The 134039-nt window shown below is 35.8% G+C and overlaps 10 protein-coding genes across 28 annotated transcripts; 5 read left to right on the top strand and 5 right to left on the bottom strand.

Moving 5' to 3' along the window:
* The first annotated feature begins 23118 nt into the window (after window positions 1–23118).
* LOC128871733 (18S rRNA aminocarboxypropyltransferase) lies at window positions 23119–24141 on the top strand. Its single transcript, XM_054113737.1, has one exon. The coding sequence runs from the start codon at window positions 23244–23246 to the stop codon at window positions 24054–24056; it is 813 nt and encodes a 270-aa protein (XP_053969712.1). The 5' UTR covers window positions 23119–23243; the 3' UTR covers window positions 24057–24141.
* Window positions 24142–24281: 140 nt separating this feature from the next.
* On the bottom strand, window positions 24282–26218 carry LOC128871732 (mortality factor 4-like protein 1). Its single transcript, XM_054113736.1, has 4 exons — window positions 26011–26218; window positions 25803–25920; window positions 25622–25734; window positions 24282–25562 (listed from the first exon to the last, which is right to left on the bottom strand). Exons 1-4 carry the CDS (start codon window positions 26036–26038, stop codon window positions 24592–24594), a joined length of 1230 nt encoding a protein of 409 aa, XP_053969711.1. The 5' UTR covers window positions 26039–26218; the 3' UTR covers window positions 24282–24591.
* Window positions 26219–26330: 112 nt separating this feature from the next.
* LOC128871734 (cytochrome c oxidase assembly protein COX16 homolog, mitochondrial) lies at window positions 26331–26853 on the bottom strand. The gene is made up of 2 exons (XM_054113738.1): window positions 26688–26853; window positions 26331–26629 (listed from the first exon to the last, which is right to left on the bottom strand). The coding sequence occupies exons 1-2, from the start codon at window positions 26804–26806 to the stop codon at window positions 26455–26457; spliced, it is 294 nt and encodes a 97-aa protein (XP_053969713.1). The 5' UTR covers window positions 26807–26853; the 3' UTR covers window positions 26331–26454.
* A 2058-nt stretch (window positions 26854–28911) lies between these two features.
* LOC128871731 (uncharacterized) lies at window positions 28912–29784 on the top strand. The gene is made up of 2 exons (XM_054113735.1): window positions 28912–29403; window positions 29482–29784. The coding sequence occupies exons 1-2, from the start codon at window positions 29362–29364 to the stop codon at window positions 29770–29772; spliced, it is 333 nt and encodes a 110-aa protein (XP_053969710.1). The 5' UTR covers window positions 28912–29361; the 3' UTR covers window positions 29773–29784.
* A 258-nt stretch (window positions 29785–30042) lies between these two features.
* On the bottom strand, window positions 30043–82754 carry LOC128871730 (facilitated trehalose transporter Tret1). 11 transcript variants are annotated; one of them, XM_054113723.1, is made up of 9 exons: window positions 53147–53321; window positions 49595–50117; window positions 41166–41311; window positions 40940–41050; window positions 34954–35039; window positions 34760–34876; window positions 34169–34663; window positions 30587–31642; window positions 30043–30513 (listed from the first exon to the last, which is right to left on the bottom strand). In XM_054113723.1, exons 2-9 carry the CDS (start codon window positions 49642–49644, stop codon window positions 30274–30276), a joined length of 2301 nt encoding a protein of 766 aa, XP_053969698.1. In that variant the 5' UTR covers window positions 49645–50117; window positions 53147–53321; the 3' UTR covers window positions 30043–30273. The 11 variants fall into 11 exon arrangements, with proteins under 11 accessions (XP_053969698.1, XP_053969702.1, XP_053969701.1 ...); XM_054113727.1 differs by having other exon boundaries at window positions 53290–53311; XM_054113726.1 differs by lacking the exon at window positions 53147–53321 and adding an exon at window positions 52918–53122.
* Window positions 82755–97213: 14459 nt separating this feature from the next.
* On the top strand, window positions 97214–99922 carry LOC128871729 (MYG1 protein). Of its 3 annotated transcripts, XM_054113721.1 has the most exons (4): window positions 97214–97313; window positions 97362–97731; window positions 97787–98568; window positions 98655–99922. In XM_054113721.1, the coding sequence occupies exons 1-3, from the start codon at window positions 97250–97252 to the stop codon at window positions 98535–98537; spliced, it is 1185 nt and encodes a 394-aa protein (XP_053969696.1). In that variant the 5' UTR covers window positions 97214–97249; the 3' UTR covers window positions 98538–98568; window positions 98655–99922. The 3 variants fall into 3 exon arrangements, with proteins under 3 accessions (XP_053969696.1, XP_053969695.1, XP_053969697.1); XM_054113720.1 differs by having other exon boundaries at window positions 97787–99922; XM_054113722.1 differs by having other exon boundaries at window positions 97235–97313; window positions 97370–97731; window positions 97787–99922.
* A 1868-nt stretch (window positions 99923–101790) lies between these two features.
* Window positions 101791–102596, bottom strand: LOC128857930 (proteasome subunit beta type-3). The gene has a single exon (XM_054093790.1). The coding sequence runs from the start codon at window positions 102475–102477 to the stop codon at window positions 101860–101862; it is 618 nt and encodes a 205-aa protein (XP_053949765.1). The 5' UTR covers window positions 102478–102596; the 3' UTR covers window positions 101791–101859.
* A 452-nt stretch (window positions 102597–103048) lies between these two features.
* On the top strand, window positions 103049–105673 carry LOC128871727 (E3 ubiquitin-protein ligase Iruka). The gene has a single exon (XM_054113719.1). It carries the CDS (start codon window positions 103596–103598, stop codon window positions 104670–104672), a length of 1077 nt encoding a protein of 358 aa, XP_053969694.1. The 5' UTR covers window positions 103049–103595; the 3' UTR covers window positions 104673–105673.
* A 12111-nt stretch (window positions 105674–117784) lies between these two features.
* On the top strand, window positions 117785–120773 carry LOC128871725 (uncharacterized). Of its 3 annotated transcripts, XM_054113712.1 has the most exons (5): window positions 117785–117944; window positions 118011–118099; window positions 118165–118377; window positions 118438–119737; window positions 119789–120614. In XM_054113712.1, exons 1-5 carry the CDS (start codon window positions 117938–117940, stop codon window positions 120082–120084), a joined length of 1905 nt encoding a protein of 634 aa, XP_053969687.1. In that variant the 5' UTR covers window positions 117785–117937; the 3' UTR covers window positions 120085–120614. The 3 variants fall into 3 exon arrangements, with proteins under 3 accessions (XP_053969687.1, XP_053969686.1, XP_053969688.1); XM_054113711.1 differs by having other exon boundaries at window positions 117790–118099; window positions 119789–120612; XM_054113713.1 differs by lacking the exon at window positions 119789–120614 and adding an exon at window positions 120644–120773 and having other exon boundaries at window positions 117795–118099.
* A 4405-nt stretch (window positions 120774–125178) lies between these two features.
* On the bottom strand, window positions 125179–132787 carry LOC128871726 (E3 ubiquitin-protein ligase Kcmf1). 5 transcript variants are annotated; one of them, XM_054113718.1, is made up of 8 exons: window positions 130854–131107; window positions 130047–130267; window positions 129650–129829; window positions 128505–128929; window positions 128108–128368; window positions 127508–127780; window positions 127219–127430; window positions 125179–125993 (listed from the first exon to the last, which is right to left on the bottom strand). In XM_054113718.1, exons 3-8 carry the CDS (start codon window positions 129663–129665, stop codon window positions 125438–125440), a joined length of 1743 nt encoding a protein of 580 aa, XP_053969693.1. In that variant the 5' UTR covers window positions 129666–129829; window positions 130047–130267; window positions 130854–131107; the 3' UTR covers window positions 125179–125437. The 5 variants fall into 5 exon arrangements, with proteins under 5 accessions (XP_053969693.1, XP_053969691.1, XP_053969690.1 ...); XM_054113716.1 differs by lacking the exon at window positions 130854–131107 and adding an exon at window positions 132630–132787 and having other exon boundaries at window positions 129650–130267; XM_054113715.1 differs by lacking the exon at window positions 130854–131107 and adding an exon at window positions 132635–132787 and having other exon boundaries at window positions 129650–130267.
* Window positions 132788–134039: the final 1252 nt, after the last annotated feature.

Raw genomic sequence — 134039 nt, 5'->3', positions numbered from 1 at the left:
CTATGTACTTATACATACACAAGAAAAATAAAACATCAACCAAATGCTTTGCCTGCGAACACGAATGCGCCACAGTTGCTGTTGTTGTCTTCGATTTTTATTTTTATAAAAATATTTTTTTGTTGTTCTAGCTGTAAGTATGTATAAAGTGCGAGAACTTGCTCGATATGCAAACATATGAATGTATATGTTTGTGCTTTTGGGGGCCTGATAAATGCAAGGGGGCAGAAAGGATTACTTTTTGAGTTTGCTGTGTGCGCCAAGTGGGCGGAAAAGGAGGCGATGCAGTGTGATGTATACATAGCCATGTATGTATGTATGTACATATGTAAATATGTGAACACAGCCAGGCATATGGTTCTTGGCATTTTTCTTCAACTGCGAAATCACAACCCAATTTTTCAAAAAATTTCGTATAAAAAATCACGCCAAGTATTTATTATATATGTTCACGCATATATAGTATATCCAAATACACATACATAATTTATGTACTATAAAATATATGTATGTGCATATTAATTTTTGTTTATGCATTACGATATTTTCAGAATATTTTAAAAAAATTCACAATTATGTTTTATATAAAAAATCACACCAAGTGTTTACTATAAGCGTTTATATGTTTGTAGTATATACATACGTACATACATGTGCACATATTTATGTACGTACACCTGCTTGTTTATGTATTACGATATTTTTCAATTTTCCCAAAAAAATCTTTTTTCGTAATTTCCCAACCCACATCAACCTATTCGACGTCTCAGTTTACCGGGCAGCCTCCCTTCTTTCAATGTAGTGGTTACATTTTCTATGTGTTAGTGAACTTTTGACAGCATCTATGTGTTTGTATTTGTGCACTTTCTTGGTGTTGTATTTTGAGGTCTCTCCGGTGGACGATACATTTAAAAAAATTTCCCTACTTTTCTCTCGATTTTATTTCAATTTTTCATTATATTTCTTGTGATACAGATTTTCACATATTTCCACTCTGGCGTAAGGAATGGAAAATATTTAAATCGCCTTTTTTTGCCCGGTATTTTTAGCATTTGCTTTCATCTATTGCTGCCTTTAGCTTTTTGCTTGATTTTTTTTTTTTCAATGCGAAACTTTTTTATATTAACGCGTATATGTGGACGTATGCATAAGTATATTTGGTTTGAGGCAGTTTTATTTTTAAATTCTATGCATCGTGATATATATATTATATAAAGTGTACAAAAAATAGAGAAAATTTGTTTTAAAGCTATTTAGAAAAAGTATTGCGCCATCTTCGTTAAAAATTAAAGAACATTTTTTATCTCAAATGCTCGGAGAATAAAATCAAAACCGTTTTAAGATTTCCTACATCCAACAAAAAATCCTGGTAGATAATCGACCCGACATTTTGTGATGCAGAGCTGTCTTACAACAAAGCAAGGCTTCGCAGAGGTTCACTTACTATACCTGAGATTACCTACCTCAACTACAGATAATAAAAATGCGGAATTTTCTTACTTACTTCACTTCTGTACAACAAACGGGTAATATTTTAGCTATTATCTTTTTAAACAGTTGGTTTAAACAGCTGACGCACGCTTCGTGTTTTGTTTCACTGTCAAACATCTTCAGTTTGGTCTATAATTTAACCATGAATCGTCTTACAAACGAACAACGCTTGCAAATCATTGAATTTTATTATAAAAATGCGTGTTCTGTAAAGAAAGTTTATCGCGCACTTCTTCCATTTTATGGTCAGTTTAATCGACCCACTGAAGCGGCTATTCAAGCTATTGTGACTAAATTTAGAACCAAATTTACATTATTGGACATCAAACCACCAACACGCTTACGTAGAGTGCGAACTGAAGAAAATATCGCAGTTGTATCGGCCAGTGTTAATGATGACCATCAATTATCGATTCGACGCCTTTCGCAGCAATTGGGCCTCTGTTACTCAACAACGTGGAAAATTTTGCGGATTTAGGTGTGAGGCCTTTCAAAATACAGCTGGTGCAAGAATTGAAGCCGAACGACCTACCGCAACGCAGAATTTTTGGTGAATGGGCTCTCATAAAGTTGGCCGAAGATCCACTTTTTTATCGAAATATTGTTTTCAGCGACGAAGCTCATTTTTGGATCAACGGGTACGTAAATAAGCAGAATTGTCGATTTTGGAGAGAAGATCGGCCAGAAGAATTGCAAGAGCTACCAATGTATCCAGAAAAGGTCACAGTTTGGTGCCCATAGGAGGTATCATTGGACCGTACTTCTTCAAAGATGCTGCGAATCGTAACGTAACTGTGAATGGTGAGCGCTACCGTGAAATGATATCCAACTTTTTTTTGCCCAAAATGCAAGAGCTTGACTTGCATGACATGTGGTTTCAGCAAGACGGTGCCACATGCCACACAGCACGCGTAACAATGGACTTGTTGAGAGGCGAGTTCGGTGAACATTTTATTTCACGTTCGGGACCTGTCAATTGGCCACCCAGATCGTGCGATATAACGCCTTTAGATTATTTTTTGTGGGGCTATGTTAAGGCTCATGTCTTCAATTAAAGCATTGGAAGACAACATTAAAGCATTTATATGTGAGATACCGGCCGAAACATTGGAAAGAGTTTGCCAAAATTGGACTAAGCGGATGGACCATTTGAAGCGCAGTCGCGGTCGACTTTGCATGAAATAATCTTCAAACATTAAATTATATGGACTGTATTATCGATTTAAATAAAAAACTCATGCATTTTTCTCAATTTTACGCGTGTGTTTTTGAAAAATTTTCCTAGAGCTTTAAAAAAATCACCCTTTATATACACGTACATATCATCAGTTTCGTTTTCTAGGTGCAATTCAGGCAAAATTTCCGAGTATGGAAAGTTAGAAAAGAAATTTGAGCACTCCACCCAGTAGGGTGCAATTGCATTTTTGTTGGATGTTTGGCCGAGTCCTCCCCATCCAATTGTGATGAGTCTCTAGATTTTATGCCGCCTCCGAACGGCAGATGGTTTTTTATGAGAAACTTTTTTATGACCGATAACCTTCGTAGATTAGCAATTTCCTGGTAGCGATTGTTATTATAGGAAACTTTTTCATTTCATTTGTTGTTTCATGCCCACAGTGCAGTGAGTTTTGAACCCGTAGTCACGTACACACTCATTCGACTACGGCGGCCACCAATAGATACTTATAATACGTTCACATATAAGTAGATGATCTACTTCTTTGTGCTTAGCTCCCAATCCGTAATTAAAAAACAAGATTTCCCATACAAAATTTCTCTCCCAAAATCTGAGATTATAAAATAATCCTAGATAATAACCATACTTTTTGACATACAACCCTGTGCCATCGATAATTATTATTACGAATGTAAGGAGAAACATCAAAATAAAAACTAAATGAAATGGATGCCGGCAAAGAAATCAGGTCTGTAAACATAATTCTAATAAAATTTTTGTTAAATATGTCCATAAACGTGTTGTCCTCTTATTACTTATGATAAAATGTAATATAGAATATCCCATGCGCATTGCTGCCATAATTTTTCGCGACCTCAGTAAATGTCGCTTACGGATTTCCTCCCACTGTTTATTATTAGCAGCCAATTGCGCAATTAAATAGAAAAGACAAAGAGATCAAATATCTTTGTATTTTCTTCATATCGGTGATAATAATTAAACAAACCAAAAACACTAAAATATTCCCCCAAAATAAATTCTATGAAGAAGAACCTTTCACAACAGGTATTGACAGCTGATTGTCAATTTTGCAGGTAATCTGCCATATGTGAACGGGTAGATTAATTTTGTGGATTTATTGGTAATTAATGCGTATGTGAACGTACTTTTAGTGTCACAATTTATACTATTAATTTCACGCTCAATCGGAGCATTGGCTCCACAAGAAGTATAAAACTTTTGTCGATGTTTATAGCAGTAAAACCTATAGCTCGTTTGTGTACAATTTAATTATAAATTTTCATAAAGAACCTATTAGTACAGCTCAGGAAAAAAAATTCCAGTCGGTTTATTGAACGAAAATTTTAATAGCTTAATAAGTACTAGTTGTAGAACTCCTAACTAACGCCGAATATGAGCACCGCTAACCACCGCAAGGCTATCTAACGAAGCTAATATATATATATTAGGCCGGGTCGATTTGTGGGGAGACAAAAAAATCGCCCATTGCTCTGCCGAAGGAACCATACCTCTAAAACGAATTCTGATGTCCCCCAATTTGGGTCGAACTTTTTAGTTTCTTTTCTATAACTCACTTAAAATAATTTTTTCATTTACATATGTTCTAACTAAATAAATTTCTTAAAAGAAAAAATAGATATTATTATAAATAAATAAAAAACATAGCCATTTAGCTGATTTTTTCATGTAAAGGCCAAAAATGGTGATATTTTTAAATTGGGGGACATCAGAATTCGTTTTAGAGGTATGGTTCCCTTGGCAAAGTTTCTTATTTTGATCCCTAGAATACGGTTTTCACAGAGCAATGAGCAATTTTTAAATCGACCCGCCCTAATATATATATATATGTATTTGTAGATCCCAACATTCTAGATGATTTTGTAAAATATTCTAACGAAATCGCTAACAAAGCCTTATATGATATACCACACCCCACCCCTCTCTATGACGACTGTGACATACTTTTTAAGGTCTATGATTTCAGAATATTCTCCTTGAATTCCCGCTCTGCTATTAAGGACGATGCTTTTACCTAACTGGTTTATGCTCTCGTAGAAACAATGGTTGATATAATTAAGGAAAAGTAAGAAGGCCGCCGTAGCCGAATGGGTTGGTGCGTGACCACCCCTTCGGAGGTCAGAGAGAACGTAGGTTCGTTCTCGGAGAAACACCAAAATGAAGAAAAAGTTTGTGTTCAGCGACGAAGCTCATTTTTGGATCAACGGGTACGTAAATAAGCAGAATTGTCGATTTTAGAGTGGAGATCAGCCAGAAGAATTGCAAGAGCTACCAATGTATCCAGAAAAGGTCACAGTTTGGTGCCCATAGGAGGTATCATTGGACCGTACTTCTTCAAAGATGCTGCGAATCGTAACGTAACTGTGAATGGTGAGCGCTACCGTGAAATGATATCCAACTTTTTTTTGCCCAGAATGCAAGAGCTTGACTTGCATGACATGTGGTTTCAGCAAGACGGTGCCACATGCCACACAGCACGCGTAACAATGGACTTGTTGAGAGGCGAGTTCGGTGAACATTTTATTTCACGTTCGGTACCTGTCAATTGGCCACCCAGATCGTGCGATATAACGCCTTTAGATTATTTTTTGTGGGGCTATGTTAAGGCTCATGTCTTCAATTAAAGCATTGGAAGACAACATTAAAGCATTTATATGTGAGATACCGGCCGAAACATTGGAAACGAAACATTGGAAAGAGTACGCCATAATTGGACTAAGCGGATGGACCATTTGAAGCGCAGTCGCGATCAACATTTGCATGAAATAATCTTCAAACATTAAATTATATGGACTGTACTATCGATTTAAATAAAAATTTCATGCATTTTTCTGAATTTTACGTGTGTTTTTTTGAAAAAATTTCCCATATCTCTTAAAAAATTACCCTTTATATACATATAATTGGCGCGTAAACCTCTTCTGGGTGTTTGGCCGAGCTCCTCCTCCTATTATATATATATATATAAGAAGGCCATTAAACCCTGCCACCCAAACTCGATGTCGTAATTGTCGATGTCGATGTCGGTCCATATTCCAATTTTTATTTGACAAAGGCGTTTATGGTGCCGATGCTGTAATAGCTAATTACGTGCAATTTTGGTTTCGTTGATTCCGTTCAGGCATGTTTGATGATAAAGAAAATGTCGGTAAAATCACAGAAATAATCGAATCGAGTAGGCGTAGAATAGCTAAGATCGACCATAAAACAGTTTGAAACCATTTCGCAAAAATAATGGATTTCTTTTTCACCAATCTAATATACCTAATATGAAGACTTCTTTTCCAGAGGTCCGGTTTCATATTACTCCACAGCTTCTATCATGGCTGAGAATCAGCTTAGAGAGGCTGCAATGATCGGGAAAACCAGGCTGTCGGTTTAGGAGTGGGCTTTACGAAAAGACACCAATTCCTGCCCTCCCATTAATAGTCCGGGAGCCAGGGGTCATTTTGACCTCATCATTTCATGCCAACTGACTTTAATACTGAAGGCAGACGCCATCCAATGGATGACGAAAGCAACCGTCACCTGGTCCAGTAGCGGTGGGTACGTGCGTGGGATGCTGCGAAACGTGTCGAAACAAAATTTTTAACAACTCATTTAATACCGGCAGAAATTTTTTTTGTGTATTGTTGACATTTAGTAGAATAAAAAAAAATAGTCAGCTGCGCCGTAGACGGGGGAAAATACGTCAGCTGTGAGTATGTAAAACTGCGATTTGGCTGATTTTCACACATTACAGTACTAGTCCGGGAGCCAGGGGTCGATTTTGGACTACGTTTTTATACCGTTAAATTCTTGACTACACTTGTGATTTAGCTTTCATGAATAACGAAAGTGAACGTCAGCTGGCGCACCCGCGGTGGGGGTGATTTGGGAGGGTACGAAACGAGTCGAAAAAAAATGTCTACCAACTCATTTTATACCGACTGAAATGTATTATTGCGTTTATACATCTCGGCAGCGGGCAACATTTTCAATGCTTAAGAAGAACACTTACCTAATTTATTTTTTTATCAGCTTGCTTATTTTATTTTCTTATATTTCTTAATTTATTAATTAATTAATGATTACCCTTCGGAATTCACAGAAAGAACGTTGGTTCGAATCTCGGTGAAACACCAAAATTAGGAAAAGCATTTTTCTAATAGCGGTCGCCCCTCGGCAGGCAATGGCAAACCTCCGAGTGTATTTCTGCCATAAAAAAGCTCCTCATAAAAAAGAAAATATCTGCCGTTCGGAGTCGGCTTGAAACTGTAGGTCCCTCCATTTGTGGAACAATATCAAGATGCACACCACAAATAGGAGGAATATTTCTTAATTTATAATACATATTTTGATTTTAATCCAAACTTTTTTATTAAACACCAATAAAATCCATGAGTTCAAGCAATGCATATTATCTACATATCTGTTCTCTTTTCGCACGCCCATTCAGTCACATCCAAAATCCATTCTGCTAATTTTTTATCGAAAAAAGGTAATTTCCAAATACAATACTTGAATTGATTTTCTCGCAATATTTCTCAACCTTGCAGCTACTCTATGGGATTATTTTTCATATTTTCAAATAGTGATTTCTGTTCAGAACAATTGCATATATGTGCGTTGACTACATATGAGAACCACTTACTCTAGGAAAATATGAAAATAATAGAAAAAGCAATACAAGTCAAGAAAATCACTTCCATAAATGGTGAAAATTGACGCTTGCCCAAAATGCTTTTGCCAATTACGAGGCATTAAAGACCGCAAAGTTGTTGCCTCCGAGATAATTTCAACAACTTCTCTACATGTTTGAAAGTATGTACATGCATGTACTCCAGTAGCAAAAATTAAAAAAAAAACAGAGCATCAAGTCTGTCTAAAAATAATGAAATAACATACGACTTGTTGATTTTTTGTCAAGTATGTAAGCTGTGGCACAGAGTTGCGGAAAGGCGGGTACCAGCGGTTGGTTATGAAAACGACAAAAACAGTGGCGGTGACAACGACTTCCATATGCATTGATTAAATGTGACGAACTCCATGGTGGAGTACCCAACAAACGTACAGCAGGACAAATTATTAAAAAATACGATAAATATGAAAATATGTAAAGTAATTCATCTGCTTAGGTATATATTTTAAATGATCTACTTGGGTATTTCAAGGCGAATTTTTTTAACACGGAATTCTTTTATCTCCTGTGTCCTTTTTTACACAGTTTTCCTTTTCATCGCTTTTTTTAGCACATATTTTATTATTATTAGAATGTTTTGGCATGGCTTTGCCCAAATTAACGAAAATGGAGTTGAAAGTGAGGACGAGTGTATTAGCTCTTCTTCAACTATACAACTTTCTTCGAGATGACTCTAATTAAGTTTGACAAAGCGGCCAATTTTACAACACAAAAATAAATATTTCCACTGTCCTAATTAGGAGTTTCACATGAAAATTCTAATATTTTTGTGCAGATTATATATTTACAGTTTTATTTAATCCCGAGTGATGCGCGTCGGGATAACTAGACCAATGAGATCCTGGCGTACGGATGCATTTTGTGGACTTGTAAGAACACCTATCTTTCCTATCATGAGAGAAGAAACAAATTCCTGACCAAAGGATGGAAAATATCACAATAATGAAGAATGCAATGTGCAATGCAATAACTCCTCCACTAAAGGTTTCCAGAAATTCCAAGAGGCCCCTTTGCGGGGGAAGAATTTAATTGAAGATTGTGAGGTAGCAATCCTGGTAAATCCAGCGGGTTTAAAAATTCAGGCGGATAGTTAACGACGTCATCTTTGTTTGTAGCCGAATCAACTGATTTATATATCCCCAATTCGCCTGCATTTTGTTCTTGAATTTTGAAATTTAATTCATTTACATCTATGTTTTTTGCGACCAATATAGTCCGTTCGCTCAACCAATCATGGTTTCTGTAATTTTGAGAACATTAATAAACACCTTTTGAATAAGTTAATCTTTTGATCGAGTGAACTGACAAAAACTTTGAGGAAAGTTAATGCGACCAGTCAAGGTCCTCTATAGGAAATTCGACATTACCAATGTCAATGAGTTGTTTAGAGAATATGTCTCAATATTGGTCATTTTGCAACTCGACACGCATATTCTTGCTTAAGCGTAATACCTTGACATGTTTCCACAAATTACATATACTTATATAATTGTCGCCTACACTCTTTTTGGGTGTTTTGCCGAGCTCCTTCTCCTAATTGTAGTGTACTCCGCCTCCGAACGGCAAATGTTTTTTAACTTCTTCTTGGCTTCCAAATATACTGTCAAACCAATCTGGCTTATTGGGTTATGTTGCGCAAACATTATGTCGAAGCGATAATTTATTGAGCCATATACACATTTAAATACATACATTTGTAATTACGTACGTATAAATATAATGTTTTGTTACAAACATATAAATGTTGTCGTTGCAAAAAGGAAATCTAACTTTGAACTACTTTTGCCTGTGTCTCCAAATGCAGCGGTCAAGGTAAACTCCTTTTTTAACGGGCTTGTCCTTTAGTGGCCTTTCACAGGTAATGATTTAAGTTAAAGTAAAAAAAAAAACAATTAAAACAAATATTATGTATTGGAAAAAATACAGGAAGGAGGTCAGATTTTTTAAGAAAATTACAGTATTTGCCCAATCAATCATTTTACATAAAAATCATGAATTTGCAAAAAAATAACTTCAAAATGTTTCTTTGTTAATGGAAGTAAAGAAAGTAAGATGAAGTGAAAAAGCCTATTATTTTTGCATGAGATTAAGCTTTTTGGAGCATATTTGGAATAAATATCACCCTTTTGTGCAATAACCTTTTGTCATTTTGGAGGAAATTTCATTCTGCTTTTCTTAAAGGAACCCTCATCGTTATTGTCAAAACACTGGGACAGTCGATTTTCATCTTAAAAGGTGCATTTTTCACTATCATAGGCAGGAAGAGGTGGTAATTGCTTGGTGGGACTATAAGATGGGCTGATTGTTTCCTTCGTATGGGACCGGAACTAAGTAAATGATTGCTTACAATTTCGACACATCAATACCTTTCTGAACGTCGATCCTTTTTTGGCCACCATTTAAACCAGCTCACCGCGATACTACCTCTACCGTTTCCAGTTTATATTACCATAAGTGGCTCACTATTCATCACCAGTCACCGCCCGGTTCAAAAATAGGTAAATTTTTTTGCGATTCAGCAGTGAGTTGAAGGCATAAATATAAAGTGTGCGACGTTTAGCTTTGTGCAATCGAAAATGTGTATCTTTGACTCCCCACAAAGGAATCAGAATCAGTATCAGAATCAAAACTAAATATCAATAAGTCCATCTAATGTTCAAAGCTATAACTCTCATTGTCCATAAATTTTTTCATTCTACTAATTCACAGCTCTCTTCGAAATCGAAAAACATTCGCCACATCTTCTTTTATATATAAAAATGAATGTTTGTCTGTATGCCCTCGATGAACTCAAAAACTACTGGACCGATTATTATAAAAATTGGTATACCATATATTTATATTATATGTACATATTTTTCCACGGAGAAGATTTGTAAAATGTGCTCATTGCTGCCACTCGCCACCAGGTGGCGCTGCAGAGTAGCAACTTCTGCCCAGTTTAACCGATTTTTCCGAAATAAACAAAATCAATAAAATGGTTTAGAATGAATTGAATATTTGTGTACTGATTTTTCTTTAAAGTTATTTTTCTTAAATTTATTTTAGTTCTTGGCGTAGCAACGCGCGCCGGGTACAGATAGTTTATTATAAATCTAAAAAAAATATTTTACTTCGCCTGTCTTCTTCGCCAGTTTTATCGCGATTGTACGTTAAATGAATCATTTATTTTTAAAAATATCTTTCTAGATATGTTATTACAGTTAACAATGACGTATACAATTATATACATTAGGGGCCTAATGTCTGCAGTGCGTTTAATAACTACAGCACAGAGACTTTGATATTGATATGTAGCAACTAAGTAACAGCAAAATCTGAAATACTGGTTGGGAAAAAGTATTTAAGCTATGACAGGTTTCAAATAAATTCAGAAAAATAAATCTCGAAAAAATCAGAAAAAATTTAAGTGGTAGACAAAAGGTTTGAATAAAATGTAAATAAAAAAAATTAATAAAATTGGTTTGATTTAATAACTTAAAAATTAGTCAAGTCACAAACATAAGGAAATCAAGTATTTTACATGTACTTACTTGTTACTTATGTATTGTACTTTTATAAAATCCAAGTTTCAAACTAAAAAAACAAACTCAATAATTTTTCATCAAAATTTCAAATCTTAGAATCCGGCCAGTATGGAGAACGGCCCAACACGGGATGCTGTACTTGGTTGAAAACCTTTTGACTAATTATGCAGAATAGATCGGCGCATTACCTTGATGGAGAACCCACAACTTTTTCTTCAACAATTCATGTAGTTTTTTATTATTTTTTCACTGAGTTTACCAATAATGCGGAGGTAGTAATGTCGACTAATATTAAAATTTTACATTCAAGCATCGCACCAATTTCTCAAGCACTTCGAGAATGCAGTTCATTATCTACATATGTTCACATCGGTCAGAATATTCTTTGCCTAAATCGATTTTTACGAGGGTTGCCTTTTATATTTTGAATAATGAAAACACAGTAAAATAATAATGAGAATTGCTTTATTTGCCACTCAGAAGTGGATACCTCTGAAACGAGCTGTTTAAATGCTTCAAGACTTCTTTGGGCGTTGAAAAAAATAGACCTGGCATTTAATTTTTGACGTTCGTTTCGAAAACAATCATTAGGTGCTCATCAGGGTTGCAAAGCGGATCACCCAATAATTCGATTTTTTAAGTGAATCGTATACTGGTCCCACTAATGCCCCAAGACGCCTCTATCTCGCGATATATCACATAACGATCTTGCGCTATCAACTGACGCGTTATTAATTAGAACGGCCTTCACGGAATTCGTCCTACAAGGACCAATGGCCCATATTGGAATTCGTACCAGCGTTTACAATGCCAAGTGTGGTGCTTCAACGCTTCGTTTTATGATCATAATGAAAAACCTTGGTTCGTCATTTGATTAGTATTTTCAATAAACTTAAATCATTTTCAATGTGTGCGGGAAGTACTACATTCAACACAGCTACATATAATATATACACGGCTACATACATACTTAGTAGACTTCAAAAAATGTGGCTACATATTTTAAAAATATGTCAACTTCTTTTAAACAAATATTGTTCCAATTTATTTTTTAAACAAATGAAATTACGTTTTATTTTGTTATACCATTTTTTAATTGATTTATTTATGTTTTTTATAAACCACATAAAACTGGTTGGTAGGTGTATCCTTTCACAGTGAACCTGAAATAAGTTCATAAAATATTAAACTTAAATTTAAATATATGTAGTATAGCATTTAATTAAAATACGATTACTTGTAGTATTCAGTATGCGCTCACGGCGTAAACACTCACTCACTACACATAGCCACAACCTTCACCTAATTTCAAACACATCCTATAAAAATGTCTTTCTTGCCGGTTTGCTATGATACATAACTATGTACAAACGTATACATACTTCAATTAGATTTATTTAGAAACTTAACATTGAACTTACTATCAAAGGTTTCCTAAATCGAATTTTTTGGCAGCATTACTTCTACCTTCGAAATGTGTTTTAATTTTTTTGTTGGCAATGAGATAAAAAAAATTAACGTTACGTAATGGCAAATATTCGATTCACGTAAACTATTGGCGATTAGCATTATATCTATTTTATGTACACATGTATATATATGCATGTAAGTTTATGTAAATAGGAAGTAGAGCGTTTAAGCGAAGCCGAAGACTTTGATGGGCTCAAGTCATGATACAAAAGAAGGTAGTTTCCCTTAAAAATGTTTGCCGGATACAGGAATTTTTGAACATTCTACGCTGATATTTTTGAAGCTTCATGTGTTCATATTACTGGCAGCGTTGCCACATAGGTAATAGCTAAAAAGACATTATGCTATTTCGAGATGAGAATCTCTTTTAATAATTAAATAAAAAATTCTTTAGTGTCTCAGAAATCCCAGGAAAGTTTAGTACATACATATTCATATATTAAAAATGCATATACAAAATTTTAATTTTATACATATGGTATAATGGATAAGCGTATAGGCAGAGAAATAGCGCACTTATAGTGTACTCTATACGAATTGTTATATCTAAGATTAACTAATATTCGTAAGTATGCCAAAATTGGACAAGGCCATCGTTAAGAAAAGTGACCCTTTTAAACCCTCTCGACTGATAACGCTGGAAATAATTGAGGAATATAGCCTGAATATATCAAGCAGACTTGTGCGAAGATACCTTCATGAAAATAAATTGTATGGACATGTCAGAAGAAAGAAGAATTATGATTTTTTGGAAAATAGTACTTTTTGTGGACGAAAATAAAACTAATATGACTGATCCTGATGGGAACACTTTTGTTCATCGAGAAAAACTCAGGCATGATAACGACCCCAAACAACAAAAGTGGTTAAAAATTGGCTTTTCTTGCAGTTCTGGAATAGCCAACACAAAGCCACGACCTTAACCCCTTTAAAAATCTGTGGAATGATATGAAGGTTAAGGTTACGTAAAAAAATTTAACAATGCCAAAGAGTACAGGAAGCGTGGAACTCTATTCCTTTGGAGAGAGTTAAGGGAAAATTTGACGCGCAGGATAAAGCAGCGCTATTTCAGTGTGCACTTCAAAATGTGATAAATGCCGATTGAGAAGATATTTATTGATGTTGAATTGTGATTTATTTTGCATTTTTTTGATAATACTGATATAAGCCAATAGATTTGTAGGTAGGTAGGTTGTAATGGTTGCCCAGAGGGTAGGGTCCACTTGGACGAAATAGTTTGGTTCGTCCTTTGTGATACCATTGAAGGACAAAGAGGGGGGAGGAAGGGAAGGGATGGGGAGTGGTGAGTGTTTGTGGACTACGAACGGTGACTAGTCCGCGTTTATGTTAACCTCATTATGCTGCTGATGTAGTTCATCAGATTTTTGTTATCAACACCTGCTATATCAGCAGGCGCAGAAAATAAGTGAGAACCCAGATATTTTAATCTTAGTCCCGCGAAGGCTGGACAGCTTAGGAGCAGGTGCTGAGATGATTCCACCTCATCCTCACCCTCAGCTGACGCAAAAAGGACTCGAAGTAATTCCGAGTCTCACGGCATGTGTACCTCGCGGACAGTGCCCCGTGATGATGCCCACGAAATTTGAGAGATGACAAAAATAACTGTTTTCAAAAATTTCTGCTTCATTTTATTTCTTTACAAAATTGAAATTCCTTCAAAGACAGTTAAAAAAAAGTAATTATAATTTTCAATCTGGTAGCTAGATTTGATGTCTTCATCGTAGATGAAGATGTCGTAGTACCAGCAAAAACCAAACCCGCAACATTGCTGCTAATGTCATTAAATGGAACTACAAGGAATGACTTTTTAAAAAATCTAGAATGTTTAATAAAAAAGATAGCAAAAAGGTACAAAAATTCAAATATATGAAATTCAGCTCATAACCTAGATTTATGACTGTAAAAATAACCAAAAAAAACCTATTTTAATATGTGCACATGTACTAAGGCAGCACTGCCATTCGTTGTCTCAGGGTCGAAACCCACAGAAAGCATGAAACCTCAAATGATAAAAAGACTTTTTATAACGGCGTTGGGTCCTCAGTAGGTAATGGCATGAAAAAACTTCTCATAACAAATAGTCTGCCGTTCGAAGGCGGGAGGAACAACATTAAGACGCACACCACAAATTTGAGAAGGGTCTAAAACCTAATATTATATATAGTAGGATGAACGTGCCAATTATACCACCTGGATCAAAAAGATCGCGGAATATATTTAGAAAATTTAAAATACAAGTTTATTCCTCAAAGAAGGTATTATCACCTTCAAAGTACTCTCATCAACTGCAACGCACTTATGCCAGCGTTTGATCCAGCTCTCGAAACATTTCTGGGACACTATTTTCGGTAATAGCCATCAGAGTGGTCTTCGATTTTTTCATTACTGCATTTCGGCTGTTAAAACGCGTTCCCCGTAGTGATTTTTTGACTCGATCAAAGGGAAACAAATCGCAGTGAGCCATATCAGATGAATTCATTAGCTGGATAGTGTTCGTTTCGTTCGTGATCAAAAATTCACGGATGATGATGGCACTGTGCGACGCTGTGTTATCATGGTGCGAAATCCAAGAGTTGTTTTCACACATTTTTTTTCTTTTTTGGCGAATCGCTTCACGTAAAAAGTCTAGTAGTCTGATTGTATATAGTAGTTATACACTGTCTGACCTTCTGAAGTGGTTTTTTGGTATTGGTTCATTCGAAGCTCTGCACTCACTCCCCTGATGTCTGGATTGCGTATCGTACTCATAAGCCCACGTCTCGTCTCTAGTAATGATGCGTTTGATGAATGTTGGGTCGGATTCAGCATTGGAAATCATGTTTTTGGCAATATCAAAGCGGCCCCTTTTTTGCATAAAATGCAAATTCGTCCAACTATGCAGCAACACGGCACAAATCCATGTCATTAACTATAACACCGTGAACGAATCCGTAAGCAATGTTTAAACCCTCTGTCAGATTTCTGATGGTTAATTTGCGGTTACTGATCAACTTTTCTTTCACTTTATTGATGTTTTCAAATGTTTTCTATATCGACGGCCTGCCACTACGTTTGTCATCCTCGATGGACTCACGATCACTTCTGAAGCGTTCATTCCACTCGTAAATGGCTGTTTCCGAAACAGTTTCCCAACATTTCTAAGGTTTTCGCACCATTGAACCCATTAAAAAAAAAAACAAGTATTTAGTTTCAAGCTCATTGTATGATAGTAAATTCAAATCCATTTTTAAAACTGTAAAAAATGGACAGCACGTGCAGAGGTAACTTTTACAAATGTCAATCAATGGCGATACAATTTTGGTAAGAACGTTAATCACAGATGTGGCAGCCTAACTTAGAACGTTACCTAGCGGTTGTCCCCAGGACTTTTTGGTCAAGGTGATAATTACTTAATACTCATACAAATAAAATTTCAAGCAATTTTTTTTTCCCACAGAAAATGTGATCTATGAAAAATTTCACAAATACTAAAATTTTATACAATTTTCGACCAATTTTTGACTTATCATGGCCGAAGTCAATGTTTTGCCGATATCTACAAATTTCGAAATACAGCGGGGGAAAAAACTATAGCATCTCAATATTTTGACCAGTTTTGTTAATTTTTCTGTTTTTGTTTTTTGTTTGTGAATTATCATAATTACTCAGAAATTTTAGAGAAAAAATCGGGGACGTAGTTTTGTAGTTTTATAAATTTTATTCTGATAAAGTGCAAGTTCGAAGTTGTTAAAAAGAACTCTTTAAATTTTTGTAATTTTATTCCCTGACGATTTTCTACATATAAAGATGAGTGAAATTTTTTTGTATTGGGGAGGATTGTAAAAATATCTCTCAAATGCATATAAATATATAAAATACGTAAATATTTATGGGTATTTAAAAAAACTTAGAAATATACATGTATGTATGTATATAAAGATGTGCCGCACCATGCAAATGCTATTTTGGCATCGTACTTCTTAACCTTTATCTGCACTTTGATTCGAAAATGACGCATGATCAATAATCTTTTCAAATTTTTATGGAAACCGAAACCCGAAATTAATCGAGTTCTTTGACTTTGTGCAAATTTTTAGTTTGATAAAATTAAAGAACGTCTGTTTGCATAAAACATTTGCCATGGATTTTATGTATATTAATTATCATTAAAATTAGCGTTATTTTCAAAGAGATTAATCGACATTTGCAAATGACTTGTTCTACCTGTCAAAATTTTCTTCAGGAATTTGGATGGTTCTTTCTAAAAGCTATCAATAAAAATGTGCACAATAGAAATGTTTGTATTAAGAGTACTGAACGCTAATCCCCTTTAAAAATGTAAAGCATTAAAAGTTTTCGCAAAACGATTAAAACAAATAAGAAAGCTTTCATCCGTACTATAGGGCTTAACTTTCCCTCATTTCCCACTATAAGTTGTTTTGGGAAGCAAATGAAATATGTTAAATATGTATGTCTTGAGTCGACGAACAACTAAAAATGATCTTCCATTATCGTTGTTATGGGAAGAATTACTAGAATAATATGTAATTATATAATAATAATAAAATTCATAAGGCATTTATATTCGGCAGCGTATATTTCCGCATGTTTCTTGGTTAAATTTCTGACTGCAAATAATTTAAATAATCCAACGAAATTGCCTTCAACAAGTTACATGTCGATGAATGCATCGCTTCCCAGTTTTTTTAGAAAAAAGGGCAAATATTTCCTACGCGCCAAACTATATTTCTTAATGCAAATAACGGATATACGTCAAAATATATTGAAAAACTGAAAACACCAGATCTAACATTAAAAATTGGAGCTCAAATACAGAACGACGCTGCAAATGCCGATGCTGTATCTAAAAAAATTTACTCTATTTTGCTGAAAACTAAAGGGTTTGATACATATATTGCAAAGTATTACAAGTTCCTTTAGAGAGACCAATACATCAACACACAACAACGACATTACTGTTGCATAAACCTGTAGAACTAACTAGCATCCGGATAATTGTACCAATAATGGAAAGCACTAATATAAATGCAAAGTACCAATATAACTTTATTTAACATCAATTGATTATAATAAATTGCAGAGAAATGTATATACCGTGTTAATGGAAAGAAAATTATATGCTGACAGATAAGAGGGTAGTGAATACAAAACTGTATCGAAAGTTACTTTAATTAACGATAATACAAGTTCACAGGAGAGTTGCCACGTATGAACTATTATGGCTAAATATTTGAATGCTTAGAAAACTCCAACAATTACTATGTCAGAGCTTTCGTCTTTGGAGTACGCACCCATTCCATCTGTGGATACCGAACACATATTTTCTTTTTGTTTTCAATATTTCAATAATAACATGAATTGAATTTTTGGGTTTTCTAAATTACTTTTTATTCATTTCCACACACAGGCGTATACGAATGTTATATGAAGTGTTATGTGTTTTTATTTCATTAATAAAAAGTTTTTATATTTTTCTATTCTATGAAAATAATTGTTTTATTTGTATTTTGTAGCACCATTTTAATAGCAAGCTCTAATCACCTGACTTCAACTACCCTCGTCTTTAACACAGTGCTGTAGCTGGCTGTAGTCTGTATATAACGGTCAAATATACACATTTGTCACTGTCAAATAGCGAACATTCCATATTTGTATGCACAAGAAGCACATATCGATGGTTTTCGAGAAAAGTGACATAATTCAAAAATACAAAATACTGAATTGGGTCAGTTTTCTAGATAAGTGACGCGCCAATTCGATCACCTGACAAAACAACACTAACGCCATCTCTTAGAATTGCTTCAAGATTCGCTTATGACGCTTTTCCAGATAAAAATATATAAACTCTGTAGTTGATTTTTGCTTTTAACGGCAAAACTCGGAATTCATAAGTATAATAATAGGGTGCAATATATAATAAATATGTATGTATATGAACAAATTGTGCTCTTAAAAGTATTTACATATATATAATTAGTGCGTACACCCTTTCTGAGTGTTTGGGCGAGCTCCTCCTCCTATTTGTGGCGTGCGTCTTGATTTTATTCTACAAATGAAGGGGGCTACAGTTTTAAGCCGATTCCGAACGGCAGATATTTTTTATGAGGAGCTTTTTCATGGCAGAAACACACTCGGAGGTTTGCCATTGCCCGCCGAGAGGCGACCGCTATTAGAAAAAAAACTTTTTCTTCATTTTGGTGTTTCACCAAGATTCGAACCTACGTTCTCTCTGAACTCCGAATGGTAGTCACGCAACAACCCATTCGGCTACGGCGGCCGCGTAAAATTATTTAGAGAATAAATAATACCTATAAATTTACCAGACGAATTGAAATTATTGAGATATCTATTTTTTATATTTTTTACGTGTTTTGTAGTTAGGATTTATGTACATACATATATAGCATGGTATAATATGTTGCTTCCGCAGTTTTTTTGTTTTTTAGGAACTTAATGTGATTTAGTTATCAAAAGGAGAAAAACAAAATCTACTGTTCCAACTGATTTGAACATTCAACATTTAAGAAACAGGAAAAAAGCTTGTATTTTGTACAATTTAAGGCGCTATTTAAAGAAACTGATTACATATTTACTATACGTTGACCGCTATCTTTCAGGTGGCGCACAACTCTTCGTCCAATTCAACTCCGTAAATCGATCAATTTTTTTTTACTTCAGCATTGAAGAAAAACAAATGTTAGTTGGAAGAAGCAACGTCTGGAGAGGGCGGCGGGTGAGTAGGGGTCTCCCATTATAATATTTCTAATCATGTGTCCAACCCTTTTGCGGTATGAAGTCGACGCTTTGTTGTTGTTGTTGTAGCAGCATACACATTCACCATACATGGACGGGGAATGGTACTGGACTGACAAATTCTTGGCCGGATAAAAAGTCCTGGTCATTCTGGTAACGTAGAACTGGCTCTCGTGGGAATGTCGACATTTTGTCGTATCTGTGAATGTTTTTCACCTCTTGGATCATTCCCATAGCTTTGAGGTGTTTTGAAATGGATTGCTGAACACTCAGCCTCGATATCAAAGTCATCGCTCTTGAAGCATTCATCCCACTCAAGAAAGGTTCTTTCCGTAGTTATAGTCTCACCTCATTTTTCAATAATGAAAGGTTCTGTTTTCAGTGACAACTGAAATTTGGTACTTCTTAATCTATTGTTGCATTTTGAAGTAGGGACAAAGGGAAATTTTTGACCACCCTCTGCGGAAATGATAGTAGTTAGGGGTATTAGAAATTGTACGTGAAGTAAAAAATACTAAAATATATAAAGCCGTAAAATACGTTTTATTATACATAATATATCATGCAAGTTATCAATATATTTGGTGTCTTAATAGAAATGTTGAGGAAAACATGTAAAAATATGCATTGTTAATTTATCTAAAGTGTTTACTATCAGTGTTAAAACTGAAAGATGTGTCAAAATTAAAGTGAAATTAGTTGGATTCTTAATTCTTTTTTTTTACATTATATGTATAAGATGTAATATTGTTTCTTGTGTATAAAAATTTAAACTTTGTTTGTATCTGATTCGAATACATTTTTTCGTCAAACCTGTACTGAAGAGATAATTAAAACGACTTAGTTATAGTGGAAACTCTATAGAGAAACACACCTTTTATTGCGTTTTATATTCCAAATGGCAGCAAGACACGTTGATGGGGTTATCTGAAAAGTTAATCAATGACCGATAATATAATATATCTGTTCAATTTATATAAGTTGTATATATTTAAAGCTTTTATATTTAAAAACTATTTGAAAACAAAAAGTAGTTTAAGAAGCGCCGATTTAATAAGAGTCTATCTTTCTTCAAACACTTGTTGAAATATTATGTTATATTTAATGCGGAAGTGAAATCTTCGCATCTTCATCTAATACAATATTTTCTGCGTACGAAAATAGTGTTTTCGTGTAGATGTGCCGTCGTGTATTTCGTTTCAAACTCTGCTTGCAAAAACTTCATTTTTCATATTATAAAAAAATCAGAGCTTGGTTTAACAAATACCCCCTTGGAAACCGTGTCGACCCGTGTAAACGAAGGCTTATGGACACAGATTTGCTTAATTTGATCTTTTGGATGATGCCGTCTATGGCAGCATTTGGGCACGGTCCACTCGACAAGGAAAATTCTTTGTTGTACAAATGGTTGTACGTATTAGATCCAGCCGCATACAATGCTAGTGCCGATGCAATATCGTCCCATGGCCATTGATGCCTGTACCCACTATTCTCTATTTGTCTGACCTTCTGTGAAAAGTATGATGACGTGGGACTTAAATTTCTTCAATTGAGCCTGGCTAATTCTTTTTCAAGAGTTGCAAACCGGCAATCAGAGCTCGTTCTAATTGCAAATACATTTTTACATACTTAATTTTTAGTACAGGTATCCCTCGTATAACGCGATAGTTACGTTCCAGAAGAATTGCGCGTTATGTAATTCCGCGTTATCTAAAACATAGTTTTCATATAAATTTGGGGGTTATGTTCCAATAGGTTTTTTTTTAAATAAAATACATACAAAATAACAGATGCACATATATTTCAACTCAATACTAAAGTTCAGACTTTATAATACAATTAAAAACACAAAACAAAAAATTTAAAAACAAATTAAAGGTTTATTAAAAACTTTATTGTTATTCTTCAAACTTCATATGGTAATTAATCTGTTTCACTGTCTTCAAAGATCTTTGCACGTGGGCGTTTTGGGGGAGCAATAGCTTCATCAGAAGATATTTCTTCAACATAGTTTTCGCTATTGGATAAGAAACTAGTTGTGGGACCTTGTGGTTCTTCTACTGGTTTTATAATTGCAAAATCTGTTATCAGTTTTTGGTGGGTGGTTTTTTTTAAGCTCCTTTTCAATTTCGTAATAAGGTGCTAGATTAATATCTATTCTATCTATCTAAGGCAAAAAAGGGTAATTCCCGGTTTACATTAAAATACATTACATATTATAAATATGTGGTACACAAATTAGTGTTACCAGATTTTATAATTAAGTATTTTCCCCTTCGCATTATATAAGCCTAAATTTCGCGTTGTACTGAAACCTAATTTTTCCAAATCGCGTTATATCGAAACCGCGTTATACAAGGGATACCTGTATTTAAAAGGGGTTTTAATCAGTCTGAACACAAGCGTCGACAAATGGAGAATCGCGTTATACAGGCTAATTCCAAATATTTAAAACTTCGACAAGCATTGAAAGAGCATCACTGGAAAGTTTAGAGCTTTTCCGATCAGAACCAGAAAATCTTTCACTAATCTTAAGAAAAAAAAACTAATATTATATTACCATTATTTTATTATTACTGCTCGTATTATATTACTACTATAATAACTGAAGACGGTGGAATGAGCAGCGATTTTTTCTTTGGGAGCGAGAAAACTCCTTGAATACAGAACCTTTTATTATTAAATCATGGTCTCACCTTAAGTATTTAAGAGATTTCGCATTTTTCTTCGAAAAGTTACGAGAATTTTGCGTCCGTTGAAGAAATAATTGCTCAAAATTTGTATCAGAGATATTTTTAAAGGAAATATTTTTATATGATACTTTGTTAGGTGTTTCGCCAAAATTTGCTGATTTATGCCGCCTTCGAGTGTCACAGCTTAGTTATAATAATTTTTTCATGACGGAAATACACTCAGAGGTTTGTCATTGCCTATGACCTGTTAGCATACCTATAATAGTTCTGCAGCCCTTTCGCGAGAGCGTAAGTACGAATTGAGTCAGTTTTTTTTCGTTAGGTCTACACATAACTTTTGCTGTTTTGTATGTAGTCAAATTAGTCCACCTAGCTTACACTAGTTTTTTTCATGTAGTCGTCCATTTCGTTGTCGGTTTTGTCTAACAGCACTTTTTGCTATCTCATCTACTATTTCGTTCAACATTTTTGGATTTAATACAATATGAGCTTATTGCTTTTATTGCTGCTTGACTGTCCACGTATATATTAATTGTTAAGTTCTTTCTTCTTTCTTGCTCTTGTGTAGGCTAGCTCCGCGGCTTTCCCCACTGCAAAAACTTCCGCTTGGAAAATATTGCTGTGGTCTGGCAGCTTCATAGGCTGCCTTGTCCCTAGTTTTGAGGCTAAGTGCTAAGTTAGGATATAAATCAAGTGATTCTGATTCAACAGCAGAATCCAGAAAAGTCGAAAGTTTTTTATTCTTAAGATTGTCTAAAAACGAAGGTATGAACGCAGAAAAATACTTAAAAGTAAAAGCATGCAGTATGATGCTCCATATTAAACATTAGCGAGATGTCCTTCCACTTTTTTACAAGCGAAATCTTGTACCAACTGTGAAGCATGGCGGGGGAGGTGTAATGGTCTGGGCGAGTTTGACGGCGCAAGGAGTTAGTAAATTTTTTTTATAGTCAATGGATAAATTTTCCTATTCAACGCGTTCAACAGTTGGTTTCGGCATGATAATGATCCCAAGCATTCGGCATATAATGTTAAGCTCTGGTTGCTGTATAACACAAATCACCAAGTACCACGGAAGCTATGATGACTATATTTGTCATTTATATTTAATTTCTTTTTTCATTCAATTTCGTTTTCGTGGTGTGTATTTACTTTTGTTTTATTCATTTGCTGTATTTCATTTAATATTAATTTTTACATCACTACATTATCAAACTCGCTAATCCATCTGTGAACAAACCCATTGAGCAATAATTTCGAAATGGCCTTTGAAAGCATGTGTCAGAATTGTCAAAAAAAGAATATATAAACAAACACAATTTTTGCGATTAGGACATCGGAGATATTTAATTTTTGTTTCCATTCCAAATAGTTTTAAAAAATATTTGAATATGAGCTCTCGAAACCGAGGTCGAAACAAACGTGGAGGAGGTGCACATGGACAATACCGCAATGTTAAAGCTAATCGTAACTGTGAACGAAATTTTGCGCAACGTGCCTGTGAATTAGCCAGCGACGAAGATAGTGGTGACAGTGACAACAGTTCATCGTCTTCCGACGCAGGTATAGATGGCGTTGGGCATCCGCCTGACTTTCCTGTAGCCATGTGGGACCTTAATCATTGTGACCCAAAGAAATGTTCCGGACGGAAGTTGTCTCGATTAGGTCTTATCGAAAATTTGCGTTTGGGCCAGAAGTTTCCCGGTCTAGTACTAACGCCGGTAGGTGTAAACTGTGTCAGTCCGCTTGATAGAGATATAGTTGCCTCGGCAGGTATAGCGGTGGTTGATTGCTCATGGGCTAAACTTGAAGAGACTCCGTTTAATCGCATGCGAAGCCCTCATCCACGCTTGTTACCATATCTTGTGGCAGCTAATCCAATAAACTACGGCAAGCCCTGTAAATTGAGTTGTGTTGAAGCGATAGCGGCTACGCTCTATATTTGTGGCTACGAGGCGGAAGCGCAATGGTATATGGGAAAATTTTCTTGGGGCCACTCATTTATCGAACTCAATGAAAGTATACTCAAAAAGTATGCTGAATGCAAATCTAGCGAGGAAATAGTAAGGGCGCAAAATGAATACCTGGAAGAGGAGCAAGCTGCACATAAAAAGCCAAAGGATTTCAGTGAGTTCTATCCGACGAGCAGTAGTGAAGAAGAAGACCCAGTCGAAAACGTAACAAACAATGTAAAAAAAAACTGAGCTAAAGTAAGTTTCATTTTTTAGTTTGATGAAAAATTAATAAACTGTAAAAGATAATCTTATAAAAATAAATTGTTTGCCTTGTTTTACTTTGTTTCTCTCAGACATCCTTTTTAAAGGCCTTTTACCCAATTGCGGCCGCAACTTTAAAATACTTAAAAGTAAATGATAGGTTTTTATATTTTTTAAGTTTTTTTATTCTAATTTAAGAACTCATAAGTATAACATTTTCATATATGTTTGTTAAAATATAAATTCATTATTGAATACAGAATGACATCTACAATCGGCTTTACAATAAAGGAAACATATCACGTTAAAGTTAAATTCGTGATATCGCTAAAAAAGGAACCTTTACAAACTTGTATTGGTACGCTAGTCGTAACTAAATAAAAATATTCAATGACGTGCTATGAAGATGCGAATGAGATTTTATAATGAAATTTTATGAAAATCTACGGATCCACGCAATATTATATTTAACAATAGTCATCTATTTACCGTTACCATTTCTGAATCCGCAGCACATTTAAAATCATTGAGTGTTACGATGGTACTCTGGACTTACATTGACGAAGTTAGTCATACTGAAATAAGTGGCACTATTTTTAACAAGAAATTTTAAAAAGTCATGCAAATGCACTAACAACATCTGCATTGACTTTTCATCTAACGCTGAGAACCCCAGCATTGATCCGAGTTTAACGAATAGACGTAATAGGTGAAATCCACCATAAAGCTTGGAAAGTGGAGTTTCTGGATGCTGCTGCAATATTTCCGCATATTGTGGTCGCTCGAATTTATAGAGCAACTGAGAGCCGATCATGACATTGAAGTACTCGACGACTCCATTTAATACGTCGTTTATTGCTACTTCCTTGGAAGCATTTGTCGACTTAGAAGTCTTTTTGAAGGCAATGTATTGATCAACAATATCTTGCACTGTAATCTTTGCGGGAATGTCAAGCAGTTTGTGCTGGCGCGTAATGGCGTCCCAGTCATCAGCAAGACATTGCTTCAGTTCATCTGGTATTTTTATTTTCACTTCCACCTTGGAAAGGAATGTTTCTTCGGATTCTACACACGTATCTAAACGGCTATGAATTGCCGCCCCGCCAACAGCCGTGTTGGATGTAGCTGCAGGAGTGGATGATGTGTTATTACTAGTGCTGGCCGCGCTACTATTGGATTTGTCACTAGCATTTGATGTGGAGCCCCCACGCTTCTTTTTCGGTGGTTCCTCCTTGGCAGCATCATCCTTATTAGTGCCTGAAGCGGTATTTGATTCCTCTTTAGGAAAAATTCCTCCCTCACTATCTTTGGGGAGTGGAGTACTGGTAGTCGGTTTTATGCGATTGCTTCGGCTAGAACTTGCAGGTGCCGCCAATGGTGTAGTATTCAATTCTTTTGAAGGCGTAGACGCGCGTGATTCACTACTGCCGCTAGCAGTACCATCTTTAGAAGCCACTCCTATAGCCGCATCACCCTTTTTGCCTTTAGGTGTTGCTGCTTATTACAAAAAAAAACACTCTTAGATAAATTCAGTGACGCCGTTGGTTACTTACTTTTTTTATTCTTCCCGGCAGCATTAGAATGCTGCTTGTAAACCTCCTTTTGGCGTTGTACATTCGCTTCATTGTACTTGAGCACACGATTCTCCGGAACCCACTCATCCCAGCTAAGTATGCGGAATTTAATATTATTTTTGTTAAACAAAGTGGACTATGTTAGCGGATATTTACTTACTTTTTGTTCCAGCCGGCGTAGTGAATATAGTATTTTATCTGCTTATCCTTTGTAACAGTGCTTTTTAGGGCTTTGGCTTCATAAATTAAGGGTCCATGAAAACATAAAACTTTTTCGCCTGCAAAAGTACACAACAAATATTAGAAATTTATATTCATGTGACAACTGTACGGTTGCTACTGGAAGCTTCGGTATGCCAAGATCTCACCTTCGACGAATTTTAGTTTAGGTGTCATTTCACTTTGGGAAGTTATTTTGAACAATTTTATGAAAACGCAGGGAGATGAATTGATTACAATTTCAGTTCGAATTTGTTGTTTTGTTGGTGAAAGCGATATCTTCGCACGGATTGTATATTACCAACCAGCTGAGAATTTTTTCGATTGAATGTCAAAATATCTGTTCACTTAAAAGAACTGCCAGCTTGACAATATTTTTTTTTTTGTGTTTGCTTGAGTCACATCTGTACTCACGAACTGTTCACAGTGAGGCATAAATAATAATAGTAGATAACAATAATACAACCAATTTTGGTAAAAGTTTATATATTTTAACAAAGTCAGTGCAATTAATGTATAATAATTAAAATTTAAACTACGCATTTCCTTAAAACTTCCGATGCCTCTTTTTAAGCAAAAATATTTTAGGACCGCTATTGCGTCTCCTCCCACGGTCTAGGTCCGCGTTTGTTTTCCCATTCATCAATGTTCAAGCTTTTGATTTTTTCATATTCTTTGTCAAGCGTAACTTCATCGGATTTTTTCATTGAAACACCCAGTTTTTCCATTTCCTGTGGACTCACAGTCCTTTTGCGGGAGAACTCATATCTGATAAAGAGGAACGGAATATTTTTTAACACACTCGGCCATAATTTGACTTCATTACCTAAGTTTAGAAAATTGTTCCAACCCAAACGAACCGCCAACCATGAGAAACAAGAATGGTACTCCATATCTTATTGATTTTCTTTTAAATAGTGAATTTAATTTTTGTGTTGACGACATTGCGCGTGCAGAAACTAATTATTTACATAAAGCAAAACAGCTGATTAACCAAAACGGTGTTGCCGGATTTCTTATGTATAGGAGAAAAAGTCTGTGAATGGAATTTTTTGAAATGAATTTCTAACACTGCATTTCCTTGGTTATTTCAAAACTCTATTTGTTCTTGTACCTATTAACAGTACATTGAACAAATCTGCTGTTAACATCAAATTTACGCAACGACTTAATCCTTCGTTTGGCTTTTGATTTACATTATGGATTTTAATTATATTAGTGTAAATATAAGAGGAACAACATTAAGGCACACGCTACAAACACCCCAAAAGGGTGTAGCCGACAATTACATGCTTCCCATATAATTTTTCATGCAGATTAATGTTTCTTCAAGAAATATATTAATACTAGTATATATATATATATACATAATGCTCACACTTTGTAAAAACAAATTCATTAAATTCAATTGGAAACCATCCAATGGTGATGCTCCTATTGAAATCCATAATTTCCACCAAACTAATATTAATATATTTTATATCGTAAGTACGCCGTTTTGTAGTGTGTGCATTTTAATGAATTTAATTACACATCCAGTTTTAAAAAGTAAAAATATGCAATTATCGACAATGGACGATTACGGAAACACAAGTGAGAGAGTACTCAATATTTTAAATAAAGAAAAAAGAGGTGGTTTTTTGCATACCTTCGTGAAATTTATTACAGAGATGGTATAAAATTATTGGGGAACCATTGAAATAAGGGTATAGAAGTTGAGTGAAATTATTGGGATAAAAAGTAATTTGATGTACAAGTCCACATTCTTTAGTTAAAGGTGGTGTTGGTAAATCAATGGATATATTTTTGTTTTTCTTTCGCCGTGTCCATGTGGCTGCCAGCTCAGAATGAAACAAAGCGAACTCATTATTTGTTTTCTAGTTTCACAATACTTTGCTTTAACAATCAAACGTATAGAACATTGTTGTTGGTCTAGTGCCACCACTTTTAGTAAATGCGCCTTGGTCGCATTGAAATTGTTTTCATTTTAAAGCGATTGAGTTGAGAATCAATGCCAATAAAGCGTTAGTGTTATTAAGCACATAAATATAATGTTGCTAAATCAACAATTTGTAACATTAAACCGGAAAAGCAAGTGATTTTAAAATGTGTAAACAACAGGTATTGTGGACCTGGAAATAGAAAAACACTGCGTTCTTCTCCAAAATGGAGAGAGCTCTTTATCGTTGGTTTATCTGAATGCGAGATAAAAAACTGGCCATTAAGTGCTCTAATGTTGCAAGAAAAGCCAAAACACTGCATGCAAAATTTAAAGAAAATGAAGCAAACTTCTTCGCTAGTGATTGATGGCTCCAAGGATTCAAGAAGTGGTACGGTATTCGTTTTCTTAAAATATCAGGCGAAAAACTGTCTTCGCAACCTTAGCTAGTGGATCCGTTTGAAGAAAAACTTAAAGCTAAAATGGCCGAATAGGAGTTGTGCAACGATCAGTTACATAACGCTGATGAGTCGGGGTTATTCTGGAGACTTTTGCCAGAGAAAACGTACGCGTCAAGTTTGGAGAAGAGAGCCCCAGGGTAAAGTCCGAGAAGCAGCGAATCACGGTTTTATGCTGTTCAAACGCCACTGGATCCCACAAGCTTAAGCTTTTGGTAATTGGAAGGGCAAATAATCCATGCTGTTTTAAAAACTTTCAGTGTCCCACCGACTGCAAGAGCTCGAAATCCGCCTGGATGAGGTCGGCTATTTTCAAGCAATGGTTTCATAAGTCATTTGTTCCTTTTAAGTTAAACGCAGTCCCCTGTCAGCTGTTACGATCACACTAATGAGAACCCCATGTAAATGAAAAATTTCTTCCTTCCGTGCCGTAGTATCGTAGATTTTATCTCAGGATTTTTAAAAATTCCCGTAGAACCCTGTCAGCTGATTGCTTTCTCACTACACAGTGTTGCCAAGCAGTATATTTTGAAATCATTTACAAAATAAACTTAGAAAAATTATAGTTTTTATTAAAATAACTTAAAAAAACTGTTGAATAATGTTAATTATAGATAAATGAACTATTTGCATTTGTTGGTTTTGGGCTTTGGTTTATTAAAGAATGAAAAATTGTAACTGATAACGCGGATGTGTGAAAAAGTGTGTAAGCAAAAATATCAATAGCAACATTGTGTAGATACAACCAAACACATACACACACAAACCGATGTATTGTGTAAATATGTAATTAAAAGAACGCAGTTGCTCTCTACGGGATGAGTTTTTGTGCTCGTTAGGGGCTGCGTTAAGGGCCTGCTTACGTCGGTCACTGTTTTCAGTATTACTACCCTCATTCAACCGATGGATCAGAATGCAATAAAAATCACTAAGTTGCATTACAGAAACAGCCTTCTAGCTTCAATAGCAGCGACAAAGTCTGATTTGCTCGAGCTAAGTGCTGGAACAGTATTTTAAATTTTGCGGTAAACAATGATGATCCCGAAGATAATGTTCCGTTGGCGGTTTTAAAAGAAAAATGGGAAGCTGAACTTCGCACCTTGATGGGCGACACCGTCGATCTCCTTAGTAGTTTAAATCCTGAGGTTCGTTCGTGTTCACAGATATGCTCAAAGATATGTATGTGGGCTATTGAAAAAACTTTTTTTTATTAAAAATTTCAGATTGAGTTCACGTTACCAGCCATTCATGAATGGAACGAAGATACAGAGGAGGGCAATGCAGACGCCGATCATCAACAAAAGGGCGAATCCGATGATGATACCGTATCAGAGCAACTGGAGAAAATTAAGCCGACTGAAGCAGATGAAATTTTCAACAAGGCGTTAATATGGGCTGATCATGAAGACGTCGATCAAAATGATAAGAGTGTGCTAAGACGGTTAAGGGAGAAAGCTGTGCTTCAAGTTTTAGAAAAACAGAAGATACAAGCAAAGATTACTGATGTTTTTTAAATAATTTCATACGATGGGACTTAATTTTCAATTAACATGTAACGAAAACAAGAATAAAATGTGAAAAAATATATTTACTTAGTCTTTTTGGGCATTCCAAAACGTGAACACTTTTGTTAACGTGAACTGCCTTGGTTTGAATTAGTTCACGTTACCGAGCGTGCGCTGTATTAATAAAAATTTAATATTGGTATGTTACTTTAGCAAACAAATCTTATTATAAATTATATATATAACAAAAAAACAAAAAAAAAAGAACTGCACCAAAATTAACTAACGAAAGCTATAATATTTTTTTTATTATTATTTTTGCACAACATTCTTCAGATCAATAATGACTTTTTCATTCCTGTACATTATACATATTCGCAATGTTAACTACATACATACATAATTATACAAATAATAATACTTATTAACACCAAGCAAAATAATGCAGATGGAAAATTACAAATTTACTCAAATATAAATTAACGCCTATTTACAATTTCCGTCTACATGTTATAAATGTGTTGTCGTGTTTTCTTCGAACGCTGGGTTGATTTCGCCGCCAATTGACGATTGGTGTGGCAAAAAATCACTTTGTTGTAACTGAATTATCTTGGCTTCTGTTTGTGCGCTTACTGGTATTTGTAAATTCTGAAGATTATCTAGCTGTATAGATGTTTTATTCAAATCTAGGCGACATGATTTCTTCATTAAATTAGTATTGGATTTTTTCGAGAAATGTGCTTCAATTTCCTGAAAATGAAAACAATTATGTTATTTCAATAAATAAACTAAGAATTTAAAAAGTCGAAAACACAATTCTTACATGTAAAGTACGTCCTTCCGTTTCGGGCAAGGTGAAATACAACACAAAAGCGCCTATCAACGCTACCGCCGAATAAAGCCAAAATGTTCCTGGCAAAGTGAATGCTGACAGCATTTGCAAGAAAAGCTTATTAGCCAAGAAACCAAAAATATAACCCAATCCACTGACGAGACCAGAAGCAGTACTGCGCACCGGCGCTGGAAATACTTCTCCTATAAGTATCCAAGGAATCATACGTATTCCGAAATGTGCAAAAAATGCGCTGCCCAGCAATAAAATTAATGGAATCCACACTAGATTGTTGGTTGTTTGTTTTGGCACTGGTAGCAATATCTCCTTGCTGACCTCTTCTGTAGATGGCAAGTTCGCTTTATGCTCGACGACAGAAATTGTTGATGAAGCCGTAGTTATTGTTTCGCTCAAATTAGGTGACACTGTTGTTGTTTCCATATCTTCTTCCGAGTCAGTAAGATCAAAAAATGGCGTAGAATTTCGGCTGGTATTATTTGAATCCGTGTAGTCCAATCCGGGCAATTCTACAAAGGATAATTGATCATTGTAGTCGTCAAAAGAAAGTTCTTGTCCTTCTCTTTTGGTGCGATTTAATATTTGGCTCCATATTTTCTTGGTGTAATTTTTGGCTACTAATGTAGTCACCTCTATGCTGGTGTCATCCGCTAATGTGTACAAAGTTGTTGTTTCCAATAATTGCTTATTCAGCAATTTATCTGGCATTGCTGGTAACAAGGCATCTGAGTCGGTCTCGAAAAGTTTACTAATATTCGCTTGTGTTATTAAACTCTCTTTTGGGACTATATTGGAAGCATTTATGACCACATTGTCCACCGCAAAACCAGGCACCACCTTTACATAATGAGCATAGGTGGCCGTTCCAAACATGCAAAATCCCACGCCAAGTGTAGAGATCATAACCAGTGGCCGCTTTCCGGTAAAATGAATGAGGAAGACACACATTATGGTGGCAATCATCTCTGCAACGCCCAGCAAAATTGTCGCGTGGTATTTGTTAATAGGTGCTTTTAGTGTATGGAAAATCTGGAAAATACAGTAGTTTATATTAAAAATACGTTCAAATATAAATTTTAATGGCATTGGGGTGCGTCGGTTTGGAGAATAGTTGCGTAGCTCGCGCTTAGTAATAATGCTTAAAATGCTTTTGTTAAAGGCTAGATTTCAGCTAAAGTATTTTAAACACCTTTTCGTAAACATTTTTTGCTTGTGATATCGCGAAATTTAAAGTTTATAATATTATTTATGGTAAATCTATGTATTTATATTTATAATTTTTTCGAATAAACCGTATTTTCTAATGAAATCGAAAGAGTGTTCATTTTATCTATTTTAAGATTTAAGTTTTATTTTAAACGTAGTTTTTTTCCGTGAATTTTCTTTATTAGTTACAAAAATGTTAGTTCTTTGGCAACGTTGTAAATTACTGATATGTATATGGAAGATGGGCGCATAAAGGGTATAAAGGGTATAAACCAAGACTCTTAAGACTCAAGCAAACCTTCTGTCCATAAAAGAGAATGCCTTGTGGGTCTGGAAATCATCCATTACCAAACCCATAACTTTTTTTCTGACAGTCAAACTGCCATTAAATTTCTACAGTGCCAAAATACTTCATCCAAAGTATCTGTGGAATGTAGAGCTATTCTAAATTAACTCGCTAAACGCAATATCTTTCTCCATCATTCTTTTAATATAATTATACAAATATTTTTTCACAAAATAATTGATTAACGGTAAAGAATTTTGCCGTTTTACGCGTATGTTTGTGAGCGGAACCAATGGACATCAAACTCGCAGGATAAATTTGTTGTCAAGCCTATTGGAAGTAAATCGGAGAAATTTTATAGGTGGCACTGTGATCGAGATATTTCAAACAAATTTTAGACATGTTTCTAAAAACCGAACGTCATTTCTTTGTTATTGTATTTTGTGACAAATTTCGTTGTAGGTAAAAATATGCTGCATTGCTAAATAAAGTAAATATTAAAATTAAGTTGTTTGATTTGCTTATAATTGATATAATGGGTCATCTTTGGTATAAAGGTATCTGCTAAAAGTATATCAAGTTTAGCGCACCCGCGCTATCAAACTTTAGACTTACATGGACTGAATCCATTTATTTACTTTTCCATTAATTTCATATGAGATTGAACCGCAGCGATCGGGTTAACTAGTTTGAATAATAAAAAAATGTCTATAAGTGATAATTATGCGAGCTCCTTTTTTAAATTATTAGCCTCAACTATCGGTCGGAATTTTGAATTGAATTAGCCACTCAACTGCGAACACTGACAAACGAAATCCCATCGGAGAAACAAATGATTGAAATATCACATACAAGCCTTTTAAGTTTAAGACAATTTAGGGATTTCTTAGGATTTTTTTTGCTTTAGCAATCGGATAACCACTTGTACACATTTCCTTATAATTGACAACAGCAAAGGTACATAAATCTATCTATATATCTATCTATATAAAACTAATACGGCTATGTAAGATGACGTTGCTCAACACCAGCAGCGCCGTCAGAATTGGGAAGGACCTCTCCGAGCCGTTTGATACCAAACGAGGTTTCAGACAGGGTGACTCGCTGTCGTGTGACTTCTTTAACCTGATGTTGGAGAGCATCGTACGAGCCGCAGAACTTAATCGCTCAGGCACAATTTTTTATAAGAGCGTACAATTGCTGGCGTACGCCGATGATATTGACATCATCGGCCTTAACAACCGCGCTGTTAGTTCTGCCTTCTCCAAACTGGATAAAGAGGCAAAGCGAATGGGTTTGGTGGTGAACGAGGACAAAACGAAGTACCTCCTGTCTTCAAACAAACAGTCGGCGCACTCGCGTATCGGCACCCACGTCACTGTTGACAGTTATAATTTTGAGGTTGTAAAAGACTTCGTGTATTTAGGAACCAGCATTAACACCGATAACAATGTCAGCCTTGAAATCCAACGTAGAATCTCTCTTGCCAACAAGTGCTACTTTGGACTAAGTAGGCAATTGAGCAGTAAAGTCCTCTCTCGTCGAACAAAACTAACACTCTACAAGACTCTCATCATGCCCGTCCTAACGTATGGCGCAGAAGCTTGGACGATGACAACATCCGATGAAGCGACGCTTGGAGTGTTCGAGAGAAAGATTCTGCGTAAGATTTTTGGACCTTTGCACGTTGGCAACGGCGAATATCGTAGACGATGGAACGATGAGCTGTATGAGCTTTACGACGACATAGACATAGCGCAGCGAATAAAGATCCAGCGGCTTCGTTGGCTGGGTCATGTCGTCCGAATGGATACAAACGCTCCGGCTTTGAAAGTATTCGATGCGGTACCAGCTGGTGGTAGCAGAGGAAGAGGGCGGCCTCCTCTGCGTTGGAAAGATCAGGTGGAGAGGGACTTGGCTTCACTTGGAGTGTCCAATTGGCGCCGGTTAGCACGAGAAAGAAACGACTGGCGCGCTTTGTTAATCTCGGCCAAAATCGCGTAAGCGGTTATCGCGCCAATTAAGAAGAAGAAAGGTACATAAATTTTCTTTTTTACACCCACCTGCACAGCATACGTTTGTAGAGTTGTCTTGCCAGAAAAATGTCCCGTAAAGAACGTAAATGTGACTAACAAAAATGGCGCCAAAAATGAACGCTTACGAAACATTCTTAAACGACTGGTGCACTTGGATGGCTTATCATCATGATTTAGAGAAGCTTCTTCCAAAGCCGGTTGTGTAATTAATTCCTCGTAAAGTCGATTGAATTCTGCCTCAATCATATATTCTGGAACCCAACCACGTAGCCATTGTAGAGATTTTACAGCCTCACGAAAGCGATGTTCTCTTATTAGCCATGTGGGACTTTCGGGCACAAAGCACAATGCTATTATACAAATGATCGGAAAAGCTGAGCTCAAAGCGGCTATTGTTCGCCAATCCAACAAAGAGCCCATAATGAATTGTATGAAAACACCGGTTATGACACATGTGGAACCGAGAGCTGATAGTATACCACGGAATTTGGGCTCGGTTATTTCGGCAACATACGTCAATACCTAAACAAAGGGGAAAATGTAAAACAAAAACAAATACATACACAATTAAATTGCATTCGTACACAGTTGTTTACAAAGTATATAAAATTAAATTACCGGCGCTTCCATTAGACCGCCACCTAGTCCGCTCAAACACAGTGCAGCATAAAGATGTTCAGTGCGTGTCGAAAAGTGGAAAAGTAGCCATGAAGCCAAAATAGGCAAATTGACCAACTAAAAATTATGAAATTTTAATAGTTGTAAATAATAAAAAAAATATATATATATATGTACAATATTTATTTTCTTACCTGCATAGCGCGACGTTTGCCAATCGGTTGTGTAAGAAGACCCGAAAATAGGCAACCCAAAGGCACACAAATTAAATTTATAGAACCTGCAAAGAAAGTGTATTTCCTTAATGCAAGTACAAATGCCCATTGATGCTGTTTTTACTACTGGATAGTATGAGAATCAAAAAATTGTAGTAACCATATTAATTTACACATACATATAGATCTACTACATAGTATGTAAGAAAGGAAACAATAACGGACATTTTTTGTGCGCTGAATAAAATTTTTTGTAATGGAGCGAAAAGACGTCAGCAGACATGGTAAAAAAAATGTTTATTCAACTTATTTTGCTGACGAACGTCAGTTCTTCTTCGACTAGAAAGTACTGTTGAATTATTCATGGCGAATTTATCGTCGAATTTGTATCGAATATTTGTTAATAAAATTTTAGTTGAAACATTTTTAAAATAATTCTTCTGCAATGCGAAACATGTAGGACAGTATTGTATTCCATTATTGTAGCTGTCGCCAAATGAGTGGAATGAATCTCTAGCTTCGGTGAAATATTCTTCTACGTTGGTCCGCTTTGCTTTCCTTAATATTGGGATTTAGCCAATCTACAAAACATTTCAAGCTCTCTCTGTTACGAGTCACGTAATTCGCTAAAGGATTTGGATGTTTCATTATTAACTATACGGCTCCTCGTGGTTTTTGGTCGCCCTCTGCTTCTAGTACCGATCGGGTTCCTTTCCAAAGCTGAATGTGCAACGATGTTTGCGTCCTTTCTTAACGTGTGGCCGATCCACACGTATTTCCTGAGCTTAATGTCGTTATCTATGCCTTTTTGCTTCGTGATTTTCTATAGTCTTTGATTAGAAAATGTTCTCGGAATGTCTCTCGCTGAAAATTCTCATTGTTCGCTATAATCAGCTATTGACGAAACATTGCATCTTGGGTATAATGGTTTTTGTTGTGTGCCAAACCTTTAAATTTTTTTAATTTAGTCGATCAATCGATTGTGGGTGATTTCAATACTTCCGTAAAAGAAGCGTAAGCCCGATTTGCTCCACATCATCAAGAGCGTCGTTACCAGCATGAAAAGGTTGCACATTTTGAGCGTTAGATCGCTTTGATTTCTATATTAGACCAACTTTATGGGAAACAGTGGATATGGCGTTTATCAGCTTTTGCATTTCGTTGTGGTTTGCTTTTAGATAAGCGCATATTTTTACTTAAAACCCAAATTAAGGCTGAGGAATGCTATAAAATTACGAAGATAATTGATCATCCTCTTTCAAAAACTTTCTCCCATAACTGAACGTTAATAACCGTTAATAATGTTGAGGTTTGGCATTACCTGACGGGCAAACTTTTTCTGACAGCTTTTATTGCTATGTTAGAGTGGCTAAAAGATTTACCTAATCTTATCTCCCATGTTCTTAAACCATCCGAACTTTTGTTGAATTCAATCAGTCCCTCCGCCAAGTATTTGCCGAAAGGATGGAGGAGAGTTCAAAGAAAAGGCTCGGAAGAGCTATATGGACTCCGCCTTTCCCTATTCTCTACACCTCCTACCTTTTACACACCTATTCCTTCTAATGAGCTGGTTACTGTTCTACGTTCATCGAGGGTTGGCTAAGTGAATACGAGGGCGTATCAATAACTACCCGTGTTTGATGACAGAGGGCGTTCTTGAGGGAAGTTGGTTTTAGCATCGTGTACTGCCATCTATCAAACGACGCACATAGGTAGATTTAAGCTATTTAGGCGGACATAATTGGATTTCAGAAAGTTGTCACAACTACAAAAAAAGCACTCCCACAACTTGAAAATTGACCGAGGAACAATAATTCAACCTCCTACGGTCAATCCCATACTTTGCATTAGCTGTCAGTTAATCAAAACATAGCTATTTCTGAAACGCACGTTATCGTTTTTGTTTAACCGTTGTAAAATCGTATGTTTTAACGCGAATATTTACGGATTTAAGTTACCGAGCTGAGTAATCGTGAGGGATTATGATATTTTAGGTGAATATTATCATTTGGTAATGGTGTTTGTGATTTTAATAGTTATAAATGGATAAGTGGTGCCTATTTCATTTAGGGTATAATTTATTTTTTTTTTTGTGTTTTTTGGTTTTGAAAACCCGGTTTGGTAATATATATTTCCAAGTCCGTCCAAGTGAAAGTTAGTGTTGAACATGATACCTGGTGCAAATAGCTCGCCACGTGCATAAAAGTTAGCTGCAGATACTTGCAGATAGAGGGTCATATAAAGGGTTTGATACACGCTTGTCTAAAGTCAATATAAAAATTATTGTATTTGTTTTGATTTCTAAGCCAATTTTGCTTATCTTAGGTATTGCCAGCTCATCATGCAATATCTCTAAAATCAAATGCAAGGGCAGAATTTGACATCTTCGGCGGAAAAATTAGATTTCTTAGAAGATAACCTGCTGTCTTGTCATGCATATTCAGCTGAATATGTGCAAACATTTAAGAAAAGCTTTCCTTATTTTAAAGCACAGCTTAAGGAAAAGTGGACTAAAGCCAGAAGAAAGGAGGATGCTTTTCTAAAAGCTGACCAGTATTGGTTAAATGGAACAATAGAAATTCCAAATAAGTCACATTTTTGCCCTGGCCGTCCATTGAAATCATTCGAAAAGTGTAGTGAGCGAAGTAAACGTAGGAAAACGGAAGAAGTCCGTTCCATGGTAGAAGATACATTTATTATACATGCTGCGCAATCCACTCTAATAGCAAAAGGGCAGAGGGACGCCTCGTGAATTCTGAAAGAAATCGCAGAATCACCATCACGCGCAGCAAAAAACAAAAGTGCATATAAAGAATCAACAAGCCCGGGGAGAGGTAATATATTGACACCACATGCAACCTTAGCTATGTTTGTAGAAGCAGACTTAACAAGAGAGCAATATGAAATAATTCGTAATACAAACCCTTTTCTTTATCCCTGTTACGATCGCTTATTAGAAGCTAAAAAATAATGTTACCAAACGCAAATACGGGTAACTAGTTCTTACGCAGAAACTGACTTACAAAGCCTCATCGATAAGACAATTATGCGCTTATCAATGTATTTAGAGGAGGTGCTCCTCACTCTAAGCGAGGACGAAAGAAATTCTCTTACAATAATATGCCATTGGGGATGCGATGGTTCCCAGCAAGCTAAATATAAACAAAAAATTGAGGATACTTCTGGTTCGGATGCTCTTTTGTTCCACTACAAATCACCTGTGGAAACGAAAACAGAAAAATTGTTTGGCAAAACCCTTCTCCGTCATCTCCTAGATTCTGTAGACCGATAAGATTTAGGTTTATCAATAAATTTTGTTGAATCCTCAGTAAACAACTTAGTTGTTTCTGAAATAGAGCTGCAAGGAAATAAATTTGTTTTCCGGCGTATTTTTAAGATGACGATGATTGATGGTAAGGTTTGCAATGCTGCCACCGATACCAGATCCACTAGTCAATATTATTTGTGTAAAGCAACATCGAAAGACTTTAACAATCTAGACAAAAAGAATGAAGTTAGCCTAGATTCCCTTGATTTTGGACTATCCGTTCTGCACGCTAGAATAAGATTATTCGAAAGTATTTTGCATTTGGTTTACAAATTGCCAGTGAAAAAGTATAGAGCAAAGAGAACAGCTGAGGAAGAACTGTTGGAAAAAACCACAAAAGAAACCATTCAAAAAAGATTTCGGGATGAGTTAGGCTTACTTATAGACATGCCCAAAGCAAATTATGGTAACACCAATGATGGCAATACAAGCCGGCGATTTTTCGAAAACCCAAAATTGGCTGCAGATATCACAGGTGTTGATTATAATTTCATTTACAGGCTTAAAATAATACTGGAAGCCATATATAGTGGCTATGAAATTGATTCTGCTAAATGTGATGAATTTGCATTGGATACCCCTAAATTATATATAAAGCTTTACGCGTGGCATCCGATGACACCCACAATGCACAAGATACTAGTCCGTGGCGATGCTATAATTGAAAACTCATTATTACCAATAGGACAACTGTCAGAGGAGGCTCAAGAGGCGCGCAACAAGCACTTCTGGATGTATCGAGAAAATTATGCACGGAAGTTTTCTCGTGAAGAGTGCAATCGTGACATGGGTATACCACCGATTGTTGTTAAGCTCGGACCCCTTTTTGAGCAGTATTTCAGTTCATCGCAGAAGAAAGAAAAAAGCATCAAAGTCGTTTAGCCCAGACACAATTAAGCTGCTCGTACCCTTTAAATATCTGGACCAAGATGTGACAGAACACCTTAATTCAGAAGGCGAAAACTAATAAATTAATCAATTTCTGTATATACATATCTATTGAGCTTTTGGTGTATTTTTAACAAATATATCTGTAAATATTTTTCTATTATATGTAAAACAATTTTTTCAAAATCGATTAAGGTAACTTTTATGCAAATACTAGTGAAATATGGGCTCTATTTTTACTTTGGGAAAAGTCAAGATTTGATGTATAAAGTCAATGTGTAGCCCGCATTAAGGTACAAACAAGTGATGACAGTTCTTGTCATACTACAAGAAAAGGAGCTTTACTGCTGAGGTATTTTTCAGTGTTACACAGTGTAATACATATAATTTTTTAATTTAACCGATTAGTAAAACAAATTATTATAAATTTCTAGTTATTAAACAGTTTTAAGACGATATATGCAGTCAAATATTTTTGGCCGCCTAAATCTTCAAAATCTACCTATGTGCGACGGCAAAACAAATTTCAGACTGATTGAGAGCTTAGTTTGGATTTGGCAAGACTTTCGAGTAAGACGTGTTTCGTGATGTTCGCTAAGATGGAAAAAGAGCCGTATCGTTTGGTAATTTGCTCTTTGTTTTTTAAGAGCAAAGTTGGTCGATGTCTATGGGAACGCTTCACCATCTATGACGACAGTTAGATATTGGTTCCGAGGAAATCATTCAAAAAGTCCACGACATATTTCTTGCTGACGACGAACGAAAGTGCGCGAAGTAACAGAGGTCATAGGTGTGTAGACCGGAATGTCAATTAACATATTATATGATAAGTTGGCGAGGAAAAAATTGTCGGCCGGATGGGTGCCGCCGTTGCTCTCAAGCAAAAATAAGCGGATGCGGGTGTTAACTTCGACACAGTGTTTAGAGCAATTTAAGCGAGATCCCAAGGAATTTTTGCGTCGAGTTGTCGTCGTTGATGAAAGTTGGATTCATTCATTACACACCAGAAACTAAGCAACAATCGATTTCTCCCGGTGAATCTGCTCCAAGGAAGGCGAAGACAGTCACAGACGATTTTTTGTGCATGCGAACGGCGTCATCTTATGGATTTTTTAGAAAAAGGAAGAACGATCACTAGATAATACTACAGTGAGTTATTGGTCCGCTTTAAAAAAAATTCAAGGAGACACGGCCGCATTTGGCGAAAAGGAGCTGTTTCACCACGATAACGCACTAGCACATTCATTCGGAGTTCTCTCCGCCAGACTATGAACTGCTGCCGCACCCCCGTATTCACCCGATCTGGCCCCCTGTGACTTTTTCTTGTTCCCTAACATAAAGAAATGGCTCACGGGGAAAAATATTAGGTCAAACGGGGAGGTCATCGTCGAAGTTTAGTCCAACTACTGTTAGTTGCTTCTGCAGCCTTGTTCTGGAATTGTGCGAAAAACGTTATATATCATTTATTGTGCAAATAAATAATATTGGTGCTACAGAGAGAAAATGTGGAAACCTCAAAAGCTTAAAATACCCAGATTGTTCAAAATACTGAACCGATTTTGACGGAATTAGTATGATTTTCTAGAGATAATTCCGTAAAATAGAAATTTAAAGAATAGGAGGCACAATAGCTTTCATAAGAACTATATATTTTCCCCGTTTCTAGCTAGTACGTGTATTGTAAAAGAAAATAAATTCATATATTTCTTAACAAAATTTTTAGTAAAACTATATATTTTCGATACTTACTAAACCAAGATATTTCATCTCTATTTAATACTATATCACTGGGTTCACGTCCTTCACCGCCCTGTATGGCTGGTATCACTATGGTGGGAAAGCCCAGCGTCATACCATACACTGTAGGGGAAAGGTATTATATACAAATGTAACTATTTAAAAGTTAAATTCTCTTTATGACGAATGAGAATTACATGTATAGTTCTCTAAATAGATTGAACTGTTTGCTAATTACCAAAAAGTAATATATTCTTAGCGCTTACAGCTAAAAATTGTGGTAATGCGCGTCGAAAATTACTAATTTCCGAAGGGTCACCAGCCATGTCAGATGAAAGATTCCTGTTGCCATTTTGTATGAAATACGGTTGGTTATTAACGGAGCTGAAATTTAAAAATGAATATTTATAAATTACATTTACAAGTAAAACATAGTTACGTAAGAAAGTTTCAAACAATTAGGACCGTTTTCGCATCTAACGAATAAAGTGTGCTTCACTAACCGAGCCAATAAATTATGCCTAGCTTTACAATGGCCTTTAAGACTTTCATTTCCTCTACTCCCTGGGGAAGATAAATTTACTGATTCCGAAAATATGGTAAAGTTGGAGTAAAAATCCACCTTTTTTTTGTTTACATTGCATTTTTTAATTACATTTCACTTTAAATCTAACTACAGATTTCACAAGGCATATCAATTTATAATTAAATATTATCAGTCCAAGAATGTAACAAACTTCACAGAAACTAAAAATGCATTTTCGGGTCCGGACCCCCCCCATTGGAATCATGCTCTAAAATTTTATGTTTCAATTCTGTATGAGTCAAGTTAAAAAAAACAATATTTTTTTATATGCATTAGCAGTTTATTAGATTTTTCTTCCAGTTTTAATTTATTTTATAATAAAAACAATTATAATACGACGGACGCAATTCAAAATTTTGAATAATTACACAGGCCTGCGTAATTTCATTTTTGTCCAATTTCTATATTAAAACGGCTACGAGTGTCTCTTGAAGTTTTTTTTGTGCTGAAAACGAATTTGATCTTGAAAATGCTCCAGCACGTCAGGACTTTTGGCAATTTGTGGTTAAATAGTCAAGAAATGCCGATTTTGGGCATCTTTATGAATTTTTTTTGAGTAAGGTAAATTTTTTTTTTATTTTCCACAACGGAATCGCAAAGTAATACTCTGTAGCTTTAAAATCCATTTTTTAAAAGACTTCTAGGATGAATGAAAAAAAAGTTATACTATTTTGAATTTAAGACTTTTAGACATGCAAATTCATTTTCTTAACGCCCTCTTTAATGGCGCAACAGATTCTTAGAAAACTATGTATGTTCGACATTGGTGTCGATGATTACAAATCTGATGTTAGTTTTTTAAAATTCAAAATGGCAGATCCAATAACAAGTTTCAAGCGAATTACATTAAATTTTCCAAAGATCGTCCGCCATATTGGATTCGTCACCTTCAGCTCGATATCGTAATAGTGCACGAAAATTCCCTTCGTTCAAATATTGTCCTGTAGTTTTGTTATTCGTGTCAGATTCGTCGCCGTACAAACATCCGTCATCTCTATGGCCACGAAGTGCAATTCCTTGACGTCCACACAAAATTACAGCGCTAACTATATGTTTCAGTCTCTCATGATTTTCTTCTTTCGTTTTTTCAAGTTGGTTGTCAAGTCGTTCATCGATAGATTTAGTTTTACCGAGCTGAATATCACGTAAATTTTCAATACCGACAACGGATTTTTTATGGTAATCAAGGTTTTCGTGGTTTCGAAAAGTTTCTTTTGCGTGTTTCCAAGTATTAAACGGCTTTTTGATGAGTTTCCCTAGACTTACATTGCCTATTCCACCGGTTTTTATGCCAAAAGCTATGCAATACTTACAGTATGCACCGTTTTCTTTGGCAGAATATGCCAACCAATAAAATTCCTCAAGCCATTTTCTTTGAAACGATAATTTTTTTGTCAAGCTCTGCATGTTGAGTTATAATAAAAATATGCACGAGTTAAAAAGATTTGGAGTGAAAACACTTGTATACACAGAATGATTGTTTACAGTAAAATATCTTGTACAAAAAACGTTAACTTTTTACTTACAGTGGGTGCTCAAATTATTAGAATCATACTGTAGAGGAACAAATTGCCGAGTTTAATGACGTGTAGTTTGCAAAAATGTTAGGAAATGCTACTTTTTTGTATAATGTGAAACATTGTAGCAATCATTGCTTTGTCGAAATTACCGTTCGATATATTTGGCTTTTTGTGAGCAGCTTTTTGGAAGAGCAAAAAATTCAGGTTCTTAATTGGCCAGGAAACTCACCAGACCTCAATCCAATTGAGAACCTTTAAGAGTCAACAAAGACAGAAATATCGAAAGATAATATTACAAATAAAGAACAACTGAGCGAAAGACTGCAAAATATTTGGAAAAATGACGACCAAATAAAAACAAACTGCTTAAAATGCGTTGAAAGCATACCCAAAAGGATTCCGGTTTTAATTGCTGCACGAGGTGCTCACGCGAAATATTGATTTTCTGATTTTTTTTTTGATATTTTTTTAATAAAAGACTGGTTTGAATATTGTTTTTGTCGTATTATAGAAATTTAATAAACAACATATTAAAAATAGACTATTCTTTGATTATTATCAGTTAAATGGCTGAAACTTGAATTTTTCATAGTGATTCTATTAATTTGAGCACCAACTGTACACTGACTGTTCTTGGATACAAATTTTTAACTTTACCTGTTTTTCCTTCTTTTTTATTTTTGGTTCTGATTCTGGATCAAGGCGCTCGAAATAAGAAAATAATGTTCTCTTCATGTTAGGAGGCGTATTAACAATCACATTAGTTGAAAGAAACAAAAGAATAGAAGCATGTTCATGTATGTTTAAAGATAGCCTAGTTATTCACCAAAAAAACTTAGGGAAAAATCACTCGGCGCCGTCATCGCGATTTCGTTGGCGCGCTATTTAAAATTTCGAGTTAACAGTACACAGGTTGAATTGCAAGTTGGCTCCAACACATGTTATAATATATTGTATCTTAAATAGGCGTAATTATTTATGAAGGTGTCCCACGATGTATAAAAACAGCCAATTATTCTTGTAATTTTGAATCAAAGTCCTTTACTATTTTTAGAATTTTTTTTACAAGATATCTAGAGCTATTAGTTTTTTCATCGGCTAGTCACGACATGCAGCGCGAATAATGCCATATTTTATTCACGAAATTGATTTTTAATAAAAACACCCTTCTAAAATACCTAAATACATTAACACCTTTACAGGATGAGTGGGAAATAAAATACCACTCGCGGACCAAAACAGACAACTCCGCTTTGAGTTGCGGATAATTTATCTATCATCAAGTAAGAACTAGCAGCCTACCTAAACATGCAACGTATCAATAAACAAGAGAAGATAAGTCAGAGAAAGCTCCTCATAAAAAAATATCTGCTGTTCTTTCGTGATTTGATAATGCACATAATGTAACCTAAAAGCCTTCGATGTCAGTAACAATACTTCCGTATAATATTATTTTTTTCTTAACCTTATACATATCAAGATACGTAAAAACATTGTTTATAATGTATACATAATATATATATGTATATATATAATTGTTGGTACGTACATCCTTTGTGGTGTATTTGGCCGAGCTCCTGCTAATGGTTTTTTCGGAAAATATTTTTCATGACAGAAATATACTCGAAAGTTTGGCATTGCTTGCCGAGGAGCGACCGCTATTATTTCTGCTATGTGGTGTTCCATCATGCCCACAGTGGGACTCGAACATGGGTTCTACCTACTAGTAGTCATACACGACGAATGCCCTCAAGGAAAATAAGGGAAGTTTCCATTAGAAAGTAATGTGAAAGCATTTCTCTTCGTTGCTTATGGAAACAAAATAGAGGTTTTTAATCGGCATTATTGCCATTTCGCTTCTTGTGGAATGTTTCTACATTGTTCCGCTCCACTTTTTAATGTAAGCTTGAGTAAGTTCACCGAAGACCTTTTTTTTAATTTTTACTGGTACATAATATTTTCATTCAATAACACAGAAATTTGTAATAGATATTTTTAATTTTTGCAAGTAGGCATTCAATGACACCAAAAAATTATACTTTATATAAAAGTTGAGAGAGCAAAATGACAGTTCGATGCAAGAGAAACGTTCATTTTGTGCCGGAGTAGTTTTAGCCCGCAAAAATGTTCCATCACAGAAACATGTGATTATAAAGCATATAATTGAGCTTTTTGTAAACCAATAAGTTTATTTTTTGCTCAATTTGGCTTTTTGTACACTTTTGCCCGAAATTTACAGTTTACAGTCAGAAATGATAAAATGGAAAATTTAACAACAAAAAACAACAAATTTTTGATAACACAGATATATTTAAACAATCTCAGCGGTTATCTCTTCTTCTAACGGTTTTTGCAAGTGATGGCAAACTTTGCGTTCGTTAATTGTTTTGCTTTGTCTGCTATTTGGGAGGGAATTTTCGCTTACTCTCTAGATTGATGGCTGGCGAAGGCTACTTTTGTTATCAAACACAAATAATATAATTGAATATGCAATTTAAAAATTTTAATTTGTATTTTCTCTTACTTCCCAATCAGTTGCTTGGAAGTGCTAAAAATAAATGTATACAAATTCCAGAAGAAGTTTTAGATTTTAGTGTAAGTATTTTCATAAAAACTTTCAGACACGAATTAAAACTATGGATGATCTTGCAAATGTGGACAAAAAGCAGAATAATTAGAATTAGTGACTTGGTGTGTCAACCAAATATATACATAAATAAATTCTTTAAACCGTTAACAAGATTTCTTATACAAAGTCCATTTTAGAAAAGGCTCCTTTACATAAGTCAATTGACATGAACGAAGGATGTCATCACGCAATCCAATAAGACTGAGGAAAAGAGCAGTTTGAGTTGGCTTTATTGAGTCCAATTAAAGGTTTATATTAGACAAGCAACGCTTTTAAAAAACTTCATTTATGTTTTTTTTAAACAGAATCAAAATTTCAAAAACTAAAAAAGGTATATTAAATAATTCTACTTTAAAATATGTTTAATGCCTAGTTTCAGCGGGCAGTTTTCTATTAATGTCATCATATGTTGAAACCGAAATTAACTGTCGACCGAAAAGGAATGTTTAATGCTTCTTTGTAAACTGTGGAGAAATGTTTCTCTTTCATAGAGAGTATACTATAAATACACGTGCACATACGTGGAAACAAAAAAAAAATACATTTGCAAATATTTTATTTTATTTTTGAGTATGGCGCATCTAATAATGTGCTTTTATTAAATAATTATATGTTACATGAAATAAGGTGACAAATAATGCGTATAGATCGTAAGTTAATAAAAACACTTATTAAAAGCAAAACATTCATATTTTCAACGAGTGTGGAAAGTATATAATTATAGTACATATGCATGTATTTACACAATAAGGCAGCCCTTATTACATGTGTGGAGAAAAAAGGTGTTTGTATTCTCCATTTCACCCCCGATGAAATATGCGAATAGAAGAAAATTAAGGACTGTAAATTTTTAGATTAATTACAATAACAAAATGTGACTCGAATCTTGAAAAATTAAGACTTGTTAACTTTTTTGAATTAGTCCAACCATAAATATGAGTTATAATTTATTTTATTAACAACTCATTTAATTCATAACTTTTATAAATTCTACAGAATACTAAGTTTGATAGCCAATTTATTTTAAAAACTTTATCTTGAGTGGGCGAATTTTTGGTAATTTTACAGAGTTGAAAGCAAGTTGGGGCTACAATAAATTACATTTCTACTCTACTCTTGATCTACTTCATGGAGATATTTCTCAGTTGTTAGTGTTTCTGGGACGTGAGTCTGCGAACTTAAACCCTTTTCCGAGTAAGAGTCACCCTAATGTGCATACTTGTTAAAATTAACATATGGATACTAATTAACTTTTAAATGCGTGCTCCAGTTTTTATTGACAAAAAAATAACTAAAATAGGGGGAAATCCTTTGTGATGAAATCTCTTATTGTTAAAAACAAACAAAAAACATAAAGAAGTATAAACACATTTTTATTCCACTTATAATAAGTATTTATCATATAATGCATATCCCATGATGGAAAGCATAGAAAGCCAGCGTCATCCGCAAATTGTTACTTTGTTCTTGATGAATTTGACAGAAGAAGTGACGTTAGACCAGAAAAAAGTAAACCTGCACACAAAGGTTACTTGTTTGGCAATCAATCAGTGAATATTTTGATTTTTTAATTAAACAAAATAATTTAAAAATTTAAGTGCGTAAAAGCGCGATTGTTAATAAAGCCTCCAAATGAAGTTCTTTTTTTGCCTTCCAAATGCTTTCGCACTCCACACGGGATGCTTTCGCTAATTTGTCCTCTTCTTTTCCTTTTTTTATTTTCTGAGCTGACGTCACGGCCTGGAATTGTGTAAAGTTGTATTCAATCATTCTTGTACAACCCCCTGGTGACCTTTACCCATGTATAGTAGGTACAAATGTAAATGTTTCGAACAGAGTACAATTTCACTCGGACCAATTAAGTCTGTCTTTCTAAACTAATTCACATAATTTGTTTTTTTTTTTTGTTAAATTTTTTATTACTTTTAATGTTTTATTGGTTACATGGCTTCCTTTTGCATTAAAGGGTTGAGAGGACCATTTCGGCTGAGTACCATTTTGTCGGAGCAGTGGAAGGCATGTGCTGTTGTTCTTGGCGCGATAACCGCTTACGCGATTTTGGCCGAGTTTAACAAAGCGCGCCAGTCGTTTCTTTCTCGTGCTAACCGGCGCCAATTGGACACACCAAGTGAAGCCAAGTCCTTCTCCACCTGATCTTTCCAACGCAGAGGAGGCCTTCCTCTTCCTCATGGAGGGTGGTTCCATGTGTAGAAGTCCACGCAAGTGGGGAAAGTTACTAATCGCCATTCACTTGGGAGTGACCAGGACGATTCTTCTGCATATGGCGCAAGCAGCTCACAACGTCCGGGATTAGCTAACGTATCCTCTGGGTAGCCTCCGAACACCCGTTCGGGAGTGAGCTAACGTGAGAAGGCGAAGCATTCCAGGATAGCTGGTTGTGCGCTGGGCTTGGAACCCGCCGTGTCCTCTCTCGACACACAAAAATAACTCTCTACAAGACTCTCATCATGCCCGTCCTAACGTATGGCGCAGAAGCGTTGTCGATGACAATATCCGATGAAGCGACGCTTGGAGTGTTCGAGAGAAAGATTCTGCGGAAGATTTTTGGACCTTTGCACGTTGGCAACGGCGAATATCGCAGACGATGGAACGATGAGCTGTATGAGATTTACGACGACATAGACATAGCGCAGCGAATAAAGATCCAGCGGCTACGTTGGCTGGGTCATGTCGTCCGAATGGATACAAACGCTTCGGCTTTGAAAGTATTCGAAGCGGTACCAGCTGGTGGTAGCAGAGGAATGTGCTGTTGTTACTTATATGATAATCCCAAGGCTCTTCTTCCACTGCTTTTAACATCTCCCATATGCACATATATCTTTCTCATATATTGTACATATCAGAACGAAGTATGGTAAATCTCATCAAACTTGTGAAACTGTTAAAATTTATTTTCCTTTACCCACTTTTGCTAAATACACATATTTTTATTATTCTTATAATTAATTTCATCGCAATCGGAATAATCTTCCCTCCTAAGAGGGAACAACATATATATATATATATATATATATATATATATATATATACACGCCAATTATATATATATATATATATATATAATTGGCGTGTACACCCTTCTTGGGTATTTGTCCGAGCTCCTCCTCCTATGGTGTGCGTCTTGAAGTTGTTCCACAAATGGAGGGACCTACAATTTCAAGCCGACTCCGAACGGCACATATTTTTAGCTTTAGAGGAGCTTTTTCATGGCAGAAATACAATCGGAGGTTTGCCTTTGCCTGCCGAGGGGTGACCGCTTTTAGGGAAATGTTTTTCTTAATTTTGGTGTTTCACCGTGATTCGAACCTACGTTCTTTTCTTCCATGCTTTCGAATGGTAGTCACGCACCAACCCATGCGGCTATGGTGACCGCAATGAAAACTGAAGCTGGACTAGAGTGTTATATATTCCTTATGATTTGATGTTTCATTTATTTATTTGATGTTTCATACCCGGAGATTCGAACTGTGGCACTTGCGAATGGTGGTCACGCACCAACCCATTCATTCGTATTGAAATACTAACATTCAAAATACCGAACTACAAAAACAAACTACATGGAAATGTTGTTACTGCTCTACTGTCGCCACCTTGTATAGATTCGCCTTCATCAAAATATGATCATAATTTTTTTGTAAAAATAATCATTGCCATCACAACAACAACAACAAGATAACTTACGACCAAATAATATCAAGAATGTCTGAAAATTTAAATTATTTATTGAATTTGTTCTATCCTTATGGCTAATGAGTATAAGGTCAATGCCGTGATTCCGCTATTGCATTAAAATTATGTTGAAACCCCGGAATTGACAATAACCGCCAGTATTACGATTGCCCAATCACACAATAAACGGGGTATTAAATACTTAGTGATATGTTTACTTGTATTTTCTACATGGATTTTACCCGTTTGTTACTTCCGTTGCTTTGTCCGTTGCCGTCATTGTGTTGCACATATTTAGTAAGTGCGTGAATTTAATCTGTCTTACTATTTGAAATGTTTTGATTATACACTCCTTTTTTTAGTTTCAGCATATTTTACTTTTACATAATTACATACTTGGAATTATGCGCATATAAACATACATACATACGAGTATTTTCACAGACACTTAGTTACATATTCTACACAATATCATAAGCACAATGGTTTGTATTGTTCAAAATTTATGTATCATAGTTTTTTTAATTTTTAATTCACTGATTAACGGTCATGTATTTTATTTGCGATTTCTTATTTCTTTTTCACCTCCATTTATGTATTAGCTATTTAGGTGGGCGTGTTTCAATTATCATTGAAAATGTGTGCTCGAAACGTGTACACTTAAATGCCTGTAATGCATTGAGGCACCCAATTAACGTTATGGCTAAATTAAAACCGCTTTCATAGTTGTAACCGTTGCTGTTGCTGTCGATGTCGCTGGTTCGGCTTAGTGGTAAAAAAGTTAAAAAATAAAAATCGTTAATTGCAAAACTCCATTAATGTGAAGAGAAATAGATGTCACGCTTTTAAACTTCTTCCTTTTTTTATTATTCGTAGCTTGAGTCTTTTGTTTTTTTATTTAATAAGTGTAATGAAAATAATAAAGTCACGGACGACACAAATTAGACAGCGTACATGAACGCGTCACTATTTTATGTAATATGAGCATTCCAACTAGTTTAATGGCTTAATAGCTTTTGTGTAAGTAAATTAAAAAAGTTCAAGTACAACAAGATGACCGCCGAAAAAAAAAATTTTTTTAATTCAAACCTTAATTATCATTACTACTAGAAGTAATTATAAACACAGATTGAGTAAAGTGCGGTATCAAAAAAGAAAACTCTATTCACACTAAAAGAAAAGCACAGCGAAACGGTTTATGAAAGGCGCGCATTTATTTTGATTTTCATTTAAATTTTATTTGCCTTCATCGATTAGATGTGCTTTGTGATTTCTTTTCACACTGCAGAGTTTCTAAGTATTGTAAATACGATGAAAAAAATAAACTACTGCAATTCAGTACATACTAATACATGCACAACTAATAGCCTTAACTTTGAATTGCGGCTAACAACAAAACATAATTAACGATGCGTAAAGATTTTTTACACTCACGGGCTTAAAAACAAGTTTACTGAATATTAAGGTGTTAAGTTTTTATTTGAATTGCTCGAATTAAGTTAAATTGTATGCTAATTATGCAAATTTTGGTTCCACCACTGAACTGAAATCTTTGCATACACAAAAATAAATATTATGAATGGCAATGGACGAATTGGTAAGCTAAATTAATAAAGCAGTCGTATCGAAATTAATAGAGCAGTCGTGTCTATACATTGATCTAATGGCGGTCGCTCCTCGGTAGGCAATGGCAAACCTTAACGAAAATTGGGGCGATAAAAGAGAATTCATAAAAGAAGTTGAAGGCGACTTCGAAATAGAAACAATGTTTAGAAAATGAAAAGAAGCGTTGAAATATATCTTACCAAACAGTTTACTTTGAAAGGAACCTTTTCGTTTAATTGAAAGAGTCTCGCCACTTGTAGAACAAAAGTTAAAAAGTCTAGTATTTTCAGGCTGTTGATGTATCTTTCTGTCTACTGTCGGATAGATTGAAGAGCTCATATTCTCCAGCGTTGAAGCAACGGACTATAGATTCTAATTGTTTTTCTCCATTACTGCCTATATTTAAAAATATTTATTTAATTTTGATCGTAAATTTATCGATATTTAATTCATTCATCATTACTTCGAAACTGAACGTAAAAATATAAAAATTTTCGGACGCCGGATTGTTTAATAAATTTAGATAAATACGAAAAACTAATATTTAACTAAAAATTTTAAGTTTATTATTTAGTTTTACTGTTGTATGTTAAATCTAAAAGGCAAATAAATAAAAATAAATGCTTCTAATTTTTCTCATTCTTTATCTTATGCATATCTTTCAAATGACAAGCAACACATTTATTTGTTAATTCTTAGCATCGTGATCAAAAAGGCAGCTTGTCAATGCATCAAATCGGAAAATGAAAAAATGTATGTATACTTTGATGATTTAAACCAGATTCTTAATCGAAAATCACTCATACGCCATGTACTTAGCTCACTTTGAAATTACACAGTTATGTACCGTATACAAACACATACACGGCGATCTCTTGTTGTAACTAAACTTTATTATTTTCTGCCTTAAAATTCTCAGTCATGACTTCTACCTTGCATTAGCAGTGCACGACGTGTCCAAATACATACATACTACGTACGTATGGTAATTATGTATGTACATAACATAACACTTTGTACTGATTTACTGCAGTTAACATTTTAAATATTGTGGCTATTGAAACTATTCATTTAAATGACTACAAAATTTCGAAAATTTACGGCCTGAAACAACTGTCGAAATTTGAATGAGCAATCGCTAACACGAATTCCGTAAGTTTCAACGACTGAAAGCAATATTACACAAATAATTATTTCATCAAGTGCGCTCATCTAAAAGTAAGCTCAAATGTCTAAAATTTCGCGCTTTGTAAATTTAAACGTTTTAATAACCCTACTGAGGTTGTTGGTAAAATTATGTATAATACAAAAATACGTCTTGAAGTACGAATTACCGATTACGGTAATTATGTATAAGTACAACATATGTTCATACTAGTACATATTAGGTGAAGTAAAGAGTTGTCAAGGTTTTTTGCTTTATTTCGACAGTAAAATTAACTTAGTAATAATTATCCTTACCCAAACGGTGCTTTTATAGATTTCTGACTAATCTTCAATTTCTCGGCAAAGAAATAAGTGCTTACATGCCGGTCCGACTCGACAATTGCTATAATTTATCAACTTTTATTCGATACTGTATTGAGCCCTTAAGCAGCAGCCTGTGGTACGCGTAAGTACTGAAGAATGCATCGAATTTTATATTTTTCCCCCCTCCATAACACTAAACTGGCTGCATAAAACACAAAACAGCCAACGGATTTTTTAAGCCTCCTGCCAGCTTTAAATTCTCGTACAGTTTGAGCAGATGTAAGCAAAAACATTCAGAACCTTTTACTTCGCCGAATATATTTGACAAATTTGTACTACAAAACAAATAAACTAAATCGAAAACCTCTTATCCTTTCTCGTACATTAAATTTACGAGCATTTGCATACATTTCATAAAAAAATATTTTACTAAAAACTAAATCGCTCGATATTCTATTGACTACTCGATTTTATTTTGTACACTATTTACATGGAATTATGTATTTAAATTAGATGTTAACATCAGGCGTTAATCACTTGACAGCCAAATTTTTACATTCCAAAAATATTAATAACAAAACAAATTGGCGGAAAAGTTTAAAAGCGTAGTTTATATTTATATGCATATATTTGTCTGTATGAACAAATTTAACACAGCGTCACAGGTAAAAACAATATTAATGAATATATGTCAATTATAAGCACAACAATTTGTGTACCAGTTTCACTCTTAATTTTTATTTATTTATTTATTTTTAGTGCTCTTTCTTCACTTAGCGCTATTCTTTCGCTTCACAATCCGGAAATCCCACTTTAACAATGTAGATTTTAGGTAGTTAGTTTAAAGCGAATATTCCTTTACCGATGCGGTTATGCATACTAGCGCCTCCGCGTTCTGAGCAACACTAATTCGAGTTTTAAAGTTCCGGCATATACACCACAGAGCTTGTTTTCACTGTACTTAGTGTTTCGTTTTGGCTTTCATGTACACAAACATAGCACATATTCGTGCTGTGAACTTTTGAATTCCACAGTTTCAATTTTTCGGGCTTAGTCCCGTAATTTGGAGAAAAATTACACTTTAAAGAAACTTCAAACATAAGTATATATATATATACAATTTATTGTTATCAATTAAATATTTGATGTATCTATGTAACTAGCTATGCCGCACAAGTGCACAAGGGAGTTATAAAACGGTCGCTTGTGACAGCCAAGAGGAATGGAGCTGCCTTCAGAAAGGCGAAAAAATCAATTTAGCTAAGTCTCTCTGTCCACACGTTAACTTGAACGAAAATTAGAGTATCTGAACGAATCGTACTACATATGTACATATGTACTTTTCATAGAGGTAGCCTCGTATTGAGTTTTAAAAAAATTGGGCACCTTCCATTTAATTGTAGTATTCCAAAATTCCAAAGATACGATAATTTAATAACGCTGTAGGGACGCTTAAATGACATATGAAAACGCCAAAGCACATACATCTGGGATCCGTTCTTTTGGGTCAGGTAATTTTCCTAAAATATAATATTTCGATTCTAAGTTTGCATTATACCTCGAACAATTTATCTATTGTATTATTTTTTAATAAAAATAAACTGAAGACTAGGATAGAAGGCCGCCCATTTTCGATGGATTGCAATTCATTATTTTTAATTTTGGGCACTTTTTGACCAATTTTAGTATTTAAAAATTTTGTGTTTTATATATATTTTTTAATTTAGCATTAGCTATGTTGGTAAATTATTATATTAGCGAAAACTAATTTCATTATTTTATATTTATTTATATGAAAAATTTTGGCGCAAATGGTTTAAAACTGCTTTATAGTCGATCTTTAGCTCTTAGGCGATGATACGACTACTAGCATGTCGGCCAACTTCGATTACTTCTGAGACTTTGTCTTTAACGTCAAAAATGCCTGAACGCAATCGACGAAATCAAAATTACTTGCAATTAGCTGTTACAGTATAGGCACTATAAACACCATTAATAATTTCCGCGGCCTGGCTCGCATTTTCGCCTTTATCAAATAAAAATTGTAAAATGTACCGAATTTTCTCTTTGCTGACTTACATTGTTAAGACCCTGTAACTCACAACTGAATGGGACAAATAAAAAACCGCAAATTATTTTGTTTAGTATGAAAGTTACCTTGACAACGAGCATAAGCTTTCAATAGTTCGAAAGAAACTTTACGAGATATCGATCACTACAGCCATCTACCAATAAAATAATGGACTCCTTTTCCCCCAAACTAATATTTGCTTTTTGACGTGATAACGTCTTATAATTCGATTTAGCCGGCTCCACGCACGAAAAAATGTGTCGTTATCTTACTCAATCGTCGTTATCTTGCTGATGCGTTGTTACCTTGCTTGAACTGCAAGCGAAAACGCGGAACGAACGACAAAGAGCACAATCGGCGCCCGCGTTCGGCAACGTTCGACATCTGGCTCTGTCCTACTTGAGTGAGCAAATATATGTATACGTATGTATATGCGCATTTGTATATAAATTCATATACTTGTATTTGTATATGCCTAATGAACCATTTCTCGGTTGAGAATAGGACAATGATACAAAAAGTAGAAAATGAAAGAGGGTGTTTCGAGGGTAACGTGTCTTGAAAAAGGCAAATCGATGATGTTGCCTCTTAGTGTTGTTGACTTATTAACGCTTGATGCACAATCGAAATTGAACATATCTTTCATGAATTCGATAAATGTTTCATTTTTCACGATTCCATTCACCTCCTTCTCTATATCTATACAAAATATCTATCAAACAAATAAAATTAAAATTTTGTTTTGAAAATTGCATTTTGTTATGACGTTGTCACGTTAAACTATCGTCAGTAAACCGACTTTATAGACAACCTCTTTTTGAAGTGAAAACTTCTTTAGAATCGTTGGGAGTGATTTGAGAAAAAGTGAAACGAAAAAAGCGACACTCTTGGCTACGAATATTACATATACACGTAGCGACGAACTAAATAACTTTTAGGCCAGCGCCGACAGCATGGCGCGATAGCCGAGCGGCTAGCAATGTGAGCTTCCGATCCAAAATCCTTGGTTCGAATCACAAGAAAAAAATTTTTTTTATACAGTTATTTTATTTTTTTATTTTATGATATGTTTATGAGGAGCTTTTTTTCATGGCAGAAATACACTCGGTGTTTTGCCATTGCCTGCTGAGGGGTGAGCGCTATTAGAAAAATAGTTTTCCTTAATTTTGGTGTTTTCACCGAGATTCGAACTGACGTTCTCTCTGTGAATTCTGAATAGTAGTCACGCACCAACCCATTCAGCTACGGCGTTTGTTTAATTTTACTGATGCAAAAATGAGGAAAAATATATGAATAAAGTTTGCTTACTGTTTACACATTTTCCAAAGGTGACGGAGAACCAAAAAAAAAAGTCGATTTTCAAACAAATACGAGTGCATATGTGTAATTGTGTTAGAGTTTCGGTCACGCCCCAGCAAAACCTGCGTGCATATGTGTTTGTAACATTCAAAAAAATGTAATTGTGTTAGAGTTTCGGTCACGCAGGTTTTGCTGGGGACGCTCATAATAGCAACCGCGTGTGTATTTTTATATTCGTAAATATTTTCATTTTCAAATATTTACCGCAATTATGCCGAAAAATAATGCAGAAAAGTGTCGTGAATATCTACAGAAAAAAAATCAATAAATAGCATCACGGAATTCATTCACGAAAATTTAATAAAGTATACACCAGAAGTATCGCGGATACTTAGAAAAGATTACAATAAAGTTTCAATGATTTTAAGTGGCGATTTTAACGTAAATTTTGCATTGGACACAGCGGTTCCTTTAATTGACGTTCTCAATACAACATTCAATTTAAAAATGTGTAACAATCGCACTGAATCGACAACACGATCAAAAACAACCATTGACGCGGTATTTCAAAGACATGTTGACAACATCGAAACCAAAGCATTTGTTGAAATTGAAAACATTGAGGATGAATAATAATAAAATGAAGAAAATAAAATATGAACTTTATAGCAATATTATAATGAACCTATAATTATCTTGCTCCTAATGCTGCTTTCGTCTTATTCTCTCTCAGTTTGTTTTACGAAAGGTTTCACTTCTATTGCGTCTAACCGTTAGACTGGTGTTTTTTTTATTATACTTTTAGATTCAATCCTCCTACTGAAATCCGCGCGCAGGGAGGCAATTCCCTTTTCAGCGAAACGATCTTCGAGTGTCATAATGTTCCACCTGTTTCTGTGTTCAATTAATTGAGAGATAATACCTGATATTTTACCTACAGTGTAATTAGTGCAGGAAATTTTCTCAAACTACGGACACGAGATATATTTTGGATAATATTCTTAAATAAATTTACCGATAATAACCGACAATAGCCGAAAAACGTAGTAAATTGAGAGGTGGTCAACAACACCGTCGACGTACAGTAGCACAACAAAACATATTTAAATAGGCTGAGGTGAAATTCACGCCAAAAACTCGTCTATTTACTCCAACAGCGAAGCGGCAAATAGGGCCTTGAGCTCTTTCTTTGTCGTTAGACTCTTCTGTGTACCCGGTCAGCGGATGCTTGGCAACTACACAAACTTGAAAGGCTACAAGATCTTTCTGGTCACGAGTTGATCATAAGCGCTCGAGGAAGCTTCTAAGTTTAACAAAGTCTTAGCTCTCGAATTTTGTCAGTGCAATTTTTGACATTGCACATCCAAATATGATTGCTGCTAATCCCGAAATCTCACTTGATGCCACCTTAGGAAACCATATTACGATATTGGTAACACCATTAGCAAGCTTACTACATATTGGTGTTGAAAATTTATTTAGCTATTTCTCTTTTCAGGTTTCAGATCGTTTTTATGCAAACCATTTTACTTGACTTCGAGCGACCAACAATTGTTAGATTTCGCTTTAAGCCATGCTTGCCTATGCTCATGTGACGGTTTAACTGTAACTCGTCAGCAAATCTTGTGGCTCTTGCATACAAGCTAATGTGTTAATGATCGTAAAACAAATCGAGAAGTGGGCAGCACAAAGGAAAAGCTATAAAATACAACAAAATATCCAATCAAAATAAATTATCCGGCTTCAGTACACTTCCATACTCCTACATATACATATAAACAATACCGCTAAATTTATAATATTGGGTGAAGCAAGACTTTTTAATTGCATCGAAACAAATGCATACCGACCGATTTTTATGTAAGTACATATGTAAGCGTATGTGTACATTGCTCATTGTGTTTTATTGCCACTTTTATTCGCTGTTGTGTTGTTCCTTTCGCTCTTCCTTTTTCTTGTTTGTCTTTTTAATTAGGGGCCTATTTTCACTATTTCAAAACCACTTTTATTTTGTGGAATCTGAGAAATTCAGCTTGATTTTACTAGTTTTGTAAATTTTAAAACTTCCGTTCCTCTGACTCGTCTTAACTCAATTCATTCTCGATGCGAATTTTGTTGATTTAATAGCCTGGGAAATTCAAAGGTATGCATACATGAATTTTGTATTTGTGTATATAACTATGCAAATATTTGCATGACTGTAATTGCGACTACGGTAATAAATTGTATCGTAGGTACTTTGGCAGCTAAGAAAGTTTGCCACACTTACAGTAACCGGTTTTGGAGTGCTGCAATCCCTTTCATTTGCATCACAATTACAAATCAATTTGGATTACCTCAATGCTCAACCCGGATATGGAACATCACTCTGTTAATTTAATTGAAATTAAGGAATTTTATTAATTAATGCATATTCTTCGCTCAAATTCACACACGGCACAATAGACGACGTTTGGAATCGAATCTGTATTTCTGTGCACACCATAGCTTGAGTAAAAATATCTGAACGAAACTTAGTGAACATCTCTTTGATTAAGATACGACTATGTTCTAGGCATTGATTCAATTTAGTTTTATTTTAGTTTAATTGAGATATAGTGCACTGTGGTATATTGTGTTGAACGCAAGTCTATAATTGGAAGCTTCTGAAAAACTTGAGTACCTCCTCAGACATACATATGTATTTATTAGAGTCACAGCACCTAGATGAATGTCGTCTTGGAAGAGCTGAGTATTCACAGAAGTTGTGTTCTGATGACAGACACTTGGTCCTATTAATCCTACTTTGCTGACATGATGATGAAAGCAACAATGTGTAATATCTCATAAGAGTTTGAAAGTTGAAGAGTTTTAAGGTTTCTGTTTTAATGTTCACAAACATTCAATGAAGTTTTTTCAATTATCATTTGACGGTTGAAAATGATGCGATTTTGTTTGAGAAAAATTGTGTTGAAGAATTTGCAAAAATTGAGAGAATTTCGGATTGAAAAGAAATTTTCCAAGCAAAAGAAAGATAAAATTGTATAAAGTTTAAGGAAGTATCAGAAGTATCGGAAGTATTGCTTCTGGAACCATTAGAGCAAAACACAAACTCATAGGTTGTTATGAAAGAGGGAAAATGGGAATAAATACCAATCATATTTTAACATTTGTTTTTAATCCGTATCATCATCTATATACTAATCAAATTGAAAACGTTCAAAGAGTTTTTACAAAAATTTCTTTGCGTTGGTTGGTTGATTGGTTAAAGTGAATCATCCAGAATCCAACTAGGGCTTCCGCACCATTTTGTTGCCACATCCTCGTTACCAATGTTTAACAGTTATTTACAGCACAGAACGGATGTGTGGCTTAAGTGGTTTGCCCAGAGTTAACATTCTTATTTCCATAGGGCAGGGTATTCACAGAGGAAATGGAAGATTGTTTCCTTTTTCTCTGGCTGTTTACAACTGCTTTGCGTATTTTATCATGACCGAATGGTATCCCAAACTACATATAATATATTAGTAGGCGTCAATTACCTGGCTTATAGCTTACAAATAGGTAGCTTTAAGTTAAATTTGTTACAATTTTTTAAGTAATGTTTGGTATGTAAGAGTAATCGGAAAGATAATAAATAAAGAAAATATTAATTCAATCACTCGCAATTTTTGTTTATTTTTTCTATCTAATTTTCATAACATTTCTCATTGAACAGACGTCGCAAGATTACATTGCGAATCTAACCCGTTTTAGGTGCAATGAGTTAATATTAATTGAGTTCTCGTATTGTAAATTGAGCACAATTAAGGTCTTATACTATGTTCACATATGCCCTTTGGTTGACGCAATTAAATCTTTGATTGAGTTATAGGCTTTGTTCCCCACACACACTAAATTAAGCAAACTCAATTAGTATTTGATAGCTAAAATTGTTTTGATTTTGTTTGTGAAAATAGAAAAATAGGGAAAAATTTAGCTTTAAAAGAAAATTTGGAGAGCTTATCTGCATCTCTGCGTAGACATTTACATTTTTTCGTTGGCTAAAGAGCCTCGCTCGCTGTAAAAAAACTCAAAAAATTGTATTTCAGTATCTAATTAAGATAAGATAAGGGTTTTCAATAATGGCATAATATTACTCTTGCAGAGTCCTATCGGATAAGTATCAGTGATTCACAATAATCACAAAGATTCACATCTCGAGCTTTTTGTCTTCATGCAAGCTTTGGCATAATTTGAATTGAAAAATTCCTTTCCTGTGAACTCGTGAAATGGACTGACATGGATCATTTATAACTGAATCACTTAAGGAACTAAGCACTTCTCGATACTACAATCGATGGCAACTCTCACTATCACAGGAGCATTCAAAAGTGGGTGTATTAAGTCGCATTTAGGTACTATAGATACAGCTTGCCTGAAGAAACGATTATAAGGCCAAACATGGAAATATGGAGGAAGTCTTTTGAAGCAATAATACGAAAAATATGATCGGGGTAAATGAAATTAGTGGCCACCGCATCCAAGTGAGTTTGCGCGTTTCTACCGTTGCACTTATACAAGAAATAGCAATTGCACCGCGGCAAGCAACCTCAGCCACCACCTATGAAAAAGCTTCTCATAAAACTACTTGTAAAATTGTAAATCCCTCAATTTGTGGGACTACATCAAGCCGTGTCACTCCACAAAAACTTGACAGCCTTGAATGTCGTTTTGATATTGCCAGATCGTAACCAATTTTTACTGGTCCATTTGTATTTAAATGCAAAATTATTGTTCTAAGTATATAGTATATATGGATAAGTGCATACATAGGTACGTATGTATATGCAAATATTTTGTGTTGCATTGACCAAGCCCGTTCTGCACAATTCCAAATACGAACTATGTATTTGGCATGGGATTGGCAAATGTTTTCACTATTGTAAATACATACTTTCCAAATGGCTTGCACTAATTTTTTTATTATTTTTGCCAGTATTGCCGAAGTGTCGTCCAATGCTGGTATTCTACTCCCATATCCGGTTGTGTATATGTAGTCCCATTTTGCTTTTACATTAGCGAACTGTTCTCTGAGATCTTTTTTATAATGAACAGTTACAGTTACGTACATATTCAAATCAATACTGGAGTAATTACGTTTTTATTGGCCTTTTAGTGAAAAGATAACTATTGCTTGGTTACATGCATACATTTGCATATACATATGTATGTAATACATGTAAGTCTGTTATTTGTGCTTAAGATATATATATTTTTAAGAAATGTCTATTTTGAGTGACTACCTATTTATTTATGTAAGCATGTACTATAAGCAGAAATAATCAGCGAATGATCGTTTAAATATTGGTATTGATCTTGGACAATATATTAAGGTTATTGGCAATGACATTCAAGATATGTCATTACGTAGTAAAATCATCGGTACTGCAAAGGAAATAATCTGTAACCGTGCATAAATGCATACATACTTATGTATACACATCTGTATTTGTGTGCTTTTGTATTGTATGCACATGAGTGCAGGCATCATGAAGTGTTGAAGTTGAATTATTAATGGATCTCCACTCATAGCTTCGAGTATCTTCAAAATATACATACATACAAATGTAAAACTTCAAACGAGTTCAATTGAGAAGCACATGATGTGCATATACTCGTACAGCTCTGGGCAGGAAAAAAGCTTACATTTGTATTTCAAGTAAAATGTTAGTTAGGTTTATCCCATAAATATATTACAAAAGCAAAGACTTCGATAACTCTCCCCACAAAAATGTTGGCTGTGATGTACCGAATTCTGAGGAATGTTGAAATAGCACACATTACGCACAACAACAAAGAAAAAATATGCCAGCAGCTTCATTTTACGAGGATTGCTGTTTATATTTTTGGCCTTAAAATGGAAAAATAAGCATTAGTGGTTGGAAATGGTTTTATTGTTCTTCAAAATATTTCCATGATGATCAATAGACTTTTGCCTTCGTATGAATTAATTCTCTAGACACTTTGCTTGGGATCCAAGTGGTCATGCAAAATCGTATTAATGTTCGTCATACTAATGCCCAAGGATGTCACAATCTCACGATATGTGAAATAATGATCTTGCTCAATCATTTCGCGCGCACCATCGACCTCGAGAAAATTCATTGTACCAGTTTTTTACGCTGTTAAAAGATGGGGCTTGCTCGTCGTACTCGTACAACCAAATTTAGTTCATCTGTGCATTCTTGTCTTATTAATTCACATCGAAAATTTTGAAAATAATCGCACGAAAATTTTTAATATTTGTTTCTAATTTTCGCTATATTCATTTTTAAAGCCACTGCGTTTATGGTAAAATATTGAGTCGGGGAATAAGTTCGTAGTGTTTTTATATTTTCTTTTATTTTACAACGATTTATTTGCTGCTTGGCAAAGAGTAGGTATTCATTCGATAGAATGAATAGAATGATCTACAAAACTATGTTAATTTTATTTTTGAGTTATTTAATTTTTTATTAGTTTTGAGGCCTAGAAATGGAATACCCAGGAGACAAAAATCAACATTTTCGACACCTGATCTTCTTTGAAGTCGATGACACGTCTCGCTGCGTAAAGCCTTCTGAATTCGATGAAGTAAGTCTCAAATCACTTTTGAAGAAGAACGGTTGCCAAACCAGTCGTGAATTGACGGAAAAAATGAAGAAATGATCGTAAAACGATTCTCAATCATCTTCATTCTATGCACGAGCTGAACGAAAAAAACAAAGAATGTCGCCTTCAAATTACTTCTCAGCATCTCGCCCATCATCGAGCAACACGCCTTGTGGTGATAAACAGCGCTTTTGTACTGAACCGTCACGGTGCCTATACTTCAGTATGAAGCAAAGAAAGTAGTGGGTGGCTCCAAGGGATACGCCGAAGCGGAGAGTTAAGCCGGATATTCATCCAAAGAAGATCATGATATGTGTTTGGTGGCCTGGGAGGGCATGGTGCACTGGGAAATGCTCGAAAAGAATTTCACGGTCAACAAGGAGCTCTACTTCGCCCAGGAACACCGCGTGAGTCAAGCTATTCGACTGAAAAGACCTGATCGACATGGTCAAACCACACTCCTTCACGACAACGCCAGGACGTATGCTGCACAAGTCGTTAAATCCGCACTCCAAGAGCTCAAATGGGAGGTCCTTCAGCATTCGACGTATTCTGCGAACCTTGCACGGACCGATTACCATTTTTTCCGCTCCCTGTCAAACCATATGAGGAGCGTTACCTTCGATAACAAAGACGTCCTGAAAAACTAGCTCAACAACTTCTTTGACAACAGGCCAGGTGTTTTTTTGGCAGAATGGCATACACAAATTAGTCGAGAGGTGGGAAGATGTTGTAAGCAGCAACGGCAAATATATAATTGATTAATTATTGAATTAATTATTGTTCTTTGTTTAAATAAAAGTCTTCGGAAAAAACGCTACGAACTAATTCCGCAATCCAATATGTCAAACTTTGCAATGGAAACGTAAGATGGTACCTGACACCGCTAGAAGTACCCAAGGCGTGAAATATAAATATAGTAGCATAAAAATGTGGTTGTCTGTAAAGTCGGTTTACTGACGATAGTTTAACGTGACAACGTCATAACAAAATGCAATTTTCAAAACAAAATTTTAATTTTATTTGTTTGATAGATATTTTGTATGGATATAGAGAAGGAGGTGAATGGAATCGTGAAAAAAAATAAACATTTATCGAATTCATGAAAGATATGTTCAATTTCGATTGTGCATCAGACGTTAATAAGTCAACAACACTAAGAGGCAACATCATCAATTTGCCTTTTTCAAGACACATTACACTCGAAATACCCCCTTTCATTTCCTACTTTTCCTATCATCTCCTATTCTCAACCGAGAAATGGTGCATTACCATGCACACAGGAAGAAGGCATATGCAAATACAAATATGTGAGTTTATATACATATGCGCATATACATAATATACATATATATGCTCACTCAAGTAGGAGAGAGCCAGATGTCGAACGTTGCCGAATGCGAGGGTCGATTTTGCTCTTTGTCGTTCGTTCCGCGCTCTCGCTTGCAGTTCAAGCAAGGTAACGACGCATCAGCAAGATAACGACGCATGAGCAAGATAACGACGAATGAGCAAGATAACGACGATTGAGCAAGATAACGACACATTTTTTCGTGCGTGCAGCCGGTGCAGTACCTCAGCTCATGAAAATGTGTCTAGTTTTACTTAGAGGGCAAGAAAAGGCTCTGAACTTGACCTTCAGCGAATGGCAGAACTGTGTACTGCGATTGACTTGAGCGTATTCACGGACACCAATAGAAGATATTCTCTGACTACTAACTGCAGGGTCTCCAAAACGCGCTCGCCATAACTGAACCTTACAAGAACTAAATGTCTACTTGGATTCAATAGCATTCAACAGCGTGCTCACAGGTGTTATAACGGGTCACTGTGCTATTGGCCGTCTAGTCAGTAGAATGAGTGTACCGTACCGTACGAAATTGAGTCGGTACTACACCTCCTCTGGAATGTCGTGCTCTTTAAAGAAGCTTTGCCAAATATCTTGGCGATTATTTCTTTGACGACCTGGAAAATTTGCAAAATGTATCCATGGAGGGACTAATTACCTTTTGACAAAGATCTAAGTGGTTTAAGCAACTTAATTAGGGATGAATGCAGGTATCACAATAGACCTTAGGGCAGCCGAGTGTCTTGTCTTAGACCTAACCTAACCTACTTAGAGGGCGTAGCATATTGAAAACACCGAATCCGGCTTTTTAGTTTCTTTTAAAGTTGTTGTAATAAAAAAAATGTATAAAAAATTTAGTATGGAAACTCATTCTGGAATATCTGGAAAACCTGCATGTACCTTATCGGCCACTGAGTGTGTCAAAGAATATACAGAAAGAGTGAAAGCAATTACTAACAATAAAAGGCCAAAACTATCAAATGCCGAGCGATGTAAAAAATATCGTGAAACTGTAAAAAACAATAATACACGACCCGATAGTATTTCATCTATTGTTACCCGAAGTAAAAAATATCGTGAAACTGTTAAAACGAATAACACTCAACCTGATAGTATTTTACCTACTGGCAATCGAAGTAAAAATATCGCGAGAAATTAAATCAAAGCATAGAAAAGATTGTACTTATATGTAACTTCGAATAGACAAAAACATTTATAAACAGCAAATTCTATAAAAATACTTTAAATTCAATTTGCGATGTGCGATTGTGGTGGACAGCGGAAATATTAAAGTTGAAAGACCGAAAAATGTTATATAATAGATTTTTTGGATAGTACAAATTAAACTACACGCCTTTCAAATTTTAAAATAAAAATAAAATAAAACAAGTTAAATGATTTTTCTTTTAAATTTTATGGAATCTCAAAACAAAAAAATATTTTTCTAAACAAAACATAATTCCTAAAAGAATGTCTTATTAAGTAAAAAAAATTAGTGTTAGATAAGAGCAATAAGTACATTTCAGAACTAAATTCCAAAGTAATTTTTAGGTCGCGTGTAGCTATATATCAAGTATCATCCAATTTTTGAATCATTTTTTCCTGAATAAAAAAAAATTTCGTTATTTAAGTTTTACGCGCTCCATTGCTGATCTGTTTGTATATTACAGCTCTTTAGTTTACAAGAGTCAAATATGACTAAAAAATCTAAATTTTACGATAAGGCGATTCAGTTTGCGGCACTTTATTTAAACAACTCGAGAAAGAAAGAAACAGTCGCTAACAAAGTCTGTTTGTCACAACGAAAAAACCAACAGAATAATTTGAATAAAACCCGACAGATGAGCTGGATATGGTATCTGCTGATGATAGTATTTTTGATCCATTCCGTAATAAAGGTTTACGCTTATCATCAAGTAGCGATGAATCAAATATTGACTTTTTACCTAATTTCCATTTGAATTTTTATATGTTTTGTTTTTCACTGTACACTAATTTAATTTTTGTTGTGTGTTGGCACGGTTGTTTTGGAAAATATTTAGAGTTTTTGCATCTTACAAGATTATATTTGGCGGCTTTTTTCGCACGCTTTTCTAAGGAACGTAAAAAAGAGTCGGGTGTATGTATTTGAAAGACATTGAAATCACTCAACATTAAAGCGAAAAATAACTGTGGTCTCCAATACACACAAAGCAGGAGATTCAAACAGTTAATATTCAGTGTCAGTAGATGTGCACAAATTACAGAGAAGAACCGAAAATTTAGAGAGTTATTTTTCACTAAACGCTCCACAATGCCATGAAAGGATACATTTTACACAATTTACATATCTGCCAGGAAAAGGTTATGCTTCATATTAAAGTATCTGATGAAGGAAGTTCGGAGCCTTACTACAAGCCAAATGGACTGGTAATAAATCAAGCCATCTATAAAAATTATTGTTTTGAGCAAAATGTTGATACCTCTTCTTCCTAAAACTGCATTCACTAGAGGCGAATTTCTAAGCGATTCCACATCGCCTGAAAAGAGGAAACGTGGAGTATAAGTTTCTAAATTGGTTCGTTAACATGAATTGTTGGGTGCTTCTAAAAATTTGAATAGACAAAATTGCATAGACAGTGAATTGCCAGATTTTATCGCTTTCTAGAAAATTGAAGCCCAATTTACACAGGAAATTTTGGTGAAAGCGGTGTTAAATCACTAAGAAAATTGCCGCATCTAAGTTCTGCTTAAAGCGAATAATAATCGTTAATATTTTGGCCAGACAAGGCCTCCACGCCTTACCCAAGAACTACGTTAGATTTCTTTGTTACTGAAAACTTCAATGGCGTAGAACGTAAAATTTGCTTCTGAATAAATTTATAAAAGTGTGATCGAATATTTCATTTTGTATAAATTACGTGGTGGCTTGAGTTTACTTGCTCTAAATGAACATATGCATATTTTTGGAAAATTGATTACATATTTATATATATATTAGTAATGGTAAGTTTCCACATACATACTTATAAGTAGCTTAAATTAGTTGTTTTGGGGAATGGGTTGATTGCTCTAATACCTGGGTCGACATTCACTATATTTGTCGAAAAATACAAATGCAAAACTAATATTTTTAAACAATCTCAGAAAAAATTAGCCAGCCCTATTTCAATTTCTTAAATATTTAAGTATAGTCAATAATAATATTGATATGATGGACTCCAACTCCACTATTAAATGGATCGAAAAATGCATTCTTCTGGCGTTTAATTTAACACTTTGAAAAACTCTAGGAATTCTTTACAGGCGTTTTAACGGGAAAACAATATATTAACATGTATCTGAACGTTTTAATAAGTAAAATGCTTTATATATCGTCTATACTTGGTAAGTTTACAACGTCGTAAACAATTTGTAAAATTTTCATAGTATTCATAGTGAGTCACGCATACTCACAAACTCCTTTTCATTTATCAGTACTATATAACATGTTCCCTTCGGACCGAGTATTTTGAAGTTAGCGCTTTTTTAAAGCGCATAGAAACTCTGAAAATCCGCTACCCAAATTGTGCCAGTTGTTTATCTCGTGATTTAATGCCATCGGATTTATTTCTTTGGTAGAATTCCTGATTCAACACCTTCATTGAATTGGGCCGTCAAAAATGTCCCCGAAAAATTTGTCAAAAGGACAAACTTCTCGAGCTCCTTGCAAATTATAACTGTTATGGAGATTAAAAACGCCGCTCGAACTATACCTGTTCGATGACAAAGAAAAAAATGAACCTAAGAAACAAAAAAGTCAATACGACCACCACTTTAAAAGCCATACCAAAAAACATGTTCAAAGAGTGCGTCCAAAAGGGGGCAGGTCATTCAAAGAAGCTGTCAGCTGTGCAGTCATGTTTTTTTTATTCGTTGTTAGTGTTGTTTTTTTTTTTTTGACAAAAATAAATATTGTGTGTGCAAAAATAAATCTGACATAATGATTTTTTTTTTAATTTGAATTTACTATGAACAAATGTTTATTCTTTAATATGCCTTGAGTTTGTGGGCTGAAAGTAGATCGCTATCGACCTAAGTGCATTGATCTAAATTCAATAATTTTTTCATTTGAATTGTGTTGACAGTCCACAGGCTGATATTGAGTACTTGCTGAACACAGATAAGATGTTTTTAGCAATTTGTGTATGTCTGCGTTCTATTCACTCTCCTCTTCCATCCGTTGTTATCGAAATCAATTCCAATAGGAAAAATAAAATCACTGATAAGAGCGTAATTAAGCAACAAAAATTGCCAATTACGACTGTTGATCTTGCCGGTCAAACCGGTTAATGCTCGCATTCTTTCCGCTGTCAGTGTTCTTCACGAAGATAATAAGAGTTTGCGGCAAGAATTTGTCACTTATAAAGAAGAAATTCGTAAGCTGATTTAACCGGAGCGAAGATTGTCATTTTCAAACAAACTTTTCAGAAAATAATAACAATTAAAAAGCGTACGCACATAAATAATCTGCAAATGTATGTACGAGGTGTGTTCAACAAGTATCGCGAATTTTGGATTTTCGCAGGTTACGTATATTCGAATTTGGATTTTTTTGTGACGATATGTTGGTACTCATGTCTCTCAATCATGCCGATGAGTTCGGCCATTTTGAATCTTCAGATAATTGTTGAATACTGCTTTGCTTGCAGGTGTTTCGGCTCGTCTTCGATTTTTACCTATTCTAAAAGATGGATCAAAGAACCTGTATCAAATTTTGTGTGAAAAACGAAATTAAATGCGCGAATGCATTCCGAATGTTGACTGTGTCATACGGTGAAGCTACTTTGGACCAAAGTAACGTTTATCGGTGGTACAAAATGTTCTCAGAAAGTCGAGAAGATGTGAACGACGAAAAGGGTGCCGCGCGCCCGAGCACTTCAACAACAGATGAAAAAATTTATGAAGTGAAGAAAATGGTATTGGCTAATCGTCGAATCATCGTTAGAGAAGTTGCTGAGGACCTAGACATATCGATTGGCTCGTGCCATTCGATTTTTTTTAATGATTTGGGCATGAGACGGATCGCCACAAAATTCGTACCAAAACTGCTCAATTTCGACCAAAAGCAGCATCGCATGAACATTGCTAATGAGATGTTGGACTCTGTTCGACCCAAATTTGCTCCAGAGGGTCATAACTGGAGATGAATTGTGGGTTTATGGTTATGACGTGGAAACCAGAGCTCAATCATCTCAATGGAAGCTGCCGTACGAACCAAGACCGAAAAAAGCGCGCCAAATTCGGTCGAATGTAAAAGTTTTGCCTACCGTTTTCTTCGATGGCAAGGGTGTTGTGCATCATGAGTTCTTACCACAGGGTAAAACGGTCAATAAGGAATATTACCTGCAAGTTATATGCAATTTGCGAGAAGCAATCCGCCAGAGACGCCCGGATTTGTGGAAGAACAAAAATTGGGTCTTGCATTTTTGAAGTGCTTCGAAGATTGGAAAAAACGTTGGCACAAGTGCATATTATCTCATGGGGATTACTTTGAAGGGGACAAAATATATATTAATGAATAAATAAATAATTTTTGAAAAAAATACTTATAATACGATACTTTTTGAACATACCTCGTATGAATGAACCTGCATAGTAGTATTTCAAACAAGCCCACTTTCAAATCAAATGATCTTATTGTGCTTCGGACACTTTAAATTTGTTTGCTTGTCGATTAGTTTTACATTACTGTAAGTTCTGTTTGCAATTAAATATGACTAAATTGACTTGGTGCAAATACATATTTATAAAGAGTGTCTATGTATGCACATACATATATGCATATGGTTGCACATGGGTCTATTAGAAATGCTTGACTTTATTGCATTAAAGTAACAGTTTTTTGTTGTTGTTTCTTTTGCGTAAAAATATAGGTCATACTACAACCACTCAAAGTTAAAAAATTTGTACAAAATTTTAGGAAATTCAACATATGCTTAGTCGACAGAGACATCCAAGAGTTCCTGAAAAATACTTCTAATTGAGATTTTGACAAATAAATAAAAGCAATAACTTAATTTGTTGTTTCATTATTAAACCAGTCTTGAGCTCACAAAATAAAAGTACGAAAACTTTAATAAAAAAAACTTCGAAGAGATTCAAACGGTTTAAATAATTTTTTTAAAATTTTTTTACATTTGGACTTCAAGTTATATGGCTTTTGCAGTAGTATATTTTTATAAAAAAATGTTAGGAAATTTAATCAAAAAAATAAATAGTCATAACTTGGCAATAGCTGCTGTTATTTTGTACTCTTCTGTGTGCTACATGCATTTATAAAAAGTCTTAACCTGTCTCCAGCTTGATATAATTACAAATAAACCAACTTTTATTAGACACCAAGTACAATCTGAAATGAAGTATAGTACTTACATATGTCCATTAGAATACTCGTTAATAATTTACAATAACGTGTGCGGAATGAAGTATAGACCGACTCTTGCCAAATAAGCAGACGCTTACTCTGGCAAAAATATTATTTTGTTATTCTTATGTCCGCCATAGCCGAATGGGTTGGTGCGTGACTACCATTCGTAAATGCGCAGGTTCGGACCTCCGTCCATGAAACACCAAATGAGAAAAAACGTTCTTTATAATAGCGGTCGCCCCTCGGCAGGCAATGGCAAACCTCCGAGGGTATATCTGCCATTAAAAAGCTCCTATTAAAAAACCATTTGCAGTTCGAAGTCGGCTTAAAACTCTAGATCAACAAATTGATGGTTTAATTTTCTTTATATATTTAATATTTCCCACACTTTGTATAAGTCCTGCCGTCAACAGCAGAGGTACAAATATTGGCTGATTTACTATACGATTTTAATGATTAACCTACAATTTAACTCTTTTTAATTTAGCATGAATTTGCTGCTTCTATTTATTTATTTATTTAGTTATTTATTTATTTATTTATTATATTTATGTATTTATTTATTCTTAGTAAATCCAGACTACAATCAGACAGACAGATCAACAAAAATACTTAACGATAATAGTTCATACTTCTCTATATAATTCATTCAGTGACTATTTGAAGGTTTAATTTGAAGATCATAAATCATAGGCCAAAGAATTTGAAACTTTATTAAATTCTTTCAATGTTCTATGTATCAGAGCATATGAGTCTTGTGCTAAAATTTGTAAAAAGTATTAAACTCTATGATTACAAAAATAGGTCTTGCACAATAGATCAACTCTAGTGCGCATTACGCAAATGGCCTTCTAATAATAATAATAATATGAGGCATAAACCGTTCTAACTCGATTTAGAAAGCATAAATCATTACTCCGCATTTTATTGAAGGTAAAAACAATACGTTCTAAAAGAAGAGCTCAGGTAATTACACCGGAGTGAAAGACAACTCTTTCTAAATACGTCCCTCTACTAACCCTCCTTGGTTGGTTGGTTAAAGTGGAGATTCATCGAAAGACCAACTAGCGCTTCCGCAACATTTTGTTGCCAGCTCCTCGTTTCCAGCTTGTTTAACTGACTGGATATGTGGTTTAGGAACCTTATTAGGTTGTTGACATCTACGCCAGACAGTTGTTCGCGACTGTCTAACAGTGGTTTGCCCAGGGTTGTCATTCTCTCCTTTCATAGGGCGGGGTATTCACAGATAAATTATGACAGTATACGTGGTGAGATTTGCCCCTTGTGGCTCTTTGTTCTCCGACAAACCAAAATCCCGTTATGACTGCTGTGAGTATCCAAGCGTCTCGTCGTTTCATGTTTATTAATGTTGACGTTTGTTTGAGGTTGCAGGTGGGACATAACGTTCTGCTAATATAATTTTGCATCTCGTCTGGTTACTCCATCTTCAATCCGCGATTTAGAGGTATTTTGAGGAAATTGTATTTTTGATTGCACCCAGTGGTGAGAATATCGATTCTGCAAGAACGTTATTTATGGCAGATCTCCCGCTTGCCAGTTCATCTGCTTTTTCGTTTCCTTCAATGTCCCGGAACTCAAATTAAGGTAACGTTATGGTTTTCACTTAAGGTGGTAAGGCTATTCCTACTTTTTCCACCAGTTTAGAGGTTGTTGTAGCCGAATCCCGTGCCTGGATTGCAGCTTGGCGAAAAAAGCGATACTGCCCTTAAAAGAGGAGTATACGATCAGTAGCCTACAAGCTTTCCCAATTGCCAGTACTTCCGCTAGGAAGACACTGCAGGCATTAGGATGACATTCAGATTTTTAAATTCTAAGTCTATGAGAATATACACCACCTGCTGCAGCACCAAATTCCATTTAGACTGTAGTGTCAAAATTGTTTAGTGAGAATCTGGTATTCCATTCCTCCTGAGATGGAAAGAGAGCGAAAATTCCTTTTGAATTTTACCATCGGGACAATATAATCAGTCCTCTCCGAGGTGTACTGAGTTTGTCGCAATAATAAACTGGCATGACCATAAGTTGTTTCCTTCCAGCGACCCGCTTCAACCCACCCTAATGTACAATAATACTATAGATGGAATTAAGATGACTTTTGCCATTGGCCGTTCTACCGCATTTGCAAACCAAGGTCGTGTGAATATTTTCTCATTAGTTGATCATAAACAATGCACGCTTGTTGCATCGATTATACAAATGCTGAAAAATAGCACTTTTAATGATAGCAACAAAGGAACCGAATGTGTTGAAATAATGGAAAATGACAACAACATGATCAGCAATTTATTACGAGAGTCACTATTTATATTCTGAGCCCAGGAAATCGTGGAAACTAAACAGCAATCCTGTATGTGTCTTTCGAGACGTGGCAAACCTAATTAATGCTGTTCGGACCCAAAGTGCTTCGTCGTATATTTTTTCAAAAAAAATCATATCGTCATTACAGCAATGCAGAACGATAAATTCAAATAACGTAATAACAATACCGTGCAATTGCCAAATCTTAATAGTGCTAGAAATAATATTTATAGTTAAACTGCTCACAGGATATATTTCTGATTACCTTCAATTTGATAATTAATAAGTTACGACCATGGTTTAATCGTTTTGATCGTTGTGGCAAGATTTTACTTCCACTCCAGTATTTTTGATTATCAAGCTCACCAACAAACTTCTGCCTTTCTGGTCAGAGCGCCAAAGAAAAATAATCCTTATGTTATGCGAACTGCAGCACTCCTGCAGGCGAATATAAGCGAATAATAATATGTATATAAAATATACCGTATAATGTAAAACTAACTCCAAAAAATGGGAGACACTTGAAGAACAGATACAGAAAGCTACTGATGTTTAAATTGAACTAGACATTTATTGAAGTTATCTATTCTGATAGTCCAACAAATACATTCGGGAATACATTACATACATATGTATAAATTGGCGCTTGCATCATTTTGTCGGATGTGTGACCGAACTCCTGATGGTAGATGGTTTTTCATGATACAACACATTTTTTAATGACAGAAATACACTCGGAGGCTTGGCATTGCCTGCCGAGGGTTGACCAGTGTTAGAAAATTATTATCTGTAATTTTGGTGTTTCGAATGAGTTCGAACACTACCGAATGATAGTCACACATCAACCCACGCGGCTGCAAGAACTGAATTTGATTTGTTAAATATTTTAGAACAACAATAGTTCGAGAGCGAAATGATAAAACACATTTTAATTCATAGTAAAGATAATATGGTTTCCGATTTCTGATTAATTTAAATAAAAATTAAATAGTATAGTATTATTTGGCAATTTTCGAAGCCAAATTCCAAAAAGTATTTAATAAAACAAATTTCTCTTCCTATATATAATATGTATAAATGCAGCAGCATTAGTTTTAGTTTATTTCTCTATTCACAATCAAGATTCCCACTAATACGAGAAGTGGCCGCTCAGTTTCGACTCATTCGGCAGGACAAGTAAGCCAAAGATTTCTTAAAACAAAATATATTGCTGAAATGCAATGGTTGATCTGAGTAAGTTGAATGACACTGAGGTCAAAAGAGTCAGGTGATATAGATAGAACCCGCAGTTTTACAGCATTTAATCTAATCGTTTTGGCCCAGATTTCTATTCTCTTAAGAACTTCAAATCTAATTGGTCGCGAGTAGTAGATATGTATATCATCGGTACACAAATTAATATACATAAGCATGTTCACAGAAGTAGACAATGCCAGTTTGTTTACTAAAAAGTAAACGACCCAATATTGAGCCTTGCGACTGACCGAAAACCAAGGTTCGAATCGGTACAATCGTAAACGAGTCGCATAAAAATGCGAACATCGGAATATGACGGCGGAAAACATACCTACCTCTTTTATCGAAATTCGGTATGATAACAGTCAATCAGTTAAATATAAATAATATAAATATAATATAAAATATATTAAAACCATTTTAGGGCCAACAATAATAAAGGTTCTTTCAAAAGTAACTCCTAGATATCAGTGGTGAATAATTCATAGACGGTACCTTTTTTATGTTTATATCATGAAGACAAACTTAATATAAAATTATCGATCTTTAAGAACAACATATTGCAAAATTCATAATTTTTTGGTGTTTCAGAATAGTCACTCTTGAGAACAGGAATAATATATGCAATCTTCGATAGGTTGGGAAAAGAAAAACAAATTTAAGGCAGAATTAAATAGATCTGTTCTGAGTATATAAGGGATACGAGTATGTAAACAAGCGGAAAAGAAAAAATGTTGGCAAAACTATTTTCAATGACAAATTACTGTTTTTCATAATTAGACCCACTATATAAATATTGGGTTGGGGAATAAGAGTCGCGTTTTTACCGAAGACTTTTATTTCAACAAAAAAACACAAAGTAATATCAATAAGTTAATCAATTGCTGTTTACAACCTCTTCCCACCTCTCGACCAATTTGTGTATGCCCTTAAAAATCGCCTGGACTGGTGTCAAAGAAGTTGTTGAGCTAGTTTTTCAGGGTCTCTTTGTTATCCAAGGTAACGTCCTTCACATAGTTTGGCAGGGAGCGGAAAAGATGGTAATCGATCGGCGCAAGGTCCGGAGAATACGACAAATGCTGAAGGACCTCCCATTCGAGCTCTTGAAAATGTTGATTTTTGCCTCCTGGGTATTCCATTTCTAAACATCAAAACTGAATAACTCAATAATACAATAAATAACTCAAAAATACAATTAACAGTTAAAAAATCGCATGTCATAATTTCTATAGCTTTACGACAGATTTGAAGACGTTGTTGCTACTTTCCAAGCGAATAAAAATACAACAATACAATCTACAAACATACTTGTGCATACCTTCCTTGTGATATTTCAGTGTACCATTCGAAATGCTATTGCTTTTTGTTCAAATCCACATATTTAATATGCCTGCTTCGTAAGATTGCAACAGTTTGCAGGGAAACTTTGTAATTTTGTAACCATATTTTTAATATTAATATTTCCTATAAGTTTGATTAATTTAGCCTGTATACATACATACACACAAAATTAATCACACAACAACTAATTTTTCATTCAAGCTGTATCTTGAGAAAAAGTGAATATAAATAATAACGTTCTTCTAAGAAAAATCCACAAATTTATTGTATATTTCAAACTAATATAATCTTAACAAATCTTTATTCCACGAATAAAAAATTAACAAAAATCACAGAATTCTTCATATTTTTAAACGATAAAGTTATTCACTCGCTTCAATTTCTCAAATAAAATATTTAGTTCATTAAGTCTATTTGGCATGTTGTTGTTGTTGTTGTTGTTGTTGAAGTGGTTTAATATTTCCACTGAAATAATCCTAATTAGTGACCAGCACCGTTTTACTACCACTGTCTCGTGTGATGATGTCTTCTTTTTCGTTTCCACGTAAGATCCATTTGGCGGAGTCCTATTATAACAGCAAATCCTTTATTTCAATGTCTGAGATCTCCTTAATTTGCTGTAGGAAAGGCTTACCCTAGCTAGCCCCGGGCATTCACATAAATAGTGGAAAAGACTTTCCTTCGTCCCTTCCGCTTGACAGCTTCTACAAATTGGATTGAAGGGGAGGTTGAGTCTGGCTGCATGCTCCCCTACTTTCCAATGACCTGTAAGGGTTGCAGTGATGCGTGAGATGTTTGGTCAAAAACATCCTAACAGGTGATTCGTCCTTTGGATTTTGTATGGCGGCCATGTGTTTTTTGTTGTAATACAGTTCAAAGCAATGAATGCTTTTATTGTGTTCAGTGGGGTGAATACTGCCACCGCCTCTGCTAAGTCTAGTGTTGAACCTTTTCTTGCTAGCTCATCCGCTATCTCATTACCCCGTATGTTCCTATGACCGGGAACCCATATCAGAGTCATTTCAAGCCAATGACTAAGCAATTCCAGCTCCTCTCTATACTGTAAGACTAGTTTGGATGAAATGGAGTTGGAGTCCAAGGACTTGATAGCTGCTTGAATGTCTGAAAAGATACCTACTCTTGCACCAACTTCCTTGTAGAGTTTTTTTGATTTGCATGCTTCTCTGATGGCTAAAAGTTCTGCCTGCAACACGCTGGCATAATCAGGGAGACGAATTGACTGAGATAGGTTGAATGGCTCCGAATGGAAGCCAGCTCCTACACCAAAGTTCATCTTAGAACCGTCCAATCACCTTCCCTTTCGGCTCTCTGTAGAAAACGTACCGTAAAGTCTTTCTTGCAGCTAAGGTCGGGGACTGTGTAGTCGGATCTGTTTTTGAGCAGCGAGGGTCCCTGTAGGAGGATCTTACTGTGACCGTACGACCTTGTTGTCCAGCTTCCTATTTCTCTGAGTCTCCCCGCGCTGCAAGTAGCGATTGTTTTAATATGTAAATCTAATGGTAGCAGATGAGTTAGTACATTGAGTGCTTGAGTAGGACTGGTGATGAACGCTCCTGTAGTTAAGATACACGCTGTTCTTTGTAACTTGTTCAGCTTAGTTTTGTTGTATTTCTTTTCTGTTGCAGGCCACCAAACTAGTGCGGCATATGTTAGTATTGGCCTTACAATGGCTGTGTAGGACCAATTGGATAGTTTTGGTTGGATACCCCATTTTTTACCCAACATTCTCTTTTACGTGCTAAATTCGTTTTCTTTACCCTGTACTCTACGTTGGACTTCCAGCTGAATTTGGGGTCTAGGATAACACCTAGGTATTTTGCATGTTGGGTTAGCGTGAGACTAACGCCCTTTAGTTTTGGGAGATTAAAGTTTGGTAGCTTGGTTTTCTTGGTGAATAGCATCAGTTCAGTTTTTCTCGGGTTTACACTTAAACCACAGTCTGTGGTCCAATTGCTGAGAATACCAGAGCTCCTTCCATACTCTCACTGATTAAGGTTGGAAACTTTCCTATATTTATCTATCTATTTGGCATAGAGCTAATTAATTTTTTAGTCACATGGGTCCAATTTTGCATTCCTGTTGGAGTACCTCCTTCAGTTGGGTTTTGCTTGTTATATTAATTTTAGCGACGTGCCTACCGAGTTCATCCCACAAATGTTCGATGGGATTCAAGTGTGGAGACTGTGGTGGTGTTGTTGAAAATAAAAGTTATTCCCAACACATTGTTTTTGCGCACTTTCATACAAGTCTTCTTTTAAAATATAAAGGCAAAGTGATTTGTTTATAATTCCATCAATGAATACAAGACCCACGTCTGCCGTTGACATACACCCTCACTCCATTACACTCCCACTACCAAGTTTTACTGTACTTTTTCGAATTCAGTTTAGGGTTTTCTCCAGACTCAAATCCTTCCCCCCGATCGAAAATGTTGAACTTTCTCTCGTTGCTAAAAATAATGTTGCTCCAGAAATCAAGTGGTTTTTTTTATATTCCTTTGCAAACTCCAGCTTCTTATTTTTATTGATTTTGCTGATGAGTAATTTCCGTCGTGCTATTCGCGAGCTATACCCGGCTATACCCTCTCGAATGGACTTCTTTACTATAATCTCTTCACGAACTTCTGCTACTACTTACGTTGATGTAATTTTTGGATTCCTTTTTATTTTCCTTATTTTATGGTGTTCATCACTGCCTGCCAATTTGCAAGGTCATCCAGTATATGAGGTCGCCTTTTGAGATTTGTTTCCCCTTTGAATCGCTTAATTATGCTATAAATAGTGAAACGCCTTCTATTCATCATTTGACCGATTTCTGCACATGATTTGCTCTCATTAATAATGCATATGAAACATTGCGAGGACTGTTCAATAAGTGCCCGTGTTCGATGACAGAGGGCATTCTTAAGGGAAGTTGGTTTTAGTATCGTGTGCTGCCATCTATCAAACGACAGCAAAACAAATTTCAGACTGATTGATAGCTTAGTTTGGATTTGGAAACACGTTCGAGTAAGACGTGTTTCGTGATGTTCGCTAAGATGGAAAAAGAGTAGTTTCGTTTGGTATTTCGCTTTTTGTTTTTAGATGGCAAAAAATGTGAGGAGATAAAAGCAAAGTTGGACGCTGCCTATGGGAACGCTTCACCATCTATGACCACAGTTAGATATTGGTTCAATAAATTTAAACGTGGGCGAACATCCATTTTTGATGAGGAGCGACCAGTACGCCCGCAGACGTGGTTACCGCGGAAATCATTCAAAAAGTCCACGACGTCATTCTCGCTAATCGACAAACGAAAGTGCGCGAAGTAACAGAGGTCATAGGTGTATCGACCGGAATCGCAATTAATACATATATTACATGATAAGTTGGCGGGGAAAAAATTGTCGGAACAAGGGGTGCCGCGATTGCTCACAAGCAAAAACAAGCGGATGTGGGTGTTACCTTCGACACAGTGTTTAGAGCAATTTAAGCGAGATCCCAAGGAATTTTTGCGTCGAGTTGTCACCGTTGATGAAAGCTGGATTCATCATAATACACCAGAAACTAAGCAATAATTAAAACAATCGATTTCTCTCGGTGAATCTGCTCCAAAGAAAGCGAAGACAGTCCCATCGGCCGGAAAGGTCAAGGCGACTATTTTTTGGAATGCGAACGGCGTCATCCAAATTTAAAAAAAAAGGGAAAAACGATCACTGGACAATACTATAATGAGTTATTGAACCGCTTTTACAAAAAATTGAAGGGGACACGGCCGCATTTGGGGAAAAAGAAAGTGCTGTTTCACCACGATAACGCACCGGCACATTCATCCGGAGTTGTCGCCGCCAGACTGTATGAATTGCTGCCGCACCCCTGTATTCACCCGATCTGGCCCCCTGTGACTTTTTCTTGTTCCCTAGCATAAAGAAATGGCTCACGGGAAAACAATGTAATTCAAACGAGGCCGGAGCGTTGGGAGAAGTGTATCTTTCTAAAGGCGACCATGTTGGAAAATAAAAACAAATTGTTTGAAAAATGGTGTCTTCATTTCTAACACGGGTACTTTTTGAACCCCCCTCGTATTTTTCTTTCAGCTTCAGTTGTGTCTGCTTGTTTCCGACCCAAGACTTGAAATTATCACATACATGTGTAAGTTTAATTTGGGGTTTAATATGGGTGGCTTTGTTAGAAAAAAATCGAGGCATATAAATTCGTATTTAATTTTTGAGCAAAAAGAATTTGAGAATAGGTTGAAAACGATGAATGTGTCCAAATCTTTAAGGAAAACTCCAATATTCTGAAATTGAACGCAATTATTAAATTTTAAAGCGCTAGTTTAACTGTTGTGAATTTTTTAAACTGAATGTAAGCCTGCAAATATAGACGTTTCAACCTTGTTTAACTGAAAATCAGATATAAATTTGTGACCATAAACTCCCAGTTTACATTTTTGTCGTTTTATTTTAACACGGTTAGCTCAGACCATTCGTCAAGTAATTTTCAAATTCGACATAAACTTTAAGATTATATTGTAGAAAAATTTTATTTTTTAAATTTTAAAACTAGTTTGAAACAAATGGGTAGAAAAAACATTTTTTTGTAAAAATACACAAAACTTATTTTTTAATTAGCATTTATATTGCAAATGAACAGAGCTTTGCAGATATAGTTATATACTTAGTCCTGCCATAAGTTCTGTTGCAAGTTAAGTCCGTTATACCTTCTGCTCAAATATGAACGAGACGTTATCAATAATCACAATTTGATTTTATACAAGCCTTCAAACGATTAGCTCATTCAGCTATTTCAACACTCTCGGTTTCCATGGATATTGACGTCGGTGCTCGAACCAAAGATTGTTTGAGACTCTCCAAATTTCTGTGAGATCTTCGACAGGCCATGTTCTCCAAATCTGACCACAAACTGGAGCCCAATGGATTCAGCTCTGGACTTCCAGACGCCCAATCTTCTGTGGCTACGAACCCAAGAATATTACAAGACTCTCCACCAAACTATTACGGAGGTTGTGTCCTTGGAAGTTTTAGCATAGGTTCGGGCGTTTTGCATATTAAAAACTTTTTCCACAGTGGAAATTGTCTCCTCTGGGTAAATGATGTTTTCATGGCCCTTGACCGCATGTCCGCCGAAGAAGCTGCTTGTATCTGTCGAGGCTAATTTTCTTCAAAAGCATTAACAAAAGATTACCAGATGAGCGATGGAAGGCTTTCATGTGGAGATCATGTCTAATTAGTCTTGACATAGATCTAGTCGATACATTCATTTCCCTGGACATGATTTTCTGTTTCCTAAAGAGATTTCTGCGAACGGCTTTTAAGGATACTCTAGTTCGATCCACGCGAGGACGACCACTTCTTTTTCTCTCTGTCACTTCAGAAGTTTGGGAAAAACGATTGATCGTGTGGTAAACAAACATTCTCGAAATATTAGGTTTTTTCAGCAATTCATAAATCTTACTTTCACTTTTACCAGACTTGTGTAGAGCAATCACTGCAAGGCGATTTTCCTTAGCTTCCCACTCCATTGTCAACAAGCGAAATTTGCCACGAAACTGAGTGTAATTTTTGAGTAGACAATATACGAAAAAAAGTAAAAATAATAGATCTTTTTCTGCGAATTTGTTCTCGCCGTATGCTTTGCACAGAAATTATGGCAAGACTAAGTATATATGTGTGTATGTATATATATTTTTGTTACTTTTTAGACTTCTATGTTCTTCGCATGCAGACTTTTCCTGAGAGTGCTCTAACGACCTACATACTCATTACTACAATACCCTTTCATTACTACAATACCCTCAGGACTACAATACCCTTTCGTTAGAGCGTTAATGGATTAAAATATTCAAAAAATATTTCTCGGAAGATTTTACCTTATGTTTGCGTATTTGTATTGACGAAGTTTGAATGAAACTTTAATAGATAAGCTCGGGCATGTTCGAAGCACGTGATAAAATAGCAGTACTGTAGCACTAAAGGTTTGCAACCCTGTTGCAATTGCTAAGCTGATACTTTTCTGTTGTTCGGCACTTATTTCTCATAGATAGGTAAAGAGTAATATGAATTTTTGGCACCACAACGATATATTTTTGTCAAAGTTATCGGAATGACATTTTAAAAAACATACAACACAGTGGTTGTGGTTGCAAATCGAACAAACTCCTGCTGTTAATGTCAACAATGGAGTTTATATTTGTCAACTAAACGTATAAATTCATAGCCACTTCAAGCATTCCCAAGGTAAAATATGAGGACCCTTACTACCGCCGTAGCCGATAAGTTGGAGCATGACTACTATTCGAAAGTGCGTACGTTCGAATCTCCTTGCACGAAACAGCGGTTGCACCTTGGCAGCCAATAGCAAACCTCCGAGTGTGTTTCTGTCATGAAAAAGGTTCTGCCGTATGAAGTCGGCTTAAAACGGAGGGGCCATTTGTGGAACAACATCAAGACTGTCTTTAAATAGAAAGTGTAAAAATCCACTATTTATTATTCAAAAGTTTTCACTATTTTTATTCAAAATATAGCACTTAACAATTTTATTTGAAAAATTTTATCACTTAAATGTCCCCCATTAGCAAATCTACAGGTAAATTCCGTCAAATAACCAATTCATGCCTAATTGTTCTGAACGTGGAGAGATAGATGGTAAAATACGCAACATACCTTATAGTCTTTAGTCTGACAGTTCTTTTTCTATCCTCGACAGAATTAGTTTCTTGATATTTTTTCACCAACCTTTGAAGTATTGACTCATTTGGACGTTTATTTCCACCAAAAACTACGAGTTTTGCAATATGTTGTTTTTAAAGGTCGACCATTTTCATCATAAATTTCAATAATTTTAACGTCTTGTTCATCTGTCTATTTCACAACCGTCAAAAATGGCATAAAAAAAAAATTTCCGTCTAGGAAGTATTCACTACTGACATCTAACCGTCTCCTTTAAAAGACCGTCTACATATTTAGTTATTTTTCGTTCCTCAACGCAGACGATCAGAAAGTTCTTTCGAGTGTAAAAAATGCTGAACGTGCGCGGCTTAAGAATGATGTTACTAATTTGTATTGGGCGAGTTATATTTGATTCGCATTTTTCGTTTAATAACCGCATACTTATCATATCTAAATCGTACACAACTCTAGGGTTTCTGTGTTGAAATAATTTCACCTTTAAACATTAGTTCACTTAAATTTCGATTGTGGAGAAATTTCATAAAACTGTGCTTCTTCTCAATAATTTCGATAATTTGTTAGCTTTAACAGGGTTTTGGGGTAACTTGCCAAGAAACGTAGAAATTTGGTACTTAAAGAAGCAGGAAGTTCGGTTAGAATTGTGTGTAATTTTCATTATCCGTTAACACTTAATGCCACCATATTTTGTACACGTACACTCAGCCTACCTTGTCAGTATATGTATACCTTTTGGTTGTAAATATACTATAATTCGTTCGAAAATTAATACATTTTATTAATTATATTGAATGCATTAGATAAATTCATTATGTATTTTATTTACATGTTTATTTAAATTCTTGCCGGTAATTGAAACTTACATTGTTGGCATGTGACTACTAAAATTCCGCCTCAGCCTGGTCTCTGCCATTACAATTTTTTCTCTGTGTGGCTTATTATTTCACATTAACACCAATTTTCTAAACCTGAACCTTTTACGTCGCGGAGAACGTCCAAGCCTTTTTCATAATATGCGCGCACTAAGTAATAGAAAATTTTGTTAACCGATTTGAACCCACATGAAAAAATTCAACTATTCATAACTCCATATTATATGTATATATGTGTGTATGTATGAATGTCTGTACATGCTATACCTTCAAACACACATTTTATTTGCTTGTTATATGTATTTAAGTACGTATACTTATATATAATGTGTACATATGTACTCAGCCATCTTCTATGCATCACGTCGGGTTTATATTTCAGCTTCTGTGCAAAATAAAGGCGCACCATCAGCTGCGTCTGGTTGCCAGTTTGTAATGCCGTCATTGGATGCTTTGATTTTAAATTAGTTTGCAAGTGTTAATTACCTCTGCCAACAAATAACATCTGAGTGGTTACCCACTTTTACACTGCGAAAGCATCTACTCCACTTCAGAAAATATCAATAAAATGAAACAAATAGATTTGTGTTTTAAAAATTTCTTTCTTGTTTTAAATTTTTTTACTGCACAAAAAAATTTCTCCTTGATACAAAAACATCGATACACTTTTAAATCTGACTATAAATGCCGCGGATATGTCGAGAAATGTAAAAAGTCGTCCTCTACGTTCGACAAAAAGCAAAATCAAAACTGCTTCAAATCGAAAAACTTACTTAATAAAAGTTTAATAATTTTTAGCAAGCTTTATTTAACTGGCATTATGGAGGTACATTAGGGTAATCAGAGATTTGGTGGGAAGTACTAGGACGGGGTACTTGAGGGAAATGAACTTTGGAATAAGAAAAAATTTATTCTCAAGACTAAGGGTGGTCATTGCTGGCAGTCTTTGTAGGGGGAACAACGCAAAGGCCTTCGTGGACTTTGTGCCTTAACTGCAAGACTGTCGGAAGTGCGACTATTCCTCCCCGTGGTGGCCACTGGAAACAGGATACCCCAGCACGGTCATGTCTCTGTTGGGGTCCTGGCTAATATAGTCGGGCGGGAAGAGTAAACTTTCTTGGGTAAGTATAAATCCCCAATCCAAGGTGGAACAGCATACGCCGAGGGATGCTTGGTTAGAGGGGGATCTAGTCGCTAGTATGCGGACTTGGGGCGCCCTGGCGAGGCCCCATTTCAAAAATGCCTTCCTGCGCTACCGGGGCACTGGCGCAGGTGACCGATATACCCCTTTACTCGTGGGAACAAAAATGAATACCAGCAAACAAAAACAAAAAAATGGCGGAAGCGGCCAAGAAGGCTTCAACCAAGAGGCTAACAAAAAACCTCAAAAACCAGAGGCGGTCACACCTCAACAGGAAGAGGCCACCAAGCCTCAAACTAATAAGGAGGAACGGTCCGCAGTTGAAGGCGTGAGAACTGCCGAGACGACTCCAAACACCGGTGGCGTAGGGCCGAAAACGGAACAGTCAAAAAGGCTCAGTGGTGCGGGCAAGAGAAGACTTGCACACTTCCTAAAAAAAGGGCTAACCAGAGAAGAAGCTTATGCTAAGGCTCTGGAGCCCATGTGCAAAAACACAGGAAAACCAACGACGGGGCCGAAACGACTAAGGTCGGTTGAGGACACACCACCCGAAGCAACAGCAAAAAAGCGGCCTAAAGATGATGGTTCGTCCACATCGAAAGACGCAGCTCTAAAGAGCAAAAAGTGGCAGCCCACTGCCACATACAAAGACATAACAACAGGAGTCAGGTTGGCAGTACTTGCTAGGGACTACCCCAACACGGTACTGACAACCGAACAAATGGACTCCATCCAACAACTCCTGTTAGACAAAATACTGGCGGGGAAAAACATGGCCACAAAACCAGCGTTCTTGGGCACTACTTACAAGGCAGGATACCTTGTCCTGCATTGTAAGGAGAGCACTTCGGCGGAATGGGTCAAGGCGGCCATTTCTAATGCGTCGCCGTGGGAGGGTGCAACACTGTGGGCCACAGAGGAATCCAAAATTCCTCACTCTCGGATCGCAGTGGGGTACTTTCCCAACTCAGTCAAAGTCGAGACAGCCAAGATACTGGACTTTGTGCAGGGGCAGAATAAAGGCCTCAATGTTGATTCCTGCTATTACCAACACATTCGTAGAAACACTAGAGCTTCTTCTAAAGACTCACTTCCCAGATTGTAAAAGTCATGACCCATCAATCGACAATAGTCTAGACATGGTAACTCACCATCAACGGAGATCTACGGTCTCATTTGTCAATAAAATCATAAATTTCGAAAGGGTAGAGTGGGCAATTAACTCCTTTAACCCTTTAAATCACCAGGGCCGGATGGAATATTCCCAGCACTTCTATCCAAAGGCACTGTGGAACTGATCCGAGTCATGGTGAAAATCTTCAGAGCTAGCCTAATATTGGAATACATTCCAAAGATATGGAGGAAAGTGAAGGTAATATTTATTCCTAAGGGAGGTAACAAACCCCCTGATTCTCCAAAATCTTACAGACCAATCAGTCTATCGTCGTTCATGCTAAAGACAATGGAAAAACTACTCGAATACCATCTAAGAGAAGAAGTAATCTTCAAAAAACCCCTTCATAAGCTGCAATTTGCTTACCAAAAAGGGAAATCCACAGTCACAGCACTGCACACACTCGTTGTCAATATAGAAAAGGCCCTAAATCAAAAAGAAATAGTCCTATGTTCCTTTATGGACATAGAGGGAGCCTTCGACAACGCAAATTACAACTCCATGGAAACAGCACTCGAAAAAAGAGGTGCAAACCCAATATTAACTCACTGGATAAGCCAAATGCTTAATCAGAGGATTATTAAAGCCTCGTTTGGCCAAGCTAAACTTAATGTCACAACAGTAAAGGGATGTCCGCAAGGAGGAGTTCTTTCTCCACTGCTATGGTCCCTACTAGTTGATGACTTGGTGCAGCACCTAAACAATAAGGGATTTATAACCATTGGTTATGCAGATGACATATCTGTTATAATAAAAGGCAACCATGAAAGGACACTAACAGACTTAATGCAAAATGCCTTGAACGCAACATGGGAATGGTGTAAAAAGGAGGGGCTGTCGATCAATGCTAACAAAACCACAATAATCCCCTTCACAAGAAAAAGAAAGTTAGAGTTTCCTGCATTGAAACTAAATGAAACAGTGATAGAACTGAAGGAAGAGGTCAAATATCTAGGTTTAACCTTAGATAAAAAACTCACTTGGGAATCACATATAAATAATATAACAAAAAAAGCCACGAAATCCTTGTGGACAACCAAACAATTACTAGGGAGATCCTGGGGCCTCAGCCCTAGTATGGCCCTCTGGATATACACCCAAATGGTTAGACCAATCATACTGTATGGGGCACTAGTATGGTGGAGCAAATCTATCCAACAAACAGCGATAACCAAACTGGGAAAAGTACAAAGGCTTGCTTGCCTATGCATCACAGGGGCTATGAGAACTACCCCAACAGCTGGCATGGAAGCACTCCTTAATCTCACACCACTTCATATAGCAATCCAAGAGGAAGCAGCTACGCAAGCACTCATGCTACACATGAAAGTAAATTTCAAATTGGGCAACCTCACCGGTCACCTAAATATCCTAAATAAAATCAAAAACACCATAAGCATGGCTCAAGTTTCAGACCACATTGACCCAACCCTCTGTTTCACAAAAGGATACACAGTTACCTTTCCTGAGAGGATCGAGTGGAAAACAAACCCGAAATGGATGAATGATGATTCACAAAAATGGGACACTGATGGATCAAAAACACCTTATGGTGTAGGAGCAGGTGTAGTGGGGCCCAGAATCCACAAATCATACACTCTCACCAGGGACACCACTATCTTCCAAGCGGAACTATACGCAATAATGGAAGCAGTAAACATCATGCAACGCAGAAACCACAAGAGAGTAAGGATTAAAATACTCTCGGACAGCCAATCAGTCCTAAAAGCTTTAGATAGCTATACATACAACTCAAAAATCCTCTTAGAATGCCACAAGGCACTCAATAATCTGGCATCCAAAAACAATGTTTCATTAATTTGGGTACCGGGACATGAGGGATATGACGGCAACGAAAAGGCAGACTTTCAAGCCAAAAAAGGGGCAGATGAAAACTTCATCGGACCTAGTCCTATGTTCGGATTCAACAAAAACAACCTAAAACAAAAAGTAAAATACTGGGCCAAAACTCTACTAAACCAGCATTGGAACAATGTAGAGGGTCTTAGACACTCCAAAAAGTTCCTAAGTTTCAACGCTAAAAGAGCCAACATGGCCCTCACGTTAAACAAAAAGAGCATTCGCACTCTCACAGGCGCCCTCACGGGTCACTTCACCTGCAACAAACACTTACATAAATTAGGCATAACTAACACCAGCACCTGCAGATTCTGCTGCGAAGATGAGGAGTCTATGGAACATCTCATTATCGAATGTCCGGGGTTGACGCATAGAAGGAAAAGGTTTTTAAACAAGTTCATGCTTACAGATGAAGACCTTCAATCACTCCCTCAGAAGGAGCTGGTACAATTCATAAGCATACTTAACAGTCAATAGACAGCATAGGGTGCACAATAGATCAATATGGTCGCAGTGCTAAAGGGCTACTCCTTAACCCTTTACAACCATTAACCATTAACCATTAAGGGTGCGACCAGAGTGAGCGCTGAAAGCCGAGCCGAGATTGTCAGTGAGATAAAGATTGTCAGTGCGATAAAACTGATTACATACAAGTCAATACAAATAAGCTTGTGTATAACACAGTGAACGCCGACAAGAGCAGAGAGCAAATCCGATGAGTGCGAGAAAACAGTTTCAAAGCGTTTTACGCGCTTTTTTGCATTGTTGATGTCTACTTTTTAGAGTGCAGTTGTGTTTTTTAATGGTTTAAAAATAGACAAAAATGGAGATCGATCAAATAATAAGTGAAATTTTTTCCCGGCCTGCTTTGTGGGATTTCCTTACCTAAGTAATTTTTTGGCAGTCACTTTTACTAAAAAGGGTACGGCCGTTGAATTAATAAATTAATTTTAATTTGTTTTGCATGAAGCAAATAAATACTCTAGTTCTTTTTGTTGTTTCTTTATTTTGTATTTGGTTTTCGCATATATTGAATTTATGTTATTTTTTATTATCTACTGTTTCCTCTTTGATTTTGTTATTTCTGATTGAGTGGTAATCCCAAGTTTAGAATAAGTGAATAAAACATAATAAACTGTTAACTCAGTCTCTCAATTAAATACAAGATTTCAGTGTTCCATTTACATTAATGATTATATTTTTTACATTAAATTTTTAGTAAAGAAAAATATAGTGCACTAGGTTGGAGACAATTTTTTATTCCCTACTCCAGTATTCGTTTTTTATTACATCACTATCACTACTGTTCATTGCAAAGCGAAAAGAATTCAGAGGCGTGGCCAACATCAAACCTTTAACCGACTCTTAGCTATTTTGAAGGGATCAGTTGATTGGCTAACGAAACCGGGGTCATGACAGTGGTTTGTCATGCCATCATAGCAGACGGCCAGACCTGGTAATCTATCATCCTTGGTGGAAACTGCAAATTTAGTTCACTATACAAAGGTTCGCGGAAAGTGCCTTGTCATTTGTAGAATGATGGTATGTCTACGATATCTCAGTAAATCTAAATATCAGAGCGCTATCAGTGAATTACTTGTATCAGTAGAGCAACTAAATGATTACCTCAAGTTTCCAACTGGCAATAGAAAGCAAAGAAAGTATAATTCCGATAGCAGTTGATGTAATCGACTATACCCACATAGAGAAACTGGAAGCAATAATCTATCTACTTCGTTCTTATTCCTGTTGAAGTTGAGGTGTAAAATAAAGTATACGGAATGCATACTCAAATAAATATATCTACATATATGTGACTAGGCGAAAAAAGTAAAAAAGAATTAATTTAATGTATCCCCTTGGATTTGATATCAATATTAATATCATTGAGTGAGTAAAAGTATTTATTCATTTATTTATTCGTCTACAGAGGTGTTTACAAGCTATAATTACATTTTTTTTTTTTAATTTAGTCCTTTGAAACTGGATAACAAAGAAAAGGGTTATACGAGTATACAAGTAAGTGGTGTTAGATACTAATGCAAAATTTCTACTCAGTTAACTACAAAATGCATTATAATTCCAAGTTCAAGTGGATAATAATGGTTTTTTTTCTGCAAATGGTTTTACTAGTTCTGGAATTTAGCAAATTTCCAGTGTTAATAAATATATATTTTTTAATTTCGATGCTTTGATGTACTTGGTTTTGTAATCAGATGAGAGGTTTTTAAGAAGCTAACGTTCTTAACCAGCCTAAAATTGACCTTTGTCCTTCGATATCTCCTCCAATTTTTAGTTTCCGCATAAAAAGTTTAGTACCAAAATAAATAGTTCTATCGAATCTCATTAGCTATTTTCTATACCGATAAATTATCAATCTATAGTGAAGTTAGTTAGGTTGCTTGTCTAAGACAAAACACTCGGTGGCCTTAAGACCCTCCATTTGATTTCCATCCTTTAACTAAGTTGCTTTAACCACTTAGATCCTTTTCAGAATGTAACCCTCCAGTGAGACATTCTACAAAATTTCCTGGTCTTCAAAGAAATAATTGCCAAGATATTTAGCACGGATTCTTTGAAGAGCAGTACATTCACAGATGAGGTGTTGTGACGACTTAATTTCTTCTTTATTTCCACAACTCCTGCAGAAGTCATTGTAAAGTACGCAAATTCTATTATCTAGGGCGCCAATAGTGCATTGACCTGTGAGGACGCTGGTAGTTGATCTGTTGAATCCAATCAGATATGTATTTAGTGCTTTTAAGATTCAGTTTTGGCCAGAGCGTTTTGGAGACCTTTCAGTTAATAATCGGAGGCAGTTACTTTATTTTTCACGTTTTTGACATGTCTGATGTCAGGTACCTTACCAATATAAAACAAACCAAGAAAACAAACAAAAGGAGCTGAAATTACTTGGTAGTGAAAATTCAGTTAACAGCTTGGTAATATTGTGATTTGTGAGGTTTTTTTTTTATTATTTCCCTTTTTAAATTACAATCTGTTAAATTCAAACAATAAGTAATTATTTTTAAAGTAGTATTGGAATTCTTTGTTCTCTAACCTATGCTAGATAAACATTCAATTTTGCTTTACATACATAGGTTATGCTACATTATATTATTTTCTAAGTGATAATTATTATTATTTTTTTTCTTTTTTTGTTTTGTTATATTGTGAGTTCTGTTGGAGTTAATCGTTTTAATCTTCGTTTTCCCTATTTCTCCGATTGTGGTAGTTTGCGCATTTGTTCATTTTGATGATTTGTTTGTCGTTGCATATGCTTGATGCTGTATTTTCTAATTGTGTCATCTATTGAGTCAATGTTGAGGTCTCTGTGGATCACGTCGTTTGGTATATACCAGCCTGCTTTTGTTATTGTTCGAAGTATTTTAGTTTGCCTCCTTTAAGTTATTTTGATATTGGTTTTTTTTGCTGTGCCCCATATTTCAATGCCATATTTCCAAATGGGTGAGATTATAGATTTATATATCACTACTTTGTTGTTAAGGCTTAGTTTTGAATTTTTAGTCAACAGCCAGTGTAGTTGTCTGAACTTATTTTTGATTTCATTTCTTTTGTTTTGTATATGTCGTTTCCAATTTAGTTTTTCATCTATAGTTATGCCAAGGTACTTTGCACTAGGAAGGATTTTTATTTCATTGTTTTTTATTGTTAATTTGTGTTTCTTAGGTTTCTGTTTGTATAAATTACTTGTACCGTTTTATCTTTGTTGACTTTTATTCCCCAATTATCGAGCTATGATACAGTGTCATTTATTGTTTGTTGAAGATTGTCCATTGCTTCTTTTCTATTTTATCCGATGCCATTAAAACCGTGTCATCCGCGAATGTGGCTATCATGCAATTTTTTGTTGTTGGGATCGGTATATCTGCTGCAAATATCAGGTACAATAGAGGCCCTAGGACACTACCTTGGGGTACACCTGCTATCATTTGCATCATGCTTGAGCATTCGTCTTCGAACTTTATAAAAAAATGTCGGTTTTCCAGATAACTTTTGAGAATGGTGAAGTGATTCCGTGGTAATATTTGGCTGAGCTTATGTAGTAGTCCTTTATGCAACACCCTGTCAAAATCTTTTGCAATATCCAGGTAGACAGCATGCAGAACCTTTTATTTTCCATATCATTTAATATTTTGTTTATAACTCTGTGGACTTGTTGCACAGTTGAATGCTGTCGTCTAAATCCAAATTGATGGCTTGGTATTATATTTTTTTCTATCAGAATTTTGTCTAATCTGGCAAAGAGTATTTTTTCAAACAGAACAGAACAAAGAATGGGCAAGAACTGATAGGACGATATGATGTCGTTTCTGATGCACTTTTACCTGGTTTGGGGATTGCCCTTATTTGTGCAACTTTCCAGAGGCGTGGGAAGCACTGTGTCCGTAATATGTTGTTGCACATTTGTCGTATATATGTAATTGCTCCATCAGGTAGTTCTTTTAGTATTTTACCATTTATTAGATCATAGCCCGGTGCTTTTTTACTGTTCAGATTATTCAAATGATATCTGATTTCTGCTGAGGTTGTCATTTTCATTCTATTTTCTGGGTTACTCGTATTTACATTTTGTTCAATGTGCTGATTGTCTTTTTCGTTTCAGAATATTGTTTTAAAGTGTTCAGCTAGTGTGCTTTCCTTCTCTTTATTGGTCTTTGCCCAAGTTCCGTGTTGTGTTTTGATGGGAGGTTTATGTGGAACTGCTTTGACTAAGTTTTTAGTTACTTTCCATAGAGAATAATTGTTAACTGCCGTGGCACCCAAGTTATGTATGTAATTCTGAAGCTTTTTATCTTGGTGTTGTTTTAATAATGTTTTTAATTCAGCTGTTGATTTGTTAAGTTTTGCCTTATCTTCGGGGTGTTTAGTAGTTTGCCACTTTTTACGGAGTTTCCTTTTTTGTTGAATTTTTTGTTTGATATGTATTGGAATAGATTCTTTTTGTTAAATTTTTATATTTAGTGTCGAAAAGGTGAGGGCTTTGATTATGGAATCGTTGAAAAAAGTTAATTTCGTTTACCGTTTTTAATGAAATATTTATAGTCAATTGTGCTTCCACATTTTGTCGAAAATAATTCCAGTCTGTTTTATTATTATATAATCCTTTAAAAGTTTGTTGGTGCAGAGTTCCAAGAATTGTCATTAGAAGTGGTGAATGATCCGATGATAGCTCCAAACATGACTTAATGGTGAGATGGGTTTGGAGAATATTTTTAACAATACATAAATCAATTAAATCTGGTTGTTTTTTGATATATGTAGGCCCGTATGTCGGCTCTCCGGTGCTTATGAAGATCCCATTATTTTCTCTTATAACGTCTAGTACTTTTCGGCCTTTCGAAGTTGTTAATCTTGATCCCCAAATAGAATTTTTTGCATTGTAGTTACCTCCAGCGATATATCGACTTCCCAGCCCGTTTAAATAGTCCAGATATTGATCTTTTGTATTATTGAATTTTGGTGGACAGTATACTGCTAATATTGTTATTGATCCATTTGAGATATTTATTGAAACTGTCGTTGCCTGTATGTTGATTTTTCTGTAACCATCAGGTTCGTAGTATTTAATTGATTTTTTGATGATTATTGCGGTTCCTCCGTGGGCCTTGTTATCTGGGTGATTAGTGTAGTGTATGTTGTACAATAATTGGGTATATTTACAAAAGTTTTATGAGTTGCATGAGTCTTGGATATTAGCATAATATCAATTGCTTTGTCCAGAATAAAAGTCTTGAGTTCTAGTTCGTGGCGCGTAAGTCCGTTTGCGTTCCAAATTTCTATTTTTATTTTACTTAATACGACCATCTAGCTTCGATACCAGTATGGTTACAATGTTCATCATGGTGGCCATTTGTGTTATCAATTACTTCATCATAGTTTTAAGTTCAGTTAAATCATCGTTACTTGATGTGGTACTATTAGGGTTGTTAAATTCTTTTGTTAATATTTTCGTTGATGTTGCTTGTGCGTAAGAAACGCCTGGTATAAGGGTTTGATTTGTATTAGTGCCGAGATTTTCCTGGTGATGTTCATTATTACCTTGCCCTTGTGCAGCATGAATTTCTTTTCTGCGTAGTGTCGGATATCTTTGTATTTGGAGTTTTTTGTAGATTTCGCAGCCTCTATAATTAGCTGTATGTTTTTCGCCACAATGAGCACATTTAATTTGGTCTGTTTCCGCTTTGTTCTTAATTTTACAATATAATATTTGTCTTGTGTTTGCCAGCACATTTTGCGCAGACTGGATCTACCATACAATAGTTTTTTGAGGAATTGTTCTTTTTTGACGCGATGGCTCAAAACTAATTTTACAGTGAAGTATATGAGTTATACTGTATATGTCTTTATTGTTTTCGTTTAATTTTAGTTCAATTGAAAATAGTGACAGAGGTTGTTTTATTCCCGAAGCGTTTTTAATTTGTACGTTGTGAATATTTGTTGTCTCATGACCTAGTTCAAAAAGTAAATTTTTTATGTCTTCGAAAGGAGTCGAGTGATGCATCTGTCGTAAAAATATTCTAAACCCTTGTTGCTCTTTTAGTCTAAATGTATAACATTTTTTTGTTTTTTTTTTTTGTTTTAGTAAGTCTATTATTTTTGTATAATGTGTTGTTTCTTTTGGTTGGATTTTAATTTCGTTGTAGAGTTGTTTGTATAGAGCTTTGCATTTTGTTCTTTTGTTTTTTTGTTATTATTTGAGAGTTCGAGTTTGTTTGGTGATTGCTTATCTCGGTTTCTCTTTAACTGTGATTGCACAAAGTCTTTGGACAAAGTCCATGATTGGACAACTGACTATGTTGCCCCCTGCTGCAGAGCTCTGCATCCGCAATCGCCCCCCGAGGCGCGGCCGCCCACCACCACCAGGCCACAACAACTACAGCGGAATGCACAGCAGGCCCAACGTAGGCAACCCCACGTGTCCCTCACCCCCCAAGTTACTACTAACTTACCAAGAAGCTTTAAGCTTCTTCAATATAACTGCAACGGACTCACGAGCAAGGTCGACGAGATAGGTGAGTAAGCTCTGGTCCACCGTTAGGTCCCTGTCGAACCCGACGAATCACAACGACAAGGTGGCTATCACCTTCAACGATTGCACTTCGTCGGACCCGAAGAGATGCGCGAGCCATTTTAGGCGACTTTTTATACTGCATAAACTAGCGAACGACAGTGCGCCACTTGCTTTCTCCTGTGATGAGGTGCAGGGGGCCATCAACAAATCAAAATCCTCAAAAGTCATTGGCCCTGACGGACTGAACGCGCTGATGTTGAAGCACCTGGGACCATTGGGAGTAGGATTTCTCACAAAGATTTTCAATTTGTCCTTGGCTACTCTCATCACCCCTGACAAGTGGAACGCAGAGAGAGTGGTCCCACTACTGAAACCTGGGAAACTCGCCAACCAAGGGGAATCTTATCGTCCAATAACTCTCCTTTCCCCAGTAGTGAAGACACTTGAAGCCATCCTACTCCCACTCTTCACGAAACACCTGGCCCCAGCCCCACATCAGCACGGCTTCCGTCGAGTGCATGGCACCACCACTGCACTCACCACCATAAACGCCCAGATAAACCGCGGGCTTAACCAAAACCGCCCCTGGGAGAGGACTGTCCTAGTAGCGTAGGACCTGAAGATAGCTTTAGATACAGTCAGCCATTCCACGCTACTAGATAATATTTATCAGTCGACACTCCCGCCAGGGCTGAAGAGATGGTCCGCAAACTACCTGAGCGGTCGCCACTCGTCAGTGATTTTTCGAGACCAAATATCAAAGCAGAGGAAGATTAAGCAAGTTGTACCGCAGGGTGGTGTTGTTTCACTATTGCTGTTCAATTTCCACATCTCGAAGCTCCCCCAACCACCAGAGGGAGTCCCCCTGGTCTCATACGCTGACGACTGCACGATAATGGCGTTGGGCAATGACATCGATGGTCTGTGCTCGAAAGTAAACAGCTACCTCACAGACCTTTCTCGCTTTTTCGCTGCGAGGAATCTCCAACTTTCCCCCGCTAAATCCACGGCGACCCTCTTTACCACCTGGACAATGGAGACCAAACTGTCCCTCAGTGTAAAAGTCGATGACACACCAATTCCGACAGTAAACAATCCCAAAATTTTAGGTGTGACCTTTGACAGTTTTCTCTCCTTCTCAGCGCATACAACCGCAATTGCCACTAAGGTCCAAAATCGCAACAAGGTCCTCAAGTCGCTTGCCGGCAGCACTTGGAGCAAGACAAAGAACTGTTGCTATCGACATTTAAGGCAATTGCTCGGTCGGTTCTAAACTATGCTGCGCCTGTCTGGTCGCCTGTTACTAGTGACACGCGGTGGATAAAGCTACAGACATGCCAAAATACTGCCATTCGGACAGCGACCGGTTGCCTCCGGATGTCCCCTATTCAACACTTTCACAATGAGGCATAAATTCTCCCTGTAGTGGAGCACAATAAACTGATCAGCAAGCAGTTCCTGCTGGGGTGCTACCGTAGGTTTCACCCTTGCAGACACCTGCTTGAGCCAGAGCCGCCTCCTAGGCACGTCAAGAGACACCTTTTAAACTATGCCGACGAGATCCAGGACAAAACTGACAGAAATCTACTGGACCAGACAGTATTTAGACAGCCAATAAACGACATTTAGCGGGAGACCGTCACCACCTTCTTAAGCTCCCGCCCTGTGAATGCCGTAATCGGAGACCAACCACCTATTGCAGATGAAGAGTTCCAGCTTCCCCGTGAGACACGTGTAACACTGGCACAACTAAGTTCTGGATACTTATGCAGAATTGACCCCGACATACCAAAAATATATACGGCGTGTGACACCCCGCACGACACTAACCACCTTTTCACATGCCCCCTAAAACCTACTCATCTAACACCCCTCTCCCTCTGGACCCAACCCGTCGAAACAACATATTTCCTGAACCTACCTTTAGATGGGCCAGACGAAGACGACCGGTGATATATCCTACACTGGCGGGGTTTCTATTACTGTTAAAACAACAACAACAACCTGCAAGTCACATTCGGGCAGCTTGCGATTCGTTTCTGGACCGTCATGGTCAAGGCGAAAGGTGGTCATATCGAGGAAAAGTAAATTGATTCTTAATTTTGTATTATTTTCAAACATTTTTTACTTTGTATTGAATAAAAGTAATTTTCCACACTAAAATTATGGCCTTTTTAATTGGTTACACTTCGAGTGCTGGACCCTGTATAACAATCATAATAATATTTTTTGAGTTTTACCATAATATTGCAAAAATTAAAGGCTCCGACTCCATCCGCTACCCCCTCACTTGTTTTGAGAGAAATATGACGAATTTTCCAATGAAATTCACAGGAGATGTTCATTTCGTGCTTATTTTGCTAAAACTAGCACCAACACTATTCAGTTAATAATATATTAGTTTTTAAGTTATTTGTTGATAAAATTTGTACCTTTTACCTTCACCAAATTTTGATAGAATAAGTGCACTTATCACATTTATTTTAATAAATATTGAAACTATATTAAAATACACACACGTTTTTAACTCTTTTTATTTGTTTATACCACAAATTAACAATTTATATTGCATTTTTAATTCCAAATTTTCGCCTGCGGCGCTTTTTTTTTAAATATATATACATATGTATATATATATATCACATATATATGGGAAAATTTGGAATTAAAAATCGCGCGATTTTTTATTCCAAATTTTCGCCTGCGGCGCTTTTTTTGCTTTTTTTTTAAATATATATATGTATATATATATATCATATATTCATAATATAGTGAAAATTTGGAATTAAAAAGATATATATCATATATATATATCATATATTCAAAATGCATACAATCAAACATACTTTACTGAAAATCAAGCATTAATATATATATGTATATAAATATATACATATATCCATAAATATACCTATATATATATATATATATATATGTATGAATAGACGTATATAATATAGAAATAATTTGTAAAATTTTGTATTTCTATTCATTTATTATCTTCTAAAATTGTTTATTTATACGATGTCTGGCAGCACTTCGGCTGGTTGTAGTAACCAAAATAGGAGGATTCTTGGTCAATTTTACAATTTTTAAACTCAAATAACTTAAAAACTACAAGCCGCCTGGGGGTGAGGTTTTCACTTTTAGAAAGTAGAATACCCCCCCCCCCCCCCTTATACCCCTCTTTTGAAAAGAGGCGGGGGACCGAATGGGTATTTTCCCAAATTAAATGAAATACGATTTTTTTTTTTTAAACTTTTGCAACATTTGTTTAAAACAAAGCTTTTTTCTTGATTTTCGTTTTGTATCCTCGCTACTAAGAAATTTAAAATAAACTAACTCTCTTAATTTCCCTGAGGATGCCATCTTTTACGTGTTTTATCTTTGTTTACTTGGCAACGCTATTTATAAAAATGACATCTATTCGCTTCACGTGTTGCTTATGGTATTCTGCGGCAAAACGTGTGTGGAATAAAGGTGAATTATTTCAATTATTAATTTATCTTATATTAACCATTTATTAAGGTCCTCAGCTTTGTATGCAGAAACCGGCATTGTCAGTTTTCAACAGAATGGCTTCTATCACCGATTCGGCACTAACTGATAGTGCTCCTAAGCGCATTCGTAGTAGTACTCCAGTAATTGGGACCCACAGCGGCACATTCCATTGTGATGAAGTATTGGCATGTTTTATGCTTAAGCAGCTACCGGAATATGAAAATGCCACTATTTTTAGAAGCCGGGATGATAAAGCCTTACATGAAAAATGTGATATAATTGTCGATGTTGGCGGGGAATTCGATCACCAACAAAAGTTGTACGACCACCATCAAAAAAGTTTTGAAGAAACATTCAGTTCATTGCGTCCAGAACTGGGAGACGAATATAAAATTAGGTAAGCAGATATAATTACCAAGTTTTATATCAAAAATTATATTAACTTATTACAGACTCAGCAGTGCAGGCCTTATTTATGTCCATTATGGTGAGCGGATAATAGAAAGTATTCTTCAAAAGCATAAAGAGGCAGCATTATCGCCTAAAAATTTAAAATTAAGCTTCATACAGATATATCAAAATTTTATTAGTGAAATAGATGCTATTGATAATGGAGTGCCCATGTACGAAAATGTAGGTGAGCCTCTATATAGAATATCGACACATCTGTCATCACGTGTTCACAGGCTAAATCCGTCCTGGGAAGATGTGCGATGTAACGAAACCGAACAAAAACTATTTGAACAAGCTCTAGAGTTGGTTGGCAAAGAGTTCGTAAACAATGTTTTGGCCATGGCCGGCTCATGGATCAGGGGTAGAGAGTATGTTCGAAAAGCCTTAGAGCAAGCTACATCTGTTTACGAAACTGGTGAAATTTTAGTACTGGAACGTTTTTGTCCATGGAAGGTACATTTATTTGACCTAGAAAAGGAATACAACGTTGAAGGTATCCCAAAACTTGTATTATTTTCGGAAAACGAGCATAGCTGGCGAGTTGCAGGCGTCCCCATTTCACCCGCCAGTTTCTTAGGCAGAAAGTTCCTACCGCTCCCTTGGCGTGGTTTGCGAGATGAAGAGTTATCGAAAGTGGCGGACATACCCGACTTGATTTTTGTTCACTCAACAGGATTCATAGGTGGCGCAAAGACAAAGGAAGCTGCTCTGCAAATGGCGTTGAAAAGTGTTCAATGGCAAGATAAATAGAAGATATATAAGAGTTAGTAGCTAAAGATAGGTAAAAATTAAATAAAAAATCATGCTTTCAAAAAAATATATAAAATAAACTATCATATTGTACTTTTCTACTTCTCGGCATCTCAGAAAAGGACTGCCCGTGAGATGGGTTCCAATTTTCCAGTCGTGCTAAGATCAGTATCCCACAACTTAAATTATTTCATCTCCCGCATTAACTGCCATATTTTTTTCTTTTTTTTGTATAACGTAGATTTCAATTTGAACAGAATTGTATGGTCTAACTTGCTAAGGAAATCATGTCTTAACTCGATCCAATGTAAGATTTTCCCATGAAATAATTGTTTTAGTACTAATGTAACCCAAATTAACTCATTTCCTAATAAGATTGGTGATATTATTGATTTCATGCTTGTTGACGAGGACTAATTGTTTTAATTATAAGAATATAAATTTGTCATCTGCAAGTATGATAACCTCCCTCTCTTTATTTCTTCAATTGTGTGATTTCCTCTCCACCTGTACTAATCTTTTCATTTCAGTAACACAAATTTTAACTCAGTCATTTTAGAAATAAATTGTAATTATGTTTTTCTATCTAATGCTATAAATATAAATAAGGAATGCTTTTTTATTGAATATTCTTTAGGTTATAAACTGCAATCCACATCAGCTGCATAAATTACCGTGGTTTACAAAAAGTCCAAAAAAGTTGAAAAATAAAAGAAACAAATATTTTAATCTACAAGTCCACTAATAACCTAATAAATTTTTAAGGGAAAGTACTTGCTAAATTACTCTATGACGAAGATAATCTGAAGGCAAAGCCCAAAGCTTAAGGCTTAATGGAAGTACATTCGGTCCTTGAAAGGGTGCTCAAATATTCCAACCTGTATGACGTTTTGATAAGCGCTCTGCTAATTTGTCTGACACAGTAAATTGTTTTGCGGACGTTTTCAAATCTAATTTTGTTAGTGATTCTGTGGATATTGATGTGTTTACTCTCTCTTTTTTTCAATCTTTCCCCCTACCTTGAAGTTGTTATTGACCGTTGGAAATTGGGTTCAACTAGATCGATTTAAATCTGATAACAAAAATTATGGTATCGCTTCTCTAAATTTTTCGAAAAAGTAGTTAAAGACAATTTCAATTAAAGAAATAATTTAACTCAACATGGTTATGTCTGTGGTTAGCAAATTTGCAGTTTTCGCCAAATATTATTAAGAGTGTTATCAGGTAGATAATGAGATTGCGATCTTATTTCATCTTATTCATAAGAAAAACTTTATATTTAGTGTTAAGAACTTTCTGTATATCTAGTCTGTAAGGTTTTATAATCATAGACTTAATAAAGAAATGAAATGAAATCCATTCTGTAGACATTAGTTTTAAATGTTTTCGTTTTTAAACTTGCAACAACTGATTCGACTAATTAGAAGCAGATTCAAAACAGGAACATGTTTAAACAAATAATTTAAAAATACCAGTTCGGTTGTTTTTAAATTTCTAACATTTCAATAAACTTTCAAGGAATTTCATAAACCTCCGCAGTTCAGTTTCTGTAAGTAAGTTTCTTTCGTAAGTTTTTGTAATTACCGTGCATGGTACGAGAACAACCGAGCTTAAGCTTCGGCCATGTTCACAACAAAAGTTCTTTCAGCCTCGTTGATTTTTAATCCTTCAGAAAATCAAAACAGCCTTTGGGATTTTTGCAGTAATAAATATTTGCATTTTCATTTTATTCACGAATTGGTCACTAATCTTAAAAAATATCTGTCGCCAAATTTTTTTGAAAAAAATTTATTTAAATATCTACCTGTCATCGAATGTGGCTAATGAGTAATTGTTCAGTGCCACAAAGTCAGCTCTATACTGATAAATAGTACCGCTTGCAAGTTATGTAAAACTGAGCTATATATTTTTCCTTTTTTATCTTGTATATAAATATTTTATGAACAACTAATATTTTTTTAAATTAGTTTGAACAATTGATGAACATTTAAAAAAATGTTTGTGTAATATTTCTACGAACGCAATCAACTCAACAATTAAGAAGTTAGGCAGCACATATGATGCCTTACTTATTCGTTCCCACGACAGTCGGTTCTACGTTACCGGTTGGTTACCACATTGGTTTGTGTAATTTTTTGACGACTTTTGCGAAGTGCACCGAAAAGGGGCTGTTCATAATTATAGTAGTGGTTACATTAAAGGAAAAACAAAACTGAATAACTTTATTCAAAAATGATTTTTTGAGTTCTTCATACTCAATACAGTTTAATATTTAGTTACATATCCTTTATTTTTAATAACGGCTGCGCATCGGCAGGGCATGGAATCGGTAAGGACCTGACAACGCTTCAAGGGGATTTGAGACCATGCTTCCTGAACCAATTGCTAAAGCTAAGCTTTGTTTGAAGCATTTGCAGTTGCTATAACCTGCTTAACATCTCCCCATAAGTTTTCGATCGGATTAAGATCTGGGGACTGAGGTGGTCATAGCATAAAACAATTTTGCTTTTACATTTGACATTTGTCCAAGTGAGCCCTTTAGCTAGGGCAGCCATTTAACCTAACCTAACCTGCTTTCGTCTATCCACAATATGTTTCGCCACTTTTCTGCGGGCCAGACCAGATGAGCATTTGCAAATCTGAGTCGTCCTTCCACATGCTTCCTAGTCAAAAGGGGTACTTTTCTAGGACTTCTGGCATTTAGATTTTGCTCAATTAGACGGACTGTAAATGTGACTGACCGAGAGATTTCGCAAAAGTAATCAAAAGCTTACACAAATCAATGCAAAACTAACGGGATTTAATCGCTATTCTCTTCCTTGCATCCTATTCTTAGCACACAAATGAACACGTGTTCATTTAACACTGTTTAACATGTCGAAAAATGAATATGAATGTTGTGAGGCGCTGCACTACTATATTTTTGAACGCAGCTGTATGTATGGAGATTGATTATGCTGATACAACAACAACAACATGCCTTACTAATTGAAATCTACCTATGTCGAACAAGATTTCGATATAAATTGTTTCTTATATGCAATCATACATCTTAGTTTTAGGTTTAAATATATATAATCTACACTTTTCGAGTCAAGGCTAAGTTTCCTGCAAGTTAATAAATATATTGAGTATCGGAAGACAACGAACATTTTTTTTTAAGCTTTTGAGCTTACGTTTGAAGCATTTTATTATATATAATATAAATTTTACTTTATTTATATTACTTAAATCATAACGGCAAAAAACAAGATTAGTTGGTTTTTAGTTTTAAAGGTATAAAACATTTTATTTCCAATAAATGTTAAAATTAAATTCCATTTTAATCCATACGTGTTTTAATTTGTTTTTTTGTAATTTTATCCTTTTCAATTATATATACACTCGCACCCCAGCCGCTGATAGCGTCACGATCGAAAGCGCTTACCATAGCCTGCGAGATCACCTCTGCTAATTCTGCCGGTTCTAGGTCTTCCTTCCATAACGTTTCACACATACCATAAAGTTGTTCCGAACAAGTTCCTGCAACCACGAAATCATCCGGTTTATTTGGACAACCAATAAGATCCATGTTGCAAATAAAAGGCTCTAAAGTTTTCGGATGCAGACCAGCAATGACTGGTTCGATAAAATATGGGCCGAAACGATGTTCATACAAAAAATTAGAAATCATTGAGGAAAAAGGTTCCGGTGCCATTTCACGGTTTTCTCTATCCTCATATAACTTCTTGCGGAACATGATGCGATCGTGCACAGTCAGTATATCCGTTTGTAAACCAACAAGTCCCAGAAATGTGCGAGGATTGACCTGAAATACTTTCTCAAAGTCTGTACTAATAGTTTGCGCTTGCACACCAAAACGGTGATCAGTTGCTATTGCCACACAGTTCTTGCCGCGCATCGCGACAAGACAACCACCGTTATACGCCATAATCGACATTTTGCAGCTAGTTTTCTTTAAGATTATTTCGAAAAGTATAAACTAAATAATATCTCGGACAAGACAATGAAATATCGTTTAATGAACAAGATGACTTTTTGTTTCTATCTGTCAAACTAAAAAAGTCAAAATTATGAGAGGTTAAAATAACAAAGTTGCCAGTCCGTTTCAATAAATACTCCCTCGCAAATTTTCCTCAACTTTGAGTTAAAACTCAAAATTAGTTTAATTGATATACACAAATATATTTAAATCAATATATCGAGGTAATATTAAAAAAACACGGCAAACAAGAAAAGAACAGCAAACAATTTTGTTGTTTTACTATTAAAAAATGTATTCCTTGTTATTATTATTGTACGTTGTTCTTGCTGTTGTAACAGCATTAACATTCCCCATACATGGACTGGGAATGCTGCTGGAGTGACAGTCCTTGGCCAGATATAAATCCGGGTCGTTCCGGTAACGTAGAACCGACTGTCATTGGAACGCATATTTTTGACGTCGATAACAATGCTTGTTGTTATCGAATCCCTTACTTCTTACGATAAAGTCTTTACGAACATTTCCTAAGTGGAACCCAATGGGTCCATTTTAGCAGTTCTTTAGCTCTGCTATATATCTTCAAAAATAGTCTTAAAGGAAATATATATAACATTTCAAAACGTTCATTAAACTTTGCAAATTCAGCGGCCGGCGTCATACATCGAAAAATTTAAATTTTATAAAAATCTAGCATTAGTGGTAAAAAAGAAAAATCGCTAAATTTCATCATATCCAAAGGAACAACAAATTCGCTTGAGTTTCGTGACAGCCGTTGTCTGACGTCTAGAAGTTGGTGGAACGTGAAGTGAGCACACTGAACGCAATTCGGTACGAAAATAACGCAACGATCCATAAAGAAAGAGGTCGAAAAAGAAATCATTTGTTTTATTCGAAATTTTACATAGCACTTATTTAAATATCGATTCGACATATTTGCCGTATATTATACAAAAATTAGCGACGCCCAGAAGTCTACAACAACCTCCACACAGCCGGACAACGCAGAAACCGCTTCGGTGGTCGACGTCAGTACACCTATCAGTGAATCCGCTGAAATTTCAAACCAAGTCAGAATGGCTGAAGCCGTTGTTGATGAGCGTCCGCCGCTTCCGACCCGTTTCTATTGCCACATGTGTAGCATGGAAGTAAACATTCCAAATACTGATTTCACCTGCCCACATTGTTCTGGTGGATTTGTGGAGGAGTTGCCAGCGTTACCTAGTACAACGAGCGCCAGCAGTAGTACATCTAGCCTAACTGATGGTCCCAGTAATAGCAGTACCGATGCACCTGGACTAAATCGCCTAGTTGATTTGGATGTTATTCGAGGCGAAATTGAAACGTTGTTAATGTCACGAAATGGACCTATAGAAATTGCCATTGGTCCAGCAAATAGACGCAGTAGCATGCTTTTAGGAAGTGGGGCTGGTGGCACAAATGCGGGCAGCAATAGCGGCGGAAGTGGTGGCCCTGGCGGTGGTCGAGTGCATCCACCGAATCTAGGAAGCTTAGACACCGTTCTCCTTGATTTTCTACAGTCGCTTTCCGGTGGCGATGACGGTTACTTTGGAAATACGCCAATGTTTTTTATGGGCAATCCCGGTGATTATGCGTGGGGTCGCGAAGGTATCGACACAATAGTAACACAACTGCTTAATCAAATGGAGACATCTGGACCACCACCCTTGCCGAAGGAGAAAATTGATGAAATACCCAAAGTACACGTAACCTCCGAAGACGTGGAACGCAAGACTCAGTGCTCAGTATGTTGGGAAGATTTTCGTCTAAACGAGATAGTACGAAGGCTCCCTTGTACACACATTTACCATGAAAATTGTATAGTTCCGTGGTTAGACTTGCACGGTACATGCCCCATCTGCCGCAAATCTCTAAGCGATGGGGAAGATGCAACCGAAGGTGGTTTGACAGGTGGCGGAGTCATGGATAGCAGTATGACCGAGATCACACAATCGGACGATACAACTATGGAAAGGGTGGGTTTAAATGATAATGCTCATGGCAGTAGCAATAGTGATCCGCAACCAATACCCGCAAGCGCAGGTAGTAGCTCTAGTCAAACTGAAAACCAGCAGCAACAGCAACAAAGCAATGTTTTTGGATTTGATGATAGCGCTGTGGATTTGGACTAAAGAGTTTTTAGCTACGCAGCCTAAAACTTTTAATACAAAAACACTTTATATATAAAACATACACGTTAATGCATTTTGGCGAAATAACGGTAAAGATAAATAACTGCAAGAAGTGTAGCTAAGAATGCTATTTAAAAATTTTACATACATATTAAGAACATGCATGCGATCGTAACTTTAAATACCAACAATAAACCTTCGTACTTGACCCAAAGCATATTTTTTGCAAACTTTAAATTATGTAAAAAAACCAAGACACAAAAAAAGTGTTCCACTTGAAATAAAATTATTTAGTTCTCAATTTTTAACTTGTTTGACAATTTTTTTTTTTTGAGATGATATGCATTGTTTTCATTATCTAGTTAAAGTCAGATGAACTGATCCAAATTAAGATTTAATTAACACAAATACAGTAAGATAAGATTAACTAAAAATTTAAAAATATAATGCATACCTACATATATACTTAAAAAATGTACCAGTGGTGGAAAAGATGATGTGGATGTTGTTGGCATAACTAAACTATGATCGGAGCTACATACATATACATTTAATGCATATACACTTACTAATATTGTATAAAATAGTTTAAAGTGCATCGGCAGTCAAATTATTGTAATGTAATGAATAATTATAGAGAGCGCTTAATACATACAAAGATGATAAGAAATGGTATAAAATTGGAGCCCACAGCCGACCTAATAGACCGTAAAAGAAATCGAAGTAATTAAAAATATTTAAAAGGAATAGAATGGTCACGTTAAATTGGTTATTACCGTTGCTCTATTATTTATACATTAAATTGTATGAATATACGTATGGAGAAAATTAAAAATTATTAGCAATGTTGATGTTCCGTTCTTAACTAATAATTTAGATATATTAAATAATACCAGCAAAATTAATGAAAATACTTTTTGTTGTTGCTTTTTCAATTTAAATATGAAAAGAAATGTGCGATACTAAAAACGAAATATACCTACAATAATTATAATAAAGTAGTACCGATTGTATTTATTGAAAATGAATGCATGCATTCCATATAAAATTACAAAGATAGAAGAAGTCTACCCCTGAAAATCGAAGCTATAGCAAAATCGATCAATTTTAATGGGTTCGCATCCAACGAAATTAGAGAATTTGAGTTAATTGAATGGTGTGCGTGCAATTTTCTGGCCAGGTACAATTCACGTGGTTCCAATATGGCAGCAATCATGGTAAGCTAAGTAACTTTTTAAAACCTACTCTTATTATTGCCAGCCGAGAAGGGATCGCCATTAAAAGAGAACAAAAAGCAGTTATATTTATATACATATATGTTTATATACATATATGTTGTATATGCATGTATACAGCGGAATATACATTTACCTACAGTAACCGACAAAAAAATAATAGGGCACTTATTTTAATGACTTCAAGTCAATGTAATATTAGTAAATCAAATTGTATTAAACAAGTAAGTTTTAAAGTAAACGGCTGTAAATAAAATGGGAAGTGTGAAAAATACAAAATTGACTGAAGTTGATAAGACCACAATTTTGGCGTCGCGATCTAAAAAATTAAGTCTACACGCAAAATTTGTAAAAAAATAAGTTTCGCCAAAACTGTTGTCGGCAATTCAAAAATATGCAAAGACCGGGTCTTTGAAAGGTAAACCTGGTTTTGGACGACCGAAAAACGGCCATATTTAAGGATGACCCATTAAACGAATTAGCTTTCATGACCGCTCCAAAACAGCTGAAGACCTAAGGAGTGAATTTCAACCATTAAATGGAGTAGAACTGTATATCGGCATCTTCTAGAAATCCGACTATATTCCCATCGTCCCGCCAAAAGGCCACTTTTGACAGATAAAATGCGTCAAAAACTTCTATGGGCTAAACTGCACAAAACATGAATCAAAGTGAATTGAAGAAAAATAATGTTTTCGGACGGATTAAAAATTAACCTTTTCAGGTTAGACGGAATGTTTCAAACTAACTGTTAGGCAGGGGTAGTAGTTGGATGATTTGGGGATGCTTCTCCTATCATGGCATAGGAAAACTCACCTTGATAGATAGAAATGTGATCGCACATAAATACCAACATGTCTTACAGAAAAATCTGATTCCTTTAATTGAAAAGCATTTTTCCTATACGGACGTGTCATCTTTCAGGATGATTCTTTACCATATCAGGGAGCCAAATCAGTAAGTAATCCTTTTTTTATTACATAACCTTATTGGAATTTGTTTTCCAATAAAATATTTATTCACTATATTATATAGCCAAAAAAACAACTCTAGGCGAAATTTTTTTGCTAATTGCGTCATTGCACCCATACAAGGTGATGGTTGCCTTCCTCACTCTTTTCTCAATATTGGGCTTCCATGGGAACTTACTGTCTAGGTACTTCACCTTGTCGGAAAGCATCAGCGGAGTGCCTCCTAGAGAGGGAAGTTGAGCTCTGGGTATTTTATATTTCCTCGTAAATAGGACGAGCTCCGTTTTGAGAGGATTCACCGACAGGCCGCAATCCGTTGTCCATCTAACAAACTACGTTCAGATATCCCTGCATCAAATTGTACGAGTATCCACAAATTTTCCTCTAGCAATTAGTGCCACGTCATCTGCATAGGCAATTACCCTGCAGCCCCCTCTCGCCAGCTCCTCCAGCAAGTCATTCACAACAACAACCCAGAGAAATGGTGAGAGAACACCACCTTGCGGAGTGCCCCTCCTCACCTGCCGGCGGATGGAGATGCCGCTCACCCTACCACGACTATTCTGTCGCTAAGCATTCTTGTAAGGTCAGTTCCGACCCCGCAAGCTCCTTCTTAAAAAGAAAATAAACTCCTCAATCTCTTTCACAATTGTATGCAGGGCAGATTCCACCGATCTACCCCTCCAATAATCATGTGCGTATATGTGACAACCGACCCGAGGAATTTCGCTTCTTATGTGCAAGTCAATCAGTCTCTCAAGGGTTTTCAGCAAGAAAGATGAGAGACTGATTGGACTGAAGTCCTTAGGAGTGATATGAGCTCTTGCCTGCCTTGCGTATAAAGACAACCCTCACGGTCCTCTATGATCTTTATATATAGCTCCTGGCTATGCAGCTCGTATAGATAGGGCTCAAAAAACAGCATAATACCTCCGCAGATTTCTGCATTTTCGCAGGAATGATGCTGTCAGGACCAGGTGACTTGAAGAGTCCAAAGGAGTCAATGGCCCAAGCCAAGCGGCGCTTATCTAGCAACCAGTCCCGGTCCCGGATGCAGGTTGAAATACTTTCCAGGCCGATGCTGCTGGGAAAATGGGCGTCGAGAAGTAACTTCAGTGATTCTTCGCCGCTTATCGCCCAACGTCCCAATTTGTCTCTTAAGTACCAAAAGAGAGCGGAACTCCTCGTGAGTACTCGTCTAAATCTGGAAGACTCATGGCAGCCCTCTACGCTCCAAGAGTCCCTCTTAGGCTTCCTAATTTCGGACTTTTATATTCTTAGCACTACTTTATACAGTTCCCATTCCGAGCGAGACTTTATTCTTTTAACCCTGTTAAAAAGGCGTATACATGAGGCCCTAAGCTCAGAAAGTTCCGCCTTAGTGGACGGTTTTTCCTTCCTGGAAATTGTTTTTATTGGTCAAGACGTTTTCAGGGCATTGTTGCAAGCTGAGGTGAAAGTCTCCACCAATTCGTCGATCGCTTCTTCCGATAGATCTACATTTTCTCTCGATGCTTTGGGGAGTAGGTTCAGCAGATTTCTGAAGATTTCTAAGGTTCCTGTAGGAGGATCTTATTGGACGAGTTTCAGTGAGGGAGAACTGAATATACCTATGATCCGAGAAGGAGTGAGCTTTTAGCATCCTCCAATCGGAGATTCGTTTTATCAGTAAGAAAGAAGCCAGAGCGAAGTCAAGCACCCCGGATTCATACTGGAAGTCGGTTCCGACTTTCTCTCAGTGTCTTCCTTGGTCGCTGCCATGTGCGTCGATTTCTACGCTTTACCTCCACTAGTGCCCCCCCGGGCAAAAATTTTCGAGAAGGCGATTTCGCCTTCCTGTCCTGAAAGAGGTGGTTTTGGGATTCAGCTCCAAATTCCCACTCCCATCTGAAATTTTCTGTAGGGTTATTGTTTTGTTTGTTGTGTTGTTGTTGTGTTTTTTGTTGTTCATTATTTTATTAAGTGGGTCCCCACTCGAAGCCGCTATCCAAAACCGTAATGTGTAGTCGTCTTTAAGGGAGCCGTAGCAGGGAGGCCACGCGAATGTTGACGTTCAGAGCCAGACCGCACACAAAGACGCGAGTCGGCTCAACCGCACCTACACTACCAACCCAAGAGAACTAGTCCAAATCCGAAAGCGGGCGGTCGTCACCGTTCAGGTTTCCAAAGAAGGAAGGCCGTTGAGGCGGGGGATCATTTAGCGCTACCCAGGGTGCACCACGAGGAGACGATTTTTCTTACACCCCAAAAAAATTAAAGCCGTACGGCTGGTCGATCTTTTTGGAAAACATTGCGTTACCGAAGTAAGGGCGTTGTCTTACCGTACTAACTTTTCCAAAAGAACTTTTTGATGATCAAGTGGGAATAAATGGCTGACTAATGTAGTGTCTTTCAAGCTGAACTAATGACAATAATGAAAGCCGTGACACTGGTAAAGTGTGATGCGATACCTGGAGATGATATCTACATTTTCACTGATAACCCTCACAAAGCTGTCGACATCTAAGATAGCCATGAAATGCCGCACATTTCTTAACGAGAAGGTTAATTCGTTTCACCTAAAGGTAAAATTGAAGGTAACTGTAGGGCCGATAAACTAGAGAGACTCACCACCAAATTGACCGATGAGCACATAGACAGTGCCGCATAGGCAATCCCCTACAAACATGTAAGCTACTTATTTTTGAGGAAATCGTAAGAGCAATGAATAAATACAATACAAAACCTACACGATGAGGCCCTTATGCTGCCTGTTAAGGAGCATAACAAATTGCTCCGTAAGCAGCTTCTGCTAGAGTGTTACCGCAGGCCCCACCTATCCAGACACCTGCTCGAGCCTGAGCCACCTCCCAGGCACATCAGGAGGCATTTCCTCAACTACGCGGACGAGATCTTAGACAAAACAAACAGACAGCTACTGGATCGGACAGTGTACAGACAGGCCATAAACGACATTCGTCGGGGGACTCTCACCACCTTCTTAAGCTCCCAACCCCCGAATGCCGTTATCGGAGTCCAACCACCACCAATCGCAGACGAAGAGCTCCAACTTCCCCGAGAGTCCAGTGTAACCTTGGCACAATTACGTTCTGGATACTGTAGCAGGTTAAACTCCTACTTATCCAGAATCGATTAGGACATACTAAACATATGTCCAGCATGTGAAGACACCCCGCACGACACTAACCACCTTTTCACATGCCCCATTAAGACCACTCATCTAACACCCCTCTCCCTCTAGACCCAACCCGTCGAAACAGCTAGTTTCCTGGGCCTACCGTTAGATGAGCTCGACGAAGACGACCGGTGATTACGCTACACTGACAGGGCAAAGGTACTGCTACAACAACAACAACATCAATGGATAAAGATGGCGTAATGAAGCCACCTGCATAATCGCCCGACAATTGTGGCGGACTCAATGCTGAAAGTACAAAATATCTGCAAAGCCAAAAAAAGTATAGTTTTAACATATTGATTTCAGTTATTACCGGGCACTGCTTAATATGTAAGCACGCCCAGAGGATAGGTGTGGAAGCACATGACGTCTGCAGAAGCTGTCTAGATGAGAAGGGGAAGAGACGTACCTTCTGTGCCATTGTCTTGCTTTATCCAGTCGTAGATTTACCATTTTAGGTAGACAATTTTTTAATGGATTGGAAGATCTCAGTTCTGCGGATATCAGAGATCTTCTAAAATTTTTGAAAACTACACACTGATTTTAGGAGAGATTAGGACAAGTTCCCCATACGGCATCACAATGGGCTATAACCCTGAGTGTGTCCCACAGGACAACCGCTCCAACATAAACTAACCTGAGTGGGAACATCACAGATTTATTTAGAAAAGATATGGTTGCTATAAAGACATAAATGAACAATTAAAATAAATTGTAAATTTCAATTAGTCCAGTCAAAAGAGACAAAAAAAATAGCCAACTAAGTAATTTTAGGAGTATGCGAGTTTATGGTTTTATTATGTAAACCCCATCACTGTGAACTTAAATTTGAGTTTTCGGGGTCGGGGGTTGTGTCCTGCGGCCGCCATCTTGGAAATAAGGGTGCAACTGGTTTTTGCGATTATCTCGTGAATTTCGAAAGCTACGAAAATTTTGTAAAATACTTTTTTGTAGATAATAATATTATCTACAACTTTCATTCAAAACTTTTTATTGTAAAATTAATAATAAAAAAGTTATAAACAAAATTACGCGAAAAATTAAGGGATGAATTGTTTTAAAGCGAAATAGCTTTTTTTTTATTGATTTTATGGAAAATATATATCAGAGCTTTTTTATAGAGCATTCTTTTGTGAACATTTTTGTCTATAAGTTTTTTCCGCTATCTTTATTCAGTCGTATGTTTTTGAGCTGCTAAGCGGAGCAACCAATACATTAGCGAAGCGCGTACATGATTAGGGGGCGTCCATAAATTACGTGAGATGTTTAAGGGGGGGAGGGGGTCGAGTCAAATCTCATCTAATCTTACGTTGGAGAGAGGGGGGGTCTCGGCAAATATCACGCAATTTTTTTTCTGATTGAAACAAAAAAATTGTACATGCTTAAGATTTAATCTCAAGTGTAATCGTAGTATGATTAAGATCATTCACTAATTCGTTCGAAAGAAAATAATTTCATTCATACTTCGACGTTATACATTACTATTGTCAAACCACCATATTTGTTTTATACCAAATAGCTCAATTTAATCTGAATTTGCGGTACAGTGTAGCCCGTCGGTTGTTTTCGCGCCACTATGAGCCGAACGCCCTATCACTCAGGTTGACGTTTGACAATTCCGGACTTTAAAGAACATGACGGAAAATCATTTGCTCCATTTCTAATACGAGTACCGATTCAACCGCTGAATGCCTTCATCAACACGCCTATTGATCTCTATTGCCCAAGTATACGTCATGATTTAGAGAAAATATGCTGCAGTACATGCGGTATTTACTTCGCATCTATCACAAGAGCTGCAGAGCACAGGAGAGCAGCTCACATTGCACCAGCTGAGCAAGCGCATATGTTCCGCAAAGTGCGACCCTCACGGATTGTCACAAGACGAGCTAATGAGTTACTGTGCGCAAGCGTCAACGGCTTAGAGTGGCTAGATTAGAACGAAGTTGAAGGATCACATGATTTTACTGAAAATCATATGGGCATGTTGGCCCCAATAGTCTCTCTTGAAACCGCGCATGATTCTCCATGGACTGAATTAGAGTAGATATTCTTTTTTTAATCGCAGTAGTTACGATTTAAGTCTTCTATTGTTAAATTTTTATTACACTTATAACTCTCAGCAATATTGATTACTAGTCTTAACTAGTCGTAAATAAAAGCACGAAGCAATTTTTTTTCTTTTTACAATAACAATCCAACGCGTTTACATAAGAAACCCACATTTTGAAAAATCTCACGTGAGATTGGGGGATGGGGGAGGGGGTTGAATAAAATCTCACGACATCTCACCAGGGGGGGAGGGAGGTTCAGATAATTGAAAAAAACACCTCACGTAATTTATGGACGCCCCCTTACACAGGCCGACAAAATTTAACCAACATTCAGACCCAGAAACCAGACTATATATTTCCGAAGGTTTATGATGCGCTGAATCCAAATCTGGCCTCAGAATTGCTCTATCAGCTCTGGTTTTCGAGATATCCTAACCTAAAAGTGCAAAAAACACCATTTTCGCCCATATTTGAGGTTATGTAGCCTTGCAGATGTTTTCTTTCACCAAAATTAAAGGATGGCATCTTTAAATACAAGCCTTCTTTTTTCAAATGGCGTTTTGTTTGCTCAAATATAATTTTTTTTCGCAGAGATATCGCATATTGAAATTTTCATGTTTCGAAATTTTCCTACACCTGAAAATCGATTAAGATAACATAGACATGATATAGTCGATTACTAATTTGAATTCAGTCTTATTTTTCTTAAAATTTTGTCTCACACCATAAGTGTGCTGACTCACCACACCCCTACACTATCTAACCTTTGGGTACCGAGTCACACACAGCCCTAACCCCTAGAAACCACCCCTTTCATACCGCGAGCAGGCTAACCCACAAACTCCAAATTTACATATGTACTATTAATCCATATATTTCAGGCCCTCAAACCCAAGAAAATTAGTAAACGACTATATCATGTCTATGTTATCTTAATCGATTTTCAGGTGTAGGAAAATTTCGAAATTGGTTAAATTTTGTCGGCCTGTGTAAGGGGGCGTCCATAAATTACGTGAGGTGTTTTTTTCAATTATCTGACCCTCCCTCCCCCCCTGGTGAGATGTCGTAAGATTTTATTCAACCCCCTCCCCCATCCCCCAATCTCACGTGAGATTTTTCAAAATGTGGGTTTCTTATGTAAACGCGTTGGATTGTTATTGTAAAAAGAAAAAAAATTGCTTCGTGCTTTTATTTACGACTAGTTAAGACTAGTAATCAATATTGCTGAGAGTTATAAGTGTAATAAAAATTTAACAATAGAAGACTTAAATCGTAACTACTGCGATTAAAAAAGAATATCTACTCTAATTCAGTCCATGGAGAATCATGCGCGGTTTCAAGAGAGACTATTGGGGCCAACATGTCCATATGATTTTCAGTAAAATCATGTGCTCCTTCAACTTCGTTCTAATCTAGCCACTCTAAGCCGTTGACGCTTGCGCACAGTAACTCATTAGCTCGTCTTGTGACAATCCGTGAGGGTCGCACTTTGCGGAACATATGCGCTTGCTCAGCTGGTGCAATGTGAGCTGCTCTCCTGTGCTCTGCAGCTCTTGTGATAGATGCGAAGTAAATACCGCATGTACTGCAGCATATTTTCTCTAAATCATCACGTATACTTGGGCAATAGAGATCAATAGGCGTGTTGATGAAGGCATTCAGCGGTTGAATCGGTACTCGTATTAGAAATGGAGCAAATGATTTTCCGTCATGTTCTTTAAAGTCCGGAATTGTCAAACGTCAACCTGAGTGATAGGGCGTTCGGCTCATAGTGGCGCGAAAACAACCGACGGGCTACACTGTACCGCAAATTCAGATTAAATTGAGCTATTTGGTATAAAACAAATATGGTGGTTTGACAATAGTAATGTATAACTTCGAAGTATGAATGAAATTATTTTCTTTCGAACGAATTAGTGAATGATCTTAATCATACTACGATTACGCTTGAGATTAAATCTTAAGCATGTACAATTTTTTTGTTTCAATCAGAAAAAAAATTGCGTGATATTTGCCGAGACCCCCCCTCTCTCCAACGTAAGATTAGATGAGATTTGACTCGACCCCCTCCCCCCCTTAAACATCTCACGTAATTTATGGACGCCCCCTAATCATGTACGCGCTTCGCTAATGTATTGGTTGCTCCGCTTAGCAGCTCAAAAACATACGACTGAATAAAGATAGCGGAAAAAACTTATAGACAAAAATGTTCACAAAAGAATGCTCTATAAAAAAGCTCTGATGTATATTTTCCATAAAATCAATAAAAAAAAAGTTATTTCGCTTTAAAACAATTCATCCCTTAATTTTCGCGTAATTTTGTTTATAACTTTTTTATTATTAATTTTACAATAAAAAGTTTTGAATGAAAGTTGTAGATAATATTATTATCTACAAAAAAGTATTTTACAAAATTTTCGTAGCTTTCGAAATTCACGAGATAATCGCAAAAACCAGTTGCACCCTTATTTCCAAGATGGCGGCCGCGGGACACAACCCCCGACCCCGAAAACTCAAACTTAAGTTCACAGTGATGGGCTTTACATAATAAAACCATAAACTCGCATACTCCTAAAATTACTAAGTAAAATCTTCTTTTGACTGGACTAAATCGCTTGGATCACTTTGAAACCTATTTTGAACTTTTACTGATTCCAATTATCAAGCAAGGCAAATTTAGTATCTAAGGAGCCATTAAAAACAGTTACTTTATTTTTCGCAATTTTAACAAGTCTGACGTCAGCTCCCTTCGGAATACAAAACAAACAAAAGTAGGAGAAGTTACATTTTTGTGAAAATTCAGTGAATGACTTGGTAGTATTGCGATTTGTGAGATTTAAACTAATCAAGATAATGCAAACAGAGGGCGGCGTGTTAAATTGTTAAAGCACAATTGCCTTTTTATGCGGAAGACGCCGTGGCTAGAAAGTATGTGTGTGTGCGTATAATTTCTTGTGTTTGGTTGTTTCCATTGTTTTCGCCTACTCTTCTTCTTCACAAACAGTAATTCCCCTTCCCCAGCGAATTCGGAAGGCGCAATCTTCTACTCTATCATTCTTGTCGATTTCATTGTGAAATATGCATAATCTGCGTTTTACTTAATGTCTACAGAATTCAGAAGGTGGCGCTTTTCGAAAACCGCGCTTTAATTTTTCACGCTGCGCTTTAAAGTGCTGCGTGATAAATTGTGAAAATCACAATAACAATATCTCGAAATGCATTTTGTTCCTTTTTTGTCGTTGATGCCAAGGAAAAAAAGTATGTGTGTGGGTGTTTGTATAATTTCGTGTGTTTCTTGTAACGTTTTCCACTAACTTTTTATTTATTTATTCGCAACACCGACGTCACGGCGAACTGGGAAGGCGTAATCTTGTATTCTATCGTTCCTGCGTTTTATTCCAGCCAAATTTATTCGATTGCGTGAATGAACAAACAGATGTCTCTTAATGCTTTACAAAATTAATTAAAATGTGAAATCAAAGAAAATCGTTTTGTAATTAGTACAATGGGTGGTCAATTGTATGTGTATGAGTGTATGCACCTCAATATTTTCACTAGTTTTGACTATTTTTTATTTATTTATTTTTTCATTTGTAATTGTCCGTCATTTTTCATTGTGAATAAAAATTATATAGGTAGATCTAAACCTAAAAAAAAATTAGAAAATTTCCGCAAAATTTCATCACAATTCCACGGTTTTTAATTATAATTTTTAGAAAAATTTGTATGTGCAAATTATGGATTTTTATATTTTTTTATAATAAAGTGCAAGCTTGAAGTTGCCTAAAAAAAATGTAAATACTTTCTTCCATATAAAAACTTACTTTATACATACAATGTAAATTTGTAAATATATCGATGGTTTTCGAGAAAAGTGACATAATTCAAAAATACAAGTTTTGTAGAAAATCAATTTTAAAATTACGCAAATAGATAATTTAAGTTTTTGATTACAATTTTGCATATTTTCCAATTCTACTGGTTTTTTGCAATCATAATACAACAGTGCTTTGTGGAAATAAATATTTTACATTCTTAGCTTATTTTAAAAAGAAATATTGTAAGTTTTTCGGAAATGTGTCATTTTTCCTGAAAAGATTTAAAAAATGTATATTAACTTTTTTCAAATTTTGAGATACATTTCGAAGAGTAGTAGGGTCAAAAGCAAAAAAGCAATTTATTTTTGATTATTTTTTATTACAAAATAGAAATTGTAACACAACATTTACAAACTTCCTCTGAATAAACTAGTAAAACAAAAACAAAAACAATTAAATCCGTTGGCAATGGTAGAACATAAAAAACACTCTTTTTAAGGCATAATGGTAAGAAAAATCCTAGATGTTATTGTAGAACTGAGTGTAATACTTTGGAATGATATTTTTCTCTATCAGTTTTAATAAACCTTCCTTTTTTTATCCTTAACTTTCTGTTTAGCCTTGTAGGCGCGATTGAGTGCAGGTAGAGTTGTTAATTCGCTATTACTGCTAGTACTACTACGGATAGACGATGTTCGAGCTTTTTTTACTTCAAATTTCATAAAATCAGTCTCGGAAAATGATGTTTTATAAAACACTGTAAAAGGGGACTTTTTTTCCACTCTGATAATACTAATATAATTTATTTTTACAAGTTCTCCATCTAAGTTTTTAAGGACTTTAAGCCGGATTTTTTGCGTTGGGTCAGTTTTCTAGATAAGTGACGCGCCAATTCGATCACCTGACAAAACGACACTAACGCCATCTCTCAGAATTGCTTTAAGATTCGCTTATGACGCTTTTCCAGATAAAAATATACTCTGTAGTTGATTTTTGCTTTTAACGGCAAAACTCCGAATTTTGAGTTGTGTCGCTTCTCTCGAAAACCATCGATATATCAAAACTTGGGAAGAATGGCAGGTGAGTTTTGCACGGGTTCGAAACAAAACATCAAATGATAGAAAAAGTTATTTTAAAATAGCGGTCGATCCTCGCCATGCAAAGTTAAACCCCCGAGAGCATTTCTGCCATGAAAAAGGTCCTCATAAAAACCATCTACCGTTCAGAGCCGGCATAAAACATTAAGACGCACACTACAAATGGGTCAAGCTTACAATAAAGGGGGTAAGCGCCAATTATATATACATATGTATATATATAAAATGTGATATTTTCTATCAGAGACGGCTTTTATGTATACTTACATAAAATTTGTGATAAATTTTTCCGCAAAATATGTAATGATGAGGTGATGAGGGGGTGACATTCATTATATTATTAGACAACTAATTTCGACCTTCTCTTTTAAGATGAAGGCCATGACGAATATTGAAATATTATTTTGTAAGAAATAAATTTGAAGAGAAAAAATAAATTTAACATTAAAAATATACAACAACAACTTTGATACAGTTGCACAGGAAATACATATCGCTCATTTACTTTAATAATGCCATAAGTAGAAAAAATGTCGGGAAAAATGGCTTCAAAGTTTTAAATTTACTACGGTTACCTGTGTTTTCATCTAATGGAAAACCGTTAATAGATATCGCTATAAATTTTTTACTCTACATAAAAGTAGGGTAAAAGTCAAGTGAAGTGGGTATTTCTGCGTACTATTTTAAAAAACATTTGAATTATGACACTATTAAAGTAAATGAGCGACATGTTAATGGCATATCAAATTGTTTCCTCTTCCTTTATTTTCATTACTTCGTGTTTCTCTTCTAATTCTTGTCAAAACAAAAACTGCTGTGTCTAGTTAAATGTCGAACGTGAAATCAAGGAACGTAGTAAGGAACCTGAAATTACAGATAGTCGCATGCTGGACAGTATTGGTTTGGTGAAAGATGATTTGTACAGAATCTCACACCGCCAATCACACGAATTCTAATCATGAATATTTTGCGGGCAATATTTCAGACGGCAGCGATTGTGAAAATGAATATGAAGGACACAGCAATGACGGCGAGAACACACCTGCAGAATTATTTGTTCGCCTGACGGACATGGTAAATACATACATATATAGAAATGCAAGCGAACATGAAAGAAATACACTAAAATATTGTTTCAGGTTCGTAAACATTACTGTGGTTACCTGGAGAAACAGTTGTTGGAGAATGTGCAGGCTTGGCGCGCAAATATATCGCAGTATGAGGGAGATGCAGACGACATCTTACAGCCCAAGGAAAGAGCTGCTCTGCAAGAGTGTTGCCGCGTACTGGAGGATAAAGCTTTGAAGGCTTGCATGCATGCACGACGTTACCAACGTAGTATGTTAAAGATAGTAAGTTGAAATCTAGCTAGGGATTTTATTAAATAAGCAGTCATTGGTTCCTTGTTTCAGATCGCTGAAGTTCGCCGCAGTACGCAAGAATCCCGTTTGGAAGATCAGTTAAAAAAACTAATTACTATTGAAAAGGGATCAGAAATTTCAACCAAAAATGCGGGTAAACAAAAAGCAACACAAACTGATGATAGTGTGTTTTGCGTTGATGGTACTCCTAGAATATTAACCACTGATAACCACATCAATATTAGGGATAGTCCATGCAGCTTATCGCTGGAGCAGAAAATTGAAATGTTTCAAGAGCGCCTCCATCAAGAGGCAGCATTAAAGGTGTCGGCGACGTATAAAGAATGCTACACAAAGAAGTCACGACGTTCCTCACATAACGCCTTCAACGACAAGCTACATATGCATCATCGCCAAAAGCATCGAGTACGCAGTTATGACAGCAAAGTATCAAAATGTATACAACTATATGAGAAATATAGCAAGACATCTTCTTTTCCCAATACAACGCCAGTTTTAATAAAGCATGATGCACCACTAGAAAATACCAATTTAAACTCTGTACCACCAATAAGTATTGAAAATACAGAGCAAAATCAGGCAGCTAATAGTACGGTAGGATTAAATGTTTCCGTCGAGAACGATGTATTGGAGCAGGATGATGAGATTGCTAAGGAACTTGCACAACTTTTCAGTGAGGAGAAGTCTGAATTAGAGGAACTACTTGGGCTCAATGTGAATTCAGAAATTGACGATCCACAGGTACGCAGCGTATTTGAGGAGATTGAGAACACGCCACTATCACATAAACTTAAAAAAAGTACATATTCTGCTCTTGCTGAACAAGAGTTGTTTGTTTGTTCGACAGAGAAGCAACTATGGCAGTCATCTCCATCTAAACTAAATGAAGCATCTCAAATGTCGGCATCGCCTATTATAAATCTCCACGGTCATACTACTTCGCAACAACACCGCTTATCCTCAGGTCATAGTGAACGTCCAGTTTCAAATTTGCGACACAGCTTATGGCCATGTGAATTGTATATGCAACGACGTCGTTTGACAGCTTCTTTGAGTCGCCTAATTGAAGAGGATTTTCGGTGGCATGACATAATCAAATGGAAATTCCAAACACTATTTGGTGAGGACAGTGATGATGAATTTGCCACCTGCAGCCCATCAATTGAGTTAGACGAAATACTAATCTGCAGTTGCATTCGTCGCATCTCACCGTGGATGGTGAAACACTTGATGAAACCGATGCAGGATGGTCTAATAGCTAATCGTTTTCTATTTAAAAAATTGGCAAAAAAATTAGCCCACTCGATTGTGTTGGAAAATCAGTATCCAGGTGAGTAAGAAGTACAATGGAACAATATCATTGGTGCTTACTTCCTTATAGGGTGTGTAGGCGAGTTCCTCCTGTTTGTGGTGTGCGTCTTAATGGTGTCCATAAATGGAGAGGCCTGCGGTTTCAACCCCACTCCGAAGAGTAAATACTTTTTTATGCCATTGCCTGCCGATAGCCGACCGCTTTTTCTATCATTTGGTGTTTCATGCACGGAGATTCGAACCTGTGCACTTCCGAATGGTAGTCATGCATCAAACCATTCGGCTACGGCAGTCGGGACTGAAATAAAGATTCATAAAAACGTGAACTTTTTAAAAGCAATTCATATTTTCTATTTAAGTCCTTGATTCGAACTGATTGAACTTTAGGGAGCGTTTGCTAAAAATGAGAGAGCTGCACCTAAGTTTTAAATGGTATAAGGCAAGAGTGATAATGTCATCAATAATAACAACAGCTATAATAAAACGTGTCAATGTGCAATCGCTTGAGATCAAAAATTCGACATTTGTATGGTCACAAATGGCGTCAACTCCGAAATCAATCAATATTAAAGCGAATAAGTGCTATGATTAAGATGGGCTAGCCACTTAATAAAAAGTTTTGGAGAGTTGCACTCCCATTATCTGAATCTGCGATTTATTTTGTCTATGAAGGGTCATCTTTGAAGAATCGAGGTAAATAGCAGTGGCGCCAGGGCTAATTATTCGGTTAGGTTTAAACTTCCAATTGACCCTTGTTATACTAATACCTACTCCACACTACAAAGCCAATTCCATTTAGTTCAGGTTCAGTTTTCCAATGAAGATCAAAACTGTTTACTAGGTAATCGCAGTTTAAGCGTTTAAGCTTGTGGGGAGGATTTCTCCAACACCAAAAAAATAATGGTTTCACTTCACTCTTTTTCAGATGAACGCTTCATAAAACACGCCGTAGAAGAGTACTTTTGCCTGCATCAGGCTGTCATCAGTCTGGAAGACATGGCCGACATGCCCAGTCTAAATATAATATAATGAATGATATTGTTTAATTATTTAGATGTACAGCAGCACTGAAGTCAAATTATAGTATGTATAAAAATCCTTAAGCGGTGGGTTTTTTGCGTCAATTGCTTCTGAAATATGTAGCCGATATGTGTAGTTTTTTCCAATTCGTTAAAAAATGGTTCGACAACACAAATTAAATTTCACCGCAGCATTCAATTCTTCGTAACATTGATAATTTGTTGCTCTTTTTTTGCAAATTTAAAACAAACCAAAATTACAAAAATACAGGGTGGCTGATGAATTTTGCTACATTAAGAAACTCAAATAACTTTTTTTTTAGTGTATGGAATTCATTTATTTTTTTTTTCAAGTTGAAGGTCATTAAATTTTATTAAATGTAGCTTAACTAGTTTTAAAAATAATTGAATTTAAATGCCCCCCATGCTCGTTGACACAAGTGCGGCATCTTAGTAAAAAGTTGTTCATTGCTGCTTTGAGAGTTGCGACAGGAATAGCCGCAATGTTGCCCGAATGGATTGTTTTAGTTCATCCAAATTTGTTGGCTTTGTTTTATAAACTTCTTGTTTACATAAACCCCACAAGAAAAAGTCAGGTGCAGTAAGGTCAGGCGACCTGGGGGGCCAACGAAATTCGGAGTTTCTTGAAATCAGTTTATTGGGAAATTTTCGTCGCAAATCTGTCATAACAGTCTGGGCTATGTGAGACGTTGCCCCATCTTGTTGAAACCACACAGAGTTGAAAGGAATTCTCTTTCGGCGTAGTTCTGGATAGAAAAATTCTTTCAGCATTTTCAAATAACGGTCTCCAGTAACCGTAACGGTGTGACCATTTTCTTCAAAAAAATAAGGCCCGACAATACAGCGTGAAGAAACCGCACACCACACTGTCACGCGAAGAGGATGCAATTCCGTCTCGTGGAGTATCTGTGGGTTAGAAGTACTCCATATTCGGCAATTTTGTTTGTTCACATTGCCGTTTAAATCGAAATGGGCCTCATCAGACATGAAAAGGCAGTTTAACATGTTTTGGTCTTCTTCCACCATTTGCAGGATCTTCTGGCAAAATTCCAAGCGAATCGGCAAGTCTGCTGCATTCAGTTTGTTAACCATTTGAATTTTGTAGGGAAATAAGTCTAAATCTTTGTGCATTATTGTTTGCAAAGACTGTCGGCTGACACCAAGTTGAGCAGATAAGCTTCTTGTTGAAACCCTTGGATTGCTTTGTATAGCTGCAGCTACAGCAGCGATCGTTTCCTCCGTCCGAACTGGTGGGTTTCGATGATAAGGCCTTCTTGCGACTGTTCCTTGCTCAGCAAAATTATTCACCAGTCTCATTATGGTCCATCTGCTCAGGGGATCGCCGCCAAACATCCGCCTGTACTCTCTCTGTACCAAAACTACGGACTCCAGTGCGTGATAGCGGCGGATTATCCAAATTCTTGTTTGCGTGTCCCAGTTATCCATTTTAATAAATTTTAAAGATCAATCTGCAAATTAAAACAAAAATGGAACAGATAACTTAAAAAGAAAAAAAGTTATTCAATTTCTTTTTGGTAGCGGCTTTCATCAGCCACCCTGTATTGTATTGGTATTCAAAAGTGCACTAGTAATTAAAATAATGTTTAGTTTAGCAGGCCAGCGGGTCAGCCATCTATTTTATTATTATTTTTTTTTTTTGACACGCTGTCTTTCTATAGTTTTTTTCTGTTTTATATCAGAAAGTTGCAATTCAAATCCAGAAAGTTAAAATTCAAATTAAGAACTCCATTTTAAATTCGAAAAGCTGCAATTCAAGTCCAGAAATTTCATTTTAAATTCAGAAAGTCGCAATTCGAATTCAGAATTCCCATTTCAAACCCACAAATTTTCAAATTTAAAATCATCAAATGGTATTCACTGTACTTGTGAAACTTTCTGAATTTGAATTGAAAATTTTTAATTTTAATTGTAACTTTCTGAACTAAACCTGAAAAAGCTGTAGATGTCATATTTTGATGGCGCAAAAATTCTTGAAAAGTATAAAAAGTAAAAAACATATATTACAAAACAGTTTACAGTATCATGCTTTCATAGATTATGAAAAAGTAAAAAAAAAAACAAAAAGAATTGTCACACAAAACAACAGTTCTGGAGATGTTTTTGCTGCGTCTTAGTCTTAATAAGTATTAACAATAATAATAATTAATAAATAAGTAATAGAAACTCCTTAATATATGACAGAAAAGAGAAAACTACTGAATTGGTCAACGGGAATTTCGTGTCGGGGTCCTACGTAAATTTTAATTTGATTTGCACCACTATTATGGATAGAAAAATCATGTTAGTTTAAGTTTGCTTTTCAAGCCTTGCCATGTGTGTGCATGATGCTAGGATATTATCAACCGAAACCTTCAAATTCATTTATTTGTTTGTCGAAGTAAAAAAAGGCAAAAGCAAACTTGCGCAGAAAAAGATTTAGATTTCGGTTACTTCCCAGATTAATTTAAGTTAGGTTAGGCAGGATCTTAAAAAAAAATATAGAGTTCACTCCGCGACCACAAAATAAAATTATGGTGCAAAGGAAATATTTTCTCAAACATGCAATCGAACTAGATGGTTTAAAATGAAGTACAAAGTTTTTTTGTTGAACTGCATCACAAATAAATATGTTAAAAAATGCAATAAAAATTTAAGTCTTTTCTTACAGTCTATACATAAGCATTTTAATATTGTATACAAGTCGTCAGAAAAAAATTAAGAATCGATCAAGTTGAATTCAGTCTTACCACTTCTATCTCATAAGGAACGAAAATAGCTTTGTAATACTTTTAAATTTATTAAATATTCTTACAATACAATCATCATTTCATCGTTTTCAGTATTTGAAACGTTTCATTCACAAATTCGAGAATTCATTACTAGTTTCGTAGTGACTTATTAAACATTATATGTGTATTAGTTGCGCCACCACTCCCACTTTCAATATTTTGCTTACAATATCTACAATCTATAGACATTAAATATTTCAATCATTTTCTTATTGAAATATTACAATTCATGTGAACCTGTAACTTTGCGCTCTGATCAGATGTACATATATATATATAAATATATATATATATACGTATATCTATATGTATCCACATATACACGTATATACACATAAATTTTAGTGAATGAGGAAAACAATAAAGTGTATTTTTAAGTGATATTTATTTACTAACTTGACGATTTCCCCATAATTCTTTTGTCCTTGGACTTTTGAAAATTTTATTTTCTACTAATAATGTTTGCACCCCCAAAAACGTGTGGTATCCGGATGTACTTGAATCAAATTGCGAAATTGTACGTCATTTCATGAATTTTTGTAACATGATCCCATATTTCTTTTAATAAAAAAACATGTTTTCTCAAATTAAAAAACCTCAAAAAACCTTTCTATTTGTAGCATTAAGAAAAAACCTAAACCTCTTACCAAAAATATTGTTTCGCATCTCTTTCGTAGTTACGCATCAATAATAAGATGTTTAACGAGAAACAATTCGCCTTCTTGCCTCCAAGAGAGACAAGGTATAGGTCAAGGTAGTTAAGAAACATTTATAAATTAGCATTATATAATAATCAATACCAATCTGTTAAAATCAGTCCTCAATACCATCGTAATAGAGATTTTAGTTGGTGTCAAAAGCGTCTAATAAAATAATGCGATTTTCAAAATCGCGCTATTTATTTTTCCAACAAAAAAACGTAAACCAAGTACACACATGTAAATAGTTAATAATTTATAACTGAGGAATCACAAAAACCTATTGAGCACAAAGAAATTTCTATGAAAGTAAACTTTGCGATATAAAGTTCGAATTATCGAGAACAATTCGGAAAAATTAGCTAAATCTTTTACTGTAACTTTTTAAATTAATGCGCCTACATTTTTATAGCAATAAAACGTATATGAATGGAGGCTTTGTTAACAATAAAAGTTTGAAAAATCTCATCTCACGTGTTTTCTTTTGTGTATTTGCATACATATACATAATTTACCCTATTGAAATTGAAGTATTTTAAGCCCGTTTGAAGTAACCACATTAAAATCATTCTAATTCGTTCTGGCTTACACGTTTTCATTTTTTACAAACATATTATTTCCATATATTCATGTAAACGTGAAATGTGTATGTATATCCAAATTGGCCATGCTACAGATATTTTCGTTATTTATCTTTTAATAGTTTTTCCTTTAATTTTAAATGTTCAATTTCTTTAAAATTATAATTAGTTCATTTGATTACAATAGGTGTGTTGCTTGGTTGGGTTGCCTTCTCTTTGTTTTTGTTTTGTTTCATAATTATATAAATTTTAATAATTATAATTATAATATATTTAATAAACCATATTTATAATCTTTTTCTCTGGTTGTTGCTTCTGCTGCTTCTTTATGTATCCGTCGTCTTCCTGCCCGTTATTTCAATTGCTTCAACTGTCACCTCACCGTCATAGCACTGCGTGTTTATTTCCGATGCTGGACATGCCGTTCGTCTGCTTTGTTGCTGTGCTAAATGGGATTTATTCTTGTTGGGGTTATGGTTATGGTTGTGGGTGTTTATGTGTTTTTGCTCCAAATTCTCTTTCTGTTGTTTCTTTTGTTTGTTTTTATGTTGCAGTTTTAGTTTTTGCTGTTTCTGTTTTTGATCATGTCGTGGTTGATGAGGACGATAGCACTACCTAGAATGCTGTTGGGGTTGTGAGCCAGTAGCCGCTGCGCCCCCACCAACTGGTGGAGGTGGTGGTCGACCCCGTCGCTCAATGCCTCTGTCAGCTGCCGTTTTACCACCAGTACCTCCAGCCCCACCACTCGCACCAGTGTTGCTCGATGATTTCTTCTTTGATGTGTAGGTTTGCTGCTGTGCCTGTTGTTGCTGTTGCTGCTGCTGTAATTGCTTGTACTCATCAGCAATATCCTCCGGAGAGGTCTGTTGCTGCTGATGCACCTGTTGTCGACCGCTTCCATGCATACTGCCTGCGCTAACACCCCCACCGCCACTCGTGTTTGTGGTTTGTGCCGAGGCGTCCGTATTATTATTCATCAACGATTCCCTCGCATTGGCATCACTTTTTGTGTTGACGGCTGAGACTTTCTCATTATTTACATTATCACTGTTAGTTTCCAGTGATTCGCCGCGGTTGTCACGTTCAACGTCGGCGCCACTAATTGCAATAGTGTCAAGCGAATCAAAGGAAAGGGTTGACAATAGAAGCGCTTGCACAAATTGCGATCTACATCAAGGTGAAACGGAGAAATTTATAATCATTTTTGAGCATATAGAACTTTGAACTTTAAATTGCTATGATTATTTTAAACTTAAAATAAATGCATATTAGTCATAAATAAAATTATCAGAACAACTACAAGTAATACCATTAAATGAGATATTAAAACTGATTTTTTATCAAAACGAAAATCATTGTTTTATAAAATATTGCATACGTACTTATTTGTGTACCACTATTTATATAACTGCTATTTTAGCGCGATTTATTAATATTTAGGTATGTTTTCATTACGAGAATCAAACATTATATCACCAAAACATTTTATTGTCTATTATTTGTTAAAAGTCTATGATGGCGAATTATATAAAATAGATTCGTATAAGGTTTGCAGCTGAAACCGAAATTGGGTTCATGGGACAGAAGCGAAGTAAAGAAGCGCGTATGCAATGTTCCCCCCCCCCCCCCCCCCCCCCCGACAGTCGTTTATACGTCACCGGAACGACCCGGATGTATATCCTGCGAAGGACAGTCCCCAGCAAAATTTACTAATACTTTCTTTAATGGAGAACATTTATGATGTTACAACAACTACATCGCATTGGGAAGAAATCATATGCCAGCATTAAAGCATAAATGGACATTTTAATGTAATTGAATAAACAATTTACTACAATTAATATCATTGGTCAAATCTATAAACATGATCAATTAATCCTATCGTTGATTTATTTAAGTTAAATATAGATGCATGTAAACTAAGATTTCAACAGCTTATGGCACATATTCCTATAAAACTTATATCGTTGAATATGTATGAAGCAAAAGAGATTATAATTAGGTGGGGATATCTGCAACAAATAGAGATAAAAATCAGGAAATTTCTCTCAAATTATATTTAGTGTAATTAAAAAATTAGAAATAATTATTAATTTAATACAAAAATAGTTTTGAAGAGATGTTTTCGATTTTGCTTGGCATCATCTTATTATCTTGTTAATTATATAGCATTGAGTAAATAATAGTAATTAAACTTATTTCGCAAAGTTTGGCTTTAAAGTTTTTATTTTGTAATTATTACTCTTTCAATTTAGATTGGAATATCTTTAATTAGAAAGTGTTGCCTTTAACATTTTTTTACTCTATTCAGAGCGGCAATTGCCATGTAATTAAAGGAGATTTTGAACTTTCCGAACATAAAGTTTCTAATCACAATAAAAAATATACTTACCGATCAGATCGCTCCCGTTCCATTTCAGCCCATTCCGTATCACTCAATGTTGGCTGCATGAATTTTGTTAGCAAAAACTGTGATTGACCGTCTGCTCCGGTGCCTGAACAGTTAACAGACGTACCAACTGCCCCACCGGCAACTGACATGCCGATTACATTGCTGGCATTACTGCCACTACCACCATTTACACTGCTACTTCCACCCCCACTCTATTAAACATTATTTGAGAAAAAATTAAGAAGCATTAGCCTTTTTTAATACTATAATTTAATAATATAAGCACTACCTCTCTGCTGTTGAGTGTGTTGTTGCCCGTCAGTCCTGATTGCGATTGCTGTTGGGCTGCTAACGACGGATTCACCGTCCATTCGTTAGTGCGACATGAGGTACCACCACCACCATTGACACTACCAGAACCGCTAACACCACTACCACCAGAGCCACTGCCACTCAATATTGGGCCGCTACTTATCACCTCCGGCATGGTTGCATTTGAATTCGATGAAGATACCATCGGATGTGCCCGACGTGGCAAGCGTTCCAACTGTTGGCGTGTTGCCTAAAAAAATGTATACAAAGAAAAAGAAAACATAAAATGATACATAATACATAAGAGCAATTTGAATGCAAACCTCACAACACATGCAAAATCAAAAGCAAAACATAGAAATAAAATTAAAAATATAAACAATTAAAACCAATAACGTCATTATTTTTTGTGTTGTACCGCTTTGTAGGTTGCCAAAGATTTTACAACTGCGCAATTTTCCACTTAAAGCATTAAAACATATATAGATACGTACATATATAATACTTGTGTACAAATGCATATGTACATGGTGCAAGAAATAAAATAAATAGGTATATAAATTTCAAAGTTACATACCGTTACTTGTTGACGTTCCAATTGTATTTGCATCTGCAATTGTTGCAATTGGGATGTCTGCGGTCCGCCTCGTCTCACACCCGATAACTGTGATAGTAGTTCGGCTATAGGGTCAACCGACTCCCTTCCGGATGGTGATAGGGCAGATAAACCGCTCGCTGAAGTAAAGTGCATATTGGAACGACGTGCGCGTGGCCCACCAAGCGTACGCCCTGGAATCCTACGTACACCACCTCCATGTCGAATAGCAGATGGTTCATCGTATATATCATATTTACATATTAAGGTATACCATATCGAATATTGAAAATTCTAAAGCAAAAAATTCTATATAAAATAAATATCTATATATGTAAAAAGTTCATGTGTATGCATCTATGTATTTTAAAAAGGATATCAGAAACGAAATCAATTCACGTGGTCCCGTTCGATGCTCCAATGTTAGATGACCGGCAAAGTCGTCTGTGACTAGATTCGGTTCCCCACCCGGTAGACCGGCGCACACTGGACATACTACCTCAAGGCTGGTCTCCGTATGTTCGGCCGAAACATGTTCTAGCAATGTAGCATCGCTAAACCCCATTTTTTTGCAATAGGGACATGTGAAACTTTGTGGCTGCTCCGAATTGAGCATTTCCCCACCAAAAAACAGTTCTATGTCGGATCGCGTTAGAATACATTGCATTGGATGATCAACCAAATGACGAGTCGATGTAACGCCCTCTTCATAGCAATCAGCGCATAAATCGTAATCATAACAAATTAAACATTTGTAGCGGCGACCATTGAAGTTGCTTTTGAGACAAGAATCACAACTGACTCCTGCAAAGAAAAATTACGATATAAAATTATATTTATATTTTAATATTACTCCAATTTGTAATTGAATCTAAATTTCATTCATTACTTTTTCTCTCTTGAAAACCATATTTACCAATTATTTGACCAAATATATTAATACATTATATTCAAATCGTGAAATTGTTCATCAAATATTTTTAAAGTACAACAAAGATGCATACATCCCTTCGACGTACCAAACGACGAACAAACTTCTTCAACCTTGTATAATAATCAGTTGTATCCACAAACGGTGACGTTTGCAAATAATACCCTAACACTCGTCTATCTTTAAACAAAAACAATATAACAAAAGAATAGATACCGGATCATGTTGGAAATTGGGCAATAAATTGCCGATAGATGTTAGCAAAATAATTACCAGCTCATAAAAATATTAGCAAAAATTCAGACATATAGTACGTGTATGTACTATCCAAATTTCTATGGTTGTAGGTGAAGTAAAATGATCACTACTTTCTACAATCAAGCCGGAATGTCCGTGGTGCTAGATAATTTGTGCCCGATATGTTTTTCAAAATTGCACTCATGTAATTTAAACATTAATTTGGAAACAGGCCTTGGTTACAGCAAAAGGAAATAATATAACCAACACATTATAAAATGTATACACACTACATATGTATATTAGAAAAATATATAAATAAAAATTTACAACAGTTTATACAAATTATATATTACCTTCATGGCGACTCATTATTCAGAAGACGATATAAAACCGAAAACTGATCTTTCACTCCTGCTATGCTGCCGCCGTTGCTATTTACGCTTTTATTACTGCTGCTGTCAGTTTTAATACGTTTACTTGATGTTTTCTTTCGTCCAATAACTTTCAAAGGCTTTTGCGCTCTACTTCTTTCGCTGAATAGCGTAGTTGCCGATGTTAGGTAGAAATAGGATAGCAATCATAAAAGTACATGAAAATAGTTTCCTTTTTAACCAGTTTACTTTTTATTTAAATAGGCAAATGATGCCAATATAGATTATTTGACTCGGACGAAAATAAGTTAACACTTATAACTCTGTAGGCCACCAAGTACTATATTTTTGTAGTATTAGCTTATTATTGAACAATTACTTTGGAGATCCTTAAGCAAACTTGTCAATCGACTACTTCCTATATTAGCGCCTTTTTCGAAGCCGAGACTTTTTTAACCAATATTGTTGGCCTCTCCAACAGGACGATTTTCAAGCCGAGAATGGGCCGTGGCCTATCTGAATCGATAAGTTACTTGAAGAATTCCTCAAATCAATGGTCCTTTTATTTATAAAGCAGTTGTCGTTTGTAGAAAAATGGAACTGAGGAAGAAATAATATATTAGTTCCGGTTTCAAGAGTGGATGAAGGATTTTTGAAGAGCTGCATCTTTCGATATCCCAATGAGATGGAACTGTGAATTATATAATAGTCCTTCGATAGTCTGTTCTATGGTACCGATAAAATGCATATAATTCCAGCACGCATTAACCAAATAGAACGTATTTATGGATTGTCTAATGCATACGCAAAGAAATTGTATAACACATTTTATACATCAAATTTGTTTTGCACTTAAGTATTTATATATGTTTGCACACTCATTTGTTAGTTACCAAATACAAATTCTTATTAGTTATTTCTCCTTCTGGTTAGCAGTCAGTGCACTATCTTTCGTCCCGTCCCTAAACTCAATCAACTTTAACCACTTTTGTTTTTTCCTCTGCAGCTACCCTTCCTCTTATTGCATTCCAATTAGACAAGCCAAATTCCCATAGGTATGCTGTAAATCCGCACACCTTCGTTCTTATTTTTTTCTTTCTTTTTCTATCTTTTTTTGTATTTTCATTGGTCGTTCGATCAGAAAATTTAAAAATTTATAAAAATTGCTTCATTTTGCTTGCTTTACCTTCACTTAAATTTCCTTTCTTTCTTATGTATTTCGCTTTGTTTTCGAGAAACTCAAATTTAACAAAAGAATCGGCAAGTTCTTTGTATTCAAAAAGAATTGACTTTTAATTATTATATTCTCGCTTTTATTTCTGCAACATCTTCCATTGCGAAAATTTTATTTTTAACTCCTCGTCGAGGAAAGCAAGAAAAAGGAAAATATTCAGCTCGTTGCCCGTTCGCTCGTTTCGTGCTTTTGTCGTGCAAAACGACGTGCGTTCATCGGCACAAACGGTGTTGCCAATCAAAAAAAACAAAAAGATACCCCTTCGAAAAACATATTTCGCGACGATGAACCATAAGGCTCATGTCAGAGTAGGCGCGAAAGTAATGCTCACACTGCAAGTATACTTTGATGCAAGGCGAATTTATTACAGGTGACAGCAAACACATATAAGTAAAACCCTACATGTATTTGTTGTTGCGTTTGGTGCAAGCATCATGTCAAAATCAGCAAGCAAATGTAAACATACGAATGTAAACATACCAATACATACAAACAAAGCATATCATTTTGACGTAAGCCATACCTACGGCGAAAAATTCAGCTGGGTGAATGCTGTCACCTTATTAAATCCACCTTGCTTTGATGTCATCACCGTGAAAGATATTTTGGCGTTTCATACTGTTTTTATCGAACATTCTATCATCAGTGTAATTTCGGAGAAATACATAATCACGAAGACTTCAAATTAAATAGGCAAATTTGTAGATATGTATATACGAAACGCTTTGTAAATATTTACAATTATTTGAATGAATCAATCAAATAACGAAATAATAAAAAAATACTCTTAATGACAGTGATTCAGTATGAATTAATACAATTATAATTTTTTCCGCTGGTCTATGTAGATAGATTTAAAAATGAATCCAGATCTTCATATATGTATATGGTTGTACCTATTTCTATTCGTTGAAAAAGGGGAAACAAATTTATATCACAATTGTAGTTTTATATTTAATTTTGTTTGACTAAACTTTAGCGCGCAAGTGGCAACATATGTCTACTTGAAACGTCAACTCCTACGTGCGATATAACCTCCAACTGCTCCTTCAATCCCTAGTGCAAAAGGGGGGCGGCTGTGGGCATTGTGTTAAACACTTCGTGGTTAAACTTTTTTGATATAGACACTTCTTTAACACTGGGTTAAATAATCAGTTGAATTAATTGGGTTGTAGGACTTACAGCCTCCGCATGCCGTATTCAGCACTTAATTTACTTCACGAAGGACATACACATTCCCCATCATTCAAATTATTAAACAAGTATAAATTATATGATTTGGCAAAGTCGTACAATCATATTGATACGTATAGGCACCCACATTTTCATTTTATTGTTTTTTACTGCGTTGTAATGAATTCAATTGGGTACACTGCACATTGCTTAACCATACACTACCACCTCCATTGAGCTAAGGTTAACCTATTCGTACACCAACACAACCTATGTAACCGCTGTGATAAAGATCCGAATCCTTATTACTAATTGCAATGTCGCACGTCTAGAAAATCTAGCTTCCAATGTAATCCTTGTTTTTTTTTTTTTGTTTACTTAGCCATTTGCGACTTATATGGCATTAATTTCTTTGCACTTTTTATTTGAATTTCCAATCGCGTTGCAAACGATGACAAATGAAAAATATCCCTTTCTTCGCTCTTCCCGCAAAGCAAATTTTGGATGACGAAAATTTATATTTCTTATTTTTCATTTTTGGTTAATTAATCATACTTTACATCGTTATTTGTGTTGCAAACGTTCTCTCAGTGTTTGTAAATAAATTAAAATCACTAACGAAAATTTAGAATCGAAAGAAAACAATTTTATTTCACGACAAGAGATAATTTTTTGGTGTTTTTGTGTTCTTGCTCTTAATTTTCAACTTAGTACTTTTCTCATTGAACAGGGTTGAAAGTGAAGATAAATTATTCGTAGGCCTACCACATCCCGTAAATTTGACAAGTTAAGTTCTCCAACACTGGTGCCTACACCAGCTATGAGCAATTTCTTTCTTCATGTAAAATTGATTCCCCGAACAGAAAATTGGTTCGACCATCTCGTCTGATTGATATGTAAAATGGTACGAATTCTTATTTCTAAATAATAAAAAATTAGCACTCTCTCCTAGTTGCGAATTCCCGAAGAAATCCAATTGTTTGTTCTAAAAGGGAGAAATATCCTAAGTTGTTCGTGCAAATTTACAAAACCTTACAGGTTTAATGTACAGCTAACTTGTTTGAATACAAGTATTAAATAGCAAATATTAGATAGAGTTAGATTGAGTGTACTTCTGGGTAATTTTATTGTAGAATCTGGACAAAAAATATAATCCGTAAAAGCATTTTATAATACGTTCACATATAAGTAGATGATCTACTTTTTCGTGCTTAACTCCCAATCCGTAGTTAAAAAGCCAGATTTACCATACAAAATTTCTCTCCCAAAATCTGAGACTATAAAATAATCCTAGATAAATAAATACAAACCGGGTTTTCTTCGTAATAGATAATTATTTTTATAAGTGTAAAGAAAAACGTGAAAGTAAAAACTAAATAAAATGGATGCCGATAAAGAAAACATGCTTGCAGACATAATTCTAATAAAATGTTAGGTATTATTAACTTTTAACATTCATATAACAGAAAAAAAGTGTGTGTGCATAACCGTGTGTCCGATGTTACATTTTATAATAAGTAATAAGATTATAAAATGTAATATCGAATTTGGCATGCGTATTGCTGCCATTAAATTTTTAAACCTCAATAAACGTCGCTTACGGACTTCCTCCAACTGTTTATTAGTACTAGTACCCAATTGCGCAATTAAATTAGCTATTCCTTCTACTTGTCAATTTTGCAGGTAATCTGCCATATGTGAACGGGTAAATTGATTTTGGGGATTTATTGGTAATTAATGCATATGCGAACGTACGTAATTAATGCATATGTGAACGACACTGACTACGTATTCACATACCCTGTCGAAACATTTTGAAAGCACAAATTAATATAATGGTTCCAAATCTAGTTTGTTTGCGTTTTTATACGAAAGACGCCGTGGCAAGAAAGTTTGTTTAGTATTGGAAAGAGAACTGAGATCCGACTTGTCCAAATTGAGAATTGGTATTGAGCCGCGATAAGT

This window comes from Anastrepha ludens, chromosome 2 (assembly GCF_028408465.1).
Source record: "Anastrepha ludens isolate Willacy chromosome 2, idAnaLude1.1, whole genome shotgun sequence".
Taxonomy (NCBI): Eukaryota; Metazoa; Arthropoda; class Insecta; order Diptera; family Tephritidae; genus Anastrepha; species Anastrepha ludens.
The sequence above is the reverse complement of the archived record's forward strand: the minus strand, read 5'-3'. Positions and strand labels throughout refer to the sequence as shown.

Bases quoted from the DNA above. Each gene is read 5' to 3' on its own strand.
- LOC128871733 (XM_054113737.1), top strand. From the start codon at position 23,244: ATGAGCTCTCGAAACCGAGGTCGAAACAAACGTGGAGGAGGTGCACAT.
- LOC128871732 (XM_054113736.1), bottom strand. From the start codon at position 26,038: ATGACACCTAAACTAAAATTCGTCGAAG. The intron at 25,735-25,802 runs GTAAGTAAATAT...CCGCATACTTAG, and splicing joins TACGCCGGCTGGAACAAAAA to CTGGGATGAGTGGGTTCCGG. The intron at 25,563-25,621 runs GTAAGTAACCAA...TGTAATAAGCAG, and splicing joins TGCCGGGAAGAATAAAAAAA to CAACACCTAAAGGCAAAAAG.
- LOC128871734 (XM_054113738.1), bottom strand. From the start codon at position 26,806: ATGTCGTCAACACAAAAATTAAATTCACTATTTAAAAGAAAATCAATA. The intron at 26,630-26,687 runs GTAATGAAGTCA...CCTCTTTATCAG, and splicing joins GAACAATTTTCTAAACTTAG to ATATGAGTTCTCCCGCAAAA.
- LOC128871731 (XM_054113735.1), top strand. From the start codon at position 29,362: ATGGGCGACACCGTCGATCTCCTTAGTAGTTTAAATCCTGAG. The intron at 29,404-29,481 runs GTTCGTTCGTGT...TAAAAATTTCAG, and splicing joins TTAGTAGTTTAAATCCTGAG to ATTGAGTTCACGTTACCAGC.
- LOC128871730 (XM_054113728.1), bottom strand. From the start codon at position 82,663: ATGGCAGAGACCAGGCTGAGGCGGAATTTTAGTAGTCACATGCCAACA. The intron at 35,040-40,939 runs GTAAGTATCGAA...CTTTCTTTGCAG, and splicing joins AGATGAAATATCTTGGTTTA to GTTCTATAAATTTAATTTGT. The intron at 31,643-34,168 runs GTGGGTGTAAAA...TGTATTTTCCAG, and splicing joins TACAAACGTATGCTGTGCAG to ATTTTCCATACACTAAAAGC.
- LOC128871729 (XM_054113721.1), top strand. From the start codon at position 97,250: ATGACATCTATTCGCTTCACGTGTTGCTTATGGTATTCTGCGGCAAAA. The intron at 97,314-97,361 runs GTGAATTATTTC...CCATTTATTAAG, and splicing joins AAAACGTGTGTGGAATAAAG to GTCCTCAGCTTTGTATGCAG. The intron at 97,732-97,786 runs GTAAGCAGATAT...AACTTATTACAG, and splicing joins GGAGACGAATATAAAATTAG to ACTCAGCAGTGCAGGCCTTA.
- LOC128857930 (XM_054093790.1), bottom strand. From the start codon at position 102,477: ATGTCGATTATGGCGTATAACGGTGGTTGTCTTGTCGCGATGCGCGGC.
- LOC128871727 (XM_054113719.1), top strand. From the start codon at position 103,596: ATGGCTGAAGCCGTTGTTGATGAGCGTCCGCCGCTTCCGACCCGTTTC.
- LOC128871725 (XM_054113711.1), top strand. From the start codon at position 117,938: ATGATTTGTACAGAATCTCACACCGCCAATCACACGAATTCTAATCAT. The intron at 118,378-118,437 runs GTAAGTTGAAAT...TCCTTGTTTCAG, and splicing joins AACGTAGTATGTTAAAGATA to ATCGCTGAAGTTCGCCGCAG. The intron at 119,738-119,788 runs GTGAGTAAGAAG...ACTTCCTTATAG, and splicing joins GTTGGAAAATCAGTATCCAG to GGTGTGTAGGCGAGTTCCTC.
- LOC128871726 (XM_054113716.1), bottom strand. The intron at 127,431-127,507 runs GTAGTGCTTATA...AATGTTTAATAG, and splicing joins ACACACTCAACAGCAGAGAG to AGTGGGGGTGGAAGTAGCAG. The intron at 125,994-127,218 runs GTAAGTATATTT...ACCTTGATGTAG, and splicing joins GAACGGGAGCGATCTGATCG to ATCGCAATTTGTGCAAGCGC.